At 41.2% G+C, this 144,179-nt stretch overlaps 8 protein-coding genes across 16 annotated transcripts in view; 3 read left to right on the forward strand and 5 right to left on the reverse strand.

Annotated features, from left to right (window-relative positions):
* Positions 1 to 1,571, reverse strand: part of b4galnt1a (beta-1,4-N-acetyl-galactosaminyl transferase 1a) — a 19,032-nt gene extending 17,461 nt beyond the window's left edge. For both annotated transcript variants that reach the window (XM_028584133.1, XM_028584132.1), the window contains exons 1-3: positions 1,434 to 1,571; positions 582 to 793; positions 305 to 487 (exon numbers count right to left, since the gene is read on the reverse strand). In XM_028584133.1, the coding sequence (XP_028439934.1) occupies positions 305 to 487; positions 582 to 793 (395 nt within the window). In that variant the 5' untranslated portion in view covers positions 1,434 to 1,571. The remainder of the gene's footprint in view (positions 1 to 304; positions 488 to 581; positions 794 to 1,433) is intronic.
* Positions 1,572 to 2,417: 846 nt separating this feature from the next.
* On the forward strand, positions 2,418 to 15,677 carry c1galt1la (core 1 synthase, glycoprotein-N-acetylgalactosamine 3-beta-galactosyltransferase 1, like a). 2 transcript variants are annotated; one of them, XM_028583590.1, is made up of 4 exons: positions 2,418 to 2,653; positions 4,627 to 4,881; positions 10,806 to 11,470; positions 14,950 to 15,677. In XM_028583590.1, exons 2-4 carry the CDS (start codon positions 4,638 to 4,640, stop codon positions 15,298 to 15,300), a joined length of 1,260 nt encoding a protein of 419 aa, XP_028439391.1. In that variant the 5' UTR covers positions 2,418 to 2,653; positions 4,627 to 4,637; the 3' UTR covers positions 15,301 to 15,677. The 2 variants fall into 2 exon arrangements, with proteins under 2 accessions (XP_028439391.1, XP_028439393.1); XM_028583592.1 differs by lacking the exons at positions 2,418 to 2,653; positions 4,627 to 4,881 and adding an exon at positions 5,685 to 5,716.
* Positions 15,678 to 16,301: 624 nt separating this feature from the next.
* tac3a (tachykinin precursor 3a) lies at positions 16,302 to 18,269 on the reverse strand. Of its 2 annotated transcripts, none has more exons than XM_028583987.1 (7): positions 18,175 to 18,269; positions 17,684 to 17,799; positions 17,499 to 17,595; positions 17,239 to 17,268; positions 17,086 to 17,139; positions 16,887 to 16,953; positions 16,302 to 16,559 (listed from the first exon to the last, which is right to left on the reverse strand). In XM_028583987.1, exons 2-7 carry the CDS (start codon positions 17,783 to 17,785, stop codon positions 16,541 to 16,543), a joined length of 369 nt encoding a protein of 122 aa, XP_028439788.1. In that variant the 5' UTR covers positions 17,786 to 17,799; positions 18,175 to 18,269; the 3' UTR covers positions 16,302 to 16,540. The 2 variants fall into 2 exon arrangements, with proteins under 2 accessions (XP_028439788.1, XP_028439787.1); XM_028583986.1 differs by having other exon boundaries at positions 17,499 to 17,598.
* A 21,440-nt stretch (positions 18,270 to 39,709) lies between these two features.
* On the reverse strand, positions 39,710 to 102,474 carry znf385a (zinc finger protein 385A). Of its 3 annotated transcripts, XM_028583573.1 has the most exons (9): positions 102,458 to 102,474; positions 102,220 to 102,351; positions 66,789 to 66,940; positions 60,834 to 60,944; positions 55,742 to 55,916; positions 48,883 to 49,275; positions 43,386 to 43,570; positions 42,604 to 42,696; positions 39,710 to 42,248 (listed from the first exon to the last, which is right to left on the reverse strand). In XM_028583573.1, the coding sequence occupies exons 2-9, from the start codon at positions 102,230 to 102,232 to the stop codon at positions 42,000 to 42,002; spliced, it is 1,371 nt and encodes a 456-aa protein (XP_028439374.1). In that variant the 5' UTR covers positions 102,233 to 102,351; positions 102,458 to 102,474; the 3' UTR covers positions 39,710 to 41,999. The 3 variants fall into 3 exon arrangements, with proteins under 3 accessions (XP_028439374.1, XP_028439375.1, XP_028439376.1); XM_028583574.1 differs by lacking the exons at positions 102,220 to 102,351; positions 102,458 to 102,474 and adding an exon at positions 94,736 to 94,849; XM_028583575.1 differs by lacking the exons at positions 66,789 to 66,940; positions 102,220 to 102,351; positions 102,458 to 102,474 and adding an exon at positions 63,501 to 63,950.
* Positions 102,475 to 103,949: 1,475 nt separating this feature from the next.
* On the forward strand, positions 103,950 to 107,024 carry birc5b (baculoviral IAP repeat containing 5b). The gene is made up of 4 exons (XM_028583576.1): positions 103,950 to 104,178; positions 105,332 to 105,441; positions 106,571 to 106,688; positions 106,802 to 107,024. The coding sequence occupies exons 1-4, from the start codon at positions 104,053 to 104,055 to the stop codon at positions 106,889 to 106,891; spliced, it is 444 nt and encodes a 147-aa protein (XP_028439377.1). The 5' UTR covers positions 103,950 to 104,052; the 3' UTR covers positions 106,892 to 107,024.
* A 6,899-nt stretch (positions 107,025 to 113,923) lies between these two features.
* neurod4 (neuronal differentiation 4) lies at positions 113,924 to 116,052 on the reverse strand. The gene is made up of 2 exons (XM_028582594.1): positions 115,882 to 116,052; positions 113,924 to 115,000 (listed from the first exon to the last, which is right to left on the reverse strand). The coding sequence occupies exon 2, from the start codon at positions 114,992 to 114,994 to the stop codon at positions 113,924 to 113,926; it is 1,071 nt and encodes a 356-aa protein (XP_028438395.1). The 5' UTR covers positions 114,995 to 115,000; positions 115,882 to 116,052.
* Positions 116,053 to 124,569: 8,517 nt separating this feature from the next.
* On the forward strand, positions 124,570 to 132,939 carry zgc:153867 (myosin light polypeptide 6). 4 transcript variants are annotated; one of them, XM_028582073.1, is made up of 7 exons: positions 126,712 to 126,809; positions 127,252 to 127,279; positions 130,081 to 130,224; positions 130,364 to 130,537; positions 130,898 to 130,975; positions 131,316 to 131,363; positions 132,365 to 132,939. In XM_028582073.1, the coding sequence occupies exons 1-6, from the start codon at positions 126,807 to 126,809 to the stop codon at positions 131,342 to 131,344; spliced, it is 456 nt and encodes a 151-aa protein (XP_028437874.1). In that variant the 5' UTR covers positions 126,712 to 126,806; the 3' UTR covers positions 131,345 to 131,363; positions 132,365 to 132,939. The 4 variants fall into 4 exon arrangements, with proteins under 4 accessions (XP_028437872.1, XP_028437874.1, XP_028437875.1 ...); XM_028582074.1 differs by having other exon boundaries at positions 131,316 to 131,350; XM_028582071.1 differs by lacking the exons at positions 126,712 to 126,809; positions 131,316 to 131,363 and adding an exon at positions 124,570 to 124,746.
* A 4,537-nt stretch (positions 132,940 to 137,476) lies between these two features.
* The window catches only part of c1ql4a (complement component 1, q subcomponent-like 4), a 7,618-nt gene continuing 915 nt past the window's right edge, over positions 137,477 to 144,179 (reverse strand). The window contains exon 2 of the mRNA XM_028582069.1: positions 137,477 to 137,656. Coding sequence (XP_028437870.1) covers positions 137,477 to 137,656 — 180 coding nt within the window. The remainder of the gene's footprint in view (positions 137,657 to 144,179) is intronic.

Consider the following 144,179-nt stretch of genomic DNA (forward strand, 5'->3'; position numbering starts at 1 on the left):
GTGTGTATATACACACATATATATATATATATATATATATATATATATATATATATATATATACATACATACACATATATATATATACATACATACATATATACATATATATATATATATACATACACATATATATATATATATACATACACATATATATATATATATATATATATATATATATAGAGAGAGAGAGAGAGACACACACACACACACACACACACACATATATATATACTTCTGAGATATGAGTAGACAAGGGTGTGTTCACCGATAGTCATATGGGTCATCAGTTGAATTTTACCTCTTCTGAAAGTTGCTGTACTCCTCAGCTCTGTGACGCTTCAGGCCCTCGGGGTCAGGATGGGACTCTAAGAATGCAAGATCAATATTGTGGGCCCACACGCGTGGGAACAGCAGATTGGAGAATGGCAGTTGAAAGGCCCCTTCATCACCCAGACAAACACATGTATTTCGAGCCAAATGACTGTGTGAGAAAAATAAAATGGCACTGAGTCAGTTAATATGGAAACAAATAAAAATTCAAAACAGAATTTAAACTTGCGGACTGATTAACACACCATGCCACATCATCCTTTATATGGTAGGCAATGTCACGATTGCCACTGAAGGGGTCTCGAATTTTCCCTTCGATGAGTTCCTTTATTAGACCTTCCTGTCTTGGCCTTATGTCAACTCCTGAGCTGGTTCCAGGGCTCCAAGCATAAAACAGGCCCAGCAGTAGTCCACTGACCAAAATCAGTCCCACAAACTTCTTATAGTTGGCACGCATCTAGAATGAAGATTAAAAGGATGTCAAAATGGTATGCATGTACAGTAGAATAAGGAAAACAAAGGGGGGCAAGTGAAAGACAGAGGTCCTGTGTTTCACGTGGGAATAATTTACTTTGATTGGACTGTGGGAAATTTTGACATTAGCCTGGGTTTTTCAGTTCTTCAAAGCTGGCTTAAAATTTATCTGGAGATGTTGTCAAAGCAACAAGTCCTTAAAACTGCTGAGGCAACGAGGCTCGTTCCAAGTTAGCTAGATATTAGTTAGCTAATACAATATTAGACCTTAAACATCACTGAACTATAAAATTTGAAATTCTGACACTGGAATTTTAACTTAATCTTTTGACAACCGCAGAAATGTATACTTGGACAGGTGGCTTACAAAGTATTTTGGCAGATATTTCTTTCTGTTAACCACAACGCTTGGATTTTCACATTCAAATAGTGCCGCAGCAGGTCTTGGCAGTACAGATCTATGGTGGGGGATGGGAATGAAGTATAGGCACTGATAGAGCATAATAAAAAAAGCGAATTAACCAGCCTATTTCAACGCGATATGGAAAACAGTCCCAACATGTATTTTCATAGTAGCCAGTAGACAAAAACACAGAAAGAAGAGAGGTGGACATATTTCTTACTGTTGTTGTTTCTGTGGGATAAATTATTCCTGCGCCTTCAAATCAAATTTGAGAAACTGACGTATGCCAGCTGTGCTCATGCAGGTTCCGGGTTCTGCGTCTGGCGAGCTGCGGCGGGCGGCGGCTCGCTCGGAGCCACTCCCCTGCTTCTCATTGTCACTCTGGGCCAACCAAGTGATTTTCATTGGCAGCATGACACAACAGACTCAACTGTCAAACTACCACGCATTATTTTGTGCTATCACAACTAGTTTGAATGTCAAGAGCCATATGCAACTCAAAGTGATGTGGATTGTGAAACCTCCAATGCAGATAGGCCTACACTTAGGATGCACTTTTTTTAATGAAGAGTAGCTGTTTTAATCTACGTTTAGCCTATATAATAGTTCAATGTTTATCTTTTCCTATGTTTGTTCACCTTTATTGTTTTATCTCAAGTCTATTTCTATCTGCCTGTAAATTGTTCTTGGATCTGTGCTTTGTAGTAAGTTAAAACCTTTAACCTTTGAGTTAAATCCCTTGTGTGTGTAGGCTACACCTTGAGTGCATACTTGGCTGATTGATGCTTTGTGTTTGCTTAGTGCCATACAGCAGCTCAGACAGAGCAGATGCTTCAAATTAAGTCTGCAGTGTATGATTGCCTTACGCCTCCTGATGTGCATGCATGTAAAGTCTATATAACTGTAGGAGTGAGTGTGGATGTGTAAGTGTATAGGTTGCATTCATTTGGTAGGCTTTGTTAGGGTGAACCATATACATAAAACTAGGGTGACACCTAGTGGACAAGATTAACAAATCAACAGTTTTATTACTATTATAAATAAAGTTGTTTCGCTCTGTATCTCAGCATCTTAAATATATATATACAACAATAATAGATAGGCTACATGTAGTAAAAATCAGTTAATTGCCATTAATGCATTTCTGGACTTGAAATGCGGCTTCCTCAACACGTCACCGGCAGCCAGCCAATGAGAGGCTGTATTTTCAGAAGAATGTAAAACTGCGCAGTGGCTTTCCTCTCTAATCATCTCATTTGGCGATGCAAAACAGGGACGACTTGAATCAAAAACAATACATCAGATGAATGTGACCAGCATGCGACTATATGACTGACAGGTGTATCAGGCTGGTGCCTTTTTTTCAGAAACAGGAAATATTTCGCTGCTTTAGGGGTTGCAAGCAGATCGTGCCCACAATTCGCTGATGTCCCAGCAAAGGTAAATAACACACACACATAGGTGTAGATCTTAGACATAAGTGTGCTTACTGGAAATATACACACAGCTGCTGTATAATGATGACAACATTTCAGCAGATTTATAGTCAAACATCTGGATTCCACACGCCTCTAATTCGCTGTCGCAGCAGTCATGTGTTTTTGGTATATAAACCAGTGGCGTTTCTAGGACTTAAGAGGTTCAGGGCATAGCCCGGACCCATTAAATAAACTGAACAATGCACACAGAGCATATTACAAAGACGCCTTTTGGCTTGCCCAGTTTGTTGATAACCGTGTATGTTCCTTTCAGCAGCCCAGTTTGTGGATGTTAGTTAGATGGCACTTACAGTTGGCTTAGCTGGCCCGGCAACCCAAAGGCAAATGTTTTGTTTCCATTTGTGGGGACATTTTGAGCATTAAACACTTAATTTCCTGCATTCTGGTGAATTTGATGCACCTAATTCTACCTTTTCGGCTATGCTGGGAAACATAGGTGACAATTAAAAATATATAACTATAATTGTATATAATGCAGTAAGGCTCTTAGGCAATATGTATTGGTTTAACTATTTATTCTCCTGTAGAACAACTTTTCTCATTATCTCTGCTGACTGAGTCAGTACACATGTAGGCATAATGTACTCTTCCCTCCTCTTTTGCGTCTTTTGTTGGAGAAGTAACCTTCAAACAAAATGTAGCAATATTATTGCGCACCTATACTTAAACTAAAATTACATCTGGGGCTAAAGTCAAAACTTCCAGGGCTTCAGACCTGGTGAGGACAATGGTATTGTAATGTTTCAATTAGGGGGACTGAATCATCCCCTCTTTTATCTATCATCAGGATAATGAAAGGAAACATGATATGTGGAGACTAAAATTTTTGTCCAAAACAACTCTTCACATGCTAATCGTTAACATCTGTATCAGGTTTGGGGTCTTTAACCTCATCCGTGAGACAACAGATAACATGTGGCAGTGACACACTGACACTGTAGCTGCATTTCCTGACTCTTAAATTGCATTCCCGACTCCTCCACTTGCCTCTCTTACTAAAGGCCCTGACACACCAAGCCGACGGTAGGTAGTTCCTACCACCGAGGAAGCACTGAAGAGACCCAAGGATATCATGGGAGGGGAGAGAAAACGAGCAAATGTGTTTTAGAGGGCTGTCCTTTCCTCTGATGTGTCACATGAATTTGTCAGCTGTTTGGGGGAGTTTGCAACCCTTTCAGCTGCACGGCTTCCAAATAAGGGACATGGAATCTACCCTGTGTAAAGTCCATGTTCACAAAGGACTTTTCAAGTCCTCATGCCAAAATGACTACTGACACTTATATTATAGCTTATTTAAAATGTATCTACTTAAATCAGTCTGCCTTAAATATGATATTGTATGTTATAAGGGGGACAAATCACTGTGACAGCACCATTCTACTGGAGCCGGTTTCTGATTTACTGTAGGTTCTACATTCAAGTTAAAATAATTTAGATTGGAAACAAAAATGCTACATGTTCACAGTCAGTCAATACTTCAGTGTCTGTGTACAGACTCTAATAACTCTTAAGTGAGATGCTTTTCCAGCTTAGACAGACAGTTGTCTGTGGTTTTAGATTTCCCTGTCCAAATGTATTGTAATAACACACACCTTTTTAAAGTTTGTTTTAAGGCAACATCCCTGTGAATGTGGAGATTAGGCTCCAGGGGGCAATACTTAAAATGTGTTGTAGTCTGGGTCTGAAAAGTGCATCCAATATGATATAAAGCTATCAGAGTGTACTCAAACCACATCATATCTTTTTATTTTTAATGCACACATCACAAACCTGTCTTGCGTTGTAAATACCATTCAAGTGTATTGCCTTTTCTGACACAATGATTTGCAAAATAATATTGAAGTTACTTGAAGAGACACATGTCAGGTTTGTCAGTCCATCAAATCAATCCTGGTGTGTTGTGTTCCCATGTAGACATGCTGTAAATGGGACATTACGGTGCTGGGGACGGTCTCACCATGAAGGGCTCCAGCTCCAGATGGGCCTTCTCCCTGGGCTTCTTGGTGGGGGCCTGCAGCATCTACTTCTTCCTGCACCAGGTGTGGTTTGAGAGCAGCTACCCCGTGCTGTCAGAGGCTCAGGAAAGAGCCACAGCGGTGTCGGAGAGAACAATCAGCTGGAGGAAGGAGGGAGCTGCTCTCATCAACCTGCTCCATCCTCACCATGCAGGTGCTTTACCATAGGCGGTGCTAGGCTATTTTTAATATCATCTCAGCACCCCTGAAAAAATAAAGTCCTTATCATTGTGATTTTGTGAAATTGTTTATTGCTCAAACCTTATTACTATTGCAAACCTGATTTTAACAATGGAATAGCATAAATGACGACAGGCTCAGCTCAGTTGTAGCCTAAAGTCAACAGTCTATCTGCGATTCCCTGAATTAGTAGGCTATGCCTCTGATTGGTGGGCACCTCAGTCAACTGTTCAGTCTACGCAGATAACTTTGGGGAACCGTCGTCAGAGTATGGCTACCTTCAACCACTGAAAAGGTATGGCTAATGGAGTGAAAATTAAATCTAATCAAATAAACCAGTTGAAGTAGGCTAAAGGTGTAATATTTGTGGAACCAATCTGTGATTCCCTGATCACAATGATGGCAATTTAATAGCCTGCTGTAACAGCTTGAGCACTGCTAAAAATAGCCTAGCGCCGCCGCCTATGCTGCTGTTACCTCCCTACAGACACATTTCTTTTTTTAAGAAAACAGCCAGTTTCAGGTGAGAAAGTATAAGATAAGCCTTTAACATTATCCCACTGCACTGAACAGCAACCCCATATTCACATATGTTATAAATAGGTGAATTTATAACCTTTGGTAGCCTACATTATACATTCTCTATTGATTAGTTGATTACATTTGCCTTCTGGTTGACAGCACAAAGGAGTGAGGCGAATAGAGAGGGAGAAGGGCAGAGAGAGCAAGATGAACAAGGTGAGAGGAGGATGGAGAGAGAGAGCAGGATGGAGAGAGAGAGGACAAAGAGAGGGACCTGGAAGAACCAGGTGAGAAAGTGGACATATATTGTACGGGCAAAAACACTTAACTGTTTAACTCAATAATAAAATACTCCATTCACATTATATTTACATGCATTTCATGGAGGACTAGTTTTCTTCCCTCTTTAAGTTTTTTTTTTTTCTTGCCTATTGTACTATACAAGGAGAGCGAGAAGAACTTGAGAAGAACGAGCAGCATGAGAGCCAGCAAGCCGAAGTGTCAGTGTCTGCTGATATGTCTTTTGATTTAGGGGACAAGGACACTGGTCCTAAACAGATAAAGTACCCACAGGATCAGTTTGGCTTACAAATGAGAGCCTTTCTGGTTTAACTGGTTTAACTGTTTTTAAATGGCTGGAATACGCCTCTAGGAGGAATGCTGCATTCTGCTTTGCTTGTAGGGTGTTTGGCAAAAATTTAAAACCGGAAGTATTTGTGAGTGGTGGTGTAAAGAATTGGAGAAAGGCACTGGGCTTGTTTCAAAAGCATGAAACTGCACAATCGCACAAAGACAGTGTAGTTTGCTGGCAGAGCTATAAGGCCTGTCTGTCAAAGGGCAATGTTGTGGAGCAAATAGAGAATGCAAGTTCCTCTGACATAAGTGAACGAAGGGAGTACTTGAAACGTGTTGTGGCAGTGATCTGTATGCTGGGGAAACGGAGTGTCCCATTAAAAGGTCACAATGGCCCAATCCCAAAGTGAGCCCTGAGGACTAAGGACTAAAGACTCACAGACTTAATTGATCTAAGGTGCTAAGTGAGTGAGTGTGTGAGGCCACATGGGCTCAAATAGGTAAAATGGGATTGGGACAGCACTTCACACGAGATCACATGTTACCTTGGCGACGTTTAATAAAAAAGATGTTGCTGACACTTGTCGGTTTGGGAATTTTCATTTTAAGTTTGTTGCTTTCCACACGGCCAAGGCACAGGAGACGGCTGCGTGATTCCACATTATTTCAAGCTCTTGTTTTACAAGCTGGAAAACAGGTTGGTCTGTTCCGTGGCCGTGTGTCATGCTGTTGTTTACCTTTGTAATTTCCGGATTTCCATACGGTCTCCGCGGTAAACGTCACAGCGCTTTGAACTGTGGGTAATTCCCTTTGGTGAAGTCTGCATCGATGCAGACTCACGGAAAGGGCTCGGTAAGTGTGTACTCAAACCCTCACGCCCTTTGAAATTCGACATTGGGACAACCCTAAGCCCTTACGAATTTCGCGAGAACGCGCACCAAAGTCCGTGAGTCTGTGAGTCCGGACTTTGGGATTGGGCCAGAGAATTGCTTGAAAGCAACAACAAAGGCAATTTCTTGGAGTGCATGGCACTCCTGAAAGAGTTTGAACCTTTCTTGCCAACATATACCCCTCCAGCAAACAGCACCTACCTCTCATCTACAAGTCAGAATGAAATGATAGAGTGCTGCTCACTGGAGGTAACAGCAGCTATTGTAAGTGAGATGAGGGAGTCAAAGATGTATGCCATTATGGCTGATGAGGCCAGGGATGGAAAAACAACAGTTGGCACTCTGTGAGGTCTGTTTCAGAGGGTACTGTGAGGGAAAGATTCCTGGCCCTTACAGAGATGGTCAATTTTGATGCTGCATCAATAACTACTGCAATTGAGGGGCAGTTGGTAGCAAAAGGTGTTGAAGACTTGATATGTGTGGCACAGACCTACGTCGGGGCAGCTGTCATGAGTGGGGCAGTAGGGGGTGTGCAAGCCCATTTTCAAAAGAAGCACCCTGAAGCAATATATGTGCATTGCTATGCTCATGAGTTGAATCTGGTCTTATGTTACACATGCAAAGCGGTTTCTGAGGCCATGGCATACTGGAAAGTGTCTATTCTTTCTTTAGTGCTTCGCTTGTGAATCACCACAAGTTTTTAGATACTCAAAGAAAATTAGGATTGCAACTCTCTGAACTTGTCCAGTTGTCCAACACACATTGGGCATGCCAGTTTCGTTCAGTGAATGCCATACTGAACTACTTCCCTGCCATTGTTCAGTGTCTCTCTACCATCGAAACACCTATGTCTGTAGGATTGAAGGCAAAACTCTGCAAAATCTCCTCAGTGTTTGTTTTCCAAGATCTGCTGTCTGTAACAGCATGTTTACATAGGTACCTGCAGAAGGAAACCATTGATCTTGCCCAAGCAGTGACATATAAAAATGCAGTGACTGACTCCCTTAAGGAGAAGCGCAGTGATGGCACTGCTGCAGATCTTCACGCCAGAGTTATGGCCTTGTGTGAGACAAACCAGATAGCATTGTCATCTCCTGAGAAAGGAGTAAGACAAAGCGAATGGAGATTTTCTGATGTCAATGAAGAATTGCTGAATGGAATTCAGGCATGCAGCCTGACATTTGTCAGCACTGGCACTTCACTACCATATTGACCTTAAGTCAGAGGAAGTGATAGTTGCCAAAAACTATCTGAGGCGCAAGAGAGAAGCTTGTGTTGTTGAAGACGTGCTCAGTGTGCACATCTTTCTGGATGCTGATATGTTCACGTCACTTTGTAACATACGTTGTAATGCTCGCCTAGCTGCTAGTGTGGCACGCCCTCATACTCTGCTTCTGACTGTCCTTACCTAAGTACTGCACATTTGTGACTCCCAACAAAGATGGAATAGAAGTGAGATGTCTCACTCTGTAGCTAAAACAGAGAGCTCAACCTGAAAATGACCATGCACTTTAAGCCAGAAGGTTTTAGTAACATTGGATTTCAGAATGAATAGGTGCTGTATGTTTATTATACAACTGAATTTAGGTTGTATTCATTCATTATTCGTTTATTGCTTATTGTGATATTTGACTTCCATTGATATATACATATGATACATATTATTCATTGGCCTCTGATTTATTTCCTGTATTGCATAATTTTGTTTTGTGGCTCATCATTAAAGTTGGTCTGGATTTATTGATGTCTTACTTATCATATAATGTAGTTGTATTAGAGTAAATGCTTTTATTATCAGGCCCAGGCTCTTAAGAAAAAGAGATTTTCCCCATCTGGTTCAGAGGTGTTATTACATTAGATTATTCATTATTTAGCTGTATAACCATATCAGTTTCTATCAATGATGTAAATGAAAAAATTGAAAATTAACAGCAAAAAAAATATGATAAATATGTTAAGGCTTATTTTACCAGTTCAAGGTACTGTATGTGCTGCAATAATCATGCTTTGTAGTTGCCATCCTTTTTCACAGCAGATGCCTTGAAACTGTTGATAGTTTGTCATACTTGTATGTCTCAATCTGTCTATTTCTTTCCCCAAAACTCACCAGAAGTCATGATTTAAGGGTTTTAAAAAAATAAAAAAACAGACCCCTCCCTAGCTTAACTGCTATCAACTGCTCATTAGGGGCTGAGCACCCCCAAAGGTCAGATCCTAGAATTGGCCCTGTGCTTTACCCTCTTTTGCACTGGTCCTTTATACTACAGAAAAAATTATTTCATGTATGGGTTAAAAAAGAGTTTATTTAGTTTATATAATTTATATATATATATATATATATAGCCATTTCTAAGACAGATGTCTTAGAAATGGGTGTATAATATTTGGCATGGATGCTTTGATGGATTTGGAAGTAGTCTTGGTAACAGATGGATGAACACGGAGCCCAAAATAAAAAAAAAAACTGACTGATACTGTCCACCCTTACTCTTTAACTTAAGATTTAACTGTCTTAGATTACTTTCTTTGAGACATTTAGGGCCCTATTTTAACGATCTGAAACGCAAGTATGAAACACAAAACGCAAGTAGGCCTAGCTTTGTGGGCGGATCTCAGGCGCTGTTGCTATTATACCGCCGGGATAAATGAGTCTTGCGCCCAACGCAAATCTTAAATGGGTTGGTCTGAAGTAGCTAGGTGTGGTTTGTGCGTAACGTGAAAATCACCAATCAGAGCGTCATCTCACATTCCCTTTAAGAGCAGGTGCGCTTGTTCCATGGCGGATTGCTATTATGACGGCGGATTTGCCTGGTGCACGCCAGCGGGAGCTGTCCGAGATGCGGCAAAGTAATAAATGCCCATCTTGGCCGGGTGGCGATGTTGCTGCGGCCTCTCGGGCGCATCTCCTCAAGTCTGGAGAGGATTGCTACAGCCATGGAGCGTGGGCCTCCAAACGCACCACCTGCACCTGTTGTGCCCCTTCATCCTCCCCCGACACCATCTCCGTCCACCCGCACCAGATTCCGCCAGAGTGTCCAATCCCACCGTAGTTCAACATCACGTCTCCTTAATTCCTCTAATATTTCCTCATTTATGTCATAAACACATCCATGATTCATGGAAATGTTATGTAAAACACAACAAGCCACAAAGAATGCTGCGACTTTTTGAGGACTGTACTGTAAAGTGCCTCCTGATCTATCCAAACACCTGAAGTGCATTTTCAGTAATATTTCTCTTTGTAATTATGTATGGTTTGCAAAAATTTGAACTGCTGCGTCCGTTTAGATGAGAGAAGTGTATGCACGTTGTGCACACGCTACATTATGGCCAAGCATGCGCCCCTAAAATAGCATCTGAATAACACGCTACTGACTTTAGACTAGTGCCACTGACTTTAGACCAGGTTTTTCCTGGTCAGTGGCAGAATTGTTTTCTGAAGCTGCAAAATAGCACCAGGTAACGTTTGCGCTGGAACACGCCTCCTCTTTTCGCTGAACCACCCCCGGGAGCGCAAATGCATTCCCTAATTTACCGACGTGCGTCTGTGGAGGGAAAAGTCTGCTGTGCGTCGGATGCAAAATAGGAATGATACATGCGTCGCTGTACAAAGGCAATTGCGCTGAGTGCAAGATAGGGCCCTTAGACTTGTAGGAACTACTGGGTGAACTTTGTCCAAGGTTATCTTAGTTCTTACTCAAAGGTCGTTAATGTAAGAAAATGCATTGAAAGGAGAGTAAAAAAACACAGAAGGAATGTGGAGTAAACTGATTAGATATGGAGAAGTCATGCTCATGTGTGGAGTGCCAGGGTAGTGGGGCATTCCTGATATAACTACACATCCAATTGCTCCACTGCACACCAGTTAACATGTGTTGTGATATGTGTTGTATTGTTTGCCGTTTCCCTCTAGATGAAGACAGTCGGGTTGCAGATGTGTTGTACCAGAAGGTACGTGTTCTATGTTGGGTGATGACGGGGCCGTATAACCTGCAGAGTAGGGCCCGCCATGTCAGGGCCACCTGGAGTCGCCACTGCAATGTGGTGGTGTTCATGAGCTCTGAAGAGGACCTAGACTTCCCCACTGTGGGCCTGGGCACCAAGGAGGGCCGTGACCAGCTCTACTGGAAGACCATTCGAGCCTTCCATTACGTCTACGAGCACCATGCAAGTGAAGCCGATTGGTTCTTAAAAGCAGATGATGACACATATGTGGTGGTGGACAACCTGCGCTGGATTCTGTCCAACCACACCCCTGAAGAGCCCATCTACTTCGGCAAACGCTTCAAGCCTTACACCAAGCAAGGCTACATGAGCGGAGGGGCAGGCTATGTTCTAAGCAAAGAGGCCCTCAAGAGATTTGTGGAAGGTTTTCAGACCAAAGTTTGCTCACACACCACACCTGTAGAGGACTTGGCACTGGGGCAGTGTTTGGAGAAGATGGGCGTTCTGGCGGGGGACTCCAGAGATACTTTGCATCGTGAAACTTTCCACCCGTTTGTACCAGAGCACCATCTAACTGGCAAGTTCTCCAAGAGCTTCTGGTACTGGAGCTATTGCTACTACCCAATTGTTGAGGCAAGTCACCACTCATGTTTTATTTGTGTTATAGTGCTGTGAAATGGTACTATAGTATGAGTTGGTATAAGAAATACAAATCATACCTGTGCTTAAAATGCTTACGCATACCATATAACCCCAACATTCCCAATTTGATTCTAGTCAGTAATCTTTGCTGCATGTCATACCACCCTCTCTCACCATATTTCTTGTCTATATAGCTGTCCAAAAATGCCTAAAATGGCACCATTAAAGCACAATTTAGTTTACAGATAGCTCTGTGATAAGCGAGATATCCTGTGGAGTGAATCACTGTAAGCTTATTAGAAAGGGGCAAGTCAGGGTGCCTGGGTAGCTCACCTGGTAGAGTGTGCACCCATATACAGAGGCTCAGTCCTTGACACAGTGGCCGTAGATTCGATTCCGACCTGCGGCTCTTTGCTGCATGTCATTTCCATTATCTCTCCCCTTTCATGTCAATGCTGTCCTGTCAAAAATAAAGGCCTAAAATGCCAAACAAAGAATCTTTAAACAAAGAAAGAGAAAAAAAGAAAGGGGCAAGTTGGGTTAGAAAGACATGCTATTGAGGGGGTGTACCAATATCATTAGTGTACATCTGCACTTCAAGTGATATAATTCTTCTTTTATTTTGAAATGTAGAGTAGGGATTTTTTCTCTAACTGAAAGTGAGTAGTGTGCATATTACTGTTTATTTTCTTTTGATTAATTTAACAATATGTAGGTGTTGCTATAAATGACTCTTCAGAGAGATAATAACTAAATAAATAAATGTGATTATCTGGCACATTTGAATGCCGTACCTGACTCCTGCATAGAATGAGTGTTTTTTTATCAGATTGTACAAATGGAAATGTATGGTTTCATAACTGTCAGACAGTTAACGATAAGGCTGGTGATATTCTATATTCTTCTTATTGTGATCATTAACAAAAAGACCAAAACCAAGACTTGTTCCCACCAATAACAATTTGGTTGTAACTGAATCTTGATAGGTTATAGCTCTGTGCTAAAAAGAAAAATTCAAAAATTAGTTTACTTTATCTCGAGTCAAAGTTAGGCTACATATTGTACATGGTCATGCTTCTGCTATGTGTCATGACCTGGCTCAGGTGGTTATAACAAAGAGGGAGACAACACCATGTTGAATGTTTAGAGATGGACTCCAGCTCACCACGGCTCTATCAATGAGACTCGCGGACAAGAGGCGTTTAGTTCCCCGATTGTTTGTTTAAATAACTCAACACACATATCCATTAGAGTCTGTATCGGGCACTCACCTCAGCCTGACCGAACCCGGCCCGAGCCCGACAGGTATTAAGAAATTTGTGTCCGAGCCCGACACAGTTAAAATCTTTTTTTCCTCATACTAATGACACATGTAGGCTACTTTTGTTTGTGTGGAAAGCCCGCTTTTGTTAAAGGAACACGCCGACTTATTGGGAATTTAGCTTATTCACCATAACCCCCAGAGTAAGACAAGTCGATACATACCCTTCTCATCTCCGTGCGTGCTGTAACACTGTCTGACGCTTCCAGCATTAGCTTAGCCCAGCACAGATCCTGCAGGTAACTGGTTCCAACTAGCCTACTGCTCCAAATTGTGACAAAAGGGACAAAATAACTCCAACATGTTCCTATTTACATGTTGTGATTTGTAGAGTCACAGCGTGTACAAAAAACAACGTAACATGAGACACAGCCATCTTCTAACAGTAAACAAACTGGGAACTATATTCTCAGACAGGCTTGCTGCGAGCATATCACTCCACCCAAGTACTATATTCTTCCGCCTGAGAATATAGTTCCCGGTTTGTTTACTGTTAGAAGACGGCTGTGTCTCATGTTACGTTGTTTTTTGTACACGCTGTGACTCTATAAATCACAACATGTAAATAGGAACATATTGGCGTTATTTTGTCACTTATTCAGAGCACTAGGTTGCTGGAACCATTCACCTGCATGTTCTGTGCTGGCCTGATGCCGCTGGAGCCGTCAGACAGCATTACAGCACACACAGAGATGAGAAGGGTATGTATCGACTTGTGTAACTCTGGGGGTTACAGTGAATAGGCTAAATTCCCAATAAGTCGGCGTTCCTTTAAGCAACTGTAGGAAGGTTTTCGGAAATGTCAACAGATGAGTGCATCAGCGCACACGGGGCAACAAGCGCACGTTAATAAGCTTGCCTTATCGCGCTGATGTGACCGAGCCTGACCCGACCCAGACCATAATTTCTAAATATCTGTCCGAACCCGGCCCGGCCCGTCGGGTACCGTCGGGTACCGTCGGGTACCGTCGGGACCCGTCAGCCTCAGATTGGGTATCCATGCCTTAATATCCATTATAAGATTAACTGGAACCTGTGGTAAGAGATTGCGGGCGTACCAAGCTCGCTGACCGCGCTCCCAGTCACTCACCGGCCGGCCATTTAGCAGGAAGAGGGGAGGGAACTCAGACACACAGTGGGACAAAATTTGCAATTAGCCATCAATTTTCGTAAAACGGCCCATATTTGAGCTTTTACATGGTTGATTTCTCGCATAAAAAAGTTTCAGAAGTGAATTTTGTAATGGAATAGCAGAGATCTGCCTGACCCATATTCAGAAGACTACCTGATCTCAGGTCAGTTGTGTAGCCTATGTAAATGTTGGGGCGTGACCGTTCTCTTAATACACCCATGGGCGTGACAAAGGTACAGGTCCTGAGATGCTTACGTAAGCTTCTAGCTTTGTTGAGATTCGCCCGTTTTCAGCAGCAATTTCAAAAGGGGTGTCAATGGGATTTTGAGCTTCTATGTATGTCCTATTTACCCACCGAACTGTCGTTATTCAACTATGACAGGGTAAAATCGGTTTTGCATTCTATCACCCCTTTAAACAGATTGTAATGGAAAATGCAAAGCTCAATGGTGTTTTAAGCCCCCAATGTCACTGCAAACACATGAGAGGTGCTGCATGTCGGATTTTTATACAAGAATAGATAGATAGATAGAATTGTTAGTAGTTCACAAAATGGAGACCATATTTACTCATAATCCTGTTTGCATACAAAATGTTCGTACTTAAATACATCCCTGACATCACAAGTACTTTTTTTTCTATTTATTTATTAGATAAAGTTGTTGGAAGAAACTGAGTAGTTTACAGAATTTTCACAGAACGTTGTGTAATTAGTAGTCAATTTCTCTTTTGTGCTGAAAAGGGACGTCACAGTAAAATCTGTGAAATATGATTGCAGTTTGATGGATGATAGAGACTGACACTTTTTGACAATTGGTTTTGCTTGTTTATATGTCTCATAATTATAAATGCTGAAATGCCTCATGTACAGTATTTCAAGTGCGTTCTGTTATATGTATTATATATAATATATGTTTTTTAAATCTTTGTTCTAACTTTTGGTATCTTTACATGTATGTGTTTGTGCAACACTTTGTGCTGTTAACATGTATATTTGCGTGTGTTATTCTTCCCCAGGGTCCGCAGTGCTGCTCTGACCTGGCAGTATCTTTCCATTATGTAGAAGCAGAGCTGATGTACACACTGGAGTACTACACCTATCACCTGAGAGCGTACGGATACAGGCCACGCTACCGACCCTCCTTACGTCTGGGTCTGAGCCATGGCCCACTCTCACAGACAGCCGGGACTGCGGGACATAAAGGGGTTCAGGAGGTGACAGATGGAAGGAGTCACACAACGTCAGCCTTCCTTGCTAGTGTAAACCAAACTAAATCAGGGACAGAGCAAGAGAAAAGGAAGAAAGACAATCTAATCTCTCACGCCACTGAGAACAAGACTACAGTCGCTCAAGGCAGGCACCTCTGATTCCCTGCGCCGTATGTCAACTAATATTTTCTTCTGAGAGGTCTTCCTTGATCCGATCGCAGTATAATTCCAGCCAGTATGTCACTATAAACACCCACGGTGAGAGTGATTAAAATTTGAATGTGATTTTGTAGTGGCAGCTACGTATGGCTTGGCTATTTTTAACCAACATAAACCTTTGGTTTAATTACGTTCAACATGATCAGCATTTTAATTTATGTATTTATGACGCTACACAGTTACAGTTATGTGCTTGGGGTGATGCAGGAAGAGACACATAGAATATTATTTTGATGTATTTTACACCCTGATCTGAGCCAATAATACAGCAGTTGTGTGTGTGTGTGTGTGTGTGTGTGTGTGTGTGTGTGTGTGTGTGTGTGTGTGTGTGTGTGTGTGTGTGTGTGTGTGTGTGTGCGCGCGCTTGCGTGCGTGCGTGCGTGTGTGTGTGTGTGTGTGTATCTGATGTTCTGGCTTTACTTTTCTGAAGTTAAATTTAAATAATTTAAAATATGTTTTTTTTTTTTGGCTTTCAGAAACAACATGCAACATTTAAAATTACAAAAATAACATTACCTTAATGTGTGTTTGCATTTTTCTGTTTTGATTTCCTTTTGAACCCTTTTTGATAAGTTAGCAGACTACTAATCTACAGCCAGTGTTTCAGTAGGAAAAGCAACAACTGTGCTGTTAAAATTCTTTCTTTTTATCTATAAGTGATATAAGATGCTCTGAAAAGTGTGTACTTGAAACCGGCTGTACGTCTTTCTGAGAACACTGTAGCTTCTGATAAACAGTGGTATAAAAAAATCCAATAAATCCCTCTTGTCCAGTCATTTTATATAACCCAACAATAAACATTGCAGCAGGTGTGATTGAACATTACTTTCTACACTGGAGACAAGCTGGAAGAATCACTTAAGAAAAGCTGCAGGAAAATGCACTGACATTTTGAATTAATAAATGATGTATACAAAATAATTTTTATTTTGAGCTTTTGAAGAAAAAAGTATAACATGATAAAAGGAATAGAATGTATTGGCTGTTACTACTAATCATGTTTTGTCTTCAGATACAACAAATGCAATCTAAGTAGTTTATTGTCACTTTGATAAGCCAGCTGGCAGGTCTACAGTATGAATCACGCCATTTTGTTGTTTTCATCAGACAGTTAGTTAATTGGTTGTATTCTCTGTGATCTTCTTCATTGTTGCCAGATTAGAGAGTTGCTTAAGAATGTCTACAGCCCCTGAAGAAACCTGCAACAAAACACATATATAAGTATTATTCCTACCCTCATGCATTTAAAATGTGCAAAATAAATTATTTAATACACCACAAAAATAAGGTAAACTAGAGATTTACTTTTTAGACAAATGGAAAGCATACAGAGGAAATATATTAAAAAAAAGAAGTAATTTGAGTCAGCAGTGCTTTTGACTTTAAAGTTTGATCAGCATACATCTTCAAAACCTCTGTTCCATATTGTTTTATACTTTTATTAGCCAGGTTAAGTGTTAACTTTATTTTTCCAAGTGGAGATGTTTCATGTTCCATCTACGGAGAGAAAAAGAAGAGGCACTCACCTCAGCCTGCACTTGTTGAGAAAAATGCCTTTCCTCTCTGGATACTCTCTCCTCCAGGGACCATTATCTGTGAGGGCAGACATTACAATATAGTCCCATGTAGATATATTATCTGCATGATCTACACCAGAGAAAACCTTGAAACAAACGCCAACAGGGTTATTGCGGATATTTGACACTTGTGAAGTGCCACACTCACCAGGCTCTGAGTTTCTCCTTCCCATAAGACCAACAAAAATGTCATTCATTTCCCCTAAAAAAAGAAGAATGAGAATCATTCAATTTTGTGTTTCATGAAATAATTTAAAGAAAGAAAACATTTTATATTATTACTAACTCACAAAGGTCTTACTTTTTTGTGGTGCCTGTACAGCGTTGGCATCTGATAAAATAAAAGGAAATTTAAAAGGAAAAAAAAGTCTTTGTGAAATTAGAAGTGAGCATATGAGAAAATAAATTCCAGATCAAATGATCATACATAAATTACAAAATCTCAGAAAGGGACACCATTTACAACACATATTGCCATTTTTATGTCTTTTCACTTTATTATCATTAACAATAGTATTATTATTACTATAAACTTATGAATGTAATCAGTGGGAGACTCACCAGCATTTCTTCTCCCCATCAGACCCACAAAGCTGTCATAATCCAAATCGCTATACCTCTTCAGAATGTTCCGCTTGAGGTTGTCCAAGCCTGTGGTCTGCTGCAATTATGAGAAGCAAAAAGTTCAGTTTAACATTTTCTGTTTAAAATGGTCTGTAAATCAGCATACGCGACAGGAAACCTACATCTGAAGTTGATGTGCGCGATCCGGGCTCCTCGCATCTGGACTGGCTGTATTGAAGTTTCATGATAAGGAACAGAGTCACCATCAGCAAGCCTCTCCTCATTTTCTCAGCACCGCCTGTGCGAAAAGAATTACAGTTATCGTGTTGTTTCCTTATAGGCAAAACTATCGCTGAATATGAGGAACTATTTGTTGCGCATACCCCGCTGCGTAATTGGTGCGTAAAAGCGCGCGCTGTCAGATTTACAAAAATATAGTTCATGAAACGTTTTTTTTTTTTTTTTTTATGAATCTAAATAGTAAATGCGGTTTCTCTTGGATATGTCATCCAATACAGAAAAATAACCATGACGACAGTAATGTCACGCAGTCCCCTTTTGTTTCCTTCCCAAAAGTTCCACTTTTTCATGACAGAAAAAGGCATCTGTTGAAAATAGAATAAATATGTTAACATTTGACTTTAAACATTTGAAAGTAATCTTTTTTCTTTACCTGTTTTCTTTCGAGCAGATAGTTTGTTCAAAGTCAGTCAGCTGCGTGCGCACTGGTGCAGAGTAAAGTTGGAACAGATAGATCCTGCAGTGAGATCCGGTCAGGATAAATGAGACGTCCAAGCTTTGGGCTAATAAATAATAGCTGGGTACCTGCGTAACGCCAATCAGCAACTGGAGCGTAGGAGGAGTATTCTATTACGTTGTGCTGAAGGCTACGTAGAATACTCATTGATGGTCATGATGCTGTTGAGAGCTATTGCCTCCCCATCAAACACGCACGCACACATAACATGTAGGCAACGTCACAAGGACAACGATTTGTGAACTGAAGCCCATCCATGAACATACTGTGTAAGAAGAGAACAAATAAACATAACACAGTTTAATTGCAGCTGATCATATTGTTGGAGATAAAACTGAACTTGTATGTTTAAAGTGCAGCAGTCTCATTTATCCACCTCTTTGCCACCATCCTCAAATTCTCCTCTAGGAGCGAATGTGGACATCACTGTCAAGACACTAATCTTTTTAGGAAGTCATTATATAGACAGCAGCTGCCTCTGCATGTCACTAGAGAAGATGACGATATATGTGACTAGCTAGGCTACACAGCTGTGTGTTTGTAATTGACTGCCCAATACCTATTCATACAGAAAATGTGAAATGAAAACAAACATTTTTGTCCATCCATGTGGGTGGGTTTTGGTTAGTTAATAGAATGACTTGTTCATTTCACACAATACTATATGAATTTAAATACTACTTGAAATATATAGTTTAACAATGCTCAAGAGCACAACTTAATATGTGGTGTATTTTTAAACACTTCAATATGAGCTAAGAACACACATCAAGAAGCGAATATTATCAGTACAGACAGACAGGCTGAGTTGTCATAACTAAAATCCCACCGTGTTGATCTGGAAAGACACATCATCATCATGCCAGCATTGACACAAGTAACAGAGGGTCACTTAGAATTCTTTTCATGGCTGCTAAATTCTCTCTTAAACGGCTCTGACAGGTGGTGAGATGAAATGTCTGTCTTGTATAAGCACTGACTGTGTGACGTTTTTGTTTTTATACATTTACCTCCAAGCAGCACTGCATGATTTAGTTGCTCTGGCGTTGTAGACACTGTATCATTTCTTATAAAATAAACATAGGCTAGGAGAATAACATTTCATATTCATATAAATCCTGAAAAGATATTTATGTGTATCATGAAAAAGGTATTTTTATAATTAGCCGCTGAAAACAACTCCAATTTAATGCTCATTCCAAACCTATCATTTTTCTTGCAATTTGTGTTTGAACAAATTCAGAATGCAACGAAGCATGAATATTTCAGCAAAGCAAAGTTTGAGATCATAGCTGTAAAAGGTATCAATGGCTGTGGTCTCTGGAGACTGAGGGCTGATAGAAGAGGTTATGACAACAAAGCGTCAGGCAAGAATCTAAATAGTGCATTTTACAAAAGGTTAACACTGCTATGTTTTAGTTATGACTTCCCATTTCCATATTTGTCCTGTTCCTGTATTGTGGGGATTGCAGCAGCACAGGAGTTCGGGATGGGAGATCTAACAGAGGTGGGGAAGTCGTTAATTGCATTTTTCAATTATTGATGAGTGTTCTTTTATCCCCCTTGGTAATCAAAGCGACCCTGTTTTTGAGCCAGCAGAGAGCACAGGGAAAGAGTGCCAGGGGCTGTTTATCCACAACATGCCATGGCAGGGGAAGCTTCTTATCCAACTGAAAGGCAGATGGATATTGGGGCAGATGTGCTGCAGGGCTAGATGGATGTCCTGCAATATATCACAGGTAGCCACATGCCCTGCGCACTGCTGAACAATATGACATGCACCCTCTGCTGTATTGCATTTGGATGTCGTTTTTTACCAGCACACGTCACAAAGAAACCTCTCACTTAGTATGGGCTCCCCTCAGAGCTGCAGACAGCGGTGTAGGTGCTGACAGGTCAGCAGGAAGTTCACAGTTGGCTTATTACTCACAGCAGGTAGCCAATGGTAGCTATAGGTTAGCCAGTATAAGAGAAGACAAAAATAAAAAAGGCACAGCTCAGCCTCATGCTAACATCATTCAATATGCGTACGAAGGAGTGTGTCTCTACGCAGGCAGAATTTGTCTTGTGGTCTAATACTCAATCAGTGAGAATGTTATCTGTTTGAATGTCAGCATCATATAAAATTTCCTCTGGTCCCCTAGCTAACAGTTTCATTGTCATCATTTTGCCCAGTGATCTACTTTTCTGTACTTGTTTATTGAATTAACAGGCTGAATAGATTGAGATAACCTTGTCATGGTAGAACACATGAATAGACACATAGAGAGGGAAAATATTTTTAAATGATTCAGACTGAGACAGAATAATATATTTTCTGTTTGTGTGTGTGTGTGTGTGTGTGTCTTTGTGGACTCATCATGTTGTGTGTTTTGTTATCTCACATTATATAATCAATTCCAACATGGCTATAACTGTAGAAGGCCGCAAAAAAAATTGGCACTGCCGGATAGAAAACACAGTCTGGCAATTCAGTTGGTTTGAAGGTTTATGTAAGTGAAATGAAAGTAAATGAAAATACAGATTCAGATACAAATCCATTTTTGTGTGTAGTTGTGTGTCCAGTTGGAGGAGAGCAATACATAGAGCCAAGGATACAGTCACACTGTTATTCCTCTCCTGTCTAATGGAGCTGCTAATCATCCATTTGTGCAGGCTTTCATGGCCTGAGAGGGAGAAGATAAAGTAAGTTCGAACCTGAAGTTGAGAGGGGACAGTGACGTGACAGCCCTTATGTGGGAGAAATGTTATGAAAGAACAGACGGCCAGAGGGAGACAGAAAAGAAGAGTGTGCGAGAGTGAGAAGATAGAGTGAGATTGCAATGATGTGTGAGAAATAACAGGGTGCAGATTTAGCTATATTTGTCTACAGGCTGGGGTTTGGATGCACAGCTTGCAATCTCTGGCCAATAAGTCCAAAGGGGATTCTGCATGTGTAAACACAGTAACAGGAAAACAGTCACACACTCAGCGGCCATTCTTGCTCGCTCTTGCTTGTGGCGACATGAAGACTAAAATAAGCAGATCTAGACGATTCTAGGCCTCTCCACGGTAGATCATAAGATGCACCTGTCAATAATTGAGTTAATAGGGGAATTTAACTCAGAGTCCACTTTGTACTTCTCCTTGGGGCATGCAAAATGACTTTGATGGATGCAGTTTTTTTATTCCACCCGCTCCTCCCTGATCTCTGACTCGTAAGGTCTGAAATGTCACTTCCATCTAAATGTTAATTTGAAGACTGTTTCTTTAAGACATGCTTTGAAAGTCTATTTGTATTAGACCACATTGAGTATGTGAAACTGTGAGCTCTGGTGTTGCTAAACCAAAACAGATTTTTTTTTTTCCTTCAGTGATTTTCAAAGAGCTCCAGTGTTTTTCTGCTCCCTCCTTGTCAAAAGCTTTTTGTCCCCTTTAATCTTCTCTTGGGGACGATGGTTTGCACTGAGGCCTATGGGAGAAAATAAGACTGATGCTGTTTAGGCTTTTGAATCTCTGTTCCGTTCTGTCTTGTTACAGTATTGCCTATTTTCTACTAAACATGCAGTAAGAATACTTTAGAAAATACATTAGCATCCTGTTCATCACAAAGGCAATCAGAGTCATCATCTTTTTTTTTGCACTGTAGTTGATAAAAATGGATGCAATCAGATGCTGTTTTCAACCCTAGACATGTGTTTCTCTATCCTAAAGAAGTGCCATTGGAAGTTTGTTAAAGATTGTTTGTTTGTGGCTAAAGAATTTTGCTTTTTATTTTGACAATTTTTCTGCTGTGGCCATTTTGTGCTAAATTTATTTCCTCTGCCACTAATAGATTTGTTTTTTGCCTACAGTTTGAATATTGTATTTAACCCACTGTATTCCTGCAGAAACTTAATGAATATGTAATATTTGCAGCTATGTACATATTGTTTGATTGGGGACACAAATGAGTGAATAAAATGCAGATGCATTTTTAAAGTGGCAGTGGTGCCAAAGAGTCAAGCAGCATTCACTTTTATAACATCTGAATCCAGCACTAACAATAAATGCTTAATATTCAGTTCTCCCACTTACTTTGCATTTTCATAGCCAGCAAAACATTTTCAGTACAGACACAGAATCTTCAAACTGAAGCTCTTAGTCATCAAGCTCCCCTCACTGGTGACATTTGTTTATTGAATGTACCTCCTAAAGTGTATTTTCAACGGTGATGCTATTGCTTAGCTTGAAAGAAAAGTGAACCAATTACATAATCAGTTGAAAACAAGTCTTTGAGCTGAACCAAACCAAACAATTTCAAACAAAAGTGGATTGTAATTTCCACCTCTGTTTTGTTGATCTGTTTTGCAACAGCTGCAAACTTGTAACTTGACCATATGTGTGTTCACTGAGCTGTCTAACCAATCAGAAGCTTTGTTTTCACATTTGCGACGTTGCAGTAGAAATCACTGAAAATATGTGCTGCTTGAGAAGTCATAACTGTATTGAGAGCAGGAGACCAGGCTCTTATTAATTGATATTTTGTGTTGAGTCCATTAGAGGCGTCTGTTTTGTGGAGCTCTGGACGGATGATGGAGATGTAACATGGGGTTTATAGCTCATTACTGTGGTGTCAATGAGAGCCGGCAATATTGCAATTGAGCTTCCATCACACCTGGATATTGCACTGACTAGCTGTGCCTGGACCTGACCTCTCTCTGCTGCTTATAACATTCTGTCCAGCCCGCTCATAAAATTGTGTCAAGGGAAATTATGGAATCATGAAATCAAAGTGTGCTACATAGGGAGTAAGAAATTGGAAAACACGAAACACTTCACGGTCTTCACCGTCTAATTGAATTTGAGCATTTGATTTTAGGAATTTTGTGATTTGTCTCTTCCTGCTGTGTGTTTTTCTGTTTCTGCATGAGTGTGTATCCATGAGAGCATACTATCCTTTATAGATGCAGTAATGACAACATAAAAATTTAAAGAGAGAGCACAGACATACATAAACACACAAAGACCAAACCAACAAATTGCACATGATTAATTTAGCTATGATAGATACCCATGAGACAATGTGGAACATTTCCCATGACAGTGCTGAAAATACCATAGGCCACATTGATCTTAGCTCTTTTCAATTTTAATAGTGTCAGTCATTTCTGGAGGGGGCTGGATTAGTCCTTTTTTTATTTGCTTCTTATTTATTTTATCTTATTTGCTAATATGGTCAGTAAGTCACGATACATAATGACCTTTAAGGGGTCTTAGTGTATGATCCACCACTGGCTGATGCCCACTCTACGCTCATGATTGCCGTATTCCAAAACAGAATACATATTATAAATTGCCGCAATGATAAAAGTGGAGCAAAGGTGAGTCCTGCATAAAGGTAATTTCAAATACAATAAAATGACTGTTGGCATTTTTGTGCTCCACTTTATCTTTTTTCACAGGAGACCAAGTCAATAAAACACATTATTCATGGAGCGATCACCTAATTTACTGGTCACATTACCTTCAAGAAACAGCTGTTATTGCTTTCATGGTATGAGGGGTAAACTTTTGATAAACTCTGACACAATAAGACATATGTGTTTATTTTTTAGAGGTTGCTCCTGTGGTGTAAAATTGTGTTTTATATATTTAGGAAACATTGTTCCACCTCCATGTTGACTTAATCACTCAACTGTAATGGTTTCTTCTTGGTTTTGACTTGTGTTTGGCATAGCCATACTATGTCACTGTTGTTACCTACCGACAGATCCTTTTTGAAACACTGTTGTTTTATGCTTTGCAAACATCAAATTTCTTTATAGTTGTCAAATGCTGCTAACTATTATTCATATATGACCCATACTTTTAGAGGTGTTGGTGATTGTGATTAAGTTATTCAACAATCCTTTGTTATGAAGTGTTTACATTATTTAGTAATGACCCTGTATCTGTCATGGTGTACATGTGTATGTGTATATGTATAAGTGATGATATCCGGCCTGTGAATTCATATTCAAATGAACAGCAAAGAGATCACAGTTGTGTGTAAAATTTAGTATTTTACAGTAGGTTTGAAAGTGCTGCAGTTTTGTGTATGTTTTGTATATAATCGACCATTCACATGTGCTTGTCTGTGTAATTGTGCGTGCTCCCATTACAGCATGTTTTCACTTTTTTCTGTTCAGTGATTATGCTTTATATGAGGAGATCTTACTGTGTTGTCTTACATAGAACCTAAGACAGATAAAAGCCTCACCAACCCCACACCCCCAACACACACAGTCGCACATACGGATGACTGATGGCTCGGGGCTCTCCTCTGTAAATGACAAGTGCCATCCATAATAGGCAGGCAGGGGCTGGTAAAGTGATTATGTTCATAACACACTGTGTCTTGGTAAACACAACTGGCACCACGTCTGTCAGACATGAAGGCAAATTGCTCAGCCCATGTAAAATTATGGATTGTGTTTTAGGTCTAGCAGACGGTTGTCGTTGACATGACAGATGGATGGACTACCCCTTTATTCCACCTCACTTACTGTAGAAACTGTGAAAGTCTGAGCCAGAGGATGTCAGAGACGGCCAAGCATGATCAAACTGATGAGATACTAGGAGGAGGACTATTGTGAGCACAGGGAGCACATTATAAACTCATTATACATCACTATCTGATAATTACATGCATGATAATTCATTATAAATCTGGAATGACTCTATAATGAGATTCTTATCGGACAGTGCCATGTCCTGATTATACAGAATGTTGATTTGCTTATAATAATGCTGTATCTAGAAATACAGAGTCAAAGGCAACTGCACTCTCTTTTTAAAACTGATGAATCATTTTGGATGACTGGCAAAATATATATTTAACTTATTGCAGTAGGAAAATTGCAATTAATAACATATTAGCTACTCTTTTGCCTTTCTTGCTGTCACAGGTCAAAATGTCTGCTGTGAAAAAGATAATTTGTCTTTAACACTATAAACCTCTACACATCCATGGTACACCCACATGTGATTTCACAAAGTTTGCCTGTTTAGACCTCTTCTCCAGAATCTTTTACAATTTACAAGAAATTATGCAATATTTCAGCCAACTTTAGTAATTCACAGCCAATTCAATATCACAAGGAGAAAGGAAAATGTTTTTCCAGAGATTTTTGATTTTCCCTCAGCTGTCTTAAACCTGTATTCTTTTGTAATGACCAGCAGGGGGCCTGGTTGCGAAAGAAGTACAGAAGCTTAACAATGCCTATCTTTGGCACTGTGTACATTTAAATACCCGTGAACGTGTTTTTGTTGGGGTTGTTTGTTGGCTGTTCATTTTTTACATTTTGTTTTGAGCCTGTTTTTCGCCAAAATTAGCATCCCTATTAATATCCAACTTAAAATGAATTATGGATGCACCTTGCTAACCAAGCTACCTAGCTAGTGCTAGCATTAGCAGATAACTTAGCTCCATCCTCTTATCCTAAAATGGTCACTTCTGGCTCCAAAAAAATGTGACAATGGCCAAAATGCCAAACTTGAAGCTCCAAAACAGAATGTAACCAATGGGTGACATCACTGTGGCTACATCCACATACAGTCTATGATGCTGATATGCATACTGAGTTAGTATATGATGTGTAATAAGACACAACTATCAAGGCAGACATTTTGATCTAAGAGCACAAAAACAGGTGCAATTAATAATGTTAAATTCAGGGACTTGTTCACTCTAAAAACTCCTGGGTCCTTGGTTAAAAAGGGACCAACTAATTTCTGGGTTATTTCAACCCAGAAAATTGGGTTACTCTTTCTGACCCAACTTCTGGGTTAAATACTTGACCCAAATGTTGGGTTATAATAACCCAACATTGTAGCTAATATAACCCAACTTCTGGGTTAAATACCTTTTTAACCCAGGAGTTGGGTCACAAATAACCTAACTAACTCATCCAAAATGATACCAGAAGAAAAGGGATGACCCTGCCCAACAATTTATTGTACTGGTTTGCATTTGGCAAAGACATGCAGACAGACATTGGTTCTTTTTACAGTCATGAAATATGTGACTAAACCTCTGTATTCTCATCTGATGCATCCCACTCCTCTGTTATGGTGTGGTGGCCATTCCAGTAGATTTACTCACTAACGTTGTTGTGGAAACACAAGCATGGAAACTAAATGCACACTTCCTGCATCACTTCAAATACTAAGTTACTCATCTAGTGTTACGGTGGTTTATGGGATGAGTAGTTCCTTTGATCTGAAATGACGATATGTAAATACGTTGTATCAACAGTCCCGCCCCTCCTCTGAAAGAGAGGGCGTTCTTCTTCTATGGGGGTAGAGAGGGAAGGAGGTGTTTCTTCTTCCTCTTCTTCTGAATTTCTGGCAGACTAAGGGTTTAATATATGAACTTAGTTAATATATCCATGTTTAGAGGGTGTGTCACTTTATGTCTCCTACAAATACTGGTGATACTGTTTTATCATGTGTTTTCATCAAGTGTGATTGTTCATATTATAAACTATGTTGACATGATAATATAATAACTCCTCCAACAAAAAATACATTATAGAGAAAAAGAGCGAGAGAGAGAGAGAGAGAGAGAGCAACCCAGCAACCCAAAAAATCCAGGTATTGGGTCAAAATATTAGCCCTATAATCCAGAAAATGGTTACTCTCTGAAAAAATAACCCATAATTTTAACCCAACACAAATAACCCAGAAACTGGGCTGAAGAAATAACCCAGGAGTTTTTAGAGTGTTGTAGTGCATGGTGGTCTACTAGAATAAGTAATGGAATGTTCATCATAATGATAGCTCACTTCCATTAAGTGTAATTTTCCTTCCATGACAAGACAAAATTGCTGTGAAAAAGGTCTATTCCCAGCATAGCTCTGCCAACCTTCAGCCTGCGCAGAGGTCTAATCAGACAGAATAACTGAAAACACCTGTGTAAGTGTGTTAATTGAACAGAATGGAAAGGAGCTAAGTGGGAAATATATAATGACATTCACAAAGACACAGCTGTGATATCAAAAACGTGTCTGATACTAGTACAAAGGAAGTGACTTTGAGGAATATATATATATATCAACAAAATATAATTATTCTCCTCTCACATTTTGTTTCCTCTTGCATTTTTAGGCACTTCCTGTTTCCTTTTTGTCCTTGATCTCTTAAACATTTGTCCATGAAAGTCTGTATTTTGAGTCTTCATCAAGATTAAATTATTTACCTCAAGTATGATATTTAGTATGACATTTGATTACAACAGAGTGTGAAAGTGAAATATTACTTTGGACCTAAAGAGGGGAAGACTCAGGCATCAGAGGGAAGACAGATTATTAGTGAGTGGCTGTCACAACAGGACACTGTTGAATGACAACGTTGTTTCCTTCCGCCAATAACTCATCATCTAATTAAAGGTGGCACCCTATCTTTCACATTACATCTAGTGTCGGACTAGCAAGTCTCAGTAACACTCTTTACTGAAATGCTCCAGGGTTTACATTGCATGTATTGTGGATTTAAATAGAACATTCTTGGGAGAACATCTGTGACTCACTGTGCCTTTTGGGTAACCACATTAGCAAGGAGCTGTACAGTATGGACAGAATTCAATCAGCTGGGCAGGAGCTTGAATGCCAGAGGATTGGTGTTTGAAAGTGATACTTTGTTTTTTGTTAAATGTAGATAAGAATGAATTACACTAGCAATATTACAATATTATAACATTGTTGAACTACAAGAGGTAGTTTAATCTGTATATTCTGCATTCCAGTATAGCCCAGGGTATTTGTTTGCTTTATCTAATTACCTTCAGGTTACTGATTTTAGGTCTTCTGGAAAGCCTTTCTTACAGAACAGATTACATTTTAATATGTCACAGAAAGCACAAGTGCAAATAATAAATGTAATGATGTCTGAATTCCATTTAGCTGCCTCATCTGTCGAGGTTCTGGTATTGTGCATGCTGTCATAGCCTACTGGGACACTTGAATAGAACAGAAGCATTGTTAATGTTATTAATAACACCTGTGCAAGTCAAACTGTCTGCTGTTAAAATGTCATTGGCCCAACAAAGACTGTTTTATTCCCACACTGTAAAACCTGATGCAGGAATTTAGTGGAACTAACTAATCTTTTCTTAAACATTAACAAACATGATCAGCACATAGTTTTAGCAGACTTTCGAGCATGCACTATTTGATTGTTCTTTTTTTTGTAGTTCGACGAAAACACACACACACACACACACACACACACGACAATCTGCTGAGTGGCTTTAATGTAGAATTTCTAATACCTCTATCATGGCATCTTATTGTGTCAGATATCTGTAGGGTTAGGGTATTTTATGAGAACAAGATGAAAAGAAGAAAGAAAGAGCCCTCACACTGCTTAGTCTTCTATTTAGCACAACGTCAGTTTATTTCTCCATTTCTAGGCCTATGTCACAATTGCTGAAAGCAAAACCATAATGGCATGGACAGCATCTCTCTTCTTGAGAGCTCCATGCATTGAGATGTGGCAATAACACAGTGAGATGGTCAGACAGGGATCTTCAAATGAAATCTGAAGAGGTAGAGATACTTACCTGCACTTTTCTCTAAATGGAATTCTGCACCTGAGAGGACCGGAGAGGAGAAGACATGTGCTGTGAGCTCCTTTTCTATCTTCCCCACTGGCTCCTTCTCTCTTTACAGAGTTTTGATCACACATGTTGTGTGCAAAGGGAAACATGTGAGACTAATCTTTAATGTGAAGGCAAGAATCTCTTTTTCTGCTTGGTAAAATATGATAAGCTTTCTATAGTGTTGCTAACTGAATCTGGCCAAATTCATTTGGTAGCCACAAAGAAAAAAAAAATATATTTGATTAAACACGCAAATCTGACAAAAATGTTATGGTTGTTGCAAACACATTTCAAATCTAATTTGGATAGCACATTGTTTTCAGGATGGGATAAACTCAGAAAATATGAGATTTGAGACATTTATTCTCTTCGTGTTTACCACACATTCACATTGTTGACGTACTAATTGTTAAAGAATATTAAATATAAAACATCTGAATTTTAAGCCTTGAACAGAATTCCATTGTAGGTGTTTAACTAAAAAAAAAGAAAAGAAAAAAAAAGAGAGATTGACAATACAAAACCTTGTTTGCAAGAAGAATGAATCCTCTACAGGATAACAGCCTATAATCTGAATGCAGAAAATGACAGGAGGGTAAATGTTAAAATGGAAGGTGAGTTGTACTCTTCAAACTACATGCATTTAAATAGAAACTGTCGGAATCTCTCATGGAAATAGCGAGTCTTGGACCCAAATGCAGATAGAAGGAATTTATTAAAAAGGTAGGCAAAAACTTATTCGGAAAATTATCCACATGCAGAGGTGTCAAGTGACGAAGTACAAATACTTTGTTACCTTACTTAAGTATACATTTTGGGTATTTATACTTTACTGGAGTAATTATTTTACAGCAGACTTTTTACTTCTACTCCTTACATTTTCACGCAGTTATCTGTACTTTCTACTCCTTACATTTTAAAAATAGCCTTGTTACTCCTATTTCAGTTTGGCTTGTTTTCATTCCGGCTTGTCATCGTTAAAAAAATAAAAATAAAAAAACTATCCAGATAAATCACGCCATCCGGAGTGAATTTGATTGTGGTTGGATGAGAAGTATAAACATATACCATTCCGACACCCTATTGGTTTGTATGTGAGCCATCGCACCTGCACATAACCCAAATCACGTCACACTCCAGCAAGGAAATAGCAGACGTATGTAGCTTAGTACGAGGATGTCCATGGCAGAGACTCAAGAGAACTCGAGCGAAGCCCAGCCAACCCTTCTACATCCCTGGCCGTACCTGGAAGAATATTTGAAAATGGTCGGATGCAAAAACAACTCCTTTCAAATGCGCTGCAAGCTCTGCGCACCCAAGTACCACAAGCTAATTGTTTCCAAAAACTTGACGTCTAATATGAAAAAGCATATTGATATTATTTTTTTTCCCTTACATTACTTTTATACTTTAAGTAGTTTTGAAACCAGTACTTTTACACTTTTACATGAGTAAAAAGCTTGAGTTGATACTTCAACTTCTACAGAAGTATTTTTAAACCCTAGTATCTATACTTCTACCGGAGTAATGAATGTGAATTCTTTTGACACCTTTGTCCACATGGCAAGAAAACCAGGAAGCAAGACAACTCGAGCAAGACACGGAAGACAAGCCCCGATACGAATACGATACGGGAACATACAGAAAACCTGACAAACCACAATCCAAGACAGCACAAAACAGAACAATGAGCCAACAAAACACAGAGACTAAATACATAGGATAACAAGGTAAAACAAGGGACAGGTGACGCAAGGGATAGGAACAGGTGTAACACATCAAACAATCACACGCAAACAATCACAAAGGCAGGAAGTAAAACAAGACAATTTTTCATGGCCGCAAACTACATACTCAGCGCTGCTGCTCATCCCACAAATGCATATTCCTTACAAATGGGGCACCATTTGAAAAGGAACTAAACAGGCTTTCCAACGGTGTAAGATTTATTGCCAAAAAGCATTGTTACCACAGAGAAATAATTTACCAAACACAAATTTCCTTACTTTTTGTGCTAAGTTTACATTCATTTTTATGAGATAGCTTCTGTGTAAATGGATGCCACTTAGTACAAGTGTGTACACACCCTGTGCTGCATTTGAACAACAGAGTGAACAAGGTGAAGCATGTGATCACAATGCAAATTGGCAAAACCCACATGATGCAATATCAGATGCAGAGTAAAACAGAACAGAACAACATCTTCAGTGTTACATTTCAGTTTAATCCAGGCGTGTGCTTTCATGTGCCACCACAGACATTAGTAGGCAAGTTCAGGTGAAGCATTGTAGAGATAATTAGTCTAAGCCCCACAGACAGTCCAGGAGGAAAGAGAGAGGACACACAGCAAAGTAAACAACTCTATTATCTCATTTCCTTAGCTAGTCGCAACATTGTGTTGAGACCAACTGTAGCACTTGTTCTTTTCAGTTCTGCTTGTTGGATGTTATTAACAATGTTTGTGCAGCTACTTGGGGGGGTTACACCTGTATATGTTCTCCAAAATTACACAACAGTGTAAGATCATCATCTCAGAAGAAAAAGAGCTGCTTTTTATTAGCATCTCAGATATGACTTCCCTCACGACTTCATTCTGTCCAACTGAATCACGCCTGCTGCATTTAGTTTCATTCATGGTCTTTGGACTAATGGCAACATCATGCGACAGACATTTATCAATGCTCCCTTGAAAGAGTATAATATAAAATACAGGGATCCGTCTTATGACTAATATCTTGTCCTCTTCAGGGAAATTAAGTCAATCCATGCAATAACCCAACTCCCACTCAAGGGTCACACAAACTAGCCAAATACCCTCAGGATACAAGGGGACCATGTCATACAATATTCATTTAAGTGAATGATAGTAAACCTTGAGCCTATTATGCTCGTCATTAAGGGCTCTAAAGTGACTGTTGCCCAATATGTTGCTCTCACAAGGCATCTTAGAGAGCTGAGCTGGCTGTAGCTGGGTAGCTCACTTGTGTTGGCATGGCAGCAGCCCGAGACAAAAGCCACAATTGTGAGAGAAGGGTCTGTAGTCCTTCATGCCGGAGTAGGCGGTCAAGGCAAATCGCCCTTCTGCACTGTCGCAGCACATGCCATGGCTACAGTGAATCTAATTAACTGTTCTCAAGCAGTGAATGGAGACTCTTCAATAAAATGTGCAGAATGAAAATCTAAGCAGTGTGCTTAAAACAATTTTAGTCCTGGAGCGAGAAAATGAGAGATAACAGAAAAGTATTGGAATGTACTCTAAATTAGGACGTTTATTAAATAACTGTCAGATGTTAAGAATCCAAGCATATACATACAGTACAGCTAGTGTAAAACACTTAATTCACTTCAATACAGTAAGAATGTTAAAGATCTGTCACGTTACAATAAAAGCCCAACAGTGGCATTTGAAAACTTGCAACCATGATATTCATATGCAGAACAAATATGGACAAGTTCCTAACAGGCCATATCATCTGTGCTTGAATTGCAGGTGCATCAGTCAAAATGCTGCAACATAATTTATTACATAGGAAAAATGTGTATAAAACTATGATAGCACATACCAAACACAGACAAAATTCATCAACAAAGACGAAGAGCAATCGGATGTTATTAAAGGGGTGATAGAATGATTATATAGGGTATTTTACACTGTTCCTTAAGGTCTCCTAATAGGGTATCTAACATTGGTTGGGCTGAAAATTGCCCGAATGCTATTTTATTAGGCCCTTAACTACCCTGTGAATATGGCTCTATTTGGAACAAGAGCTTTTCTTCCAAATATGGTATGCTCATGAATATTCAGAATGAGCTACGCGCTGATTGGTTTGAGCAAACTACATAGAAACACATGGGAGACTCGACAGCAGGTCTCATATTTCAGACACTGCAAAGTTATACATTGTTTATCGGGCTATTTTGTTATTAAATTCACTTCTGAGACTTTTTTTAGCGAGAAATCAACTATATAGAGCTCAAATATGGGCTGTTTTACGAAAATTGATGGCCAATTGCAAATTTGGTAAGACTGTGTGTCGGAGTTCAGCGGCCGGTGCTGCCTGTGTTGCTGCCTCGCCGCCCGGCCTGCCTTCCGTCACAGACCCCGGCCTGCTATGAAGTACTTGGAGCTCCGTTACGGCAGCCCACAGCACTCCATACCCGCGCAAAGTCACTGTTTTTTTGCGCTAATGGACAACCAAACGCTGCTGCCCTGACAGAGCTCCAGGGCCTGCAACCTTATATACTGTCTATGCCTGCAACTCCCCTCTTCCTGCTAGCTAAATGGTACGTGTATGTGAGTGAGAGCGCAGTCAGTGAGCTTGTTACGCCAGCAATCTCTTACCACAGTTCCAGTTAATCTTTTAATGTGTGTAATTATAATGTGTTGAGTTAATAAAACAAACAATTGGGGAAATAAACGCCGCTTGTCTGCGAGTCCCATAGATAGAGCCTGCGGCTGGATGTAATTTGTAGATACAAATCACGGATAGTTAGCTTCATTTTCGGCGTAATTCGAGTATATTTACAGTTTGAGCTAGCTAGCTCTCATTGATAGAGCTACATCCAACCGCAAGCTCTATCAATGAGACTCGTTTATTTCATTTTATTGCATTTAGGGGTGTCGTCCAGGTCTAGACAATCTCCTGAACTACAAACTGAATGTCAGAATGGGAAAGAAAGGTGACCACCACAACCATGCCACATTGAGCGTGGCATGGTTGTTGGTGCCAGACGGGCTGGTCTGAGTATTTCACAATCTGCTCAGTTACTGGGATTTTCACGCACAACCATTTCTAGGGTTTACAAAGAATGGTCTGAAAAAGGAAAAACATCCAGTATGCTGCAGTCCTGGGGGGCAAAAATGCCTTGTTGATGCTAGAGGTCAGAGGAGAATGGGCCGACTGAGTCCAGCTGATAGAAGATCAACTTTGACTCAAATAACCACTCGTTACAACCGAGGTATGCAGCAAAGCATTTGTGAAGCCACAACACGCACAACCTTGAGGTGGATGGGCTACACCAGCAGAAAACCCCACCGGGTACCACTCATCTCCACTAAAAATAGGAAAATGAGGCTACAATTTGCACAAGCTCACCAAAATTGGACAGTTGAAGACTGTAAAAATGTTGTCTGGTCTGATGAGTCTCGATTTCTGTTGAGACATTCAGATGGTAGAGTCAGAATTTGGCGTAAACAGAATGAGAACATGGATCCGTCATGCCTTGTTACCACTGTGCAGGCTGGTGGTGGTGGTGTAATGGTTTGGGAAATGTTTTCTTGACACACTTTAGGCCCCTTAGTACCAATTGGGCATTGTTTAAATGCCACAGCCTACCTGAGCATTGTTTCTGACCATGTCCATCCTTTTATGACCACCATGTACCCATCCTCTGATGGCTACTTCCAGCAGGATAATGCACCATGTCACAAAGCTCGAATCATTTCAAATTGGTTTCTTGAACATTACAATGAGTTCACTGTACTAAAATGACCCCCACAGTCACCAGATCTCAACCCAATAGAACATCTTTGGGATGTGGTGGAACAGGAGATTCGTACCCTGGATGTGTATCCCCCAAATCTCCATCAACTGCAAGATTTTATCCTATCAATATGGGCCAACATTTCTAAAGAATGCTTCCAGCACCTTGTTGAATCAATGTCACGAAGAATTAAAGCAGTTCTGAAGGCGAAAGGGGGTCAAACACGGTCTTGGTAGGGTGTTCCTAATAATCCTTTAGGTGAGTGTTAGGTGAGTGTATATATATATATATATATATATATATATATATATATATATATATATATATATATATATATATATATATAATAAGTGTTTAAAGCTATAGTGGGTAGTTTCTGTCTCCACCATGAGGAATTCTAAGTAATGACAACAAAACTGTCGGTGCTTCCACGTGATACAAGCCTTCCGTGATCCGTTTTGACTAGTAGCCAAGGAGGACACGGAGGATTACAGAAACATAATGGACTCTTCAGAAGAGGTAATTATCTTCACTCGAGTTTCTGTGTGAAAGTCGCCGGAAGACACCAGTTTCTGAACACAGCCAAACTGAGAAATACAGAGAGTTTTGTGGAGCTGATAGTCTTAATTAGCTTTGTATTAGTCTATATCCTTCGCGTTCCACTTCCGGGATTGCTTCTGTGCTACAGGAAATTCCTCCGGGTGCATGTATATTCTGTTTCCTTCCGCTTTCTTTGTGTTGGAATTTTAAATTCGGTGGATTTATGAGGACTATTGTTGACTGCTCCTCAGATCTCTGCATGGTAAATTGAGACAGCTAGCTAGACTGTCCAATCTGAGTTTTCTCTTGCACGACTATTTTGCAGCAGCTCTGTGCGGAGTTTAGCACTGCCCCTGACGATTGTGATTGGTTTAAAGAAATGTCATAAAACCAGATCACGTTTTCCTCCCATCCCCAAATGCTATGTGGAGTAGCCTCTCTTTGGCAATGGCTTGAATGTAACGGTAGTTCATTAATATAAAAACGTTATGCACTAAAGCTTTAACTTAACATGCTTATTTTAGACAACATGACTCCAGAAATGACTACTAATTTAAACTTGAGTTGTCAACTGCATCAACTTACTTCTCTATGTTAATACAACCTGACCTGTTAAGTTTCACCTTGTGTAAATACTTCAATGTTTAAGGCAACGGGTTTCCAAGCAAATGTTTAGTAAAGTCAACTAAAACGGGATAACATACATACACGTAATTTTTTTGTCCATTTGTAGTGGACTAAATCTAGTCGTATCTTAGTCAAAGAAAACCATGAACATTTTAGTCTAGTTTTAGTCAAGACGATTGAGATGTTATTTTATGAATGGGTCTCCATTTTCTCTGTCTTTTGCATTTGCATGAGGACACACATGCACACAGGTGACACGATACATAGCCTAGTCCTACCAATGGTGTAACACTATTCCACTGATAAACAGGTGGTGGTAACACACAATGCACCAGCAAAGACATGGAAGAAGAAGACTGCTAGCTAATAAACATAGATGTAAACAATACTAGATTTAAAATACTTAAACATTTTTGCAAATGTTCCATGTTTTACATAACTTGTTAAAAAAAAAACTTCACAGAGCCCCTTTAGGTTAAATCAACAACTACTCAATCACAGTTATGCTTTACATTTTCTCAGCTTCACAAACTTGTGACAAGGAGGAAGTCCACGCAAAGGTTAGACTTAAAACAAGAATAATTTATTAAACTAAGGTTAGCACAAAACAAACAATGGAGTGGGTAGATCAGCAATGTCAGCAGGGATGTGTAGTTAATGTGCTATGGAGGTGTTAAAGGTCCAAACCAAAATACAATCATAGTTGCATACTTCAAATAATACAATCATGACATGGGTTGTTTCTATTTTTTTGCCATGTTACATGTGTATGGGGATAGGGACTGAATTCTATACCAACCATCATTGTGGTTAGCATTGTTTTCTTGATTATGAAAATAATTTTTTAAGACTTATCTTGTAAGTGTAACATGTAGCCTATTAACAAAGCTCATACAAGAAACGTTCAACGATCATGTACAAATGTTTGTTTAAGAAATAGTCTGAATACAATGCCATTCTCCCACTACATAAATAAAAATTTGGTTTAACAACATGGTTATATTCACAATTTTGCCAGCAACTATATGTACATAAAAGACTGGCCTTTGAATACTGTGCATATCTCAGCAGAGTTAAAATTTCTGAATTCCTGAGACTGCAGCACTTTAGATAATGACACACCATCTAAAGATCCATCTCTGAGCAGTGATGTTTGATTATTTTTTCTTTTCTTTAAGGTGCTGCAGAATCCTACGGGTCATTTAGTTTTATAATGTCTTCGACAAGCATGGCACTAAAGAAAGTATAAATAGCAACCATCTGCTCATGGCCTTTTCTCTGCCGTATGGCTATGAATTTTTCTTTTATTCATGCTCATAGAGCTCAAAGGGCAGCTCTGTATAATATACTGTATACACCCATTGGCCACTTTATGAGATACAGCAAACCTTGCAAGTACCGGGTTGGACCCCCTTTTGCCTTCTGAACTGCCTTAATTCTTTGTGGCATAGATTCAACAAGGTGCTGGAAATATTCCCAAGAGATTTTGATCCATATTGACGTGATAGCATCATGCAGTTGCTGCAGATTTGCTGGCTGCACAGTTAAGATCTGGTGATTGTGGAGGCGATTTGAGCCAACAGTGAACTCAGGCAGTATGGATCCATACTTTCATGTTGTTTATGTCAAATTCTGACCCTACCCTCTGATTGTTGCAGCAGAAATCAAGACTCATCAGACCAGGCAATGTTTTTCTAATCTTCCATTGTTTAATTTTGGAGAACCCGTGCCAATTGTAGCCTCAGTTTCCTGTTCTAGCTGACAGAAGAGGCACCTGCTGTGGTCTTCTGCTGCTGTAGCCCATCTGCTTCAAGGTTCGATGTGTTGTGCATTCAGAGATGCTCTTCTGCATACCTCGGTTGTAACAGGTGGTTATTTGAGTTACTGTTGCCTTTCTATCAGCTCAAACCAGTCTGGCCATTTTCGTCTGATCTCTGCCATCAACACGGCATTTTCGCCCAGGGAACTACCGCTCACTAGATATTTTCTCTTTTTTGGACCGTTCTCTGTGAACCCTACAGATGGTTGTGCGCAAAAATACCAGTAGATCAGCAGTTTCTGAAATACTCAAACCAGCCCGTCTAGCACCAACAACCATGCCACGTTAAACACTGTCTACAGTCCTAAATGCATTGAGTTGCTGGCATGTGATTGGCAGATTAAATGTTTGCATTAACATGCAGTTGAACAGGTGTAGTCTACCTAATAAAGTTGCCGGGGAATGTATATTCAGAGCAATAGGTTCTTATGCAAACTGTTCACATCAGTAGGCCTACTGAATGAACTTGAACAGTTTTCTCCATTGTTACATCCAAAGCAATGCAGAGTTACACAAGCTTCATGTGTGAATAATGCTTATACTTTACAGAATGAGCAGCAATTTTCAGCTATACTGCATTGTTTCAAGTGGACCTGCTTCCCAGTCATGACAATAGGACCATCTAGTGGCTGAGTTGTGTAATGTTACAAGATACAGAGAACTGCTGGCAAGCTGTCACTCTGTTTGGGAATGCTTGAAAAAAAATCCCAGGGGAACGAAATGAGGGCCATCTATGACGGGAAATCAGCAATGCTCTTCAGACAGTACAATGCTGCTCTTTATCAGACAGTACAATGCTGCACCAGTCAGCCACTGCTCCTGTTAGCTGTATCTGCTGCTCACAAAGGAAATTCGGCAACGTCTGGTTTCAGCTGAGTCTCTTTTAAAGTTACAGCATTTAGTTCATGTTTCTGCTGGACCCATTGCAAAAGCATGTTGCATGGTCATATGCTCAAATGGAACAAATGCTCAATTTTCAAGTGTTTTAAATTGTAGTAAAGATCTCAAAGTTTCCATAGATACCAAATACACCCAGTATAAACTTTATTAAGAACACATTAGGTAAAACTGTTCTGCCATGAAGTCCTCTTTTTAAGATGCCTATGTTTAGTGTTAAATAAAATATTGACTGTTCTGTGAATCCTCAAGTATGTACTTAAAATTTAAATTTAATTAAAATTTAAACTAAATGTCCCTTTTTTATTATCTTTTACATATTCCTGTTTTTGCTATTTGCTGATTCTTTTGTTTGCTGTTCATTTTACAGCATGGTTTTATCTTGCAGTATTTAAACTATTTTTATTTGGCCTATTTTTATTTTATTCCCTTGTTTCTTTACTTTATTGTAAAGCACTTTGAGCTACAGCCCCTGTATGAAAAGTGCTATATAAAAAGTTTAATATTATTATACTGTACGGTATATTTTTCAGTATTTCATTTCATGAGATATGACATTTGATAGAAGGTGTTGGACCACACAATGATTAATACATAAAAACTCTGTAGACATTTGTTTTCATTTAATGATTTATTGACATTTACTTTTTTTCCCCACCATGGTTTCTCTTGATACCATTAGTATTTACCATAAAGTTTCTTTTTCATTTAAATTACATATAATGTTTCACTCACATACACATTTATTGTTTAATTTTCTTATTGCAATAAACAAGAGTAGCCAGAATGAGTCAGGTATTGCTACAATTCGCCATACAAACTCTTTGTCCCCTCTGACAATGAAATTCAAAAATAACTTTATTGGCAAGACAAAATTACAAGATAGCCTCTCCAGCTCTCTCTCTCTCTCTCTCTCTCTCTCTCTCTCTGCTCTGGGAGAGGCTGAGGGCAGAATAAGGCTAAGGCTATTAACCTAAACACAGCTAACATGAAATACCTGCCCAGAAAATAGGAATCTAACATCTATTTCCCATATGTGTAATGAGGATGGATTAGTGGGAATTACCACAGTATGAACATATCTGTGGTGCTACTACTTGACTGACCTACCAGGGACAAGATTGCACTACTTTGATTTGGTTGAGTCATTGATCCAGAATCTAGAATGATGGAGGATGATTGATCAGTTTTTCCAAATCAAATAAGTGCAGGTTGTTGTCTCCATTATTGTGTTAGGCCACTTCAACTCCAGGTTGCCTCTGACTCTGATTGGTGGGAAGTGGGGAGAGAGCAGGCCCCGACACACACTAGAATACATATGTATACACACACACCAACAGGAAGGAGAGCACGGATCCTGGAATAGTATCTCACTCACAAAATGAACTCTGCAAAGAAGGTTTTGTTCAGCAACAAAAAAAAGAGCACAACGGTGGAAGCTGACACCAAGCCAGCTTCTTCTTTAAGTAATGGCATTGATAATGTTCCTCAAGATTTTTACTTTAATACATTTCTCACACACACGAAAAAACAAAAAACAATTCAACTCAGTAAGTCCAACAAAGAAATAAACCTGTTGAACAATTCTAGCTTTAATCCCTTGATACCAGGCATTGTACCCTGTTTCCCAAACAGAGATTACCATAGTAAAAAGGCCCTTTAATATGAAGGGTCGGTCCCTAAGCCCAGCTACACCTCTGGCTCTCTCTGTCCCTCTCTCAATCCCTTTGAAGGGTTTTACTCCTCATGAAAGAACAGAAAAGTCTGTCAGCTGGCGTGCTCCCAGTTTACACATGACTCCAGACAACATGTCACAATGATAACAAGTCACTCTGATAAAAATTGCTCATTGCATTGCAATATTCAGACAAAGGTAAGACATTAGAGCTCATTGCTTCTCAATGAAAGGGCACAGTGTACATCTCGTTCAGAAAAAGGTGATTAAGCTGTCGAGCAAGAAAGGTCTGCTTTGCTTAGCTTTTGTGGCTCCCCACTGAGTCAATAGGTCTGCTTGTACTGTATGTCAGTCTGTCTTAGTCAACCCTTATATAATCCACCATCTAACAATTCCACCCTTCTTCTTATCACTTCATGGATGCAGTTTTTAACATTGTCTACCTACAAAAATATTTTTATTGTGTTTCCTATTTCTATGTGTGATATAAATGTTAACCAACAGTCCAAACCAAACAAAACTAAGTGCTCACCAGTCTTTGGTGCGTTTCATGGCTTTCAGTTGTAAGACGGGAAGAATCGGTTGATGCCTTGAGCTGGTCGTCTTGTTCCTGCTTGGTTGTCACTCCAGCTCAAGATAATTTCTCTAAGAATGTATTTGGCTTTCATCTTCCTCTTTTTAATTTGTTCCCTTTGAACATTATGGTTTCCAGTGTCGATGTGCCCTCTGCTATAGACTCATATGAACCGTTGGAGATGGGGGAGGTGAGGAGGAGGATTGGGCAGCAATGGAAGAGTTCAACCCAAAAGCAGAAGCAGAAGCCTGACCCTGCAGGATCTTATTGTCAGGCTGCATGCAGAAACAACATAAATACATCAGTACACAGGGTCGCACCTAAGTCATACCTCCCCACCTACACAGTGAATCAGCCTGCGAATAAAGACCACGGCGATGTGAGGATGTTGACAGCTTTCTTTTTGATGGCTTAAGAAATCTCACCTCACAATACATATGAACTATGCTCTCTTCAGTATTGCTCAATACTGTAATTTAAAGAACAGATTATTGCCATCAAAAAAACAATCTAAGCTATAGATAGGGATCATGTATCAAATACAGCAGTACAGTATGTACCAATGTGTGACTTCTGCTGTTTCTCCCATCCTCGTTCCCCTTTAGTGAGGCCCTTCTTTGACTGATATAGACTTTGGCAGATGTGCCCTGTAGCAACTTTTTGTTGGTGCAGTCTATTTTAAAACACAGATTCGTTTTGGCCTGTGTGTGTGTCTGCATGCTGCCTGGGGTCAATCCGCTGACCTGTGCCAGCCCTCCTCTCACCTCAGAGTCTCAGGAAATGAAAGGGGAGTGCAATCCCCCACAGTTACTTCCCCACCACCACCACCACCACCATCAGACATGTTCAGATGGCTACGACCTCCCTGTCAACCTAAGTCATGTTGTATATAGCGAAGACCTATTGTCACAAACTGAAGAGTTGCTGGCCTTCAGCGCAGAAGGGGACGTGTACTGTACCATGGAGGCCGCCACAGCTACATGTGGCGCATACAGCAAAGACTGATTGAAGCAGCTACCCTACTGACATAACATTATTGTCTTGGTTTTTGAGGTGCATAGGATGAGTAGAACACGTTGAGCCGTGATGACAGGAGAAAACCAACCTGGCCCAGAATAATTATGTAACACTACATGTGGTTTAATCTTCCTAGTACAGTGTGCATGTGTTTCTTCTGTAGCTATCGAGGCGGCCATGGCAGGGCCACAGTGCAAGGGAGAGGGACCAGGGGAGGTGAGAGATGTACAAAGGGAGTTCAATGCATAATGAAAAGCTCTCCTCTGCTCAGTCCATCTGCAGATCATTCAGAAGTCTTTGAAATGGAGGGAGAGTTTTAGGTAAAGGGAAGAAAGACATATACTTTGACTCCTCTCCGCTGCTCCTTTCCCTTGCTTTTCTCTCAGTTCAATATTTAAATGGTTGGAATTTCCCCCCTATCAATTGCTGTTTGTTGATCATGTTTGTATCTTCACAGTGTGCTTTTGGAGTGGCTGTTCCTGACTGGCCAAAGTCAGAGGGTCATGTGTCAGTAAGGGGAGAAGAGGATTTGCCCGTGGGTGGTGCGGATAGGCCCGGGGGCGGGTCTCAGGATGGCGTGGCTAAGAGGCGGGCCTTGTAATAGGTGATGGTGCGGGTGGTGCCCAGGAGCTGCTGCACGGAGAGCCAGATGGTTTGAGGAAGCTGCAGCAGCCATTGCTGCAGCAACAGCCAAGGGGCTGGGCAAGAGCCCTGCACCCAAAGCTTTGGTGAGATCCTTGGAGAAGGTCAAAGAAGACTGCAAACAGAAGGAGGTGCACAGAGAGACACAAGACAAGAGAGAGAGGGATAAAATGATTAGTTCCAGAAGGTCAACACATGGAGGGGAAACATAAATAGACTTTCCGCTACAGACTCTTTTGATCTGTCATAATGCAGAGGTTTCAGTCCAATTGAGGTAATATTTTGAGGAAAAGGTCACAGCCAAAAACAGGCAGGCTTTTGTTGGGATCAAATAAACACGCTCTAACCACTCCAAGGCCTTGCAGACCTCATGTTCTCAATTATCACTGTCTATGTAACCTGTGGATTTCAGGTTTGCTGACTGTGTCACAGAAGAAGTTAGAATTCAACAGAGAAACTTGAAAGGTTACCGTCAGATCAGCTCCCCTGTGCTTCTTGTGTCGGCTGAGGAGGGGGTTAGGCTTGCCCGCCATGCCGTCCCGGTGCCTTCGACTTGATATATGCTGAAAAGGAAGGAACACAATAAGCCAAATTATTCTCACTTCCCCTAAGTGAAAATGATTACCATATTAACCCTTGTGTTGTCTTCCCGTCCACCATGAATGTGTTGTCCTTCTGGGTCAAATTTTTTCCAATGTTTTTGACACTTCACACACATGTTTTTGTCACTTTTCTCAAATTTTTTTTAAATTCATGGCCATTAAACCTAATTTAAATTAAATGAAACCTATTTTTTTTTAGTTAAAAAAGCAGAAATTATGCATTTTTTTGACTAATAGTCAAGATCAGAGGATGTTGAGTGAATAACCTATAAAATTGAATAAAACACCCACAATTCAATGAAAGTAATCATTAATTGTACCTGCGAAGATTGTTATATGGGTTCCATACAACATACATCATGCATCCATGTTATTTTTGGGCAATTTTATATAAAAAGGTTTAAACCATCAAAATGGACACAACATACTGAATATATATCTTAGACTCTGGAGACTCTGGACTGTTTTTGACCTGAGAATGTCTTCCATTATTAAATAATTATGGTAATTAGAAATGTTCTCAAAAAATGTTTGTTGCATGAAAAAGTAATCTTTAGACTTCCAAAAGAGCCAGTAATATTGTATGCAAAGTATTTTACAGATAACTATTAAATCCAATTGTTGGATGAAAAGGCATTTCTCCCTCCTACCTGTTTGAGTTGCAGTTCAGAGTTGACCCGCACATTGCAGATCTCACAGTGGAAGGTTCGTTCCTGAGTGTTGGGGTCCACCGGCCCCCCTCCCTGCTCTCCAATGGGCTTGGGGCCCAGGCGAGGATATGCCTTGATGGGGCCCAGCCCACTCCGTGCCTCTAAGATAGTTTTGTGTTTGGTACCTGCAGGCAGGCAGACACACACACACACAAGCAAAAACACAGGTCAGCAATGCCATTAACCAAGATGAAATTACATATTTAGAAGGTAATAGAATAGAATGAACTAATACAGTGCTGATGTGCATCACTATTAATAACATATGAGTCATGCCGCTTGACAGTGTTTCTCTTTAACTCAGAACAGTGAGTTGGAGAAACAGTGACAGTGACAAATATCAGGGTATGAAAGAAAAGAAAGAGAGAAGAGAGCATAAAGAAAGAAATTTACCACTGGCTTGATTCTCCAAATAATTGGCCACATACGCACAACATACAGAGCATGTCGCTGTATAAAGTTGTAGTGGTAAGTTGTTACCACTAGAGGGCTGCAGTCAGACAGCTGTGCAGCTGAATGATGAACTCAAAGCCCTCTCCAATGTGAATATTACAATAACTGGTTGATAATGTTTGATCAGTGGAGTGGGTGAGATACAATCATACAGTGTGCACTGTAGTAAATTATATTATGATTCAATGACAGCGCTGGACCACTGAACCCTCACTGTCAAGATCAGTCATTTTTACTGTAAATGTCTACATTTTGAAATTTAAGGCCGTGTTATTATGAGAAGCAGGTTTGTCTGGTCTTAGGATGGATTTGCAGTCAGACATTTGCTCCGCTGATCATGACATCCGCACTTTTTACTACTTCACTAAATATTCATATACTGTATGTGATGAAATTGCACTATTTTACTATTTTTCTTTCTGTCTTTTGTCATACTGGGTAAAAATCAAGATATCTATTCTATTATCGGATTCTGAATGAGGTTTATGCTGTATAACACATCATTCATACTGCTGAGCAATCAAAATAGGGGCCCTTGTTTCATTACAGATTGGTATGTTACACTACACACAAACCAATTACATAAAAAACACAACAGATGTGTTTCTTGGCAATACCAAGTAGTAAAAAGTTACATATGAACTCATGCCTCGTAATTGTCAGATTCCTCAGAGTCCACCCAACGCCCTGCTATTAATACAATCATGATTCCAGGCAGAATAAAAACATATTCTTACATATTCAGCAATTCAAAAATTATATTCTGTCAGATGTTGTCAATAAAAGATGTCCACCAGCTGAAAAAAGGAATTTACAAGAGATTCTAAACTGTGGGGATTCATATTTCATACCTTTACATGAAGTATTTCTATACGCAGTATTTTCTTAATTTGAACAAATCCCACTCCAGGGGGCTGAATTTGCAAAGCAGACGGCATACAGAAAGGTGCTCTTGCACATTATTTTCCCTTTCAAGTGGTTTGCAAAGCAGCACACCATAGAGTGTACCAGAATACTTTCTCATTAAATAATCACACATTTTGTTCTTGGCTGAAAACGTTTAGTCATGCCCCCCCATCGACCCCTTTGCCTCTCTGCTCACAAAGTAAAGCATCCCACTGTCTTTGGCTCTACCTTTGAGTCACTCAGTCTGAAATCCCTTTGAACAGAGTTAAGGTTACAGAAGAGAGAGAAATGGTCAGGGTAGGGTGGCTGGTGGGGAACATAGAGGCTGTGGGTTCCATTGGGGAGGAAAGGGCTGGAATGACGGATTTTGCTCGTGGCCAGAAAATGTGCTCTTGGGTTGTCTGTTTTTGCCTTTGTTCTATTTTGGTCTGACAATGGATGGCCCAGTGCTAAGGTTGACTCATAGTGTAAACCAACACACAAGCAGACAAATCACATTTGAAAACTAAGAAATAGGCAATGGGTTAACAGGAAACTGTTGAAATAACATTACATAAACATCATTATTTTTTTTTTACTGCTGTTCATTCCATGACACGCATGCTGCTCATGTGTCTGCAATGCATATGCTCTTATTTTTTTAACCTTGCTAACATGCACAGTTTCGATTTTGAGAATGAGTGAGGGTGATTGTTTCCAGATTGTTTCCCTCATAGAGTTTCAACTGTTTCAACTCTGTCATTCAGTGGTTGAACTTTGGAGCCAAGTAGCTGACAGCAGGCTGTGACTCAGGGGCATGTTTAGAAGCTGTAGTATGTGTAGTATCTCCTTTTATACTTACATTTGTATGTATGTCGTAAGCACGCTAGTAGGCATATGTAACACAAATGTATTGTTGTGTAGTTGTTAGACGGATAAACAATTAATCAGCGCCTGATAAAGCATAAATTCCAAAAGCCTTCCAGAGGTTAATCCAATCATAATGGTGGCCGTGATTGCACTTTTATTGATTACTGTAATACTGTATCCAACTGTAAGAGGTATTTGTTGGCTGCTTTAATGTCTGGCTGAGCTGGCTCGCCAAACATTACTCAAGGCAAATGGGATACAGTTACACTGATGTGGGGTCAGTCCCTCAATGTCTGTGTCTCTGTAGTATTTTCTTCTGTGTAGGAGAGTGTATAAATAATTAAGAGAGGAGGTCAGCAGATACAAACTGTCCTCACAGAGACAAATGGTCACAGGGAGAGCTAAGTCGGTAGGGCATAAAGGATTAAAGCAGACAGTGTGCACCTCAGGGGTATTTGGAGCCCTAAGAAAGTGTTGTCATGTGTGAAAGCTGTCTGGCAGAACGTTGAGGCTGGTATTGTGGTAAGCTCAGCCACATAACATATTTTTCTCTTATTCCCTCATGCAGTGGTTACCCGCCTCCTCTGCAACCTTTTCAAGTGGAAGGCTTCAGGCTATGGGGAGCCGTTTTTATGCTGCGTTCTGCAAATGATAAGACATCATGAATCTTTAAGTGGGGGAGAGTTTTTTTTTTTTTTTTTTTTTTTAATAATCATGTCTTGTATGTGTGAAGAAAGTGGAGTTTGTTAGCAGAGTGCTGCATGAGAGAGTGGGCACACACACACACACACAAACACCCACCCACACACGCACACACACACACACACACACACACACACACACACACACACACACACACACACACAATGCCTATATATATATATATATATATATATATATATATATATATATATATATATATATATATACAGTACAGGCCAAAAGTTTGGACACACCTTCTCATTCAATGTGTTTTCTTTATTTTCATGACTATTTACATTGTAGATTCTCACTGAAGGCATCAAAACTATGAATGAACACATATGGAGTTATGTACTTAACAAAAAACTGTGAAATAACTGAAAACATGTCTTATATTTTAGATTCCTCAAAGTAGCCACCCTTTGCTAGTTTGATAGCGCTGCAAACCCTTGGTGTTCTCTCAATGAGCTTCATGAAGTAGTCACCTGAAATGGTTTTCACTTCACAAGTGTGCCTTGTCAGGGTTAATTAGTGGAATTTATTTTATGGGGTTGGGACCATCAGTTGTGTTGTGCAGAAGTCAGGTTGATACACAGCCGACAGCCCTATTGGACAACTGTTAGAATTCATATTATGGCAAGAACCAATAAGCTAAGTAAAGAGAAACGAGTGGCCATCATTACTTTAACAAATGAAGATCAGTCAGTCCGGAAAATTGCGAAAACTTTGAATGTGTCCCCAAGTGCAGTCACAAAAACCATCAAGCGCTACAACGAAACTGGCTAACATGGGGACCGCCCCAGGAAAGGAAGACCAAGAGTCACCTCTGCTGCTGAGGATAAGTTCATCCGAGTCACCAGCCTCAGAAATCCCAAGTTAACAGCAGCTCAGATTAGAGACCAGATGAATGCCACACAGAGTTCTAGCAGCAGACACATCTCTAGAACAACTGTTAAGAGGAGACTGCGCGAATCAGGCCTTCGTGGTCAAATAGTTGCTAGGAAACCACTGCTAAGGAGAGGCAACAAGCAGAAGAGATTTGTTTGGGCCAAGAAACACAAGGAATGGACATTAGACCAGTGTAAATCTGTGCTTTGGTTTGATGAGTCTAAATTTGAGATCTTTGGTTCAAACCGCCGTGTCTTTATGCGATGCAGAAAAGGTGAACGGATGGATTCTACATGCCTGGTTCCCACCATGAAGCATGGAGGAGGAGGTGTGATGGTGTGGTAGTGCTTTGCTGGTGACACTGTTGGGGATTTATTCAAAATTGAAGGCATACTGAACCAGCATCGCTACCACAGCATCCTGCAGCGACATGCCATCCCATCCGGTTTACGTTTAGTTGGACCATCATGTATTTTTCAACAGGACAATGACCCCAAACACACCTCAAGGCTGTGTAAGGGCTATTTGACCAAGAAGGAGAGTGATGGAGTGTTGCGCCTGATGACCTGGCCTCCACAGTCACCGGACCTGAACCCAATCGAGATGGTTTGGGGTGAGCTAGACCGCAGAGTGAAGGCAAAAGGGCCAACAAATGCTAAGCATCTCTGGGAACTCCTTCAAGACTGTTGGAAAACCATTTCAGGTGACTACCTCTTGAAGCTCATCAAGAGAATGCCAAGAGTGTGCAAAGCAGTAATCAGAGCAAAGGGTGGCTACTTTGAAGAAACTAGAATATAAGACATGTTTTCAGTTATTTCACACTTTTTTGTTAAGTACATAATTTCACGTGTTCATTCATAGTTTTGATGCCTTCAGTGAGAATCTACAATGTAAATAGTCATGAAAATAAAGGAAACACATTGAATGAGAAGGTGTGTCCAAACTTTTGGCCTGTACTATATATATATATATATATATATATATATATATATATATATATATATATATATATATATATATATATATATATATATATATATATATATATATATAAAATGTTGACTTATAAATGTAATTTAACTGATCATTTAATAGGAAGTGTTATTATATAACTACAAATCTTCAGTTACAATATGTAATATTGTTGATGAAGAAAATATCTTATTTTCCAAAATGTGAATATGTCAAATTATTTTCAAAGCAGTAGTTGTGAATGTTGTTTTTCAATTAATTTTGTCTCTTAAACTGACCAGTTTTTGGTTTTCTCTGAGGCCACTAATGTCTTCTCATCATCTAGAAATGCATTACATTTACAGCCATTGCACATTATTTACACTTTTAGAGTATTTTTTAAATAGAATGTCATAATATTAAGAAGTTGCTACATGGGTCTTTCTTGGCAAAATTCCTCTGACACATGAGTGAGACATTTTGTTTCCAGCAGCAGCAACAACAACAACAACAACAACAGTGCGGTTTGAGTAAACAGAGAAGAATCCAACCACAGAAAGGTTCCATCTCCAGAAACTCATATTTCATCAACAGAATATCCAAGAACATCAAAGTTAATCCCACATGGTTTGCTTACCAGCGAATTTCAGAGTGTGCTGAAGCTGAGCAATATCAACGCAGAACCCACCTTTGTTGTGGGCCTCCAGCTGTGACAAGGAATTGACAGCCACCTTGCACAGTGAGCAGTATAGCAGCTTCTTGGCCTTGTCCTCCTCTGTCTCTGGATTGGCCGGGCTGGAGGCCGTGGTGCCAGCAGCTCCTGAAACCAGGGGTCCAGATCCGGGCTGCTCTGAGCTGGCGCTGCCAGTGCCGCAGCCTGGGGAGGATGAGGAAGGGGGGATCAGGGGAGGAGTGTGGGTGGGCAGAAGGGGGCACACCGAGGGGATGGGGGAGTCTATGGGTGGGGTAGGCGGGGTTGTAAGAGGGAGAAGGGGTCCCGGGCCCAGTAGCGGCCCTGGGGCCAGCAGCGGCCCCGGGACCAGCAGGGGACTGTTTAACTGTGACAGAGGCCGTGTTTCATCTGCAAAAACAAAAAGAGAAACAAACAAAGAAATAGAATAAATGCCATATGGAGAAAGATCACATCACTTTTTTGTGGTCCAAAAAGTACATAACTCAAACAATAAAGTGTTTTACTATTGACTTCATTGTCTTTAAACTCAGCAGTGAAGCAAAGTACCCCTGACATAAACTCTCTGCTATGTTAAACCACGTCGCTCACCACTCCCAGTCAAATGTGGACAGCACTGCCTGCTGCGTAGATCAGACAAACCAACATAAAGCGCTTGAAGACTGAAGACACTTGAAGTGCTTTTTATTTCCTATACTGTAGCCTATAGGCCATAATTGGTTAAAAATAGTTCCTTTTAATTTGAGTTACAAGAAAGTGAATCAGAGGAGGATTGTCCCATATAAAGCCAAGGGCATATGTTTTAAGGCTTATTGAAGTTTTCTTCTTCTTCCTTCTTCTTTTATCTTTCACTGATGTGGCCTCATCTTATTGAAATGTTTCTTGAAGGGAGAAATAGGAAACAGATACCACAGCCTGTGCATGCTTTGACTCACACCTGTTGTTTTTGGCTGGGTTTAAAGCAAAATTGCACTTGCTTTGTCACCAGGGCAAAGGAAATATTAAGTAAGCTCTCCTCTCACTCTGTGCTTACTTTCCTTCTGCTAGCTCTCTGTATCTTAATTTTTTATTGTTGCATATTTAAAATTGCATGACGGTAACTTTTTCTTTTTCCATCACAGAACATGTTTTATAAATACATTTCCATACACATGTTTCTGGTAAACCACTCCCATATGCAATGCCTTCAGTATTCACTAAGCAATGGGTGTTGGCTGAAAAAAGACCCTCTAAATTTGGGTGGGGTATTCAGAACTCTCCCCATCAGCAGGGACCAGCAGGCCCTCGTCCAAACTCCACAGGATGTAGCGCCGAGGGCATGCAATGGAAAAGCCCCACAAGATTATGGTATTAAAGGGATACCATGGAGTATTTCTGGGAAGAAAACAAATATTGACTTTAACAGCTCAATATCCTTTTAAGGATTACAACATGCTTTGTCATTTTGTCACATGGCAGAGTCCATAGGGGTCGTGATATATTTATGTTTTTGTTTCACCCTGTGAGTCTTATGTGACTACAGAATCATTTGTATAATGTATAGTTGCTGTGGCTACTCGATTGCATCATCTCTGATGAAGATGCCATTGTGAGTGCTTTCCATTCCACTGCTTTCCAAGATCAAAATTCCCTCTCTTTCCATATGGTAAGTTTCCAGCTGCAAGACTGCTGGCTGCACAAAGCATGGTCAAACAGATGTTATGATAAAAAGAAAAAAATTCTAACTCTGACTCTTTATGGCATTGAGAAGTCCATAAACCAGGTCTGGATCAAAGTACAGTGTGAGGTGTAGTGCTCTAATTGAGAGGTTTGTGATTCACAATATCCTTACTTTGCTACACCGCTGCCTGAGATGGTTAGGTTGATTGCAGTTTTGTACCTACAAATGCATGGCGGCAGAAAGATAGAGAAGCTAAAGTAGTTCTCTCTAGTATTGTTGTTGAATTTTGCCCACACACAGGCACGTACACACACACACAGTTTCATTACAATGTCGACAAACAAACCCCTAATCCACAGTGTCCAACATGTGATTTGAGTTAAAATCAAGTGGGAAGAATAGAGGTGGTTGGCCAAATAGTAATGAGAGATTTCATGATTGATGATGGCCTGGAGGTTTGCTTTACCAAATCATCACATCCAGTCACTGTTTAGCCTCATACCACAGTAAATGCCTCCTACACTCATCCCCCTTACAACAAATTCAGCTTGAGGCTAACCCCTCGGGGCCTCCATAACCACAGTTATTCACTGTCTGTCTCAGCAACCCAAAATTATGTATCTCACTGCGCAGACAAGTGTTTGTCTTTGTCATATTTACTGACTAAAATGAAAAGGATTTAGATTTGCTATTCTCTCACAGTAGCGAAGACAAATTGCTGTATTTTTCTTGCCCTGAGAATCCCACTGTCAGAGTTATTTGAATCTAGGGATATACTTTAATCTTAATTAAACATTGATAAGGGAGTTAACTGACCTTCTTCCCTGCAAGCTGGCCTCATAGCCAAACAGAAGAAGGCATTATTCACTGGGAAAGGTCAGCAGAGGGAGATAACTCAGTCCAGATGCTTTACACTATAGCCTGGTGTGTCTGCATTGCCTTAATCCACCTCAGGAAATTAAAGCTATGCATAGTATGCATTCCATGGGGAGAGTTTTTGTTGATAAAGCCGTGAGATTTAATACAGACTCATTAAGATTCAGACCAAAACCACTTCCGTTGTTTGCTGCAAGAGTCAAAGTTCATCCTTATTCCTTGAGTGTGACATTTTGTCTAGTCTGCGATAGCTTCTTGGAAATGTAAAACGTATCTGATTGTGGAATTAGTGTGGAAGGCAGTGTATTATGGAGTGCCTATGTAAGCAAATGAGAATGTAAGTGATCCCATAGGGTCAGGAACCAGACAACGAATACGCTTTTTTGTTCTTAAATAAAATGTAAAGCAGAACAACAGCGTTATTACCATAAACAATCCTAGGTGTAGGTGGAACATATTGCAGTGTTGGATATGCTTTGTTTATTTCAAATGTCGAATGAAAGTAGTGCAATTTAAACCAAGGTAAACAGATTACAGAGGGTTGCATTATTGTGAGTCTTAAGTATTGTGAGACTCTGTTCCAGCAAAAAAAAAACAGGAGGTTTAAGAGGACTGGTGTATTGACTGTGTGGGTATGATGCCCATTCTTAATGTTTAACGAGTTAAGAAACCCAATGCTTGCCCTACGAGAGCCGAGCCTCATTCATAATGCAGTTGGGTGCCTTTTTTCCTGTCTGGCCTGCAGCCTAACTCTGAGTCACACACACACACACACACACACACACACACACACACACACACACACACACACACACACACACACACACACACACACACACACACACACACACACACACACACACACACACACACACTCACATACATGCAATTATGTGTATTAGATACTTATGTTAATTACTTCAGGTTGATTTAGTCAAATATCTCACTTCAGATAACAAAATCCCCAGAAAACTTCAAGACTAACAACAAATATAGACAGAGCATGAAAAGCCTTTCAGGTCTTTGTAACTCAATACTATAGTCACCTCAAAGCCATGAAACCCTAGCCCTCACATGAAAGTCATCTGTTTAATTGACCTTGGGTGTGTGTGTGCCTGTGAGAGTTTTTGTGTGGACTTATAGAGAGCCATAATATCAGGGTGGATTTAACAGTGCCCTTCAATAGAGTGTGAGTGTCAGACAGCCGGGGAAGGAGGGAGGGAAGAGAAGAGTTTCTCTCCAAGTAGACAGCTGTCTCTCAATCACTCAGCCAAACCCTCACTTTACCAGGCCAAATCCTCCAAAGCCACTGGCCTCTTCTTCGCGGAGCATCTCTGTACGCAAACCTTTTGAGGTCTATAAAACTTGTGACCTGTTCTGAGAGCTGTAAGGTAAAAGCACTGCAATAACTGACCTTTCAACTGTTTTATCCTTGAGCAAGGGCTCAATGTGTCCTGATTATGGCCATCACTGCTGACTGCATTTGATATGTTAAGGAGAAGTGATGCAGTATAAAAGAGAAGGTCATCATACCAATACTAGACTGTACTTTGACTGTATCATATCTGAATGCCTCAGAAGACTGTCATATTGCGTAAAATCCCAGATCAACAAATGAATCATTCACAGGAAAAATCACTCAGTCAACAACAAATGCTGCTCTGTGTTGTAAGAGATTTGCACTGTGGGAAATCTCCTCGTCCTTCCATCTTTGTGCTTGCATGTGCCTGATCATGTTGTTTGTGTATGTGTGTGAATGCATTACAGCCTATGTGTGTTTGTCAGTTTCAGAGTATCTGCCCTAGAGTGACCCGTGTTAGTGTCCACAGAGCAAACCAGTGTCCGTCCTCCAGATGCTGCTTTCCCAGTTAAGGCCACGCACAGCTGTCTGAGATCTTTCCACCTACCATGAAGCAATGGGACAGGATCACACTGAGGACATGCATACTACACACACAGTCATTCAATCACAAACAAGCAAGCGTACAGGCCGACCAGGAAGAGACAGGGTTCCAGGGTCACGAGAAAGAGGCTTGGATGGAAAAAGGCATTCTTTCACATGTTGCTACTTTCACATCTCGGTCATGGCAGGCTTGTTTTGGCTCCTCATGCTTTTGGAGTTCGCCCCATGAAGTCTCACTAATGGCGACAGGCCTGGAGCTGATCTCATATCCCCCATGAGGAAAGGAGAGTGGAAAGGACTGGCCCTCTTACTACTCTGGGATCAGCTAGAAAAATTTGTTATTTTTATGCAGAGTCAAAGACAGTGAAATGCTAATGTCTTTGCTCTGGTATGTTGTTGCATTTTGGCCTTTATTGTACTTGTGTTTCATCTTCAGCTACAGAAACCTTTGTAAATGTCACCAAAACATGGCTGGTCTATTCAGCCTCATGTTTGATTCAAGGACAGTGGTGTTATGAAATCAGCCAAGTTTCTTTAAAGAAGGGGGTGTGGTTAGCTGACAAGGCACATGAGGAGGGTGTGGTGTTGTTGATCTGATTTAACCCAGCCATTACAGGTGTGTGGAAATGGATTGAGGAATTGATTCAGGAAGTAGAGGCGGAGAGGCGGAGAGCTTCAAGAGGACGCTACAGGCCACACACGCTGGAGACAAACATTTTGGAAGACAGATTCCTAGTGAGTTTGATTAAAGAGACGTTTTCTTGTTTCCCATAACATAACATTTTGTAAATACACCTTTTAAAACCTGAACTATAACATAGAGAGCGGGCTCGCCAACAAATGACACTGACCAGTAGCGGACGAGTAGCGGACGAGTAGCGGACGAGTAGCGGACGAGTAGTGGACGTAGTAGCGAATTACTCTTCATTAAAGTCAGATCATCGGCTGTCTCTGTCCTTTCAGATGCTGGCTTAGATTCTGGTCAAACTCTTTCACAATGGAGTCATCTTTATTTTATTTTCATATTTTGACTCTGTGGCAGATGATGTTTCATCTTCTCAATAACTCACTCAGGAGTGTGCAACATACACAAATATATGCACACCACAGTGGTGTTCTTTGAAAAGATGCCAAGAAACCACCATGTTTCTGCTCTCAGTGTAAATAAATAGACATCATTCCAGTTTAACAGAGCTGAGCTGAACAAAGCATTGATGCATATGTACACTCAAAACAACACTGTTGTTGTTGGACTGTTACAAGGAAATGTATGCATTCAAAATATTACTTCAGTGATATAAATAAAGTATCAGCACCAAAATATACTTGAAGTACCAGAAGTAAAAGTAATCATTACACAGAATGGCCCATTTCAGAAAACTGTATTATATTATTAGATCCTAATTATTGAGGCATTAATGTGTACATCACTTTAATTAGGCAACTGGTAAAGGTGAAGATAATTTCAATTCCTGTATATATTGCTAGGTATTATATAACATATATAATATATAATAATGTATTAGTTGATTTTTATTTTGTATTAATAATCTAAACCTGCAAATTAAATAACGCTGTCAAATAAATGTAGTGGGGTAAAAAGTGCAATATTTATCTCTGAGATGTAGTGGAGTAGAAGCATAAAATGGAAATACACAAGTAAAGTACAAGTATCTCAAAATTGTACGCAGTTCTTGAGTAAATGTACTCAGTTACTTTCCTCCACTGTTGAATATTATATATTTGGTTAAATGTGTGCTAGCATTTTAATTTGGGCTTTTTAATCTATTGGGAAATGGGGTCAGACTTCTGTTTTAAGAAGAATTTTTCTATAAACCTACTTTACTTCAGTCATCTGATCATCAGCTGTTTTCATTAAGCATTTTCCAGAACTTACTTATTGTAACTGCATTCAGACAGACTTGGACCCATTGCTTTGAAGTCATTTCTTAATGTAATTTGCTTCATCTATGTCACACTTTTAAAGTTACTTTCTCAGTATTCTGAATTCAAATTCACTATAACTATCACTGCGATCTCCAAATAAAGCAGATAATCAAACTGTCTAAGGTCAAATTCTAGTCTAAGGTCCTGGCACCTAACAGTTTTAGAAAGAAAGAATATGAGACACTACTGTCAAAGTGCATGTTCACAAGGTTTGTGTGACTGTGTTGTTGACCATAAGCTCTGCTGCAACCACATCAGACCACACAGAGAGCTGAGATGCTCACAAGAAAAACAAAACACTGCAAAGCCACTGTGATTAAATGCCTTTGTTATTCTTGCATATTTTCCATTTAATTTTCCAGCTGTATGATAAGCCCCTAAACATCCTGCATGGATTGAAATGATTATCTCAAAATTCGCACATGCACTTTCTCTGTTTCTAGTCCTGATAATATTTTCTGCTGTCTCACCCGCTTTGCTGGGCTCGCTGTCTGGGGCAGTGCCAGGGACTCCGGGCAGAGACGGGGAGGAGGTGGGGGGCACAGTATGATGCTTATCCCCCTCCTGAGGGCGACTCTTAGAGGTCTCGATGCCCTTGATTCTCCTGGCATGGCGGTTTCCTTTGTAATGGGCTTCTGCCTGGCTCTATAGGAGAACATGAAGCAACAAAAAAAATGTATGTTGTAAGTTTACACCATCAGGTGAATAAAACATTGCAGGTTGGATTAGACTCACTGTGACACCACACCATAGCACTGCACACACATGTCATTATGATCACATGTTATTTAATATACTCTGGGGACTGGAGCCACAGACAGCAGGCAGGTTATGGATTACAAGCTTGGGAACAAAAAGATGCATTGATGCAGTGATGGAGACATTCAAAACATAGACCTGCCCCCCTTGTTACTTAGTCATCTTATTGTCTTATAGGTTTTCAAATTAGCAATAGATTATCCTGCAGTACATTGAGTCTAACAAAACATCTGTTTCCGGATCATCCATTTGTCTACATTGGGCATAACTGCTCAGCTCAAAGTTTTGACATACATCCTCTACATACGTACAATACCAAGGGGAGTTGAACTCGGGGTCAGTGAGATGCCACACTATCTGCCTAGAGGGCTCATGAGTCCCGCTGTGACACTCCCCTTCCTTCTACAACACACGCACATTATCAGTGGGAGGCCAGCATACGTCATAAATTCTGTGATCGCCTTCAGCTGCTCACTGAACAGGGTCAGGCTCTTGTGAAATCTCAGACTTATACATACGTATATAGCTAGTACATGCCAGCTAAGACCCTGTCTGTAATATCTCATAGAAAGATAAAATGGGGATGCAGAGTGTGGAGGTTTTCAGGGACTGGAGATCATCCTGCATTCCAACAAAGGAAAAAAAAATGGCACAGAGATCTATTACAGAAGCTAGTGTGGCTAATCTCCTGATGAAAAGCTAGCTACTAGCTAATATGTTTGTTCAGAGAGTAAACAACAGAGGCGAGTCATTTGTCAGGAGACTACCGGGGGGGAGTCTGTCTCTAGTCTGTGTATGTTTGTGTGTCTGCACAGAGCTATGTGGGTCTGGGACAACAAGGCAGATGAGATGCAGGGTTATACTGAGCTGTCGCCAGCAGTCTAGCTTCACAGTATGGTAAGTTTGAAACACAAACACACACATATACACAGACACACAAACATAGGTGGGCAGGGGGTATTCATGTAACACTATTTGCCATCTGTTCACCCGTTCTTTATCTCCCCTCTATCATGGTTTAAGTGTCCCACAATTAAAAGCACAAAAGGCTCCTTACTGATAGAGACACATCAAATCAGTGTGGCACTTGAGTCAGATAGCTCCCTGCTGTCTCCACAAGTAGGTTGTCTGAGCAGATGTTATGTCATGTGCTATCGAGGGGCCAGTGATGAAGATGATTATTAAGTGGCTGAATTACAGTTTGTTGCCAGGGAGAGAGATGGTCTTAAACAGCGTCTGGCAGCTGCCATAGGTGCTGAAAGGCTTGGGACATCACACTGATCACAGGCTCAGGAGTGGGGATAGACTGGCAGGTGGCATGTTTGTAGGCCGCTTGTGTATGTTTGCTGTATGTGTGTGCCTGATGGCATCCATGATGTGTGCTGGCACAGGAAACCGAGGCAGTGGCTGGAGTGATTTAGAAGATCACATGTTTCTTGTAAATCATGATGACAAACTGGGCTCTAGATATAGCAGACCCTCTGTAACTATATTGTGTCAAAGGGGTCTTAAGAAGCTGCTTTAGCAAAGCCTGTAGATCAAGGTGGAGAGAGCTGTGAGTGCAAAGTGGGATCTGATCACAGATAATAGAAGGAATGAGAGGAGATAGAAGGATATAGGTGGTGCATGGCAGGCCGCCACAGAGCAGGCTCCCTTAACCTCTCTAACCAAGCCAAGAGGATCAATTGCCAAACAGCTGAGTATCAGTGTAAGGTCCTGGATGATGAGAAGGTAAAGATAGTCAAGGGAAGATGGAGGATATATGGATACAGAACTACAAGACATGATGTAAAGAGCTGGACTGAGAATGGGAATGATATAAAAGAGACAAGAGAGGAAAAACTTCACGACATCAGCCTGTGATTAATTATGCAGAGGGTTCAAACTGAGCAAGTGCTTTCCAGCATGACTATCATTCTGAAGGGAAAGCTGTGATGTTACAGTATGGCTACAGCTGCAGCTCCAGATGAGACATAGAGGAAAAGAGTTAGAGGAAAAAAAGAGAGGAAGATCAAAGTGAGAGAAAATAATATATAGACTGGGACAGTAAACAAGCAAAAAAACAGAGTGAGAGGGGTGGGGGAAAGTAGAGAGGAAGAGAATAAGGGATGTATATCAGCCTATAGTCTTGCTGCAGCAGTGACGCTGGTCAATGCAGCACGACAGAGCCTATGATGTCACTAATGCAGCACACCACCAAGGTTATTGTGCATAAACTACTATTTAACACCTCACACCATCACACGACCCAGGGACTGTGGGGCACAAACCCTTCCCCGATCCTTTCCTTATCCCATCTCCTTCCCCTCCAAGTCTCCTCTCTCCCACTTTCCCAAGATGCACTGGGGCTGTCAGAGCCAGACATTAATCCATGCCCTTGACGAATGCATCTTATAATAAGTAGTGGCAGGCAATTTTAGGCATTTCCACACTGTAAATAATGCAGTATGGGAGACGGAGACAGATAGAAAGGGGGGGGAGAGAGAGACAGGCAGAGAAAGAAAGAGGCACAGAGAGAAAGATCAAACCGGGATGCATGAATGATGGCAAAATGATGCGCGAAATAAGGGGAGCATGCGGCGCGAGCCTAACCTAAACAACCCAATCAACTCCCAGATGTCAGATAAAAACAGAGAAATGTCAACATCAAGGGCAAAATTATTCTTTTTCTATCAAGACAGAGCCCCGGACTGGAAAAATGAGGCAGGAAATGCGGCACAGGATTCTTCATAATGTTTCCCGCTGTATTTCTTCACCCATGACATACTTATCCTTACTTGACAGTATGCAAAAGAGAACAGCGTGGGTGGGGAGTCATTCTATGGGGATATAAAGGACAGTTTTTCTCCAGCCAAGTGCAGGACAGCACCAATTACACACAGCCTGCTGCAAGTTTGACATTGCTGATATACTGCAGTGTGTGCCTTTTTGCTTGTGTACACTGGAAGCAAAAGTGACAATGACAGCAGAGAGGTGGTGCAGTCCTGCATATCATAATCCTGGGATTTACATTTGTACATGTGTGTATTTTCTATGTCTTTTATCTGTCGGAAGCCAGAAGATAGACCAAGGCTGCAGTAGGAGTCACCAATTGTTACCTCTCACACATGTGTACAAATAAACATGACATGAGCTACAGTGGAGAGGCCAAATGCTCATGTAACCTAAATCTATGCTTTCACATTTATTCTTCTTTCTTTATTTTAGATCTTTATTTTAGAGATAGAAAATCATACCTGTATGCATCTTACAGTAACTGGTCTAAACTCTTTTATGGCATGCTCACCAGATATTTTGTATATTCTTTTGTAGCTTGTGACATTTATATTACTCTATATAGTTTATTGTTGTAACAATGTTTTTTTGCGGCCTCTCTTGAAATTAAGATGTACATCTTAAGAGATTTTTACCTGGTTAAAGAAATGGAAAATAAAATGTATTCATAGTATTAATGGTACTGTAAGGAGGAGGGGCAGACCTGGCCAGATATCACTCTCAGGTTCACGCCAAAAAATGGCAAATATCAGAAGTAATAGAATAAAAGGTAAAGTGCAGCCTACTGAAATACACAGTATTTATTACCCTACTTTGCACACTTTCCAGTCAGAATTGCTCAACATACAGTCTTGTTTTGGTTATAATTTTAGGCTGGATGTAATGGCAAAAATACAGAATGGACAAATTAGGTGCTTCTCTTGAAACCATAGTTTAACCATTTAGTTAAATATTTAAATTATTCAGATTCACTGTATATCTTACCTTTTATCCATCAGGACATGTCTCTACTAAAGAAGCCTCTATTTGACCGCTACCTGTGGGGCTCAAAGTATTTCATCATATAAACATCTTTGTCTAACTGTTTCCTGCGCCTATGAAGATATACAGCAGAGAACTCTGCAAAGAGTAGGCTCAAGATTACAGCCCTGCAGCTCCCTGACCACATGGAAACCATGATTGTAGACCTGAGGAGTATATATAGCACCGGTCCACTCCTTAATGTTGTGTATTATGGATGGATGTACGCCCTAGCCCTGAAGTCTGCACCACTGAATACAGAGCATCACAGCCAAATTATACTCTGCGCACATGACATTTGGCACTGATGTTGTCATGTGTCTGTCTGATTCGTCCACAGCAAGAAGAAAAGAATGAGAATGGGTTTGCATAACTAAAAATAAAACACTTCCATATGATTTTTGTTTTCTTTCATTTCTCATCAGTCATATATGCAAGTTGCCCATGGGTATAACGTGCCATTAAACTCCCATTATGAGTTTAGAAATAAACTACACCATATGGAGAAACAGATAAAACTGCTGTTAAAATTAATTGATAGAATTATACAAAAGCATGAAAAAAAAACAGTTCATTTTAAAGAGATTCGTACTTGATGGCGTACTTGTGTGAAATTAACTTCCCAAATGTTGAATATCTTAAATCAAGCTATGTTAACGTTGATGGGCAAGAGAAAATCTCCTTGAAAATGCAGGCAAAAATCCTAAATCTCCCTCTCGGCTTCTGCAGCAGCTCTCTCGGCTTTGTGCTGCAGTGATTATTGCTTCTACTAGCTCCACACCGTCTTGAAACAAATTAAATTCCAACGGGGTCAAAACTGCCAAAACACAGCCCAAACAAATGTACCACATCCACTGTGTCAATACACGTTCTTGGGGGAGCAAACAGGATAGAAAGCCCTCCAACACATTCCTAAAGAAAAAGTTTATGAGGTGAAAGGTATATGGGAATAAACAGCAAGATACAGCACATTTAATGCCACATGGTTTATTTTATGTTTTTTTTTACCTCTGAGTTGAAGCGGATCTGGCAGACGTTACAGGAGATGACTGGCCGCTTTGTCTTGATCAGTGGAACTCCAAAAGTGTGGTTGATCACGGCCTTCTGCACCGGATCCATCTGACAGAGAAAATGACAGAGAAAGAGAGGAATCTGTAAGCTAACATTCATACTCACTTACCACTTCTACAGTTCTGTGCTCTAGAAGTCAACAGCCTCGAGTGTTTACAGTGTTAGTCCAGTGTTTGCTGTATGTTTGTTTTTATGTTCAACAAACAGTGGTCAACAGTGTTGACGGTGTGTTGTTAGCTGAGACACCGGTTCCATCCTACCCAAGCTCAGGCTTCTGATCCTGACCAGGTTGTAGTTTCATGCTGTCCCTGTGTTAATTGTTTCAGCTGGGACGTCCATCATCTACATGGTGTTAAGCACCTCGTATAAATTTAACTTGCTCGCTTTAAGAGCTCTCCAACGTGACAGTGGCTAAGCCGCACACTTAAACTCTGCCCCAGACACACAAGGCCCTGCATGTACCCATTTAAAAGGGCTCCGTTCCAATTATTTGTCTATGTTTGAAGCTGCATTTATCTAGCGATCATTGTTAATTGACCTTAGCATTAGTGTGGAGTCAATGGCTGGTGTGGATTTCCACCACAGACAATTGTCTGGCACTATGTCTACAGCTAAAGCAGGCAAAATGTATAAGATGATGTGGCACTGTATGGGTAGGCAAAAGGAATGAAGAAAAACAAAAGTCCTGGCCTGAGGAGCAAAATGAATATGATGCTGTGTGTTTTGAATTCATAAGGCACTGAGGGAATGTTCCAGAGAGTACTCCAAGTCTGATGCAAGTCTGTTGGTTTGGAGAGCCCGACAGACGACAGACTAAATTCGGCTCATTCCTACGTTTAATTTGGCCAATCACCAAATTTCCCTTAAGGTATCTTGCACCCAGAGCCATGTAGTCTCATCTAAAACACAAATGGCTCAAGACTCTGGCCTGAGGAGTGACGGAGACACAAAGAGCGCTTAAAATGAGTATTCTTAGAACTCAAAAAACAATTACAGTTTCTGCACGGTGCATGTTACTCGGCAACTGCAAAGAAACAGGGTAAACAGAGAATGAAAGAAATGGGGAGGAGGCCCCGAGACATTTAGCTGGGTGACAGGACTGTACAAAAACACACCATCTGGAGGAGCTAATGATTGAGAGAGTGCGAGAGGACGACGGATTGGAACAGATAGAAAGAGAAAGGGAGGGAGAAATGGGAACGAGCCCAGAGAGAGAGAGAGAGAGGAGAGAGAGAGAGAGAGAGAGAGGCCCAGGCCGGACATTCTCACATCGCACATTCTTATCTCATTTGGCTCTCTTTCCATTCCACGTTCCATGACTCTCTCCATTTCTCTCCCCAGAAACAGCCTAACGTGTAGGCTGGACTGCTGCTATGAATTCAGATAAATAGAAGGAGATGGGCGGACATTAAGCAATGACATTGGTCGATGAACACTATCTGTGCAACTGCATGAATACCTCAGCAGTGACCATGCAATAGCCAGCTGAAGACAACAAAAAATCAACTCATATTTTTTATCAAATCTTTTAAACTCCTGCCTAATGTTACCCCAACTCCCATTCCAAACAAACATAACTGCATAGTTGTGTGTTAAATACTGTATGTGGGTTTTCGTGCTGTGACCCATCATCGAGTTTAACAAGAGCTGAACAGGTCTTGGTGGAGTAACTGTACATGAATCATGGGTTCTTCCCAGCCAGTCATACAGTACTCTGGGTGTGGGTCAGCTATGATCCATCCAGTCTATTCAGCTGTTAAAACACCACCCAGCTGCCAACAAGCCTTTTTGGACAGCAGCTTTTAGGGCCTCTTACCCAAATGTTCTCCAAAACATGTCCTCATGAAATAGAAGCAGAGCATTGTGATGCAACTGAAGAGGGATTTTCCAAAACTCGCTCAAGTTGAAAATCAGCAATTGTCTTTCAAATTGGCTGCATTTCCTGCATTATTAGTTCAAATCACTTTAATCTCTAAAATCTGATCAGCAAATAATAGATATTGTCATTTAGATTAATAGAAGTAGAATTAGTGAGTTTTGGAAACATGTCAGCTCGAGTATGTGGTGAGAGCTCTGGCAGATGTAAGTAAACCACACAGACTTCTGACATTAGCATCACTTAGTGGTCACATCAACAGCTCCACAGAGCCTTAAGACCCAAACACCCTAATGCCTTTTGTTAACACAGAGCTTCTTCTGTGGAGAAACAGCCCAAAGAGCAACCAAGCATCTCCCAGCGCTGCAGAGCGGTATGCACCTCACTGACATCTTTTTCTTTCACTTTAACCTATCTCCATTCTTTATTTTTCAGTCTTTCATTCTGTTTTTGTTTTCCGCTTTCTTCTTCTACTGTTGTGTGTTTGATCAGTTCTCTGCAACAAAAGCAACCAAAGAGGAATGCACTGTTCGGTTACTCTCATTGGGACCACTCTGGCAGTCACACTGAAGTCTGGACTGTGCCAGATAAAAACAGCCCTTTGAGGCTCTAAATTCTTCAGTACTTTTGTGTTGTGCCCAGATTAAGATACTGTTGGGTGAAAAACAAACAAACAAACAAACAAACAAACAAACAAACAAAAAAGCTCCAAGCATTTAGGTACTCACCTTCTTCTCCTCTGTGTCTGTAGAAGCTTGGAGCTGCATTGTTCCTCCTGTGTGTGTGCTGCTGGCTGAGGTGTGTGTTTGAGCCTCAGCATGTACAAGATTGAGATTGTGTGGTGCACCTTCTTGACTCATTCAGCCCCCTGGTCGGTTGTCAATGCTGAATACATAAGTCAATAAAAAAAAAAAAAAAGGACTTGTGCCGAGTGATGCATTGCCAGCTACGTTTTCTTTGTTTCCCCTCTTTGGGCGCACTCTCTGCTTCTCTTTGAAATGCTGCAAGAGGAGAGGTACTGTAAGTGTCTGCTGTAAGGATTTTCTCAAATCTCTGCCTTACTTTCTTTTGTTCCACTGACACATCACCTAACAAGTGCCTCTTCCTTTTGTTCAGCCTCCTTCTCCTCTCCTCTCAGCTGCTTTCTCTCTCTCTGCCTCACGCTTCCCTGTAGTGCATTTCCCTCAGTCTGCTTTCCAGTTTTCTCCTCCCTTCTCTCTCTCTCTCTCTCCCCCCCTTTTTCATGCATACTCGATCTGTCCAGATGCAGCCAGGATTGTGTGTCCCACTCTCCTCCTGCTCAACTCTGAGCTTTTGCCCGGCCCAGCAACCCCCAACCAAACCACATATAACACACACACACACACACACACACACACACACACACACACACACACAAAATACTCTTCTCTGGTTTCTTGCTACTTTGAAGACATATGTGATGTCTTGCAGCCAGACATCAGTGCATCTAATAAAGCCCCAAAACACATTCTAAATGATTACTATTCTGATTAGTGGATCAGAGGCAACAGGTGTGATGACATGTCAGTTAATTAATCTGGAAGATTAGTGCTGGAATAAGACTATGGAATAAGTTAAGAAGGATAGTGAGAAAAGAGATAAAAGGAGCATGGATAGCAGGTGAGATTCAACAAGTCTGTACACGGCTTTGCGTGATTGGACACCCTCATCGGAAATTCCTGACTTTGCAGCCTGAGCAAGCCCACATCAGGGCATGCATCTCGGCTCAAAGGTGTGTGAGCGTGCGTCTATATCAGGACCAGCTGCTACAGCTACAGATAAATAATTCAGCTCTGTCACTGTCTAAAGGCACATTGGGCGGGACAGGCAGGTAGAGGACAAACCACATTAGAGGACCATTAAAGCTGTATATGGCTGTAGGACAGGCCATCCGTCTGCTATGATGCTAATAACCCTAAATATGAGTCTCATTAAGACTGTACAAACTCAGGCTCAGCACAGATCACTTAATGAGAAAGAATGATAGAATAACTAGCTGCTAGCTTAGTGCAGGGGCTTTTCTTAATGTTGCTGCTGCTATAAGGCTGTGTCTTCATTGCAATAGTGTGCATATCACACAGTATATTTATCACACTGTGTTGGCGCAGACAGGCACCAGCAGGCATGGTACCTTTAATGTGAAATCATCCTAGTTTACATTCCATTTATATAGTTCTATGAAAGAGATGAGACTCGAGCAGAGTCATGCTCTGATTGTTTAAACATGATTTTGCCTAAAAGCCCAACAAGCCATACAATATTGTCAGTGATGTAAACAGAGCTGCAAACACTTTTACTCTAGGTCTTCCTGTAAACTAAATTAAGCATAAAACACGGCTGAGGGCCACGATTACCACGTAGGAAATCACCAAGGCAGAGCCCTCATTAGCAGAACACAAAGTTGTGTTTTTTATTTTTGCATGTTTACAGATCAAAGATGCATTCTGAAGCTGTACTATACTTAAAACAACTGAGACTGTGCACTTGTGTTTCAGGCATCACATGCTCTTCCCTAATACCTTTCAGTCAAATATCAACTGTACTATCAGTCAGTCATTTCTCCATTGTTTTTAATGCAATGTAGTAAAAGCATCAAAGTCCATGTGTAAGTGTCAATACGCAGTGGTGCTACAGTATAAGGTCAGACTGTCCTTCAAGGCTCTATGGCCCCATCTCCTGGCCACTTCGCTGTAAAACAGCACTTAGTGCTGGCTCGCAATCATCAGCAGCAGCAACAGCTATTAACATTCACAGCATCCCTGTGGACCTTCAGACGTAGTTAACGCTCTGAAAGGGAGGATGGGGAGCAGAGGGATGTTACAGAATGAGGCAGAGAAAGAGAGAGAGCTTCAGAGGGAGTCTTCCAGAGGCAGCATGAGATGGAATAAAGAGGAGCAAGCAAGAGTGATTTCAAGGCTGTGCCAGCAGACACAAGAGTGGAAACTGAGTGCCTGCGTAATTTCAGTATCTCTATTAATCCATGTCTGCTGGATGCACTGCAGTTTTAACATCAGTGGGAATGCTTCCACTTATGTCATTGCCTATGGAGGGCTATTAAAAGGACTGTATCGTTAAAATATGTTTAACAGTGTCTGGAGTCATGCTGTAACTATCCCTGTAGTATCATACGTGGTCAAAACATGTGCCAGATATCATACGTGGTCAAAGCATGTGCCATCTATTTCCAACTGGTGACATTGGATTGCTATGTCGCACCTTTGCAAACTGCAGTTAAATATACCATGCAGACACATGTGGAGAATAACTCTGTTGCAGACATGGTCCAAGAATAGCATTGCCCCACATACAGTACATACAAAGTTCACTGATTTTACATATTGCTGACAAAATGTGTGTTGACGTCTCCTAATGGAGTCTGGAGGAACAGGCGGCACGCTATGCTGAGTTGGTGAAATACAAAGTGTCTCTACGGTCTAATCTAAATGATAAGATGTTAGTCAGGACCTGGGGAAACAGGAAGATCCTTCTCCGTTCAAATAAATTCCACATCAAACAAACTTTGGTGTTTGAAGAACACAGCTATAAGGATGGCCTTATAACTGCTCTTTCATTCTGTGCTTTGGATTAAGGAATGGGATAGTGTTTACATGAAATAGTACATTCTTAGGAATACCCTGCCCCTTAGCCTTGTAGTGAGACCTGTCTAACATGCATTCTTGATGTGGATACAGCAGCACCTTGGCAATTTAAAGACAATTTAATGACAATTTAAAGACAATTTAAAGACAATTTAAAGCATATTGTGTGTGTGCAAAGCACATACATATGTGTTACACATGGGCAGTAATAACATATGGAGGTAAATACACAAACATTACCATGTCCTGCACGCCTACAGGTTTCCCAGATATCGTGGACAGACTGGTTCCTGTTGTGTGTTTTCCTTTTTGCAATGGTTGAGTTAAAAGACTGCAGTATGTGTGTGTTTGTTTGTGTTTGTTTGTTTGTGTCTGTGTGTCTGTGTCAACTCTCACCGTGTTGAAGTTGTGGAAGAGGTTCATGCTGTGCGGAGGAGGGGTGGTGTCCATGGGGAACTGCAGGAAGGGCTTCATGTCCAGGTGGGGCTGGATCATCGTGGGGGTCCGCAAGAACGTCGGCACCGCTGCCCCAGCCCGGTTTATGCCTCCTGCACACAGACAAAGACAGAGGTAGATAAACATGCATGGCATATTCTTACAACTCATTTGTGTAAAATAGAATTAAAACAGTTTCAATGTCTGTTTTGACAATTACTGTGGCAACAACTGTCTTTTTGGTAAAACACTTAAATAAAGTACAACATAGAAATAGAGAGCTGGAGAGAATTCAATGAATTGTGTAGCTTATTACAGATTGCATTATGTTGTTCCCTGAAATCTGCAACTGAATTCCAAAAGCACAATGAGCCATAATTGCATTGCAAAGCAATTTGTCTGAATACACAGCAAAACTATGTGGCACTCCAGTGGAACACATAATCTCTAAACTGAGAGAAAAAGCAGCATTTGGGCCATTAAGGACACTGGAATGATTGCTGTGGGCACACATCCTTGTTTTTCCTGAGAAGTTGGCAAGACTGAAGCGCCAAAGTGCTGCCGCATAGCTGTGCACAAATGCTGTGATACTGAGGGGTAGCTTGATGATAATGAGTTTCATCTCAGCGTGAGCTGCTTTATTGTCATCCTGACTCGTGCACTAGTTGAATCACTTTGTTGTGTCCAATTATGGAATGAACAAATCATGCACACTAATTCATCTGCTCACGTCTGACACATGCTCCCTGGCTTTGACTGTATCTAACATGCTTTTGAGCAGATTTCAGAAACAGCAAAACTTCAAAAACACAGTCACTGCAAGGGTATCCTCCACACACACACACACACACACACACACACACACACACACAGCACACCTGTGCCACTGTGTCACAATGTCAATGTTTAATTCTTCTATAAAAGCATGCAAGGTTGTCATAATGATACATGCTCCCTATTCTCGTCATTGCTCCCATCTGTCTTCTCTTCCTCTCCTTCTTATCCCCCCACTTCTCCTATTTAACCTCTGTCAAGGATGATAGTGATGAGGCCCACACAGCAAAACTCAGCCTCAGCAAGCTCTTAGATTAAGCTTCTTAATATCCGCAACTGGATTTCTGTGGCTTTCAAATTCCCCCAAGATTTAAAGCTTTGCTGCTCTCCTTTTTGGGATTGCTCTAAGCTACTCTCGCTCCCTTACTTGCTGTCCCTCGCTCTGCTGCTTTTCCGGCTGCAACTGGCTTCTACCTGCTTCCACGCTGTCACATGGTTATTTGTGCATTATTTGACACCTCTGCATTTTCATCAAGCTTTATGTCAACTGAATGTGATCAGAGAAAATAATATGGCTTCCGCATGAAGGAATATGGTGTTAGCAGATGCAGTCTCGAGAAAGTTTGGATTAGAGAGAGCGGGCAAGAAAGAGAGAGAGGGAGAGAGATTGACTTTGTCAGACTGAGTGAAAGTGCTGTCTCAGCTGAAGCCCAGCTGCCTTCTGCTGTGCATCTGTGGGCCTCGAGGAGGAGAGGACTGCATCATTACTTCTAGTTGGTCATGTAAGTCTCTTCCACTGAACAAACCACAAATGTACACATGTATGAATGCATAAACTGATGCTCACACACGCAACTATTATATACTACTACACCATGATAAACAAGTGCCAGTTGGTCTTCCAGCTGGTGGATTGTACTCCTCTCATCCATCGCGGCTGACTCAGCACTCTTAAACGCTTCACTCTCATAAATATAATGTGGTTTTGTGTGTTGTTCCCAATAGAAAGTCTCACTCACACTTTCTTTATAAATATGCAGAGTCACAAACTTCTCAGTCAGTCTTTTAAGCTGAGCTCCTCCTAGATGCTGTTTGTTGTGATGAGGGAGGATGGGAGATCCTATGGGTGCTCTCTCCTCCACCTCTTCCTCCATGACTGATGAAGGCAGCTCCTCCTCCAGGGCTGCACCACTAACAGCATGACTAATACACTGCCTCTTGACGGCTTTTATCATGACACTATACCGCATGTTGATACATGGCCTGAATTCGTGTCTGGGGCTCTTTGTGCAGGAATGTGTGTGTGTGTGTTTTGCTTGTAAGGAGTGACTCTGTTAGCTGAAGTTGCACAGTAGTAATGTTTGCAGCTCCCTAGTGAGTCTGTACTTGAACATGAAAACTGTTACTGGCAGTGGGTCAGCCAGCCTCTGGCAGGCAGACAAACAGAGAGATTAGCTGACCGGGGAGCAGAACATGTCTGTGCAGCAGCAGGAGAAGCTGAGGAAGTTATTGGAGCTGAGGACCAGAGAGAAGAGAGAGGAGCAGTCGTCCTTGGAGCAAAGACACAATCTGTCCCATCGGGGACACTGTGTGCATGTGTGTGTTTGTCAGTGTACATAAATCAGAGTGTGGCTGCTTTCTTCTCTCTTGTAATTACCCCATTAATTTAAATCTCTCTTTTGGGACCTTCCCACAGTGTAAATCAAACAAATCGCTGTATGGAGCCGGAGTGTGCCTGTGTGACCTGCGCAAGTTTTTGTGCATGTGTGTGTTTGTGTAGTGTGTGTGAATATGTGCATGTTTGTATGTGGTCCCACCAGACTCTACTCTCCACAGTGACAAAATCCAGAGCTAATAAAATTATAAGTTGTAAGTGTTTCTTTTCTGTTTGTTAAAAACTGTTTTGTAACAACAGAACAAGATAACCACATGACACAATAAAACCACAGCCAAAGTTTACACTGCATCGCTACCATGCACAGCTGTATCAAATGTGAAGATTTCTCTCTTTTATATCTGTGTAAATTGAAAACCTTCAGTCAAAAAAAACAAGCAATTTAAAGACATAATCTTGACTACTGTAATAAATACTTGTATTTTCTGACTAACTAACTGACTAACAAATTACAAACAGACCCAGCAGCTGGATAACTTAGTGGGTAACACCATTGACTTTCACGAGGAGACCGGGGTTCAAATTCCGACCGGGGGCGTTGTTAGGGCGTGGCAAGGGCGGAATTTGAATCCCGCTCAAGGCGATGCTAACAGTAGGACCCTTGAAGGGCAATTCAAATCCCGGCAGGGGAGTGTTCTTTACTCTCTTCTCACTACTCTGTGCGAATGTCTGTGTGAGACAGAGTGAGAAACCAGGCCAGACTGGAGGAGCTGAGAGCACTCAGACAGCAATTGGGATTTTGTTGTCAGGAATCCTACCAGGCTCGCAGGGGCAGAACTCCTAAAAGGCCTGCAGGGTAACGCCAGAGGGCTTGGTGTTGCAGCCAGTGGCTTATTTAAAGTGTGCGTAAGCTTTTACGAATCTGATTACCATTCTGAGTTTTGGAACTTTTTGGTTTGAATTTAATTTTGATTTAGGTTTAGATTATGGTTCCATTTAGGGTTTTGGTTAGGTGTAATGGTCGGTGTTGAGGGCAAGGGAATGCATGTTACAGCAATAAGGGTCTTAGTATAGTGTGTGTGTGTGTGTGTGTGTGTGTGTGTGTGTGTGTGTGTGTGTGTGTGTGTGTGTGTGTGTGTGTGTGTGTGTGTGTGTGTGTGTGTGTAAGCACCTACACTTTTACAAAATATTCAAAAGCCCATGCTGGTTCATATGGTGTTAATGTATTTATAATTATTATATTTGGTTATGTGGTTTTTGTTCATTTTCTCTATAAAAAGGAAATAAAGAGAGAATACAAAAGAGAAATATACATACATACACACAAATCAATGCTCCGCAATCCTCTTTCTTCCTGTGGTACATTTTAATTCCCTAACTTCCCTAATGAGTGGAGGAAAATAACACACAGATGGAGGATCATAGCATTTTCATATGGTTACTGCCTTTGTTGTGTGTTTCCTGTGCCTGTGTTTCCCACCTCATGCAACACTTATGATTTGATGCAGTATAATTATGATAGTGAAAACAAAAGCTGGGGAGCTATTTCAAACTAAGAGACATAATCAGTCAATCAAAATCAATCAATCAAAGCAAAACATGTTATGTTTAAAAGAGTTCCTCCGCATGATGATTTTCACATGAAAAGCGATATATTTTATATATTATAAAATGTAATTTCATCAATACAATGTAATGTTTTATATGCTTATGCAGGATTGTATTAACTCCAGTTAGTGTCTAAACTGAAGCTGGAAACATATGAAAAACACCATTGTGTGTTTTCCTTGTCTATGATTCAAGACAAAAAGCAGTTTCTAGAATCTAGGCTAAGAGAATCTTTTCATGTCTTGAGATTATCTAACAGGCTGTGTAGGTTGTGCCACACTGTGTTCAGTCTTCTTTCCCATGGGCATTGGGTGCATTCAGGAAAGAACAATGGGAGCAGGGTAGTTGGCACCGGGCATGCTGGACAAGCACAGATGTGCCAGGGTTGTTGGCAGCAGAGACAGGGAGAAAGATGTGATAACAGTCAGGCTGCCAACTTGCCTTTCTGCCGGGCCGTGAAGCGGGCACCTGTCCTCCACATGGCCCAAAGGTGAGGGTGACATCAGCATTAGGCTACATAGTCAGTTTCGAGTTAATGCTGCTGATATGTTTGATGTAGACAGAAACACTGATAAGATTCAATACATTTGATAATACAGGACATAATATAAACATAATGAAATGACAACTAAGAAATATTTTTTGGCATCTCAAAGTTTTGTGCCAGGCAGCAGCTTTATTGATTATCTGTGCAACGTTCATAATTTCTTTTATCGACCTAGTGTTTGGGGCACATTGAGATTTCAGACTAACTGCTGGCTCTAAATCCTGAGAAAACCTGCCCTCCGCTTATGTATACATTATTAAGAGAACTCTGAGTCAGTGAGATGATTTAAAGAGACCGGGTGCTGCACTGAGAGCTTCCTCAACATATCCCCCAACATAGTCTCCCTCATCAAACCTCCTTTCTCTCGCTCGCTCTCTCTCTGTCTCCCATGTACAAACAACAGAGTACATCAGACCAAATCTGACAGTTCAGAGGATGGTGGCTGTCTGCACATTGACTAACTAATTGAAGAGATCCAAACAGGGGTTGCCAGACTATTTCATAGTCACTGAGGAGGAGACTTCTCGTGACCTTAATAAATGGCTTATTATTATTACAATGTTTATGGTCAGGTGTAGCTGTCTGATCTGTCTGTTATGTCCCTGCTGGTCTGCTGTTTCATATTGGTTGTAGTGTGTTACGAATGGCTGGCCATCTGTCCATCTGTCTCTATTTCTCTTACCGTCTCTCTCTCTCATCTCTCACTCTCATTCGCGCCTTGCCTCCCTCATCATCAGCTCGGTGTGTATTCCGGCCTGAAAACAGCTGTGCCCAGGCATACAGGAATAGCCAATTCATTTCAGCAGTGGAGGCAGCATGCAAGCACAGGGTATGAGAAGGAGACAAAGAATGACCATTTGGCCCTGTACATTCAGTACTCCCTTTCAGTCTCGGGCCCAGCAGGACTGTGTGCCTCCTATTTACCTGACCACAAGCGCAATCAACAGGATTAGAGGCCTGGCCAAAAGCCTTGCACAAATGCACAAAGAAAAAAGCACACACACTTGTGTTGGCAGAAAACACACACACACACACACACACACACACACACACACACACACACGCACGCACATAGTGTTCCAAAATACTTCATTCACCCTTTCTAACACACACTTTCACCTCAATGCACACACTTTCACACATATAGAGGATTATCCAGCCAGGCACATGAAAGGCAACATTCCTCTGACTCTATACCTGTGCCCATCATTAAGCAGCTGAACATTTTAAGTTTGCCTCCACATATCAACGTATACATATTCACATTCATTTAAAACAACCTGATTCCTCATCTGTCACCTCAAGATCTGCAGCACAGAGTGCTATGCAGGTCATTAGCACTGAGTGTTTGTCTGGAGGCTGTATCCTGAGCTGCTTACCTTCCTGGATGCTCCCTTCTCAGACAGCTGTGGCAGCAGCAGCCTTCCAGCAGATAGCTGCCTCAGCCTCTGATCGGAATGGATTATGAACTCACAGCCTATGACTCACACATAGTGATGCACTTCATCAGAGAAAACACTGAGTGCTACAAGGCTCACATAGTGAAGCTTTCCACCTTCATGCCAACCAAGCATGCAACACAAAAAAACCTGAGCAGGTATGACTTTAAGTGCCCACAAGAGTGTGCTGCTGAGCCCCTCTGTAAACTTCAAAGCAGCCACTTCCAAGTTCTTATTTTAGAGCCTGAAAATTATTATGAAATTTAAAAACCGCATGTTCCTATCAAACTTTATCGTCAACATCTTTTCTAATCATGGTATGCTAATTCCCAGCTTCCTATGAAGGTTACTATAATACTTGCACACAATGTAGGTGGATGCAGATAAAGATCTGTTTGATTTGCTGCCTGGAACTGCTGGTGTTACGCTACGCTCCAATGAGAGGATTATGCATGGGGAAGCTAGGAAAGCTGAAACTTGTTTCCTTGCCTCAAATGCCATTTGGCTTCTCTGTTTGCATTCATGTGGCAAATGAGGTATGTGTGTGTGTGTGGTGTGTGTGTGTGTGTGTGTGTGTGTGTGTGTGTGTGTGTGTGTGTGTGTGTGTGTGTGTGTGTGTGTGCGTGCATGCGTGTGTAAATGTCTGTATGATGCAGCGGATGCTCAACACTTCAGCACAGTGCTGAGTATTAGTCAGAACATGTCTCATTCTTAATCTAATCCAAATATACGCACTGCAGTGAGAGTTATGAACACATACACACACAATGAACACACACACACACACACACACATTCATGAAACTGCAAATAACCCTATACTGTATAGTACAGTACAGTGCCAGTAGTGAAATATAATGCATTTAAATGGCTGTTAAATGAATTCTGTCTTTGTTTATGATGTTTTTTGTGAGCATCAGTGTAGCCAACTGCACAGGCAACATGTTTGTGTCTGTGTACATATTTCTGCATCAGTGGGGGGGGGTGTTAAACTTCCTTAATTGTAGGTCTTACATTTTACTCAACCTACCAAATTGGAGAACAGCATTTTACTAACTCATTGTACTTTAAGCAATACAGCAGAGTGTGTGGTATTACAGTATGATCTGTGGCTGGGATGTTAAAGCAGCAACAACCAAAAGGTTGAACAAAGTTAGAACAGCTTTCAATGAGTGATCAAAGCCTCCAAAATATAAAGTCTCACACACATAGCATCCTTCTACAACACACATCAGAAACTCAATTTGTTACCCTTTGCAATCTGATCAGAGAGCTTTTTAGACGGGTCCATTTCAAGAGCAGCTTCTCAAAAATGATCACATATAATGAAAAACACCAGACACGCACCAGCTCTCTACAAAAACTACACATTCATATACACGCTACACACAAATAAGGTAAACCTTCAGTCTCTCCCAAAGGGAAGTATTGTGCATAATTACAGAGTGGAAGGGGTGGTAATGACACCCTAGTGAGATAATATGACAGTGGTAGGCCCAAAAAGGCCCCACCATAAGATCCTACCTTGATCTCTCCTAAGTAGCTGAATTAAGGGTGGGAGGATTTAATTGCCAGTCTGTCTCTTTGGTAGACACAGAGGAGCTGACTGGGGATTCCAAAAGGAACGGAGAGAAGAAAGATGGGAGCTAAGGGAGGAGGCATGATGCAAAAATAATGGGATGGAATGAGGGTCAAGACAGCCTGCCTCTGATACCTACCTTGCCTTTCAACCGTCAACTCCACAAGTGTCCAGAATACATACCAGAACCAATGCACATGTTTGAGCCACAGAAGCAGACGCACACACCTTTAATCCTCCAGATAAACCTCCTGCTGGCTCCTTGTCCGGCAGCAACTGAACTTTTGGAGGCTGTTGGCTTTTGTTACTTGTGGTGTAAAGCTGCTTACACACCAACCAGACGGCCAACCGTTGACAGAAAAGCCAGTCGAAAAGATCAGTCTCCACGTGTTGGTGCAAAAAGTGCCACAGAACACCCCAAAGAGACAAGATGTAATACACCTCCATAACAGCAGGCGGCGCTAATCTGTATTGTTGCCCAAAAAATGAAAACCGGCAGCTGATTGGACGAACGCGTCACATGGGTTTGTTTTCTCTGGAAATTCAAAGCCAGACTGTCATGGCGGCCGTTCAGAATACGATCTCATATTGTACTAAAATAGTTCACTGAAACATGTTTCTGAAAACATTTTAAGCAAGAAATAGGCCATGCAGTTGCTGAATCTGTCTTCATTTCAGCTCAACAAAGGTCAGTTTAAAAGATTTTCGTCAGATTTTGAGAGACTCTAGTCACCTCATTCCGCTCGCCATTTCCGGGTGAGTCCCGAATGCCCTGCCGCCAACAGTACATGTCAGGTCGGCCAAAATGAACGCCGACAGCCCCCCAGACTGACAACGGCACGGGACACACCGAACAGACTTGAGTCACTGACCTCGCCAGACTGTCCAACGGCCGATAATCTCCTTGGTGTGTCAGCACCTTTAGGGATTGTATGCTGGTACAACACACAAGTAAATAGACGTGCACATGGGTCTAGTGGGCTGATCTCTCTTGAGTAGGTTGTGATTTTCCTGATTCATACTGTAGATAAATGTTGGAGCGCTGCGATCAGATTTGCAAAGAGAAATGCTTTGACTAACTATTTTTCCTTTCTTTTTTACACTGGCTCTGTATTATCTATCCATCCAAGGACAGTAAAGGTGGGCTGGTAAAATGATACTGTACTATTTCTTCCCACATGACTGATATCCTGTTTGACTCTGGTTCCACCTTAAATCAATGGCAGCTCTGATAATGATGGTACTTAAGGAGAGTAGCCGTATGTTGGGCTTCTTGTTACAACTTGCACCAACCTATTCAGGACAGGATTAATAGACTTAATGAAAATATGTCTGAATGCCTGACCTCAGTCCTATTACATTCCAATGTGATATTTATCTCTAAAGCAGATAAATGAAACCATACCATGTAATTAAGTTCAACTATAGTGCAGGCACAAAATGATTTTGCAATGCAAAGCTCAGCTAGCATGCAGCCTGTGTGTGTGTGTGTGTGTGTGTGTGTGTGTGTGTGTGTGTGTGTGTGTGTGGTGAAGGAGAGAGTTGCTGTGCTTTTTTGAGGTCAGTAATGACAGACAAATAGCTGTCAGGGCTAATGGGAGGGGACAGCCAGGGATGTTGGGAACACAGAGAGAACATCGCAGCACAGCTCAACACAGTCCGACTGTGGAGACAAGGCACACAGTGCTGCAGTGTTCACACAGAGAGGGTCACAGTGAGAGCACAAAACAAACACACAAATATGCACAAACACACACCCCTTTATGATTACCTGTGTTAGGGCACAGGCTTACATTAATTCCCTAACTTCAACACTTGGTTACAGGGCTAACTCTTAACTCTTCTACTTAATTCTAATGTAAACCTGGACCTTTAAAGGCATACTTCGCTCAAAATCTATGACGTTCTTACAAATACTCACTGTCTGTTGGCTTGAAAGGTATCTCTAGTGTTCATATTTTTTTGCAGACTGCAGCTGTAGGTTGCCGGAAAGTGGATTTTGCTGTGGTGCTGAGTGGTATGAGAAGATTGTTTGGACATTTGATCATGTTTGCTGTTAGAATACATAGTAGCTGCTGTGCGTTTAAGCTGACAATACAAGGTGCCATCCTCAGCAGAGGAGTAAGTGACAGGTGTAAAGTATTTGATACGCAAAATATTTTCAGTCAAGTATTCCCTTAAGTCTCTAGACTAGCATATTTCCACATGTATGGCAACCCAGGGAGCACTGATGTAAAGGAAAAAACAAAAAAAGACTGTATACTACAGTTACACAAGTCTCATTGTACTTGGGTATAAAGACAATAACTATCATTCTGATTATGTGGGAGAATTATGTTACATGTAGATGTGTTTACCGTAACTCAATTATGTAAAGCCCAGCAACTGGTTTAATTAACATCACCTTAATAGGGAATAAAATGAATGACTCATCCAACAGCTACTGTAAAAAGAGAAAATGCTTCACCTTCATCTCCACTGTCCTCTTTTAAATTCCCTGATGTCTGCTCTCTTTCTTTCTCAGGTTTCTATCTTTTTATGTATTTTCCTTTTGTAATGAATGCTCCTCCCTTGGCTGAGGGCCAGTCAGGTGTGTAAGATGATCACACAGTTGTCCAGTGGAGATGTGTCTGAATGTCTCTCTGGCTACAGGCGATGTCTGAGCCAGTGATGGATGGATTGTTGGAATGAGGAGTAACCAAAGCATTGCTTTGTTGTGTCTGTTGTAAGACAGTGATCCACTGCAGCAGAGGGAGATTAGACTTATTACAGTGGTAGAAAGAGGAGGGATAATGCTGTCTGAATATGGGTGCACTGCAACAAGGAACACAGAGAGTGAGAGATGGAGGGGGAAAAAACAGAAAAAAGGGAGATAGGGAAAGATAGAGGACAAAGTGACATTCTTCACCTTTCTGCCTCTCTCCAGCCTGTTTAAATCCGCTCCTACTTGTTCCCTGCCACCCAGCCCCCACCCAAACCCACATTTCTCTCCCATCTCCCCCCCTTCTTCCCTTGTTCGAGGTGTTGGTCACACACCCAGGTGGAACAATAGCCAGCAACTTTATTCCCATGCACCTCCCGGAAAGCTGTGCCCTCAGGTATGGAATTCTATCACTCAGCCACAAACAGGCGGATCAACCCAAATACACTTTGGGGGATGGTAACAAAGGCACCAGATTCTCTCTGAGATTAGACCCCTGTGCTTGAAGGGAAGACAAAAGGAGGAGGCACGATGGGTTGGTGAGGGGGATGTGGGGGATTTAAAAAAATATGTACTGTACCTGTGCTCTTTGAAGACCAGCAACCATAATGTTCCCCTGTGCAGTGTTTGTCCATTTCACTGACTTCCATTCCCCACGGAGGGTAGAGGGCAATATGCTATCAGCCTAATAGAGTGGGGGAGGAGACCTTATGTGGTTGACGGCCACTGCTTTCATTTCAGCCCTGCAGTAGTATACTGTCTATGAATATGGAGTAGCCCAACAAACGAGCATGTCCTCTAACACGGTGCTCTCTGTTCATCCCTGAGCAATCCAACCACTGCCCAATCTCTTTAAGTGCTGGGGGGGGCTCTTCTGTAATGTCACTTGTCATTGGTGTGACCACAAATGACACTTTTGTTTAACTCAGCATCCATCACTTCCCACTGCAAAGAATTGCTGGCAGCTGGGGAGGTGTGCACACTAAGAGAATCAGGGCATGCCACAGAGAATTTCTAAAGGTTAAAACAACTTCTGAAATTTAAAACGCCAGGGTTGAAATTGTGAGCCAACATATTGTAATTGAGACTGTGTAAGTGAAACACACACAAAGTTCCCCCCATTGATGCTAATTCCCCTGGCATAGCTCATAAAGTGAAAGACAGAAACCTAATTGAACCAGGACCTGAGCTCATTTGTGAAAGTAGAGAACAGTGGTTTCCCTCTGTGTCATACATTGAAGCTAAGAGCAAGCTTTATGCTTTTTCATACCTCCTCCTATACCTTCAAGTTCAGCTGCGGTGTATTCAGCATATTTTTCCATGATAGCAGGTGATGCATTATTCAGTGAGCTCTGGTTGATCTTGGCTGTAATAAATCCGTGGTCTGTAGACACGTGGACATAAAGCCGCCCACACTTACACATACAAACTTGCATTGTCCAGTGTTGATGCATGATGAATAAAAAGGAAGTGAGCATCTATGAATCACACCCCGTGGAGAGATTTTAAACAGAGCATACCATGGATGAAAGGAGCGCCGGGCTTTTGAATAGTAATGAGAGTAATGAGGATATCAGACGAACGTGGTGCAATATGCTTGTTAAATTTGACAGCTGAATCAGAGGTTCACCCTTGTGAAGCAAAACAAACTGATGTGAGCCTTTCCTCATCTCACGTTAATATTGAAGGACCTTACTGTAGGCATGGTCATAGAAGTGTCACACTCATAACATAACCTAAAGCAAGGGTTGCAGGGACACCTGGCGATGGACAACACTGGTCCACAGCTGGAGGGTCATAGGATCACACAGCCCAAAAGAGAATTAAAGGGCAACTCCACAGAATTCTTGCATCAAAATGAGTTAACTGGTCACACAAACTACTCAGCCTGTGAATATAATGTATTATGTGGCTCTTGAGGGAGTCTGAGAACTAATTAAGGATTTGGAGACATTACTGAATCATGGAGTTTGAGATACGTTGTTGTATACCAGGCCACGAGGGTCTAATGTAAGGGTAACCAATACTGAAAAAGAAATGTCCAGATATCTCTACTTACGGTGGACAACCAGGGCTAGTGCGCTACAACTGCCCAAAACAGTTTCATGAGAAACATGCTGCAAATACAGAAACAATGTAAAGTATCAAACATACAACCCCCAAAAACACATGCAACAGTAAAAAAAAAAAAAACACAAGCGTGCAAGTTTCTCTCTTCTTAACTTCAGCAGTGTCTCTCCTGCTTCCTGCAGAAGCATTAATTGGAGGTTGACTTATTAGGTCATATACATGAGCGTAATGCTCTATACCAGGGGTCTTCAACATTTTTTAAGCCAAGGACCCCTTAACTGAGAGAGAGATGGAGCAGGGACTTATAAAATGAAGTTGGATATTAAACTGGGCCTACAATAAAGTGTAGGGCGGCCTAAAGCCTTTATACATACCTTTTTAGTGCATAGAATACTAAGCTATCAAAATAATAATTGTTGGCATGATTTTAATTCTCAACATAAATGTGGCACAGTGAATCCTTTGGGATTAACTGTGGACGGCTACCTTATAGTGACAACGTTACCTATAGGCAAGTAAGCCCATCATCAGTGGGGATTTATATTTGCTAATAATATGTTGGATTCATGTAAAGACTTTTTAATTTTTTGAAAAAACAAAACAAAAACTAACAATAATTTGGAGGCCCCCCTGCAGTGACTCTGAAGACCCCCTAGGGGTCCGGGACCCCCTGTTGAAGATCTCTGCTTTATACTGTAGTCGATCTATGTTTTGCAGTGATGTCTTTGCTGCTCCTGCATATAATATACAACCATAATATATTGTTGACCTCATATCACCCTATAAGTGTCAATGAATGCCTATAACAGATTTATGTACCAATTAAACAAAACATAATGTGTTAATTAGTGAGGTTTAGCGATGCTGGTAGGATTTTGACATCGATGGACAGAGCCGGGCTAGCTGTTTCCCCTGTTTATAGTCTTTACAGCTGTTGGCTGTAGCTTTATATTACTGTATTACAGACTCATCAAACTTCTCATCTAACTCTCTGCTGGAAAGCAAATGAATGTATTTTCCAAAATTTCAAACTATTTTTTTTAACCTTGAGCAACAGGCTATCGCTCAGTTCTGAGCCCTCTGATTAGGAGTTTACAGACACACAGTAAATACAGTATTTAAGTGTCTCAGTGGTTGAACAAATAACAGTTCCTGCTAGTAGGCCTAAATCCTAATATTCGTATGCAGGAGTGCATCAGGGTTTTGATGTTATGTAAGACCTGGAGATGGCCTTGTGCTCTAATTGGTGAACTGAAAGACTACAAATTAGCTATGTAGAGTGTGTGTATGTGTGTGTGTGTGTGTGTGTGTGTGTGTGTGTGTGTGTGTGTGTGTGTGTGTGTGTGTGTGTGTGTGTGTGTGTGTGTGTGTGTATGTGTGTATGTGTAAGAAAGATTGAGAAAGGTGGGTAGGACAGAGTGCTGATTTGATTCAGGGAGTGCACCGTCACACACCATCTTCCTCCTCCTCCTCCTCCTCCTCCTCCTCCTCCTCCTCCTCCTTCTCATCCTGGTCACTACCATCCGCTTGGCGTGTGTGAATAATGGAGGGATAAGGGAGTATGGGTAGAAAATAGGAACAACGGAACAGGAGTGTTTTCAGGGAGAGCAGAGAGTAAGAGCAAGGAAGAGTTCAACACCCCCGCGAAGGTGCTGCTTGTCTTTGCAGCCTGGGCCTCATTGTTATTATGATTTATTTTTTAATGAGCAGTGCTGCCCTCCCCTCTGCCATACAAAGGCCTGATTGAATCTGGCATTCCATTAGCATGTTAAAGAGGCCCAGCTTCATCTGTGAGCTGCTGACTGACAGTGGATATCATCTCTGTAATTGCTCAGTATACTGGAGCCAGAGCCAGCCAGAGAGAGAGAGAGAGAGAGAGACACGGCAAGACTGTAGAAGAAGGCAGTTGAAGAAAGAGAGGGAGGAGGGATTAGGATTTAAAAAGGGGGGGGGTGCAGGAATCGAGCTAAATCTCTGTGTATCTCAATTTGGTACGGTTGGGACCCCATGCAGAGAGCTGGGAATAGTCTGTTTGAAAAAAGAAATTTTAAAGCCACACTCACAGCTCATGACACTCATCAAAGCAGAAACAGTGGCGGTATTTTGTAATAGAAACCCTGCATGTACGCAAGCTGTTATACAAGCAACTTATGTCACACAGATTTTTATGTTTATTAGTATTTCAACCTATAAGCACAGCATGAGATCATGTTGTATACACTGCTGTACTGTAAGGACAGGACACTGTACCTGGCCCCTTTATGTGACAGTGTGCGTTAGCTTCCAGCTCTGCAGCACATCTCACCCCACGTCCTCTGCTCCCTCCCCACCTCTGTATACAGAATGTTTTTGCCTTTTCTTTCTCCCGCTCTGTTTTCGTACTCCCTCAATTCTCTTCAAGTCTTTAACATCAACTTCCTCATCCCCTGCATCCCTGAGTGTCTCCCCTCCACCTCCTCCTCTCCCTCCGTTGCCCTTGCTCTTCTATTCCTCTTTTCCCTTTCTCTCTCCCTCTTCCTCTCCTTCTTTGTGGCTCTCTCTCTCTCTCTCTCTTTCTCTCCCTCTCTCTCTCTGCAGTAAATGGTAATTGAACAAAAAGTGTGGTGGAGGAGAGCAGCAGATAAGATGGTTATCCTAACTCCACATGCCATGCATCCAAAATTAGCCCCCCCCTGCATCCCTCTTCCTCTCCTCCTCACTCTGTTCTCCTCTGCTCTGCTGTGACAGTGTGACATGCATGCACTCCCACAGCATCGTAAGCCTTGTGTTCTAATATTGGAGGACAGCCCAATGGTACCATGATGTGGGTGTGTGTGTGTGTGTGTGTGTGTGTGTGTGTGTGTGTGTGTGTGTGTGTGTGTGTGTGTGTGTGTGTGTGTGTGTGTGTGTGTGTGTGTGAAACCGGGGCGTGCAGCACCATAGAAGTACTTACATCCCAAATCTGCAACATTGTTTCAACATTGTTTCACAACAAGTTCATGTAAGGTGCTGCCTTACATGAACAACAAGGAAACAAGGATGCACATAGCACATTATGTCACAAAATCTGTTTCAAATAGACAGGATAGATTTAGTAATGACATAATTAATGTGCTATGTTAATGCTTTCAGGTCTTACTGTCACACAAAGCGGCTTAATCTATCAACCACAGGCTGCTATCAGAGCTTTATTTTAATCAGAATGTGGTTTATGTAAACAAAAACAGCTTATGTATCCTAACCATCGCCATTTGCAGATATTTTCTGCTATAATTCAGATTATTTTTTTTGCCAAGTTCTGTTATATGAGTATGTTACTGTAAATCATGCAATTTGGGGTTCTCTGACACACACACACAGCTCTGACAGACTAAAAAGGAAAATTGTTTTTCTCCCTTGGAGAGTGTCAAAATACCAACGGACATGCCTCATAAAAGCAAATATAGATTTAGTTTAATTTAGTTTCAAGATGTGCAGAGGCCTACTGCTTCACATGTAGTAAACCTAGGAAACCTTACAGTACTGAAAATGAAAAATGAAAAAAGGATTAACATCAAAAGAAAAGTAGTCAAAGCAAGGAGAAAAGGCATGTTGAATGCCAATAGACTGTCCAGAATAACAAACATGGCCTATAAAAAGAGCAGAAACAACACACAAATTGTGTCTGATCCTGTTCATCCCATTTTTAAAGAATTCCAAAAATTGCCCTCTGGAAGCTGCTGCAGCAACCAAGAATATTTATAAAAGGTCTTTCATACCAAATGCAATAATTTTTCTAAATTCGTAAACACTATTCACACTGTAACCATGTCTGTTATTGTTGTCTGTATTGTGCATGTTGTGCTATTTATTGTATGTATTGCGATTTTAAACACCCAACGGCAAATTTCCATATTTGTCAGGACCACAATGAAAATAGATTTTTAGTTTTTGTGAGGTTCTAAGTTTTTTGTGAATATGTGGGGCCCCACTTATGTATAAGTCAGGATAAGCCCACCTCACCATCATACAACTCTCCTTTTTCTTTTTCTAACATTCATATGCAATCATTGTGACCATCATCTGTTAGCGCAATACAAAAAAAAAAAAAATGTAAAAGTGCTAACTAAAGGGGTCTTGACATGGAGCCAAAAGAGTACAACACCTGAACACTGTGTCCCCGGCGCACGATCAAACACACATTCATGCACACATGTGCACACAACATAGTCCTCTTCTCTACCCCGCAGGCACCCCCTCCTCCACTAACACACCATGAAATCTCTAACACTCACAACACATTTACATGACATTAACGCTGAAGCGCTATAAAAATTGGTGCCTGAATAGCAACTGCAGAGATGCATTGTTTGTGTGTGTGTGTGTGTGTGTGTGTGTGTGTGTGTGTGTGTGTGTGTGTGTGTGTGTGTGTGTGTGTGTGTGTGTGTAATAGCAAAGCACAACAAGAGTTTCAGCATCCATTTATATTGTGCTGATTGCCAAAAACATAATTTTACCAATGGCCTGTAAAATGGAGAATAGTGTGTGTGTGTGTGTGTGTGTGTGTGTGTGTGTGTGTGTGTGTGTGTGTGTGTGTGTGTGTGTGTGTGTGTGTGAGATGAATGAATTCTAGTATTTGCGTAGTTGAGTCCCCTCGTCTGATTGTAGTGATCTCCTGTGGTCTCCCGTGTGTTGCTCTGGGATTAGCATTGTAATCATGAAGCATGTTGACACACACTGTTAGTCACATTGATGTGTTTGTTTGAGTGGTGTAGCTACATTACACACCGACTGACTGCATCAACCACTTGCTACTAATCTGAGACTTAATGGCTTTCCTCAACGATGTTGTTCCCATGCACAATGTTTTATTCAAATGCATGCTGGGTCCCTTTGTGGAGTGTTGAGATCTATCACTGTTACTTTCTCTTACACAAACACTCTGTCCAAATCAATGTACCCGCGCCTGAAGAGGTAGTTTATCAACACCAATTATTCTCCAAGTAATACCCTCTCTTGCCTGTCTCGGACCAAGCAAGTGGGTCAGAATTTCAAATTCAATGAATATTGATGCAGGCCAATGATGACATACGTACATGTGCGTGTGTGCGTGCGTGCGTGTGTGAATGCGTGTGTGTGTTGTGCCAAAAAGGATCAGCTGGTAGACTGTTTGTATCTGCAATAACACAATGAGGAACAGAAAACAAGCAGAATCTTTATTTCTATTTCACTCCCCATTTTCTGGCCAGTTGCTACGATTTTGAAAATGTGTACAGTGCTTGAATGTCATGCGCATAAATCAAAGGCTGCAAGTGTAGTTCTTGGAGGGATTCTAGATTTTACCACATATGTATTATTATGTATTATGTGGCATTAAAGTTAAAAGATTTGCTCATGCCTTGGATAAGATATATATATGCTTTACTCTTGATGTTCTTATTCCAGGTATGCGTAGCCAAATAACCAAAGGCACCGTGGCAGCAACTCTAAGCAATGATGTAGTAGGTGTCTGCAGTTTGCATCTTTGTACACGTCAATGTGGATGTGTACAGGCCATTGACACTGTGGTGGAAAGCCATGGTGATGCGCTAGCTGCTGCTCCACTGCTGCTAAAAGGACAGACAGATGTGACGCTACAGTGACGACAACAACAAACCATTTTGTAGCCTTTCCTGTTTCTGCCCTGCATGCTGCACACGTCCCAAGCCCACCCCCTTTACTCTCATCTCTCTCCTTCTCCCTCCATTCTGCTATCAGTCTCAGACTGCGGCAGCGCAAGGCAGTGAGACGGAAAATACAGTGATTGTTTCTGCCGAAAATAGAAGGGCTCGTCGAAAGGGAGACGCTAAAAGATAGGAGGAGAAAGAGAGAGGGAATCAAAGTATGAAGGAGAGAATGGAGGAAAGGTGGAGAGAGCGACAGAGCATTAAAACAGACCATTTCTAAGGTCACTGTGTGGCTTTACAGGCTCAGGGGAGACTTGTACAGAGTAACAGCTCCACTGAGAACTCCGGATTTTGTGTACATTTGTGAGTGAGTGGGTAAGAGAAAGAAAAGGAGGGGAATAGAAAAGGAGAGAGGGAGAGAGAGTGAGAGCTGGGCTGTACCATAAAGAGTCTCACCTTGTTCTGCACCATGCACACACAGCACCCCAGCTGTCTTCCAGCTTCGCTCTCTTTCTCCATCAGGGCCGGTGGGGACATGCATCATTCATGAGCAGGGACTTATTTGGCTGCGTCATCTCCTCACATAACTGTCAATAACTTTTTTTGGCACTGGCTTCACCTTTACTGAGGCAGCAGGGTGCCCAGAAAGCACAGCAAATGTTTAATGATAAACAGCTTCTTCTTCTTTTTCTCCCAAGACACAGAGCAAACACTGACACTGCTTTGTGGTTAGTGACGCATTTCTATCCAACAGGACTATAGCTCAAGATTGAGCTATACGCTGTTAGAAGTTGTTGCACTAACAAAATGATTGATATAGAAAACTTTTCAATGTATTAAACAGTAAACTCTATGCTTGTATATTTAAAAACTGAATCCCTTATAGTTTAGTGGCATGAAACGGATGCAGAAGGGCTTTTTGTAATTAAAACACAGCCCTTTAACATGTAGAGAGTGTAATATGAAAGGGTAATTATCTGAGAACTTCCATGTCCTGCCCCCAGCACTCTTTTTGCCCAGCCTGTCCTCATCCCTGAGTGCCTGTGTCGCAGCCTGCTGTGAGGCTGCCTGCTGTGAAGGTCACCCTCCCTGCAGCTATGGATTACACAGGTGCGCACAGTCAGGCAGAATACGATATTGCCCTTTAGGGGAGGTCTGAGGCCCGGGCTGGCAGAGACGAGCCCTCTGGATCTTCTGGACCCCACCGGGACCAGCCAGTCTGATTATGTAGCTACCTCTAGTCAAGTGCTGAAAGGTTAGGGTAGAAAGGAGCACCGTTTCAAGAACATATGAAGATGTAAAGTCATTGGATTGAAGATGATGATTCTAATCTCTCTATATTATTTGTCTATTATCTGTCTATCATGGTGCAGGTGGGCTTGACTGCTGTGTACTGTATGCTCACCACCAAAGTGTGTGAAGAAAAAGAAGCCCTCAGGGATCAGAACAGCATTGATGGGCCAACAACAGCCTGAGATGAGTCACAACACTCTCAGCTGGCACAAGAGGGAATCTAATCCCGTAGTCTTCATCAGGTGATATCAAAGAGCCTTCAAAAGAGCATTCTTCCCTCTGTTTTCTAGCCTGAATTCAAAGGGACGGGATGACACCTATTTTCCTGCAAAATGGTGCAATAAGGGTCAGTTTTCCTTTGAGTGGACAGTAGCCATTTGACAACGGCTCTCTCTGGAGTCATGCCACTGTTTAGAGGTCAGAAGAGACAAAACAATATAGGCGCGCACATACACACAGACACACTTGGCAGATCCTGTTGTCCTTTGCTGGCTGGGCTCTCTGTGCTGTGACCTTAATTTGTTCTGCCTTGAGTATGAGTGCCCGCCAGGCAGCTTAAGGGAACAAACTGACAGGATGTGTGAGCATTATGTACATGTGGGTTTGAGCATATGTGGGAGAAAGACAAAGATAGAAAAAGGAGGCAAAAGACTGAGACAAAGAAAAAGTGTACGTATAGGTGTGATTCTCAGGTGAGCATGCGGCTATGTTTAACAGGTTTAAGCAGAGGAGACGTAAGGGGAGAAGCAGAGGCTGAAAGCACTGAACGACAGGGCCACCAATAAAAGCAAAAGAACACAAGCTGTCTCCCTGTCGGCTAATCCTCTAATGAAGATTTGTGGCAGTGGCTGGCTGGTGATTATTGGCCCAGCACAGAGACACAAAAATCTTCAGTGCTTCTGTAAATACAATCTCTCACATTTACGCAAGCCACCACGGGTACAAATGAGAAAATTTAGAATGGAGGCAGAAACACTGCTGTTCCAATGTATATGGGCTGGCTACTGCTGTGCTCCAGACACAGTGTCATACCCCTGATGCCGCTTTAATAATCCCATTATAAACCCAAACATTAACCAACATTATTCAGATGTGAAGAATGCAGTGTGAAGTCGCTTATGTTTATGCTGTTATCTTGTCTCATCGGGCCAACTGCCCCGGTCTCGACAAATTTTTATGGAAAATGCTTGTTTCCATTCTTCCTCTTTGCCTCCTATTTGTTACATTTCATCAGTGCTCTTTTGAACCACATTGCCAGCCACTGTCTGAGTTTCAGTGTTAGTTGAGAGCTGTACAGAAGCAGGAGTTCATCCATCCGTGTATCAGACTGCTACTGCAATAGGAGACACTGACAGTGGGGGATTGAAAATTCAGTCAAGGCTACAATCTTGGATCTTTATACAACACAAGCACAAAAACCGCTCCGCTAAATGTACATAAGAACTGACCTTGAAGGAAACCAAGAGCCTAAAATACGTGTGCCAAACACAAGCAATAAGATACAAACAAACATAGTAACATACTGTAAATGGATAAACTCAGATACCACATTACCCCTGTGTCCCTTACATCCTTCTAATCCACATCTCTGGCACCTCACCCTCCTGATCCTCCCTTTCTCCTCCCCCCGCTTCCCCCAGGCAGGTGCAGGGAGCTGTGGTGCAGGTCCTGGCAGAGCCCCTTATCCTCTCTCTCTCTCTCTCTCTCTCTCTCTCTCTCTCCGAGGGGTAGGGCCGCTTGTACAGGGCAGAACTTGTGCAGAGACAGGTGTGCATACCAGACGCCTGCAATAAACCCTGCGCCACATAGATCCCATAACTACCTGCTAGTGAGGCTTCCCCGACTCTCACCCAACGTTGAAATGAAGCTTTTCCAAAGAACCCTTCTGCTAGCTGTATAGCTACAGTAGCTGTCAATGGGCAATACGACACAGAGAGCAGGTCTGTGCCAAAACTACAGCCACATTTTATCACAAAGCGTTTCTGCATCCCATCAGCCACTATACACACCATTAAAACATAATGGAACAGATTTACTCTGCAGGGGAAGGCGTTAGGAGTGGAGATTTAGGCTATTTTGAGCTGTTCATGTAACATTAAGGATTAGAAGCTAGCTCAAGACTTCTTTGAAGCAAAAGCAAGTACTATTCATTCAGTCTGTACGACTGGCTAACCTGTGGTTGTAAGGTGAGAGCTTGTTTGGATGGATAGAGTCACAGAGTGAGGAGATGTTCTTGTGGCAATGACTAAAATTCACGCAGGGCTGTAGGGCAACATTCCCAACAGTGTGTTAGATATACTGCTCACATTTCCCCTTTGTATGAGTCAGAGGATACAGAGAGACTACAGCTCAATGAATTGATGTTGGAAGGAAGCATGTATTCCTCCCCGTAGGCCAGCTAACCAAAGGATCGTCACCCCCACTCCATACCCAGTCTCTCATCTTGCTTTTAGCTCATTTCCTCTCTGCCTTTATCCCTTCAATGCACCCTTAAGTCTCTCTCCTCCTACACTGCTTACTCAATCCTGCTCTACCATTCTTTGGTTGCTTCATCAACTTCTTCCTCCTTCTCCTCCTTCTCCTGCTCCTCCTCCTCCTCCTCCTCCACCCCCTCCCCTTTAGCTTCCTCCTCTCTAGCCATGCCCCTATGAATTGACCTTGCTGGATCTCAAGGAGAATTGATTTCTCTTTTGGTCTTTGTTTGAAACTCTATCTCAACAGCACTCAGAGGAATTCCTTCTTCCTTCCAGAGCTGCATGGAGTTAATTCTCTTTCACTTTCACTTTTCACTCAATTTTAATCTGCCTGCCTCTCTCTCTCTCTCTCTCTCTCTCTCTTCCCCCTCATCTTCTACCCCTCTTCTCTTCTAAGCACATAGAGCAGGCATGATTAATGCAACATCTATCGACGCCAAACGTTAGCTTTGCACAACCTTTTTATGCTATGTCGCCGTTTAAGAAATTGTTATTCATACAATGTTGTAACTGAATTGTCACATTAGTTATTCAATAAAACATTTGATAAGCGAGAAAGAAAAAAACACAAGGGCTGAATTTGACATTGACTGAAAATGCACTTCTCACATTTTTATAAATCTGATATACTGTATAGCATTGTATAGCATTCTGCTATTTCAAGCCCTGCAGCAGCAGATTGTTGCGTTTAATAAAAGAAATATAAAATGCAATTAACATTTTTACAATGTACCATTAAAATGAAAGTAGTCATGCATGGGTGCTTTGAAGCTGATATGTTTTTTCATATCTCTACAGTGCACCTGCACTTGTACATGTGCAAACCTGATTATGTCTGTATACATTGTTGGCTCTGGTCTATATTTGAGTCTGTATTTGAGTAATATTTTAGTACCAATGCTTGTATAAAATGCAAGAGTATAAAATCAGCCTTTTGACACAGTTATGTCACTGCACTAGTGTCTAACTCTCTAAAATGCCTTTCTGTTATAGTGAGATGAAGAAAAAGATGTTTTTGCACACGTAAGTACAATGCAAGCATTTAGTAATAAAGCCAGACTTATCCTTAGACTTTCATCAGGGCAAATGTTTGACACAAGGTAATCCAACACCTGTGGCAAAACGGTGCACATGGGAAATATAGTTTAATTTATTTGTAGTTCACAAGATGTAAATGCATATAAAGTCCTAAAGAACAATGTCACAATACATGAACATTAACAAACAAAAGGCAATTGACAATCACGATGTCAATAAAATACATTAGAATTGAAATGTAAGGAAAGTAGATGACAATAAATATATTTATGATAAAGGCAACAGTTCCTCTTTGAAAACACTAGAGAGCTGTAGCGTAAAGAATCATCTGTGCCTCTTTCCACATTGTGATCAGAGTGACTGTTGAAGCATACAGAACATTTTCCAGGCTTCAACTCCCAGGTGTCTTGTAGCCCCAGGATTCCCAGTAAGTAGTGAGCGGGCTGCCTTGGTGAATGCACTAATGTGACACCATAATCACGCACAGGTGCATTTTTTGTGCTTCACAGAGCAACAGCAGCAGGCTGCTTGTGGTGGCAGGTGCCAGCACTGGTGTGTGTTGCGTAAACTGTACATTTTATTTGAGTGTGTGCTAGTACGGCATCATGTTTACATTCCGTGTGTGTTTTGAGTGAGAAAAGACCTCATCACTCTAATTCACAAAATGAAACCATGCGCGCTTTTGCTCCGTTCTGGCCTTTACTTTTAGTAAATGGTTTCTGACAGAGGGCACTGCAGTGAGGCCAATGAAGCAGTGGGAGTCAGAGCAGAACAGACACCTCCACCTCCCTCTGCTCTGCAGTGTTACACACACTGATGGGTCTCATACACACACACACACACACACACACACACACACACACACACACACACACACACACACACACACACACACACACACACACAGATGCACTCCCAGACACAATGGGTTGCCTTCCCACCAGTCCAATAACAGGCCTATTCATTAAAGTCTCTTACAGACGGTATTGACAACCTGCTGACACACAGCCACTCCAGCATAAACAAATGGAGCAATAGAGCAGGGAAAAGGAGGGAGGGCAAGAAGGGAAGAGACCTGTTATAGTGGCTTTTTGACTGAGAAGTCCTCTCCACAAACCAGGAGTGACCAAAACTTAGAGAAAGAAGAGGGAAGAGAGAGTGCTGCCACTTCCACCCACCCACATACATAGACCCACATCATCTCCCACAGACAGACAGACAGACAGACAGACAGACACACACACACACACACACACACACACACACACACACACACACACACACACACACACACACACACACACACACACACACACACACACACACACACACACACACACACAGCACAGTCTACCTTCTGATGAGTGTCACATTAATCTTGCATCCTAGGTCACTCCTGAGATATGTGGCCTATTCTAATTACTAAGTTGGGAATATGTTTTCCTCAATGAGTGCCGTGCCACATAGAGGAGCTATTGAAAAGTGAACTGGTTCAAGTGCAGTGAACTATGTCATCGCACAGCACTATGTCACAGCCATCTCACCACTTGCCAGAAGAAAAATATTTCCACTGAATGGAAAGGGGATATTCTGCAAAACAACATAGTGAAATTTGAAGCCAGTGGGCCCCGTTGCTAGACAAAAATATAAAGGTTGCACTTAAGTTTGAACTTAAATAAGATTGATTTAGCAAGATTTAGTATTCACAGGTTATGAAAGTTTATATATCAGTGTTTCCAAAACATTAAGATATAGCCATGCAAAAAAGCCATGCATAGTTTGTTGAGCATGTTTCACTGCAGAATTCTTAAGTTTCCACTGCACAAAAGCGTTCCAGTTATATCTTGGATTTGCAAAAAAGCCTAATGGAACAAACTGTGCCATGCATACCAAATATCTGGCTCATTAAGGAGTATAATTACTGTGTCACTTTGACATAAACAAAGAGAACAGAGCAGTCATGGAGAAAATGGGGGGAAAACTGCTGATGTGCTCAAAGACGCATTCTCCGGTGTCTCTTTGAGCTGACCTGTGGAACCAGGTGAGTGTGTGCAGGCTGTTAGAGGAAGGGGGGTGGAGAGCTCGGTGAATGGAATGAGCAATAGCTATGCAGACAGGTCAACACAGAGACAGATTTTATGAAGACAGATGAGGCCGGAGTGGGCACACAAACACATAGACAAAGAGACAGATAGACTGCATGGCCCTGAGCTCATGGGGTCAGCTCTGACTCAAACAGACAAGACAGATGAGACAAAAAACAACATCCAAACATGAAATGATCATGACTGAGACTCCCCCTTAAAACTTTGAGATGAGACTAACTAAGTGGAATGTCCCAGGAATGCTTGTCAGGCCGTCATCATGCAGCATTTTAGGTGCCAGTGAGAGGATGTGATAAACATTTCTTATATAAAGGAGGATTCCATACTAGGAGCTCCCTCCAGGCATCAGCAAGCTGAAAGCATAGCAGGATTTTTTAAGGACTAAACATGGCGGCTGTTCACAATGACACCACAGTCAATCGAGAGGCTCAACGGGAGCCTGGTGATCATGTTCTCTATTAGTTTGCCATTGTTCTCCCGCTGCTTGGCTTTGTTCTCTGCCCAGATAATACACACAGGTTTTAATACACAAACACACAGTATCAGTAGCCAGCAGCCCCATACTGTATACCCCTAACTTGGTGCAGAGCCCATGTCAGGCAAGCAGCTAAGCTGGCTGCCCATGGCTTTGTTTAGAGCTCACTGTACGGCACAATCACACATCTATTGCCATTATCAGCATCAGGACTGTCATCGCTATCACAGCAGCCAAAGACCTCTGCCAGGGGCCTGGTTTGCCTACGAAGCTAGTTATCATGGACTTGTGAACACAACGTCAAGGACAGAGCTGCACTGGGAAACGTTGTTTGCTCAAGGTCATAGAAAACAAAAGCTAGGAATAGACGAATAGCCAAACAGACACAGCTGCTAATGTGGTGATAGGGTTTACACAGGCGTACTCACACCGTACACATACTGCATTTCATTATCACTTTGTTTTTAGTTATATAAATATATTGCCATTTTTCAGAGATATGTTATCACAAATGTGCAGATTTATATCAGCGAGCTGAATCCGGAAATTTGCTGATTAGGGGTCCACATCAGCCAGCATCAAAATTGTAAAGGTCATTACAATGACATTACCCTTTTCAGAGGAGGAAAGCCAGAAATGTCAAATCGCTCAGCAGCCACATCATCACGCAAATGGAGCAGAATGTTAGGCACTGGAAAATCTCAATGTTCAAATAAAAATAATGGAAGATGCCTATAAGTGACAACTTAATGAGGAGAAGTCTAGGTCAGCTTTTTTGGCAGGTGTGAAGGGGGAAGTTTTTATGAACCATTACATGTGGTGAAAAAGACACACATATTCAGTATATCCGAGCTATAGTACATTATCACTGTTTAAACGCCATTCAGCCTGCTGTAAAAAATCAGCCGTACCTAGAAAGAGCTTATACTGACAGCATTCAGTGTTCCTGCAAAGGCAGAATTAATGGACTGCATAACAGAAGTCACATTCCATGTTTTATTACTCTCACCAATGTAATGCTAAACAGTTAAAATAGACACACTGTAATAACTACCCTCAGCTTAAACTATTGCTTTTATAAGCAAATCTACCTACAGTTTGTTATCATGAGACAGCTGTAGTTGAGGGCACGTCATGGCCAAATATCATTTACAGTAGCTGCTACCATCTGCACCCTGATCAAGACAGTGCTTGTCTAATTGCTAGATGAGGCTCAAGTCAGGTAACGTTTCCTTTTTGACCAGCAGCAGAAACTGGAAATGTAGCCAAAACAGACCATGACCATGTAAAACAAACAAAAGAAAAATTTGAGAGTCGTTCTGAGACATTTACTTTACTTACTCGCTTGGAGCCTTTAGCTCACCGGAATACCCTTAACGTGCACACTTCAAACTTGCACACCTCAGTCTACATGACTCCCTATAATCATTAGAGATGTCTCTTTGAAAAACATGCCTGCCGGGAGAGCAGAGGAGCAGAGCTGCTCCTGAATCAGCCCAGGCATGCGTTAAAACAAAGTGGCCTCTCCGGCAGAGAATGTAGCAACACACACACATCAGACACACACACACACACACACACACACACACACACACACACACACACACACACACACACACACACACACACACACACACACACACACACACACACACACACTTAAAACAAATGCACACAAAACAGCCTCACACAGTCTCACAGACACACAAATTAGAAGACTCTAGAACACTTTCACAAGCTGAAAGGCACTGCATTGCTTATTAAACACGCACATACACGTTCTGCCTATCCTAACCACACAGCAGCAAACCCAGGATCGGTCATACCGCTGGACTTACAGTGGCAAGCTCCCATCCTCTGTATGAATACAAGCTGACTATGTAGGGCACAGAGACCACACAGAATCCCCTCTCTCAGACATGGCCAGAATGAGACCAGAATACTAAAGAAGAAAGTGCAGGCTGACTCAGAACAGAACAACCCTGTATAATACAGTAACTAAAAGCTATACTGTGCTGCAAACTGAGGGCTGAATCTTTTGTGGTTTTATTTTTTTTTTTAAATGCCATTTGTGTGATGACCTGTCTGCTCATCATTGGTTAGCAAGGTTATAAGGAAAGGTTAGGTAGAAATTGTAATAAATGCCCCATAAAATATATACTTAATGAATTATGTTGTATAAATTAGCATTTCATCACTTATCAGTAGATATGATAGCATCTTTGTCACTTCACCTTTTCTGGCAGGACATGAGAATGGTGGAGTCTGGTCACATGACCAAACAGTCCATAATGATACAGTCCAGCTCCAAACACTTTGACCTTCCCTGTCATCACTCACACCTGCCATATTAATGGCACACTGTTATCGTAATTACAAGCAGTAAACATGATTTAAAGGTTCATCCCAGAGCTCAGTACTGACAGACACAGTCTGTGTGGAATGGAAACCAAGCAGAGCACACTATTAATAAAGAGCTGGTGGTGGCCACGTTTAAGTAGGGATTAGTGATCTAACAACATGACTAACCTCTCCAAAATCCCATACGCCAAAAAGCGACAACTCACCCAAAATCATGATGTGCGTTGCCTTTGGTGTCCCTGGGTTTACAAGTGCTCCCTCACTGCCCCTGTCTCGCCTGCTTTCGCCAAGGGACAATGGCTCCAAAATCTCTTTTTCAGAGCTCCTCTCCACTCTCCAGAAAGAAGCAACTCAGAGAGGCAGCGCTAGATGTGAGTAGAGACTGCTGCTGCTGCACATGCCTTCCCTTGCGCCTGCCCTCTCCAGGTGAAAAGCTGAGTGTGTGTACATGAGAGAGAAAGAGAGAGAGAGAGAGAGTGTGTGTGTGTGTGTGTGTGTGTGTGTGTGTGTGTGGGTGTGAGAGTGTGTGTGTGTGTGTGTGTGTGTGTGTGTGTGTGTGTGTGTGGAGGAGGAGGTCCAGCGTTTCTGCAGTTGTGGCTCAGGTGAGCCTGAGGACAGTATGGAGGGGGTTAGTAGCAGATGAGAGAGAAAGAGAGAGAGAGAAAAAGAGAGAGAGAGAGAAAGAGAGAAGAGGGGAGTCAGAGAGAGGAGGGGGAGCCTAAAGTGTGACAGCCAATCACAGGGGGAGGCTACAGAGCCAAGATCTTCTTCTCCACAACAGTCAGGAGGAATTGCAGTGGTCTCCAACTAACAGCTGACAAGCATTTTCTTCTTTACTGTTTCATTTCACAGGGAGCTTCAGAAGGGAAGGTCTTCAATACACTGTAAAGTCGGTGCCTGCTTTGGTCTGTCTCAGTAAAACACACACTCCCTTTCCCACTCTGGCTTTCTCTCCCTGTCTCTGCATCTTGTTTTTAGGGTTGGGTATAACCTAAAGGCACCTTACAAGCCTCTGCTCTGATTGGTGGCAGCCTCGACCAATGGAAACAGCAGCAGACACTTGTCATCATGCAGAGTGAAAGTCAGGAAGAAGAGAGCTTGACAGAAAATGCTGTCTCCGTCAACCACTGTTTCTCCAATTTTTTACCCTTACTCTTGTCACCCATCTCCCCCTTACGGAGAGCTCGACTGTCAAATCTGTTTATTGTGTGTGTTGTTTAACCCCTGCCCCCCTCTCTCAGCACTTTGACTCCATGTGTATAAGGACTTGTTAATGGATTAACCTTTTATCTGTGTGGCTCTGTCCTTTTTCCTTTTTCTCCCTCCATCTCTCATTAACCTGCCCAGGCAAGGTTACGCATTTTATCAACCACTGTGTTTTCGTCAAAGGGATGGAATTTAGACTGGGATCGGAGTGGGAGGGCTGGCAAGCAAAAAGGAGAGATGAAATAGAAAGCGACAGAGCGGAGGAAGCAGAAGAAGGAGGGGCAGAGATTAAACTAAATACAAACTGACAGAGGGATGAAGAGACATGGAGTGACAAGAAGAGACGACCGGGATGATGGAATAGACAGAGTCAGACACAGGAGAAGGGCTGCAGAGAATTAAACTGTGGACCAAAGCAATGCAGCCACTAATTGAAGAGGAGCTTCACAGCCAGCTCCTTATGGTCCACTTCCTCCACACCAAGAAACCACTCAAACAATGCCTGCTGTTATGTCCAAGCCCGACTCTCTCTCTCTTCAGTTTCCCTTGTGAAGAGGCAAGATAGCCAAAGAGGGATTTTTGAGAATCACACAGCCACAATGTTACTGAGAAGCTCAGTGCTTAAGAGAAGGCTTAACAAAGCTGTCAAAAAATTAATCCCTTTGGGCGGGCATGCTTGCAAACACACAGATATAAACACGTGAGCCTGGGGCGACAGAAATGCTGCCTGATGTTCATATGGCTTCCTCTTGTCCTGCTCTGTCCTCTTTTTCTTCTCTATCTCTAACCCCCACCCCCCACCCCCACCCCCCTTTCTTACGCTCTCAGGCTGAGGCTGTGAGTCACAGGGTGTTGGAGTGAATACTAAGGAGGCTGGTTGACACCTCCAGTACCCCTCTGCACAGCAGCACACATTTTAGTCACTGTATGTAAACCTTGGTAGACTTAAGGGTCAAAAACACACAAATCCTTACAGAATGTAAATTTGGATACATTTCACTGACTAAAAGCTGTTGCTGTTATGGAACATATGGTGGCTCTTAACAAAGGTGCACAAAAATTCTACCACTTTGACAACCGCCACCAAGATCTAACACCTGCAGCAGTATTAACAATAAGCAGTAATACACAGAGAATAATGAACTCACAGATGTGGAACAAACATTATCAAGTGGAAAAGGACAAAAACACAGATTACAAAAGGAATTTCAGCCTGTGGCTCCTTAGATCAAACACATAAACACACATAGTCTGCAGGAAATGGACTGAGCTCTGCGAATATTACTTTTTGAAAATGGGACTCTAGCAGCTAGAACAATAGTTATCATCAATACAGCTATGCGTGCAATTCCTTCCATGAGCATTTGTGTATGTGTGTGTGTGTGTGTGTGTGTGTGTGTGTGTGTGTGTGTGTGTGTGTGTGTGTGTGTGTGTGTGTGTGTCAGCAAAAGAGCTAAGATAGGGTTTCCTCATTAGTTGTGTTGGTATCAATAATTCAGAGCCAGTCCTTGTTGGCGTTCAATGGGCCGAGTACTAATGTGCTGTCGGGCCAACGGGGGCCCAGGGCCCAGCGCCACTTTAATGGATGTCATGATGAGAGGGTGAAATCGGAGCATGGAGATCCTGTATCATCCATAGGTAAGAAGAGGGAGGGAGGACAGGGCAGAGGAGAGAAGTGAGAAGACATTGGTGGGTCAATGGCCACTGGGGAGAGGACAGATGGCATTATTGGACAGGTACATGAGCACAGGGCTGATGGAGAGACACAGGAAGAGTAGGATGGAAAGAAAGGAGGATACTGGATTAGGGCCTTCCGTTTGCCATTGGCTACAGATCAATCATTCTGGAGATGATTTGCTGACCTCTATCACCTTTGGATGGGCAGGCATCATGGGACACATGTTAAGTAGCCACTAGCAGTATATCTTAAATGAATAATGAACTAATATTATTTCATTTGCAACCCACTCGACATGCTTGAGGTACTTCACTCACAAATGCCTCTTCAAAAGTAAGGGGAGAAATAGAGTATATGGTAACGCTTTATTTTACAGATCTGTAATTTCCAAATCATTTATGAGGAAAACTATGTAAACTATGTAATTTGGTAATTACAGGGAAAATAGGATTTTCCTTTAAGGAACTGTCCCCTTCAAACCCTTGATTTATTATCATTATATATTCATATATGTTGAACTGTATGATTTATTAAAACAAATTTTCCATTTTTGCATGTTCAGCTGACCTGCTGTGCTCTGTAGGGGTGTTGAAATTTAACATTGCATTGATGCATCGTGATGCAGACCTAGATGATTCTGCATCCATGCAGCGACAGACCATAATCGATTATTGCCTAATGATGTTACTTGTTGATTTTCAGGTCACTGTTTTTTTGTTTTTTTGCCATTTGTCTGTTGTCTGCTGCGTTCAGACACCGCTACATTCAGGAAGTGTCTTTTTCATGAGCAGATACAATAAAAACGGGAGTTCATATATATCGGACTGCTTGGATTTGTTGATGAAAACCATGTGTAGCAATACATAATAATATTAATGAGGTGACGCATCATGATATTGAATTGATTCAAATGACAGGATAATCGTAATCGAATTGAATCGTGACACCCCTAGTGCTCTGACCAAAAAATGATGTTGGTTACATCAGCAGTTAATTGGAAGTGTAGCAATTGAGAACTATTTATTTTTTCCATATAAAGAACAAACTGACATAATTATTTTCAGGAAACTTTTTAGGAAATTATTATGATGTCATTCAGACAGTAAAAAGTGCTTTATGTATATTATGTTTTGTGTTAGGAGTCCTTTTTTTCAGTCATGTCAAATAGGTCCAGTGTGTGTGTGTTGTGTGCATATCTGCATGATGATAAATATATGGTGGCCCTGAGGTGAAAAACACAACAGCACTGGACAATCAATATCAAACTACAAAGGACTGACAATTCAACCAGGATCATTTTGACTGAAGGCGAGTTCCCAAAACATTTTCCCACAAACGCACACACACACACACACACACACACACACACACACACACACACACACACACACACACACATGCTCATGGTGAAGCCAACAGAGAGAGGAATCAATATTCTGGACACCAGTGCTGCTGCTGTGCCTGGATGGTGATTAGTAGTTAACCTATGCTGCCCTCTACTGGTGTAAGCCTGTCAACACAGGATTGACCCTGGGAATCTGTCTAAATATACCAGCTTTAATGACCCTGGTACTAGACAGCAGCCTAGAAAACGATCCCTAAACTGTAAACTGATAGGCTAATATATTCCCAGAGTCATGTCAACATAGACAGGGTTAAATAAGGGACCCAAACAGACATAAGGCACAGCTGGTATAGTATTGATGGCCTGTCACACTGAATCAGAATAACCTTACTCATGCAGTAAACTATCTGTACAACAGACTTGACAAAGCTGCTGAGGCCAGTACTGTCCTCACTGGAACTTTTTTTATGGGAAGAATGGTGAATGCTGAGTGCAGCAGGTCAAATGTGAAATGAACGACTGCTCAGGATAAAGGACTAATAAGGACTCAGTCTGCTGATGAGCAGCAACAGCCTGTGAGAGATTTATCACACCTGAGGGAGAGAGACATCAAACTTCTCCATTCATATAAAGCTATGATCAGTCTTCCTCATTCTTTCCTGCAGAGGAAAAGCACAGTAAATCTACACTTACTAAAAATCTGCCAGACAGACAGACTGTAACTCACTTCCTCACAACCCCTCAAATGCATTGTCAAACTGCAACTTCTGTTGATCATAAATTCTAGTCATATTTCATGAGCCCCGGTCCACAGGCATTATGAGACTTTCCAGAAACATTAGTTCAGCCTTTTTTCTTCTTCTAGGGTTTGCTTGCATGGTGTCATGAAAAGGATTTCTGTTGATACAGAGTCCGCACCTAGGTCATAAATCATGCTTTGGGTGTCTCCTGGCACTGTGGTGGTGAATTTAGAGGCTGGCCATGAAAGTCAAAGGGGAGGGGCCGAGGCAAGCACCAGGCATCAACATACTTGCACTTCCAGTCCTAATGTGACAAAGCATTTACTAAAGCTACCAGACAATAAATCACAGCTTGTTAGACTATGAAATCTTAGGTAGCTTTAAGATGCATGTCAGGGCACACATCTAAGGGCTTTATTAAAGCTGCGGGAGGCAGAATTTAAAAATCCCGCCAGACTATGAAGTAGAGTGAGACCTCTTCTAGAAGCTCGCCCTCTCCCCTCTCTGTCTAGCCTCTCCAATCATACAAGCATGGGCATGCAGCGGCTTCACACAGTAATATTTAGACGGCATGCCGTCATAAAGCAGCAATACTTGTGAATTACTGTCCTGTTTTCTTTGTAAAGCACTTTGAGATGATATACTGTGATGCAAGGCTCCAGTTAGCTACATAAACATGAACTTGAATTAGTCGCAGACGTAAGCTAGGGTTAGCAAAAGGCCAAACTTCTGACTCGTCTACCGCGTTTATGTTTCCTGTCACACTGCGTGTCTTTGTTGGGATGGCAGCAGTAGGCGGTGCCGCAGCTTTGACCTCTGGTCCTCGTTGCAGGCTTATGCTGCCATCCGGACGAGGAGACGTCGGAGGCTGTGTGAGAGGTAATGTGAACATGACAAACAAGCAGGTGTTCATGGTAGGCAAAAGGTTATCCACAGCAGAACTTTGCAAGGTTAACCAAAACAACGCTTTCACCGAAGGGACGTTCACACGCTTCTACATTTGCACAACCGCCAGTCTCTTTCTCTGAAATGACCTGTGATTGGCCATAGTCTCCTGTGATGGCTAGATTAACTAAAGCCTGAAAACAAAGCCAAGGAGGAGATGTAGAAGTCTAATTTTCTTTCAGACCACTGGAATTACAATATGCTGAAAGGGTATTATGAATTTATTGCCCATTGACGACAAAAATAAATTACCTACTGCAACTTTAAGAGCATGCATAGCGCATAACAAGCCAGCTCAGTGTAAACGAAAGGACCTCTGCATTCCCCTTGAAGTGGCCTGAGCCTGCAAGTCTGACAGTTGAGCATATCAGTTTGCAACCGTGAGGGATAATCATTTCACTAAATTTAGAGTATTGATCAGGTGTGGACATGTGCAGGAAATGTGGCAGCTGTACGGTATGTTTCTTGTGCATTAATTGTTTCCCCAGGAAAGATTTTAATAAATCAAGATACACATTTTTATTGTTACAAATGAAGTGGGATTTGTGTTGCATAATAAACTAATGGAATTCATGCATAAAAAAATAAATGTCCCCATATTTACTGGGGAACATATATACTGCTCGTTATACTGTAAATACATCTCGTCATGTAAATTGTTTTCCTAATTTATGTTATGTTCATCTCACCTTATTTAAGTGCTATCGGATACTAATTGTTTCAATTCTTTTACAGTACGCAATGATTAAATGATTGAGGATCAAAAGAATATTTATCTATTTTCACAATCAATTCCTCGTTTAAGATCATTTTTGAAATTTTTTGAGGTTTTCAGGCTCTCCTGGTCTGACATTATAGTACATATATTTGGGTTTTCAAATGTCGGTTGGCCAAAAGAAGACATTCCAAGACGTCACCTTGTGCTCTAGGATATTGTGATCACCATTTTTCATTGCTTTCTGACATTTTGTAAGCCAATTCTTTTCGTGATTAATCGATTAATCACAAAAAGAATTGATAATAAAAAGAATCGTTAGTTGCAGCCCTACATTTATGCTTACATTTACGCTCTAGCAACATGCTTTTTGAAAAGAAAATGGCATATAAATAAAGCTTCACAGAGAGAAAAGGAAATAGAGAGACTGTTTGAGGTTTTTAAGGGTTCATGGATGTGTGAACACAGGTGTGTGTGCCTGTCCTGTGAATCCACGCTTGCCTACAGAGATGGAGAATGTTGATGTTGACTGTCACACTCTCACATGTCCCTGACAGTTTTACACCAGCACCAAAGACAGGACATCTTTCTTTCCAACCACAGTCATATCACACATTTGCGCCATAACTTCTTGCAGTTCATAATGGTTGAAACTTCACTATAATTTCTGTTGTGCTGCTCCTTCTTGATTAAATAATTTAGGCTGATACATTCCTCGTCTTAATTACACAATGCTGTGTGTATTTTAGAAGACAGTGATTTGCAGTGTGCAGTGTTCAGTCTGGGTCTGAGGGCAGCAGAAGACAGGTGGAGCTGTCAGGACAGTTGTCAGCTCCACGGGGACTCAGTATAAAGATTCGTCCAATAATTAATTTAAAGAAATGCAAATATTTGTGCTTCATCAAAGCATATTTATACCACCAGAAACACACACGACAAGGAATACTATCCCACTACTTGGGAGCAAAAAAGAATATGTATTTCTTGCTCCTGATAGAGACAGTATAGCATCATTTTAACTAGAAGCAGACAGATAGAGTAGCAGTAAATGGTAATCTTACCTGTGCTCCACATTGCACCTCTAGTCCTCCTGCTGCTCTTGCTGAGTGAGTTCAATCTCCAACCTTTGACAGGCACACTGAGAAACAACAATTTCCTCTGGGAAGTCCTTCCCAGCACGAAACTAGTCAGGGCTATTCAGGTAGAAGAAAGATGACAGGAAAGATCCTTAACTGATCTCATTAATTCGAAAAGATTCCAAAAGCTGCGTATGCAAACAACATAGCCTTATGCCCATACCAGAAGGTCCGGTGGAAATAGAGACCACAAACACATTGCCTCTATTACCTACCCTCCACCACTCTACATCCTATCTCCTCCCTCCCTCTCTCTCTCACTCTCAGCCCTGTGTGAAAACTTTAACAGATGAGGGCAGTTGTATCAGGAGAAAGAGAGAGCAGACATTGAAGGCAGTAGCAGGAAGGCTATGAGGGGAGGAAGAATCAAATGTCAATGAAGGCATGAGGACTAAAAGTGAGACACAGAAATGCCAACCTATGAAAATATGATTTGTGGTACAACACAAAGTTCTCTAACAGTGAACACTGTTTCAAAACTGTCTCTCATAAAGGACCACCCACTAGAAGAGGGAGAGTAACAAAGACAAATGTAAAGCCTCTGTAAATAACCTCAGCCTTTATTGCTGAAGCTCTCATCTACACAAACATTTCACTGGTGCAACTAGACGACCACTTTTAGCACAAAACTTGGGAATGAAGGAGGGCAAACTGATAAACCTTACACCTATCTGGTGCAGCAATGTTGAGAGAAACAGCGAAAAAAATTTAACATACGGAAATATGCTGAGTGAGAACAGTAACACACACATGTGTAAATTCAGAGCTAGATGTTATTCTGCACTGTCTGCAGTAAGCAGCCACCCACCATACAGGCTACTTGAAGCTAACATGACATCAAATGTACTGTCCAATTCACTCCAGGCCTACTGCTTAATAAGCCCTTACACTGCAGCCCCTCAGAGGGCTGCCGATTATTAGAGGCACACTGCGTCTCAGCGCTACGCCAGGCACTCTGCTGGAAGATAAGGTTAGAAGGGGAAAAGGACAGCAGTTTACAGTTGTAAGCACATTTCAGCACCCAAGGCCCTGAGGGGTAGTGTTACAGGGACACACTGCGCACCAGGACTGTTCCTGTCTTTCACAGTCATAAACAGGCAAGTAAAGTTTACACCACAAACTATTAAATTGGACAGATCACTTCCTGACTATTGTGTCTATGTTTACTTTCACATTACTTAAAATGATCAGCTGACAACTATAATTCAAGCCTGAAAAGAATAAGAATACCTTCAACACAGATTTAAGTTTAAGATTTAAGTCTCTTTTGGATAGTTCATTGCATAACAAGACAGGAGTAGAGAAATAATAAAGTAATCACTACAGCAAACAACGTCTTTGCATTTCTATCAATTGCCAACAGGGGGAGTTAAATTCCTCCAACACACAAACAGCTAATCCCTCAGGCTGATTTATAGTCGTCTCAGATGTGGAATATACCAAACAGAACAGACACATTTGACATGTGAAGTAATGAAATGAGACCAAAAGAACATAAAAAAAAATAAACTGTTTAATAGTAGAAATATGACTGGACTCGGAGCTCGGCGCTGCTTTACTTGCTGCTTGTACCTGTGCCTGATATGACCTCTTGTAGATGAAGTCTGGCTGGTGACCTTACGTAGCCATCAGAACCCCGCCCACCTTGAACCTGCGCAGAGTTTAATCAGTCTAACTGAAAACACCTGTGGAAGCACATGTTCACATCGACAACCACACCGTGTATAAAATTAAGTTAAGCCTGTTTTTGCTTAAGATATGGTCAGCATGGATGTATTGACAACCAGGTTTTACTCATATGACAAAATGTACAGTCATGATTTACGCGAACAAAGCTTTTCAGACTGGCCATTTAGAGAGGAATGTAACTGCACACCTGAAAAGGTAAGAAGGCCGCTGTGTCTTGAAGCTTATAGAAGAGTTGTTGGATTATAAAAATGCCTTCAGAAATATTTAATACAAATATTATTATTATTATTATTAATGAGTTTTATTTTTTTTATTTTATTTTTTTAGTGCACTGGCACAATCGAGTTAATCAAGAGGGGAATTTGTCTGCAATGAAAGCAATGGGTGGAAGATCTTTCACTCGAGTTAAAGCAATACCACAGTGCAAAAATACTTATAAGTAAAAGTAGCCTACTGTATTCAAAATCTTACTTAAGTAAAAGTATTGGCATCAAAATATGTACCAAATGCACTCCATTATCCTACATGTCTGCAGAGGGTCTTTAATCCATAATAAAAAAATAATTTGTTAGTTGATATATTAATCTAATTCTGCGATGTAATTAAAGCTGGGGTTGAGTAAAAGCACAATGTTATCTTACAAAAAGTAGTGGAGTAAAAGTATAAAGTAGCAAAAAAATGGAAATAGTACAAGGACATAAAAATTGTACTAAGTTGCAGTGCTTGAGTAAATGGTTTTTAGTTATATTCCGCTACTTGAAACCGACCGAGCCAGCAGGAGGTCAGACTGGGTTAATTTGTGATGTTTTCTCTTAAGTTTATGCAGAATGTGTCAGACAGCTCTTGAGCTCTAAGAAAACCCCCAATTTATATTAACCTACAAAGTACATGACTATGGCTGATGGATATATTCCAACCTTGTTTATACTCCAAAGTTACGCAATAGTATAGCCTAGGCTACTACAGTTGGTTATTCGAGGCTGTGGCAATGATGTACAGCTAAGCAGGTGTCAGATTTAGTTTCATTGCATCAGGTGTCCAGTGCACAGCCCCTTCCCTTTGCCCACCCTAGTCTTGTCATGATGGATGGGCTGCTGACACCTCACTTGATGAGCAACACTCTATACCATTTTTTAACAAGCTCTTAACTCTTAACCCATCCTCCGCTGGTTTCATTCTCACTGACCCTAATCTACCTGCAGCTATTTTTTTTTTTTTTTTTTTTTTTTTTGGGTGTTCATGTATTTGTCATTAAGCTAATCCGCTCATGAAATTCCTTAATTTAGTGCTTGGATTTTATTTTACAGTATGCTACTGACATCTATTGCTGATTTGTTTGTCTTTGCAGATGGCCACGGCTGGGTTTGTCCACTGCCCCAGTGAGAATGAGCCTGATGTTGCTAGCTGTTTCTTCTGTCTGATTGAGCTTGAGGGCTGGGAGCCAGATGATGATCCCTGGTAAATAAAGCATGTCAACTTCCTCAGGCCCTTACCTTTTTACTAACCTACCTTTTAAAGGAACACGCCGACTTATTGGGACTTTAGCTTATTCACCGTAACCCCCAGAGTTTGACAAGCCGATGCATACCCTTCTCATCTCCGTGCGTGTTGTAACTCTGTCTGACGCTCCCACCGCTAGTTAAGCCTAGCACAGATCCTGGAGGTAACCGGTTCCAACTAGCCTACTGCTCGAATAAGTGACAAAACAACGCCAACATTTTCCTATTTGTTGTGAGTTGTATAGTCAGAGGGTGTACAAATAACAAGGTCACTATGCTTTTCCTATCTAGAAATTGTTGACTCATGCTCCAACTCTGAGCAAACTCCAGGCGAATGCTCTGCTCCTCACCACAGGGCTTCAGGTGCTGCGAGCAAATCACTCCGCCAAAGTAGCAGAAGTAGCAGTGCTTCGCCTTTCTGAGAATATAGTTTCCAGTTTGTATACGGTTAGACGGCTGTGACTCATGATCTTACTGTGACTATACAAATCACAACATGTAAATAGGAACATGTTGCCATTGTTTTGTCACTTATTCGGAGCAGTAGGCTAGTTGGAGTACCTCCAGGATCTGTGCTAGGCTTAGCTAGCGCTGGGAGCATCAGCGTTACAACACGCACGGAGATGAGAAGGGTATGTATTGACTTGTCTAACTCTGGGGGTTACTGTGAATAAGCTAAAGTCCCAATAAGTTGGGGTGTTTTTTTTTAAAATGTAAACTTGAAGAATAGTATGCCAGCAGTATTAGGTGGTGCAGTATTGCTTCACATCTGAGATTATTTTTGTTCTTTATCACTGTTGCCTATAGCATTACAAGACTAATTTTAATATTGAGTACATTACTACAGATACTGAAAACGGAAAGATGGCCACATAAAGTTGATTACTATTATTAAAGGGGAAAAAAAAAAACTACCTGGATGCAAATTGTGTAGCCGTTTCTCTCGAGCAGTATAATGCCAAATTTAGAATTTTTTTATTTAATTTTGTTTATGATTTGAGCTAGTTATTTCCACTTTTACATTCCTCTTTGTGTGCCACATTCTTGTGCCTTCAAATAATTTCTTCCTTAACATTTTCTCTGCCCAGGTCTGAACATGTAAAACGCTCTCCTAACTGTGGATTCTTAAACATGCAGAAAGACTTCACCGAGCTGACTGTGGCTGAATTCTGTCATAAGGAAAGGGAGAGGCTAAAGGTCTTCATTGTAAGTGTCTAAAATATCTGTGTAGATTGTATGCAATGATGTGAAGTTTTGCTCAAATACTTATGCAGTGGTTGTTCCATGTTCTGCTCTTATTTTATTGTTTTTATCCCCAGAAAAAGGTTTGTCATAAGAAGATGGCATGTTTGCGGGATCTCATAGATCATTCACTTGACAGCCTTAAAGCTCAGTCTCTATATGTTTGAAATCAAGCTTACTGTCTATATATTGTGATTCTATTGCCACACTAATATAAAGTGTAGCATGAGCCTATACTCTTGATTCAGTAGTTTTGATGCAATGGCGGTTTAATATATCAATAAAGTTGTGAATATTACACTTTGTTTGTAGTATTGTCTTTAACCACAAGGTGGAGCTTTTGCACTTGAGCTTTAGGTTTCCCATGTCAGACACTTTCTGGAGTTTCCAAACTCACTCAAAACCTTCACAAAGGCAATTTGAAATGAAAGCACACACTGAGCAGGATTACAATGTGGGCTATATTCCCTCTTTTCAAGCAAAATTTACCATTTTCCTGAACGTGCCACCATTTCTACCACCCCTTTTCAAACCTTGACCCTGGACAGATGGCCTGAAGCCCCTCCCTTTCAATACCAACTGTTGCCCCACTAACATCTGTTACATATAGGGGGACAGTGTGCACTGAGCGCACTCACCAGAACACTTGCCTTAGCCTGTGAGCAGTGCTGAGATTTAGGAAACTCTTAAGACTGTTGATGCGGACAATGGAAATTGTGGAAAAGGTGCTCGTACAATAATTACTACAAGAAAGCTCTGTTACACGGTTACTTATTTAGCATTTCAAGAACAAAGGACACTAATCTTTGCCAAAATTGGTGTCTGATGTCTTGTGTAGCAGAAAGAGGATGTTGGGCTCAGTTTGTGTGAGTCTCTCCCTCTGTCTGATGGGAGGTTTGGGTGGATGGAGTGCAGGATTAAAAGATGCTATCCATTCTCCAACCTTTCACTGTTCTGGATTAATGTCTAATGTAACACTCTGGCCACTGAGCCTAGATCAGCTGCTTAATTCTCCTTTTATCTGCTCGCTGCAGAGCAAATTTGAAGAGACAAAGTAAAATACCCATAGGTGATGTAACCTTTCTAATGAAACTGGTATGCTTCAGTTTTTTAGGCTGTTTTATGCTCTTAAATTGATGCTGTGGCGAGAGATTCCCTCAGTCATTCATTGTTTTGCTGTCCTAGCCAAAAGTATCTAAAATGAATATTTTAAATGCATGTAGCCGTCCTGTAGTAGAGGAACGTCCACTAAATGTACCAGGTACAAATTCCAAACAGTTATGTTGGTTTTGACATTTAGTTAAATAAGTTACACAGGGTTACACGTGGCTCAGTAGTTGGCACTTCTGCCTCACAGGAAGAAGGTTCGGGGTTCGAATCCATGTCCCTCTGGGCCTTTCTCTGTGGAGTTTGCATGTTCTCCCCATGTTTGTGTGGGTTTGCTCCGGTTTCTTCCCACCATAAAGACATGCATACTAGGACTACAGTTGAGCCGTACATTAGCCGACTGGCTAACACTGGCGCATTTACAGAAATGTTGATAAATGTCCTAATCAAATAAACTTGAATTTGCATAAGTACGCAGACTATACAGAGTTTGTTTACAGTAATTGCTAATGTAACTCTAATCTAATCAAGGTTTATATCCACATCCCATGTCAATCCACTTATTTGTGTGTGCTCCAGAAAATGAACAAAGAGAATGGCGTGGTGTCACTTCTATCCCTGAGCAGAACAGATGTGATGGACAGGCTTATCTGTGGGAATGGTGCGAAACTGTTGATTTGATTGGATCATAACTGAGGTGGGAGCTTAGTTTTATAGCAGTTAAGTATAAACCCATGAAATGTATTTAGAATTAGTCATTATGTTAATAGGAAACTGCATTTCACTACTGCACATGGATTTGGTTGTCTTCTGATCTAAATAACCTACTGTGACAAAGGGCGCACCAGTAGCCTCCAGTGCAGTTTTCTAATTAATGAGTTTCTGCTAAACAAACTAAACAGTGAGTGTAGCAGATGGACAAACGGGCAGATGTTACCAACAGAGTTTACAACCTGAGCTTTCCATCAGGCCCCATCTGTTGCTTCTGCGACTGGTACCTCCTTCTACCCTCCTCCAATGCTTCTGCTCATCAGCATCTATCACCAAACCCTCTCCCCTGATGCTCCATATACACTGCACAGCCCTGAATGAATGACATCAGCATTTGCCCTCTCGCCTGACCTGGTTTAACCCTTAATTAACAGCACTTACAGGAATGGCTAATCACATCAGAGTAAGAATTTCTAAATTATTTTTTTTTGTTTTGCTGGCTTGTTCCACTCTGAAAAGTACTGAGAATACACAAATCAGGATAACTGATTATAAAGGCTGACATGTTTACAGGCCAAATGATAGAAGTCTAAACTGCACAGTGATCCTGAATCAAAGCCATGTGAATGTGTCTAGATCATGCTGAATTTACTGACATTACCAGAGCTAAAGGGACTCTCAAAGTTGGACTGTTCCTTGCATTATAATTAGGAATCCCCTTTTCAGTTTCTCCTCTCCCTCCTCCACCTCTGTTCTCCCACGTCTATGGCAGTAGGGCATGCTGGCTGCTTGCTCTTGCAGACACCATGGCCCTCCTACCTTGGCTGTGTTTTGTGCCTTGTTCGAAAAGGACCTCCATCTGTCCCTACACTCAGCCCATTGTGGTGTCCCAAAGCCCAGCAACTTCCACAATGCAGGGGGCGTGCAGGAGAGGTGGGGAGGGGGGTTACAGGGTAAACACGACAGCATCCAGATCCCATTAGAAGCTCTTTAACTCCTACACCCTAATACTCTCAGAACTCTGGGAGGAGAAGGACCACCCTTTATTCTCATGCACAATGTCACCTTTACACCCACTCCCATAGGTAATGAGTCCACGAGCTGCCTTCTTTCCTCCCCTCCATGTACATCTCCTTTTTTCTTTTTCTCTTGCGTCAGTATAATAAGCTGTCACATTACATCATTGTGTTAAGCATCCTTTATCTGACCATAATAACATAATTATTTGATGTTTATAACTTCCCCTAATTTTTTTACGGGGGTAACAGCGGTGTTTTTATTTAAAGACCTGTTGATTTAGAGAACCGTCATTGGATATTAAGTTGGAATTAATTCTATTCCTGTCTCACTGGAGTTCAGTTTAGTGTAACGTGGTCCTGTAATAGATGGAACCAAGTTCAGAATACCTTTATTAAAGTTTTTATTAATTTCTATTTAATTGCTTCCACCATGGTGACCGTGACCAACCCAATCGCTACATCTTATTACGCCAGACTTGCCATGTTTCATTGTTTTCTTCTGTCTTTTCCCACATCTTTCTCCATCCATCTCCTGAGTCTTTCTTCTACCAGCTGCTCCTCTAAGTCTAGGGCGTCTCTGTTTTGGGGTGCTCCACCTCTCAACCTGGGCACTCGTATCCCTATGCTCCCAGCAGAGGCGTGTGTGTGTGTGTGTGTGTGTGTGTGTGTGTGTGTGTGTGTGTGTGTGTGTGTGTGTGTGTGTGTGTGTGTGTGTGTGTGTGTGTGTGTGTGTGTGTGTGTGTGTGTGTGTGTGTGTGTGTGTGTGTGTGTGTGTGTGTGTGTGTGTGTGTGTGTGTGTGTGTGTGTGTGTGTGTGTGTTCATGTTCATGTGCACTGTGGCCCAAGAGGAGGGGGGATCACTGTGTCCGCCCCAGCTTAAAGGCAGAGGAATTACCGGCACACAGACACTGATTAAAGCCTTCCAGCCTCCTATGGCCCCATTAATACAATCTTAATCACAATGCTTTATCCCTCCTATCTAGCTCCTATGGATCAGGACCTTTTCATTTTGGTGGGAGGCACTCTTGTTTGGCCAGTGGATTAAGTGTGCTGCACACAGAAACAAAAATATAAGCACGAGACGGAACACGACCAAGCTTCAATCTGCACTACAAAAATGTAACTCTGATTTAGTTTTTTTTCTTTTTTGTCAGTGATGCCAACCTCCTGCCAAAATGAATTAACGTCATCATTTTATGTTGCCATTAGGGTTCATGTTGTTGGCATTGTCTGTATAATGTATATAAAGATAAAAAAAAACTACAAAAGTTTAGGACTTGAGATTGAGTGCTGCACCATTAATTTTCTGTGGGCAGATATCTGACATAACCTCACTCTCCCAAGGGATTGAACCACAGGTCGCTCTATCCTGCCTGCCGTCTTGGCCAAGATGGCATGACAGAGCATGTGTTCCCTTCCCATTAAAAGGCCCTCATGTCCTTATCATAGATGAGAGCCACTTGGTATACATAATCTGTGTTTGAGGCCTGTACTGAAAGTCAGGATTTTTGTGTTGCACTTTTTCAAGTCTTTTACCAAATACATTCCTTTTTATCATTTTAACATGATACATGTTCTTCTTTGAACAGATGAAGTACACGTTTATTACAAATTATTAACCCTAAACTTTTTTATTTATTTTATTCTTATAAAATGCATATATTTCTGTCTTCCTAAATTCTTCCATGTCAAACACTCTCTCCACCACCATGCCCCAATCTCCAGAGACTGTCCTGCGTCTCTGTTTTGTAATCTTGTATCCAGAGTTAATTTACGTGGATTATTTCTAAATCCACCCACTCATGTATTTGGACTCAGGAGGATAATCCAAGCGCTGCCCCCCACCGTTTTTGCCGTAGCAAAACAGCAAAGGCACAAAGAGGGTGTACGCCAGCTAACTCTGCCAGTACTTTCTCACAGGCCAAGTGTCTGCCTGTGTGTAAAGCTATGTGTCATATACCAAGGCTGACACACAGGAGCAGAGAGGACAAACTTGTGAATAGGGGGCAAGGACCTTGGTCACCTCTTCTGCCCTTTTCTTCTCTTTCCTCTTCTCCTTTTTTTCCTTCAACACACAAATTCCCATTTCTCTCCCTCTCTCATGCTCTCACTCTCTTCTCTCTCTCTCTCCCCCCCAAATTGGCCCAGCTGTCCATCAGCCCCCCCGCAGTTCCCCCAGCTGTCTGCCCGCCCCAAACGAGAAGCCCCACAACAATACAGGTCACAGGTCAAGAGAAAGAACAGGCTGCGTTCACAATGGACCAGTGGCGCCCAGTAAAACAATCGTTCCCTTTTTCTCTTCCAGCCTTTCTCCACTGTTGCCACGACTGGAAAAGACAACCCTTTGGAGAGGTAGCTGAAGAGGGGGCGAAAGTGGTCTTGGCAAACAGCCTCTGAGGCACCTTCCCCTTCTGACAATTGCTTGAAGAACCACAATAATAGACACACTCGAACACACCTCTTGCTCTCCCCTCTTCATCTCACACTCTGCCACCCCGTTCTTTGTTTTTTTTTTCAAGTGCAATCATTAAAGTCAAAACTGGCTTTTGTCGTTAGTTGAGTAATATAAATGTGCTGTGCACCTTGCCAGTTTGAGCTGATCTGGAAATCTGCATCAGAATACTCCAACTTAAAGTTTTATATGTACTATTGGTTAAGGTTGCATTATTTTCTAAATATTGAAAGAAAAAGTCTGACTTTTAGATTTATAACATCCGTATTCATATGCTGTGTCTCTGAACAGAAATCTGGTGCTTTTCTGTCTGAGTTAATGTGGATGAATTCTTTGAAAATAAGCTCTTGCCCTACAGTGTTTGGCATGAGCTAGATGGGAAAATGGGACATGTGGGAGAGAGAACCAACGAAAAGCCTCTGACACATTCACCTGTTCCCCAGAGCTGTTTTCCCATGGCCCACAAAAGCCTCCCGCCTGACCTGATAGAAACCCCATAGCAAGCCACATGACACACACACACACACACACACACACACACACACACACACACACACACACACACACACACACACACACACACACACACACACACACACACACACACACACACACACACACACACACACACACATGCATACATCCTGTAACATGATCTCTATTGCCACAAAAATGTCCTTTATTATAGCACCTTTGTCTTTATTTTTTATATAAGTTTGTCCATGTTTGTTATTGGAAAATGAAACTCAGCCACTTAAAATTTGAATGATGATTGATGTTTCGTGTAAATACACCTGAAACTGATCGTGTGCAAAGGGAACTTTCCAAAAGGTATGAGCTGGCATTAATGATTACAATAATTTGAAAAAAAAAATTGAACGTATTTACTTAATTTGGAGTTTGTTGTGAGATTACAGAAAATAATCAAAATTACTCTTCTGACTTGTGGTGCCTTAAGTAGGGTTTGGGGACTGGCAAGTATTTCACAGTGCAATGGTAAAATGCATTAAGAATTATATTATGATGGAAGCCTCACTACATTATAAATAATCAACTGGTATCCACTTGAAATGATGTATTGGAGCTGCATATAGGTACCCTCAGCTTTATTGGGAGGGATTGTATGAACTTTCTGTTGAATTAATATTCAACTACAGGATGATGGCATAACGGAAGAAAACACATGGCAAATATTGTTACTATGGAAATAGCATATAATATAAGAATATTTATTCAATTAAGTGCGAAACAGCAAAATATTTACAACAGTACAGTATAACAAATTGTGACACCAAATAAACTAATACCTGAAAGACTTCAAATAAATAAATTAAATACAGTACAGTTGCTAGTGACTGACAACAAAACCAAGAAGACAGTGAAACAAAAATTGTGCTGAGAAAAAAATAAAAAGATAAGACGTTTAAAAATAAATATTAAATACAGATATAAATAAATGTATTGCTTTTTCTTATGGCCAGGGAGACATTGGCTTTAGGCCTCAGTGCACAATTTAGGTTAAGACTGGATGACTTTTTGTTCTATTTCTTTTCATATGCTAAAAAAGTTATGTTCTTGTCCACCTTTGTAATGCTTTAGTGTGAATATCTGATTTGGTGAAATCTTTAGTCACTCCGTAACAACTGAAATAACAAGAATCCAAATTACATAATTATAACAAAAAATAATAAATAAAATATTAAAAGGTTATGGGTGCGTGTTTGTATCAGGTAGATTGAGTTGAGATTGTGAGTCTCTCTCTGCATTCAGTGCTCTCCCAGAGTACAAGACAACATAATGCAGACAATGTATCTATACAGTCGGTACCACAGCCATCATTTTTACAGCAGTTCATTCAAGAGCAGTGCTTCTGGCCTGGCCAGCAGTCAATCACTGGTCCTCTCAACTGTTCATGGGCACATGCTGCTCATCTGAGAGGCGAGCAGGTGAGAGGGAGTGAAGGAGTCAAAGGCCACATCCAGAGGCAGCTCATAGCGTGAAGCTTGAAAAAGTGGGTGGCCCTGAGGGCCCCCTGGTAGGCCGCCAGTCGTGGGAGTGGGGTAATGGTGAGACGAAAGGTAGTGGGCATGGTGGCCAGGGTGGGGTGTATAGCTCTCTGTCTCACGGGGAGAGGGCTCCTGCTTCAGGGCATAGCTGCCACTGATGCTCAGGGGGGGAGTGAGGGGCCCTTCGTATGGGGGGGTGCCGCTGCTGCACTCGTTAGGGGAGGGGTTGTCATATACAGGCCCCTTGAATCCCTTCATATGGAGGAGGTGGGAAGCCTCCAGGGAGCCATAGGGGGGGCTGGGAAGGCCTGGAGATGGATAGCTGAGTGGATGGCCAGCCTGACCCCCCACACCACCCACCCTCGGGCCTCCACACTTGTCGTCCGGCTTGTTGAGCATTATTGGACTGGGTCCCAGCTGCAAGCAGCCGGCCACAAGGTTACTGGTGGGCTGAGACAGACCTTTACACATCATCTCCACAAAGCCATGGCTCTCAGGGGACTGGCCACTCTCAAGCGACTCCGACAGAGCCCAGATGTAGTTGCGTGCCAGCCGTAGAGTTTCAATCTTTGACAGCTTCTGTGTCTTGGAGTAGCAGGGCATCACTCTGCGCAGACTTTCCAGGGCATCGTTAAGCCCGTGCATACGTGAACGTTCTCTGGCGTTGGCTTTGACTCGCCGGGCACGAAACCTCTCCTGTCTTGCTTTGGTCATCTTCTTCTTCTTAGGGCCTCTTCTTTTGGGAGACTGTTCTCCATTTGGTCCCATCTCCCCATCATTATCGTCATCATCCTCCTCCTCTTCTTCCTCCATATCCTCACTGCCCAGTTCTGTGCAAGAGTGGATTCGGCTGCCTACTGTCAGGCCATGGCTTTCCTCTCCATCCTGAGAGCTGCCGTCCTCCTCCTCTAGCCAGCCAAGGGAGCTCACCAGCTCACTCACATCCCCGCTCTTTCCAAATGGTTTGGTCATCATTTTGATCTGAGGAAACAGCACAAAAATCAGTTACCCAACTGATGCATTCTTAAGTGTTAATCTGTAAATGTATGATGCTTCTCCCTAAAATGTATATGTAATTATACAATTTTGTATTGATTGATTATGGACAGGAACAGGTAGCCTGGCAACTCCTGACCCTTGAAATACAGAATGAGTTCTCTCATTTCAGCACTGCAGTGTGGACAGCTCACTCCTCTAACTCAAGAGCTGCTGGCTCTAACAATACCAAAGAAGAAGAAGAAACCCTGCGATTATTTAAAATGCATTATAGTGTGGTATTTTGATATTAAGGAATAGATGGCTGTTTTTAGAATGAATGGTCCCCTGCTGTTATGCTGTTGCTATACAGAGACGCTGTCAATCTAGGACACGATGGGATTTACTCAGCATATAAAGCTCAAAGATTAAATAGGCAACATACAACTCCGCACACATGGGGACAAGCCGCCCACATCTCTACATTTTAGACATCTTGCAAAATAAAGCCCTGACGCTATAAGGAATTAATGCAATAGATTAAAAGTGACCTCGGACAGAGAATTTGCTATTGTTTTAATAGAAAAAAACTGTCCTAGTTAGTTATTGTGCACTAGTGCGTAAAAGTGGGATACATTACTGTAATTTATGAATTTAGAACTTGACACGCAGTTGTCTGGACTATATGCTACTGAACATAATTAGGCCTACATGAACACTGCAACACATATTTTAGCTGATTGAAATCACAATACATTTTGTAAATTCCTTTAGTGGATCTTTTGCCCCCTGGAAGCAACAGAAATGCATGTGCTGAATTTAGTAGCCCAAATTTGTTTCCCAAATAAGCTTTTTTCTTTTTACTGGACTGATAATTGTAAACTCACCTGTTTGGATTTACTGTTCGCTCTTCGTAAAATAACAGAAAGATCAGGTAAATAATAATAATTTTAAAAAAAAACTGCAACTGAGTGATTTTTATTCCAGAGTAGCTGCGTTTCTCTCTTCGCGCATCCGCCAGTGTCCCAAACTCTTCTGCTTCTTCAGATAACCATGAGTACGCGTGGAACTTTCATCTCTAAATGGCAAGACTGGGCTGATTTCTTTGCCTTTAGCCGGGTAAGCCCCTCCCTCAGGCGCCCCACCCACCTTCAATTTATCCAAACTCGCGTGGCGGGCTCGTGGCCAGAAGTTCCACCCAGTAAATGAATGAGTGAGGGCCAGACAGAGAGAGAGAGAGAGAGAGAGAGAGAGAGAGAGAGAGAGAGAGAGAGAGCCCGAGTGTTTGGGACAGTCCAGAAAATGCGCACACATTAGAAAAAAAACTTTGATAATAATATGGCCATCATAAATGATGTTGGGAACACAGTAGCCTATCTGATGGTATATTGGAGGTTACAGTACAGATGCATATATCTATACACATCCATGGGACTTGGGCAGTTTTTCATCATTGTTTTCCCCGCACCACAAACGCCAACTTGCTTAATAATCTGCCAAAATATTTAGCTCAGACACCTGCATATTCTTCACCATCGTTCTGACATCTCCTCCCCCTACAGTATTTTCCTCTTCTTTACAATTTTGTAACAATATATTGTGTAACCTGGTTAGGAATTGTAGTTGTGTCATTGCACAAGTTTGTTATCTAACAGCAGAAATAATGGCCAGTGGGATATTTCTGTCCTTCCATTACGTGTCATTTTTTCGTAAACCCATCATCATCTTTTTTTGTTTTTAACTCGTAATCTGAGGGGTCACAGATTTCGGTGTAGGCTAACGCCTGTTCCAATCGGGATCGGCCAGATCCGGCAGAAATGAAGTCCTGCATAGTGATATGTTCCTCATAAAAGCCAGATTATACATCTCTACACTTGGAAATGTGGGACTCGCCAAAAAAAAAAATTCCTTGCGTTAACCATCCTAATCGATTGTTGATCTCTTCATTAGTCGGTTGGATTAGGAATGTTCCACTTAATTAAACACAGTGTAGGCCTGGTCTTCGCCGAGTAAAGAGACGCTCCTCCATGTGTGCGTATTTAAGTGATGTTGACAGCTAAGTGTGCAGGGAGCAGGTGTGTGCGTTGTTCACCCAGTGATTCAATTGTTTTCTTCCATTTTTAGCGTCATATTCTGCCCCCAAGGGCTATCCGATTATTGAATCGATTGGTGCAATGATGAACAGACAGGTACTTTGTGGTAGGCTTATCACCTGACCCAGGCAGGGGGGATTGTAAACGTAGAACAAGAAGCTACTATTAATAATAGATACATTGTCAAGACAGAATTCATTTTGAGTTTGTAGTTTGTTTATTCAGTATGCCTATTTGTTGTTGTTTTTAAAATTAAACACATTGACAATTAATAGACTTTTTTTTATGACTTTTATATTTGACTTTTCAACGCAATCTGTTCAGGCCTTCAGACGACTACAAGGCCTTTATTGTTTATACGCTAATCGTACCTCAATATTGAGCATTTCCCCCAGTTTTAACTACAAATACCACGTCATAATAAATGCCCGCGTGTCCTCGTGCGTGGCGAGCCGCAGCGCAGTGGGGGTCTTTTGTCATCACTGGCCATTGACAGCCGGGGTCTCGCGAGCCGCACGTGCCCCCGCATTGATCCCATTGTGCGCGCGAATGCGCACAGCTGTGCGACTGTCAGACTGAGAGAAACTGAACTTTGCCAACTGCACTGAGGGTTCTCCGTGTTTCTGAGTGTGCGATGCATTCTAAGAAATAAAATATGCTCACATGGATAATCTGCAACATCGCGTTAAAACAGGCACTTATCCAACGATTTATTGAACAGACCCTAACAGATGGCTGGATATAGGAAGCGTTGGGGGTGGGGGCATCTGTTGCTTGGATGCTCACGCGTCACCGCTTGCCCAAGATGATGTCTCGTGCTGAAACAGCATTTATCCACCTCGCTAACGGCCCTAATCCTGGTCAGTGCACTGGCCATACAGGCATATGGACAGAGATAGAGAAGAGGTGTGTGTGTGTGTGTGTGTGTGTGTGTGTGTGTGTGTGTGTGTGTGTGTGTGTGTGTGTGTGTGTGTGTGTGTGTGTGTGTATGTGTGTGTATGTGTGTGCGCGCGTGCGCGTTGCCCCATGCGATGTGTACAGCAACAACTCTAGACTAATGTGATGTGCTTAAAGGTCCCCAGGTACATGCACCCTACCCCCCACATGCACTACCCTCTGTCCCAGGAGTGTGAGCATTTCCTACACCACACCTGCAGCCTGCATGGGGAATTGGAGCCTCGCAGCCTCCCACAATCCCCATCAGTTTCCCAAATGACTGACTGACTAACGGAGAGGGAATTTAAGCAGTAACATAGATAGCCAGCCTTCTGGAAGAGGTCACGGTGGACACATCTGATCTCAACCAACTTTTGATGAGTTTGCATAATTTTGACCTGGGTACTCCAAATATGTGTCTATCAAATTTACTTTTTAACAAAGTTATGCATTCATCACTGTCTAACATGCTCCTGAGATATAAAGAAAAAGATTCACAAGTACACTTTGCGGATTCCTTGAGTTTTTGTGACTAAGACATTGTTAGATGCATGTTCAATTTAGGCAAGTTCAAAATAAGTTTTTGTTTAAAGATCTGACCCAAAAAGTGCCATTCTTACATTAGCTATTTAAGTTCTGTTGTTGATATTAATGGCGGTAACCCCTGTCCTTACAAAAAACACTGCCACAAGTGAGTTGTCTCTCGCTCTGGTCCCCTGGGACTCAGAGTGGAATGGGAGGGATTTGTGTGCTGTGCTGACAGATGGGTCCTTGTTCCTGTCTTTTTCTTCATCTCTATCTCCCTCTCCCTTCTTTCGCTAAAACACAGACACACTCACACACACCAAGACTGCACGAATACAATAGGAATTAAAACTCTACACACATGCTCCCTGGTCCGCTTCTGAAAGCTGAGCCCCTTATAGTGATCATAAAAGATGGAGGGAGAACGTGGATTTGCAAGAGGGGTCGGCTTGGAAAGGGGTGGGTGTGATGTGGCACAGGATGGTAAGACTAGAGAGATGAAATTGTATTGTTGTCAAACCCATATTAAAAGTTTGGTTGGGTTAACCATTTGTTTGTATACATTACATACATTTTAAGTTTTATCGTATGCACTTTGGAGAATAGTTTCTTGAGCAAGTTTATGTGAATATGCACGTGTGTGTGTGTGTGTGTGTGTGTGTGTGTGTGTGTGTGTGTGTTTTAAGAAGTCCCAGGGCTCAGTTGCCTCCATTTACTGCTCACTGAGGCCGATTATGGTTACATAGCAGACTTTCCTGAGGGAGAGACTGGCAGGCCTACTGACTCTGCTGCACGCATGGGAACGTCAGTGGGCTAACATACACACATTTGTGAATCATGGACTTTTAACCTCAGTTAAATATCTTGATGATTCTTACACCAATAACCATTACTTTTTCATTGTAAAACATTATTTAAAAGAGGATATTTTAGATAACTCTGAATGTTGAATAATTTAAAAGTTGAACCTCAAGCCAAACATTTTACTTTTATCATACTGTACATTACAGCATAAATTAAAACAATTTTGCCACCTGCAGCCAGCGTACATTATTTCATAGACTAAAAATTGTGTGTGAATTGATGCCCCCCAGAGAAGTAGACAATTATCTTTATCTCCTTGGTGTAGGAATATAATTCAATGTTTTGACTTCAAACTTTATGGCAAATGTCTTGCCATATCCATAAAACTAAGATGTCAACAACTTTAGAGTCTTCTGGTTTACAAAGTGAGTTTTGATAAGATCTAGCAGCATCTCATCCAGGCAATATGAGCAGATTGTGTGCAGCTTATTCCTCTTCCTTTGGGCTAATGGATTTGGAAAACATTCCAATCGGGCAGAAATGTAGCTACAGAATGGGAATCAGGCCTGAGGGCAATTCTCACTAAGTGGGGAGAGAGCCATTAAACAAAGGTGCCTGTGGTTTCATATTCAGGATACTTTACAACCTTCGTCCCCGGACATCAACAGTGTTTTTGGGTGTGCTGTTAGAGGGGGCAGAGGAGGGGGAGGAGGATCCATCTGCCATGCTGCCGGTCCTCAGGGAGACGGGCATATCCCAGGGGTGTTTTGGAGAGAGAGGGGCTGAAAGGATTACACCCAACCACTAATCAACAACGGTAATCTGTGGGCCCCTGTGCAAAATCTCCTCAGATCCAAACAACAATTTGGGACAGAAGAAAAAATATCAGTTTACGGGGACATCTAACTGATGTTGAATAACCTGACAAATCCAAGGACAAATCCAGGTGATTTTTAATTGGGAGAATCAACTGTGAAGGTGTGATTGGCAGAGAGCCATGGTGTCTTTGTGATCAGGTGCAAGTGTCCCACAAGTGGCCTAGACTGATTCCCAGTGTGACTATTATGCAAATACAGCAACTAGACAAGCCTGCAACATAAATTAGTCTAACGGATAAAAGCACTTTTCTAATCACATCAGATTGCAAAAGGTTTTTCTTGCGTTTCAAAACCCAAATAACAAAATATTGCTTAACAATATAATAAAACAAATATGTATTTCAGATAAGCTGTTTTCATTATTTTCTTTTAATTTCTTTTTTTTCTGTAGGCAGGATTAAGAAATTGCCTTAATTTGTGTGTAGTCTTGAAGATAAACTTTCAACAGCTGATTTCATGCTGACACAAGGTGAGCCCTGCAGAGCAGTTTTCCCCCAGCCCTCGAAAGACTTTGTCACAGCAGGAACCAACACAAGGTGTAGCTGCTGAGCTGTTGTCCTGGCAGGTTTCTCCAATGGGTAAAAAAATAACAGGGAATCAAGTTGCCACTAGTTTCATGGTCCACTTTCAGTATGGTTTTAATGTCTGGGGTCTGGAGTGGTGGGTTTAAAGCGCCACAGGACTATAGAAGATGCTGCCTAATGATGGTGCCAGTCCTCCAGGGCATAGGGAACTGGAGCATCCTGGCCTGCACCTCCTCTGCCTCCTGCAGTATGCCCATTGGCTAGGCAGCCTCTAAGCTCCCTATCCCCACAGCCTCATTGTTTAGTGGGCCCAGCACTGTCAATATTAAGCCTGGCTAATGTGATCTAGAGGCAGCTGGAGCAGCCCCGATTATTACCATGACACAGCCGACTGAGGGGTGTAATATCATTAAAAATAAATCAGGTGGTTTGGAGATTTGCTGTAGCAGGAGGGACTTTGAATGGCATTAGGTGGGAGAACTGCCATAATTTCATTAGTCAGTTGGGGCACCTCAGAGGATCTGTTGAAACATTTCTTTTAAGTTAGAGTAATTGAATTTGCTTTCACAACACTACACACAAATTGAAAGAAAGGGAATACGATGAAGGTATTCTTTCCAATGAAGTGTCTAATAATGATTGAAAAATGATTTCAGACATGTAAAGAATTATGCAGACACCTTAGTATAATAATATAGAATTATATTTCATATAGCTAATTATGGCATATATTGTAGGTAATCTATTTGAAAGCAGACATATATGATATTCCTGTTATTATTAGCCTTTTGTGGTGGATTACTGCTGCAAATGATGAGGAAAACGTGAGGCACTGCTAATCTTCTTAAACTGCTTGCCACTGAGCTGTCTGCTCGGCAGACTCATCAGCAATCAGCTGACAAGTGAATAGGCTGCAGGCTGATAGAATCTATTAACATTTTTAAAAAGCTATTCTATATTGTACATTTTATTTTATTTCTTTTTTATGTTGATAATGGGCTTAGTAGGTATAACTTTGTTGGGGGGTCTTTTTCACTCATTTTGCATGTTCGATCCGCTTAAAGCGCCAGTTCTGCCGTTGGTCTCGCAGCAAGGGTCTTATGTCGCTATTGTTTTGACGCTCAAGCCACATAAACGGTAATTTCAAGGCCCATTGAGCGCGCGATGGATTGCCCAAAATCCACTGAAGAGTGGATAGCATTGATTATTGGAAGAGCGGGGTAGAGTGACGCCAGAAGTTGTAAATCTGTTTTCCGAGTGACGTTAAATGCAATAATTTAACATCGAAATAGTAGCCTATGTCACAGCCATAGATAGATAATTTTACTTAGGCCTATGTAAAATTATGAGCATCAAAATATAGCCTACTTAAAGTAGCCTACCAAACGCAAAAGTAGGCTACTCATTGTGCAAAATAATATAAATATATAAATAATGTTTAGCCTATTATATGATGGTATTACAATCAATACATCATAATGTATTTTTAAAATTTATATTTTGTATTATTATCTGAATCTGCAAAGTAACTATAAAGCTGTCAGACAAATATAAAGGAGTAAAAAGTAAAATATCCTCAAAATAATAACATTAAAATTGTAATTAAGAACAGTACTTGAGTAAATGTACTTTTACTTTTACTTACTGTACTATTACTTTCTACCACTGGATTGAGAGACAGACAGACAGAAGATCATGCATAATCATCGTTTTTGTTGTTGTTGTTGTTATTAATAGCATTAACAATGGCCTATACTGTTCTCTTTGAGTAACAGGGTCTCTGTGTTATAAAAGCATGCGTGAGGTAGACCTGCGACTCAATTACTGAAAAGAGATATTTTTATTGAGAAGTGGCATCTTGTGTTCCTGTTGTATAATAGTGACATCTAGTGGCACTATTTTGAACTACTGTCTCCCTTTGGTTGTGTCAGGCCAATGTGTACAGGTGGTGGAAGAAATATTCAGATCCTTTACTTAAATAAAAGTAGCAATACCACATGTAAAAATACTCCATTACAAGTAAATGTCCTGCACTCAAAACCCTTACTTAAGTAAATGTATGTAAGTATTATCAGCTACATTTACTTAAAATATCAAAAGTAAAATGACTCATTCTGCAGTGAAATGTTTAAGGTTGTGCTCATTTTAACTAGGATACTTTATAAACTGTTGGGTGGTTTAATCTACAACGATGCATCATATTCTGTAAGATCATCATATGTTTAGCGTCGCGGTCCTGTGAAAACAATGTGTCTCTAAAAAGTCAACTTTTCATGAGCTCAGAAAAACAGCCCTGTTGTCAGCTTTGTGACGATACATTTTCCAGCTGATCCAAGAGGTTTTTTTTAAGTGTTTCTTTAGCTTAAGAAGTAGGTGGAGCTTTTTTACTGTTGGCCTTAATAATAATGGGTCATACTTTATAAAATGAGCATATTTTTTGTATTTTAAATCTTAATCTGCTGAGTAAATATACAAAATAACTATAGCTACTGATAAATAAATGGTGGAGTAAAAAGTATAATTTACCTCTGAAATGTAGTGAAGTAGACATATAACAGCATAAAAGCTCCATCAAAATGGGTTAATACTTGCTTGTGATTACATTAAAATTGTGTATCTAAACCACAAAACGAATATATCTGTATATTTGATTCTGTCATAAACATAAAGCCCATAACACATTTGGGGCCTCTGTGGCTCAGGTGGTAGAGCAGTTGCCACCAATCAGAAGGTCAGAGGTTCAATCCCTGGTCAAAGTGTCCTTGGGCAAGACATTGAAGACCAAATTACTCCCTATGCTGTTCCATCAGTGTGTGAATATAAATACAGTCCATTTACTTGTTTAAATATTTATAAAAGAAGAAAACCAAATAAAATAAAGCAAACTATATTCTTTGTATTTCCTCAGAAACTTCAAATTGTTTACTTGCATTTTAATCCATTCGCATATGTTACTACAGGCCAAAAGGCAACCTTAGCTTATTTTTGTCAAAACTAACAATGGTAATCAATGTTATTTGGCAAAATATCACAAGAATATACTGCACACAATATCCATGTGTGGACATTTAATATGACAGGCCACTTGTAGTTCTTTGTGCACTGTTCTTGCAATATATTCTGTATGAATCCTTGCCATTCAATCTACAACCTTCACAGAGCAAACCATATGCTGGAGTCTAAATTTGGCTCTAGTCTGAACTGTTTCAAACCTAATGTCCTCTTTTTCTGAGCATGTAGCATCAGTGTCAACACGTCTGCAGGAAACAGGAGGAAGAGAGTATCTGTGGAGAATAAACAAAGAGAACATGTATTTATTACAACCTATTATTACCACATGCTGGGTTTGTAATGGGACACAGAATATATGACACTCCTTATAGCATTTCTACACATGAGTCTGAAGTCAGTTAGGCTAAAATCAGTGTATTGAGCTTGACATAGAAACCCTTCACATTGCTGCTTCACTCCCACACACACATTTCTGACCCAAATAAAAGCATACAGCTCAGCCTGCTTCTTTCTATATCTATCCCCCTCTTGATTCTACACTTGAGCTTTTGTGTCTACTCCTACGCTTTGCTTCACAAATTCACTCACATGCTATTCCATATGTCCACCTCTGCCTCATCCACCTGCCAGTCCCTGAGCATCATCAGCATCAAGCATCATCAGCATCATCAACCTGCTTTTATCCTCCCCTCCCCTCCACAGGATACACACAACTGACACACTTTACTTCATAGCTTGAAATCTCCTCTCAGCAGCCATAGCGGCAGCTGGTACAGAGACCTGACACTGTACAGGACGTTAGAATGGCTCCTAAGAGAGAACCCTCCATTAAGAAGTCTCCTTCACCAGTGAACCAACCCAGACTGGGTCCTCCTTACCCCTGCCTCGCTGCGGCACCTGCAGCTCCAAAACCGGTTCCAGAGCAGAAACCTAGGATGCTGCGTCTTTCGGATTCACCATTTGACCCCAGTACTTTGGAGGTGAGTGGAGTAACTACAGTATGCTTTTTATCACAAAGCTAATGTGGGTAATTCATGAATTAGGATTATATTTTGAAATGTCATGTCCTATTAATCTCAGCCAAGATAGTGAATCTCAGATAGAGATACTAATAGTAATTATTTTGTAAATTAAAAAAAAAAACATGACATGCTGATTATTTGCAAAGTAGCTTTCTATGATTTTGACCTTAATAAGATGTCTGCATCCATCTGAAATGAGACTGAATCTAAGTGAAGCAAAGAAATGGGACACTGAAAGTAATGAGTCAGTGACCTCCTTAGGGAGAAAAAGGCAAGGTTTCCTGCCACAGTATGTGCTATTTATTTCATCAGGAAGGTGATTCCAACAAATGAGTGTAAGAAGCAAAATAACCTAAATAAATACCTAATTCAAAACTAAAAGTGAGGAAAATTTTCTTTTTCACCAGATTAATAATTTAGAGAGTTTTACTTGACCCATTTTCAAAGCTAAAAAAATGGCTGCAAAGAGAACAGGACACCCCCCCCATACTTCTATCCTGTGACTAAAAGCTTGTGAGTTAAGTCACAAATAGAACCTGACCAACCTGAGGCACACATGTTTTATTGACATACTACATATATAGTACAAGTGTTGGCTGCTTATGTTAAACAATTTACAAAATGTAAGGCAATATTGCGCAAAGAGAATGAGGTTGTCAGTTAATACATTTAATTCTCTGTAAATATGGAAATATAATCAATAATAAAAACATGTTAACATTACATAAGTCCAAACCATTACAGTGTTCTGGTCAAAGGCAGTCATAGGTCAGTCAGACAAAACATGTGTTGAAGAAACTCAAACTATACTGATGCCCACATTAGACTTTGTAGTAATGTGCTTTAGCTTTGCTGCCATCCTCATGTGCTTTAAGTGTTACACTGTGTTTCTGTTACTGCATGATTTTATGGAGTGAGACTGACCCATTTAGCTTGTAAAGGATACGTGGGCCATGTTAAGACACCCGCTTTTTCTCACTGTGGGACCATAGACATGACAGGAGGCTAGAGCTCCTGCTGGGCAAAGACAGTGCTTTATCCAGGCTGTTGAGAGATGTGGCATCAGTCCATGATCACACAGGCCTAAAGTAATCCAACATTCCTGAACAGCCAGACACACTTATCCTTAATGCAAAACCTAGCAAAGTCACTCACTGCAATCATGCATTCATTTCCCCAAGTGGGGTCAAAATCATCAAAGTCAAACACACACTATAAAGGGACAAATACCATCAACTCTCTGAATACTTCGAGAGTTTAAGGGTAGGCTGCTCAATGTAATTTATATTAAAGGTCCCCTCCAAACATTTTTTAAGACATAAAATACTGTCCTTGGAATAATGATTTGTGTCTATGTTTTTTCAATAAAAAAACGTGCAACTCCCTAGAAGCTCTTAACTCAGAAACCTAAATATGCATTATTGTAATTTATAAAATGTAACTACTTGAAACAAGATGTCTCCTACTTCAGTGGGTCCATTCTGAATGTGCATTGGAGGCTTCAAATGTCCCATGCACACTAGTTGTGATGTCACAAAATCCTGCTTATAGGTATATGCCTTAGACTTAGATTTAAGGTGAGCACAAGAAGCAAAGAAAGACACATTTTTGAGTGAAGAGGGACTTAAGTATTTACATACCTTAATTATTATGTAAATCAATTTGTGGCATTTGGGACTTCTTACCTTTGGTCTGTTATGGATCAGTATACACTCTTAAATTCAGCTTTTAACCCTAAAGTTACTTATGCATGATGTATGCCTATCTGCCACCTCAATCATAAAGTGAGTAGTTCAAGGAGTTTATAATTCATTTAGGCTACTGTACATCACAAAACATACACAGATCTCTATTCCTATATATGGAGTGTTCTCACTCATGCAAGCACGTCGTACGTGCTGTACGTCATGACGCACTGCTGCTAGGGTTTTCTTCTCGCTACCCTGCCTTTCTCTGAGAGCAGTTACACATTCTTTGGTTTGCCGACACCTCGGACACACCTCAGCCGACACACAGCCATGGTGGGTTTTTTAGTTCCACACGACTTGACTAGCATTACCATCTTTCTTGTGTAATTAGCTTCTTGTTTCAATAAAATGGTTACGGTTTGCAAAGATGTTAAGTTGAGTTTGTATCATTGATGGTTTGTATGCCTGAATTGGCTCGCGGGTTGCTAGCGGAAGTGCAACTTTTCAGAAGCTAATATTAGCTTGCACGGTAACGTAGATAAAGTTAACAATCATATAAATAACGTTAGCTAATGATTAATGTCACCAAAGTATCCGTGTGTATATTAGCCATCGCTAAATGTGCTATTATTAAGGAATACCCTGTTTGAGTAAATCTAACTATGTATGTATCTAAATACGTTCAAAGCCTTTGAAGTTTACCCAAGCTAGCTTTGCACCACGGAGCAAAAGGAACCCTTTTCATGTAACGTTAGCCTAATTTCTCTTTGAACAGTCTGACTTCTCGGAAGATCAAATCCTTGGTAAGTTTTGATTTTGTTTTGTGATATTTTCCAGATCTCGCTTGTTTTGCATGCTTTCATTCTTGCTTTCAGATGACACTTTGCCCTGTATCTCCACTGTCACCCTGCTCTATGCCCGCCTGTCATGGTAATCGTGGTTTTATGCTAGGTTTTCCTTCTTTATTTCCGTACTGTTTCATCACTTTCCACTTGCAACTGCTTGTCCTTTCCAGATTGAATTTAACCTGGATCAGATTCATGGTAAGTCGGTGAAAGGGGGACCGCCTTAGCACAAAACAGATGGCTATCTCGGGAGTGTTTAGGGTGTGAGCTGCATGTTGGTTTTGGGTCAACCAAATCTGTTTTTAAATGTGAACGAGAGTCGCTTTGCACTGTTTGGTACGTCAAAATCACATTATAATACTTACCAGCTTTGACCGTGTGTTGCAGTGTTTTTGTATGTGGTCAATCATGCATTAGCAGTAACGTTACTTTTCAAGTCAAACGTAGCCAACGCTCATATCTGTTCTCATTAGTCTTGTTCTGTTAGGCTGTAGTCATTCCTGGTTGTGTCAGTTTGCCATAAACTTTGCCTGTTATCTTCCAAGCGGCTCATCTCCTAGAGCGTGCCCTTTTTTGGTGCTGGATACATTGGTGTATGTTTTTTGTCCTAGGGCTGGTTTGTTTAAAAGTTAGTTGACATAATAGGCTATAGCTACTTTCACTCTCCTCCTACTTTCCTCTACTCCTCTTAATACCAAATATGGTGTTGGGAACAGCACTCCCACACCAGAAGGGAAGAGACACATTCCTCAGAACAGGAAGAACTCCACAACAGTGCCTGAGCTTTTTGGGAAATAGCTTGTCCCATAACATTAGGTCCAAACTGCCGCCCAGATATTGTGTAATCTGACTCCCTGATCCCATCTTTTTGTTTGATTGTTGATTCTAACAAGAATCTTTGATGTTAGATCAAAGCTACATTAATCAACCACGTGATCAATGACATGATTGAGTTATTGCTGAATGGTGATTAAGCCTAGGTAATTCCACCCAACAAAAACCCTCAATACTACAATTTAAATGCTTCAGAAGGCTTAGGTATCTCACAGCCTACGTTACTCAACAGCACTTCAAAATATCAATGGCAAAGTGGAGTTGGCAAACAGTAGGGGTGTCAGGTAAGGTTTTTAAAGTTTTGGAAAGAAAATGTTCCAGGCCACCTGCAAGACCTTTCTACCTGATAGACCGTTGCTGAATCTGGTAATATTAATAACTAAAACAGTGTAAGCTACTGACACATTAATCTTTTAATGGTTACCATAAATGAGACACTGGACACTGGAACGACATTAACCTTAACTGAAACAGATACTTTCTATAACTTTCACATTGTTTAATCAAATTTTAGTTTTGTTTTATATTTTTGCAGGTGATTGACTGAATGTCCTAAATTATGCACATTTTGTGGTATTTCTTGGTTTAAAGCCTCACAACAATTAACATAACTAAAACAATTAGTTGATTCATTCATTATTTTGTGTTTATAAAATGAAATTGACAATCATTTTTGTTTACAGCTTTTCACATACGATTTACCTGCTTTTCTACATTTTATATAAATATATTTTGCTGTTTTGACCATTGGTCACACAAACAAGCATTACGATCTAAGGCAATTCTAAAAATACTTTGGTCATGAGCTTACACCACTTATTGTAATCTAAGAATTTAAAATACAAGTTTGAAGCTTGATGTTCTATAGGAAATGTGTTCAGACCTAGATGTACCGTATTTAGCTGAATTGACGAAGTTAGAGAGGTGTTTGCAATGTCGACAAGCAGAGTACGGAGAGAAAGCCGTTTTTCAGTGCTTGTGTCACACTCTACAATGGAAATGGTGATGACATAGTAATTCATAAATAAATTATTAAATAAATGAATAAATCAGATTTGTTGAATGTTTGAACAAAGCTTGTCCACAGAACATAAGTTGGAGATTGCCCATAGAGTAGTACAAGAGGTGTATCCTGGATAGAACATTTAGTTATCTTGCCTACAATGGCAGGGTTTCCCGCAGAAAATGTGTTAGTTAAACCTACATTGTGTAATTTTAATATTTTTTTTTTTTTGAGATAGAACAATGAAATGTTAACCGATCATTAACCATTGACCGACAAGCAGGAAACGGAGTCTCAGTTCACCTGTCCGGGAGGCTCTGACACATTTTCCGCACTCCGTGTCCGCAGACAGCTGTAGGCTTGTACCAGTTAATGTTCTGTGCGTTGTCGGACACATGCAGCCACTTTCCTGAAACCGCTTGCAAGACTGACAAGTCCACAGCAGCCCGTGGCGTTTTTGTCCGAGCCTGTCTGCACCGCCTCCACCTGCTGGTTGTCAACTGTGTGGTTTGGAATTAAAGAGAGAACAGGACAGAGTAACACAGTGGATATCGCTCATATACATTTATTTAGTATTTTTTTTGACGACGTAGTTAAGGCGGCATGCGTGTGTTGCTTAGGCGGCTGCCTTAACTGCAGAGTGCTGCGGGAACCCTGAGTGGTATATGAAATGTGCAGGTTCGTCAGTGTGGTGCTGTGTGCCCTGCCTGCTCACTTTAAATTTAGGCCTACCAGCTGAAAACCAGATCATGTCATCGTCTGTTCTTTCTCTTGTCTGCTTGTTCTCATTTTTATTTTTTAATCTATTTTCAATTCACATTCTATCTCCATATCATTCCTCCATTAATGTGTGATTATCTCTTTATTTCTACAATAATTTGTATCCCTACCCTAATTCATCATGTGTCTGTGTATCTGGCAGAGTTTAAGGAGGCGTTCCTGCTGTTCGACAGGACAGGAGATGGCAAGATCAGCTTCAGCCAGTGTGGGGATGTCATGCGGGCCCTGGGACAGAACCCTGTCAATGCGGAGGTGCTCAAGGTCCTGGGCAACCCAAAGGCTGAGGGTGAGAGCGGGGGGGTGGAATAAACTTACTGGGAGTTATACTTCTTTAGTGTACATACATTATTGGAGACTAATTAACGGTTGTGTGTTGCAGCTGGAGGCTCAAAGACTTGGCTTATTTATTCTGTTTCTTTTTGCAGAGATGAACAGCAAGATGCTAGACTTTGAGCAGTTCCTGCCCATGTTCCAGGCCATCGCTAAGAATAAAGATCAGGGCTCCATGGAGGATTTTGTGGAGGGACTGCGTGTCTTTGACAAGGAGGGCAACGGCACAGTAATGGGAGCAGAGCTTCGTCATGTCCTCACCACGTTAGGCAAGTTGCATTTTTAACTCTCATGACTAGTTAGCTGGATGGGAAGACTTGTTTTGAGTTGATTTCCTTATACACACTATTTACATTTTTTCACTTGCCCGAAAATACTGTAATCCCCACAATGCATAGTGTTGGCGCAAAATGAAGTGACTAAGACTGAACTTTGAATTAAATTATTTGCATGTTATTAATTGGGTGTGCAAGTGTATTTTAAGGGTTAGTAATATTATCATTGTTTTTTCTTACCCTTTTTATTTCCTGTATTGTTCATTTGTGAAATCCCTTGTTATCACATTTTAAAAAAACATTGTAATGTCACTCATGTAATATGAATGAATGAATGTTTTGTTTCTTTATCAGGTGAGAAAATGACAGAGGAGGAAGTTGAGACGCTCTTGGCAGGACATGAAGACGCAAATGGCTGCATCAATTATGAAGGTGAGAGGAAAAGAAATGAACAAGATGGTATAAGTAGGCTGATGTGTGTGACAAAGCTGTTGCCAGAAACCTGCAAACCATTCACTGAAACCTCAAACCCAGTCTCGGCAACGTGATAATGACGTGTGCTTTGTTGACAATGTAGTTTTTTTTTTTTTTCTTTCCTCCAGTAAATCCTAGTTATTGGAAGGTTTATTAACTACTAAACTATCACTACAGTAATGCCATGTTACTGTTCACTGTCTTTATGTGTCTTTACACTTGTGTTTAATTAACCGCTGAAAGAGGCCCTTTACAAATGTCAGCTGCTGATAGTGTGTTAACTGTTCTTCCTCCACAGCATTTGTCCGCCACATCATGTCAGGCTGAGGGCCGGTACAGGCATTTGGTATACCATGAGATGCACCGCCAGGCTTTCCTGCACTTTAGTTGTTAAATAATCCACTCCCATTAGGTTATCCTAACACTAATCAGCTGTAGTTATGCTCCTTTTATGTGCAGGAACATATAACCGGAATGATGTGCTGTTGCAAAGTAGATTTGACCCGTAGGCTCCTGTGGGGAAGCCTGGTGGTCCCTCTCATTTTAGTTGTGAGGCTTTAAGCCATGTGTATCCTCCTGCTTCTCTCTCTCTCTCTCTCTCTCTCTCTCTCTCTCCCCCCCCACCCTTCTGCAGCCCTCTGTCTTTGCCCCTGGCTGCAGCATGCCCCTCTGCATGTGTCTAGGACTCTCCTTAGTTTATAAGAGGATATGGTGGACACACACAGAAGTGACTGGTCTCATTCAGGGAAAGCCTGGTGGCCACTGTTGAGTTATTTGAGCTGATGGGTGTGGAGGTCACAAGGCAGCTCTTCTAATCTCGTTTGCATGTCATTGGTGCTATTAAAATAGGCTTTTACCTCGGTTCGTGATCAAAGTGCTGCTCTTTTTACAGACTGATAAAATGGACAGTTCATTACATTGTAGGCATTTTCCTTTTTTATAATCGAATATAGCCACCAGCTTTGGGAGAGTGGACCAGTCCCTTTTTCTACTAACCAGAGAATTGCAATGAGTTGCTCCTGTGCTAATTGTTTTGTCCTCTGTACTGATGGAAGCTAAATTTGTAGCTGGCCGCGCTCTGACTGGACTTTAGGTCCCTTGATCTTCTCCCCTTTTCTCTGCTTCTCAACTAGAGGAAAGCATACAGCGAGGATGGCTTTTCTAACCAGCTCTTCTTGGATCATAGACATGGCCAAATGCTATGGCTAAATAGGAGATAGAGATGATTACCTCACCTCTTTCTCTCCGTACCCTCTTCAATCCTTCTTTCCTCTCCTCTTGGAGTGGGTCTCTGCCAAGATTTAGACCCTGAGTCTCACATTTGTCTTTCTCTGCTCTGTTTTACAGAACTGGTCAGGATGGTCATGAACGGGTGAAGACAAAGAGCATCCAACTTTTTTTACCTTGTCACATGTACCCTCTTTTTGCAGTTAGCTTCTTCAGCCCCACCCAACCTTTTTCCATGGATTAGTTTTCCACATTTAATTTAAGAAGTGCCTTTTACATTCCCTAATAAATACCACAAATAGCCCTGGCTATTGTTGCCAGGTCTATTAACATATGTGACCAACTTGTATACATTCAGAAGTCTTACTGCTTGCATTGTTTGCAATAACATTCCTGGTGCAGCACTTAAGATGACATCAATTGATAATGATATACTGTAAATATTCATACTAGTGTTTCAATGTTAGATCAGACATTAATATATATATATACAGTATACATAATTGTCAGCAACCTACTGTATCATTGGCTAAGACTTGCTTTGGCTAAGGAACATGCTCTTGCAGTAAACCGGTATATTCAAAGCCATACTATAATGAGGTAGAAAAGAAACATTTCAAATGGGTTTCCATGTTTTTAATTCACCCCAATTTTGTTGCTGCATTTAAATAAATGTTTTTTTTCCTGAAAACTCATCTTGGCTGTTTTTATTGGATTTGTTCAATTCCATAGAACAATGTGCAAGATTAGTTACTGCCTTGTGTTATTAGGTTTTGCGCAATGTATTGTTTTCCCATTGACACAAGAGGGCAGTGTTGCTGCTGTCATCTGCTTTGTTAAAAGCTTTTTTATATATTTTTTTTATATATATATATATATATATATATATATATATATACACACACACACACTAGTTGTCGCCTTGACTACGTCAGTTCATTGGAACGAATGCAACAAAGCCGCCATCTTGGAACAGGGGAGTCACTCTTTAATGCATCAGCGTCAATGTAGGTAAAGGGCTAACGGAAATAAAATCACCATAAATCGTCATAAATGCGATTTTCTAGTTTTTTTGATTCGTTCCAAAGGTCAGACATGTATTTATGATCGAGTCCAGAGAAAAATTAAGCTTTTGATATTAATATAACTAATTTGTACTACTTTGTTCAAAATGTATCTAATGCCTAGTGCCTGTAAGCCTAGGTTTATAGTCTCATTCTTCCACTTGATACTGCTTCCACTTAAGTAAACTAAAAGATGAACTATCGACTACAAAACAAAGAAACTAATGTGTTAATACAAAGAATATTTATTATGATCGGTTCACATATCTGAGTCCAAACGGAAACTTCACCCTTCTGAACTAAGAGTTTCTGCTTCAAAGTGAAGTTTAAACAGTCTGAAATGTCCTGAAAAGATCCTGCAGCCGCAGACGGTCTCTGTTGCCCCGCTGTAGCTTCTCTCCGTCCGCCTGCCACCGGTATATCGACATACAGGTCGTCCTGGACTACGTGTAAGATCTTCCCGGACTATGTGTAAGATCCTCCCGATCACCACTCTGTCTTTGGCTGGTCCGATTTGGATCAGCGGGTACCGGCGCAGCAGCGAGGCGAAGCCGTGTTTTTGCCCGGGGGAAGAGACGCTGCGGCCGGCCACGGAGCTCTCCGCCTCCCGCTGCCGCCGGAGCTCAGATTGCTGGTCGAAGGCGGCATATATATCATAAAACACATTGTCACCTGTTAAATGTTATCCATTGCTGTTTGTTCTTTTCATTTCCTCTATCGAACATCATTAAGCAGTACAAAAGTCCGGCATCTTTAGCGTTGATCTGAATGCGGGAAAATTTCGGACCCCTGTTCCAAGATGGCGGCGGTTTTGACGTATGTTTAGAACCTCAAGGCGACATCTAGTGTATATATATCTATGATATTCAATAAGAGGCATATTATGATCGGAGTGTAAGCTTTGGTGCTCAATTCAATCTAAACCTTTATTGGCTACATGAGACACTTAAGGGGTTCTGCTATTGGTTGCAATTGTTTTGGGACAAACGCAAACTCAAATTTCAGTCGAAAAATAGATCATTGTATATATTTGTGGCCTTGCTGCAAATTTTCAGAGGAATGATTTGGTGACAAAGGATCAGGATATGAGCAGTAGAAGGCTGTTTAGTGGCTTCCTGACCTTTTCTTCACAAGCAGCTACAACTATTTCCCCTCATTAGGCACCACAGCTATTGGAGTGTGCAGCTTATGTGTGTGGGGTAAGGTTCAGGAGGGTGTCATAGTCCACTGCTGAATAGGTTGTCCACTAATTACTCGGGGTGTGTCTGTGTGTGTGTGTGTGTGGTCGATGGAAGTCAAGGCTATTGATTATTTTAATCCTCCTATTTGTGAGTCTGTGATCCTCGTGGCTCTGCATTCGACAGGGGAATCGCTAATGGGCCTCAGCGCAGCCTGTGTCAGACCTCTCCCCGTCCAATTAACTTTCAACTGGAATCTGCCAGGAGAGAAAGCCGGGGGCTGGGCCTAGGCATGGTGCGGCTACATCCCTCTTTTTCTGCCTCAGGAGCAACGGATTCACCAAATCCTTTAAGTCTAGAATGCCATCATCTCTTTTCTGTAATTAGACACTCCTTTTTGCCAGTAATATTAGAGGTATTCAAGATTCATTAACTTGAACATAGAGATGACATCCCTCTCTAGTTTAGGAACTGTTAAAAGTGGCAATATTGAAAATTATGATCACTTGAATAATAAACGGGTTACATTACCAAGCAACGACATACATGTAGTGTGGAATATTCATCAATTGACTAGTTTTATATCACACGTGTTGGGTATGATTGTTTTCGCACAATTAGGTATCATGTAAAATGAAACCTACAGTTCCCTCACATGCAGTGTTTATCAGTCCTCTCATGCCATGATTATCAAAGTACAGTTTATAGATCATTCATAAACCTAAATACAGTAAATGTACCAAAAGCTTTCCTTTAAACAAAGCTGTCTATTCAAGGTAATGGTGAGCTAATTAAATAGCAAAAACAGTCTTGTATTCTAATTACCTTTATTCTTACCTAGAATATTGGATAATAACGATTTTTGCCACATAGGCAAAAACAGAATAATAGGTTTGGTTTACAGTCAATTAAAGAAACTGAATCTAACTATTTTGGTTATTGATTAATCTTTTATCAAAATATTTAATTTTTGTGCAAAAATCCACAGATTCCAGCTTCTCAAATGTGAGCATTTACATAGTTGCTTTGTCTTATATGGTATTAAACTGAATGTCTTTGGATTTTGGGCTGTTGGTCAGACAAAACAAGACATTTGAAGATATCACCTTGCACTTGAAAATGTTACATGTTTTACATTTTATAGACCACACAATCAGTTGATAAATCAAAAGAACAATTGTTAAATTAATCAATAATGAAAACCGTCATTAATTGCAGTTTCTTGTTAGATCAGTCAAATTTAGGAAGTGATTAACTTGGGTATTTTATTTCCCATAGCACTGTAAATATACTGTATCTAATCAGAAATATAAATTTACTCAAAAAAGTGGCCGTGTGTGAAAGAGAGAGAGCACAGCATGATTTCTATAAAATCCCTTCAGGATTACCAATAAATTCAGAGAAATGTACCAATATTATTTAAGGAAGATTTCACAAATTCCCTGGTTGTATTGGTGAGCTCTCCAACAAATACTCTTGGTTTCAAAATTCTGATTAACAATGTTAAGCCTCATCAAACAATGAACCAATTTGGTATGTTTGTACAATTGATCACTATAATGCAAGATTTAAATTTTTTTTTTTTTTAAATCGGCTGGATTTTGTAGATCCTGGGTGTATTATGAGCAGAGCTCAATATAGCGATATTAATGTTTGTTTTTTAGACAGTGTCTTAAGACATATTGGAAATCCATGATTTAGCAGACACTGGCTGTGGTCAGCTTCGATCTCAGCTGTAAGTCTACGCAATTCTCCACAGTCAGTCCAAATAAAACTGAACAAGGGTCTGCGTCTGTTTATGACTGTTGAACATACATGCCTTTATTCTGATCTTTACCACGCCAAAACAAAATGCCAAAACACAGACAAGATAGGTATAGATATTTTAATAGCAATTGTCTATTCAGCCTATTCAACATACCAGACAGCCCATCCCAGGATTACTGTTTATACATATGATGATACTTTGACAAGGTCTCTCAAAAATAAAATACTAAGTAGGTATGGCAGTGTAATTACAGTAACGTGCCTGTAATGTATTGTACAACATTTAATGTAATTAAAACACTGCAGCTATTACTTTTCAGTGCCTCATTATATTACAGTATCTATAGATCCACTCATACATACTGACCCACCCACACACAGACACACAATATTGTCAATAATGCACTTGGCAATTAAAACTTCAACACACACATGTGCCATCCATGAAATGTGTTGTAGTATGTTTCGTGTCACCTGCGTCATAGTGGAAACAGGAAAGCAAGGTTATCTGTGTTTATTCAGATGGCCTTTTGATCAGTAAGGTCCCAATGCAGGGTGAATCACAACAGGGATTTATTTTCAACTGGTGTAATTCACTTTAGGGGGAATATTGATGATGAGTTGCAAAATATAGGCAGGCCATTTGATCAAAAGTCACTGGAATGGAGAGCAGAAATGTATTAGGTAAAGACTGGAATACAGTAGGTATGTCTTTGCCTCAGCTTAGTAATCTTGATTAATGGCACCCTCAACGCCATTATTGCATTAAAGTACAATTAGACTGATGGTATTTGTTATATTCAAGTTCTCACAATGTCAGTTAATATGAAACACATTAAAGTAGCCTATTTTAGAGCCACAACGTGCAATTGTTAAATGCACCTATACTGTAAATCTTCTGATATTTATATTTGCACAAAGGGCGCCAATAATTGCAGTTGCTCATGATGATTGGCTCAAAATCAGACGACTCCACTTAATTTCCCTTATATCGGATTTTCACTCGATCCACACTTCTGTAGTCTGTTGTAATCTCAGGATGTCTGCATGTGTGTGTGTGAGTGTGTGTGTGTGTGTGTGTGTGTGTGTGTGTGTGTGTGTGTGTATCATTGTGTATGTACATGCAGGCATTGTGCATGTGCATATCTGTGTATGTGCTATATGTCTATGTAAGTGTGAATATGTCTATGTGTGTGTCCTTTCTCCGTGAGTAAGGATTAGATTCAGTCTGGGTAGATGAGGAAGCCGGAGAAGGTGCTGTACTTGTTTGTGTTCCCTCCGTGGACCTTCCCTCCATCCAGCTGCACACACACCTCATCACCCACGTCCAAATGCAGGATCACACTGTTGGAGGCATAGTCGTAATTCTGATCAGCGTCCTGAGCGATGGCGCTGGCTCTTACCTGTCACCCACAGAGGATATACGCATTGACAATTAGAACATGGACGAAACTGAACAAACACTTGCAAATGTCACTTACTTAACAGCTCCAGCAACTCAGCAGCTCATTTAAACTGCCATATCTCATTCCTTTATCACCTTTTTTTTAGGGTGGGTGATGATCAATTATTAACAGCCTTTAAATGAGACACTCGTGAGTCTGACATCACCTCCGCATTCATGCTGGATAAACAGATGGATGGGCCTGTGACCTGTGACCCTAAAGGTGGACTGAAAACACAGCTACTCTGCCTGTTATTGATCAGCTGGAGCTGGGGCTCAGGGCAAAGGACCAAGGAAGAGATCTTTTTGGTATGTGGAGATAAGCGGACTCGCTGGGGACAACAGGTTGTCTTTGGTGAAATTAGCTCAGGCAAGAAACAGCATCACTATCCGTACCAGCTATTGACCTGTTGCTTATGATCCTGGGCCAGCTCAATGTGGATGATATTGAGTGGTTTGGCCGAAGTCAGACAGTTTCACATTTGCATGCTGTGTGTGAGTTTGGTCTTATTGACCCTGCAGCAGTAGATCTTAACTTGTTTGTTAACACATTTTATTAGGTTTACTCATTGTAGATATTTAAATACACATGTTTAGATTGAGTTACAGATGTAGCGGAACCAGTATTTGTCTTATTTATTATTGTGCTTTTAATCTTATAAGCAACATGCTAAGCATATATCACTACGTTATTTTTGAGGTGCAATGTTACATGTCAGGGTCTTATATATATATATATATATATATATATATATATATATATATATACACAGTATATAGATTCTCGAAGCCCTTCATGTATAGTATGAGGGAACAACATTTTTTATAGATAGATAGATAGATAGATAGATAGATAGATAGATAGATAGATAGATAATCATACACTAGGTTGCATTCCTAAAAACCTCCTAAGTAGGATGTATCAATAATTCTGGTGCAGCAGCTCCAATCATCAGACATATGTCAGCCATCAGTGGCCTTGTGTCTGGCTCAGTGTCCATCTACAGTGGGAGCACTCAATCTGTGTCAGGAGCCAGACAAGCCACGCACATCTCGATGACAGCCCCAGAATATGATCTGCAACTCAACTACCATCATGTCATTCCCGTCACTGGGGCATCTTTTCCCCCAACGAGCATGCATCAATTTGAAAACAGTCAATCACTAAGTAACAGAGGCTGAATTACTGTAACCAAAAAAAAACATGCTCTTTTCCCTGTGCTAACTATGCATTTTGCGCTCATCTGAGCCACAGTGTTCACCATCTATCAACACTGTAGTTCAATTTCCTGGACACTATCTGTAGGTTTCTTTAAATTAAATGCAGGTCATGGATGTTGCATCCAACATACAGCATGTTGGTGTCTGGTGGTTGAACATGTCCCTGTTCAGTCTTAACCAGATTGATTAAGGAAGCAGAGAAGTCAATCTCCTGAGGCATTACAGCTGTTACACTACTACAACAGTCTTTTTCACTCTCTGCAGAGCTATTCAGCTTTTCTCGTTTTACATGTAGGATAACTTTGCACACATTAGCCACAGTAGCCACATTATGTAGGAAAGGTTAAAAATATAGAGAGAGAAACATTGCCTCAGTGGGAAAAACAATGAGGAAGTAAAAATCAGATACAGTAACACCCGTTTCTCAATCTTTCTAGATAAGCTGTCTGGGATGTGGAGAAGTAAAAGACAACCACAAGCCTGTATGTTATTAAAATCATGTATATAATTCACTTATATACTGTAGTCTAAGGTATGGTAATGTAGGCTTAATATTGAGAAAAAACAGCATAGGAGAGATATGGCATGTATCACTGCATCCCTGTATCCAAAAAAATATATTTATGTGCGATTAAATTGCTGCATAAAATGAGTTTTGAAAACAGTGAAGTGAAATAAAGTTGATTGAAACTACAAAATCATTAAGTTCAGGGTGCCAGTGATAATGTGACTAAAAGCAACAAAATGGTTAGAAACAACAAATAAATCCGGTAACTGAATTATTTTATCCCTTTATGAAAATACGGTAATGTAATCTGACATCCTTTATATTTGTATATGTTTATGCCATTCTTGCTCCATCCATGTTCTTCAAAGGAAAATCCAAATTCATAAGAGAAAAAAATATGTTCTCTTACAGCAGGCAACATTGAGCATTTAGAAAAATCTAATTCATTTGTTATATAATCAGTGCCATACCTTTTTTTATAACTATTTTTTGTCACCCAGACTGCCCAATTAGTATAATTAAACACTGAACATAATCTACTCTTTCTTAGGCCCCCATAAGATCATCTCTCAAATATTGACACCAATCCCTTATCATCTATAAAGGTTATATTGTTGTTTTGCTTGACATGTAGTGACAGCCAATATCACATTTGCATCTTCGGCTGCAGCTGACAGCGGCACTGTTGTTGTGACATCCTATCGACGCAAGGCATATGTCATCCTGCTCATTATTTTGGCCAAACAGTATAACGAAGGGAGATGTAGGGAGATCTTTCCCCCCTCAGGCCTTCTCAGATTCTCATGACTTAATGCATGAAAGTGCGGTTGAATACTTTACAACAGAATAATATTAATCACTCAGTGTAGAGATAATTTTGCCAATATATGAATTGATGCTTCAGCTGATGTTCCTGTTTGCAAAGGTATAATGCAAGCCATCCATTAATGCCGATACCAGACAGAGAGGTATGAGGGAGCTGTGGCGGGATTAGGACAGGAAGCCGACAGAGGAGATGGATACGGCTGAAGGACACAGGCTGATCCGTGTGAACCAGGCAGCACACTGTGCTGATCCTGGAGCTGGAAGGGTTGTGAGCAGTGAGGCAAGGGCCCCCAGGGTTTGCCCGTGGCGGACTCTGTCTCCGCCTAGCCCTTTCATTATAGGGCCTCCAGTAAACATGCCTGGGAACAGAGGGGCCCACAGGCGTGGAGGAAGGAGGAAGGATCGGTGGTGACGGTGTGGGGAGCAGCTGCAGTGTCATTTACAAGTAGTGCTGCAGCGCTGAAGCCAGACAAGGATAGACAAAAAGAAGAAAGAGAGAGAAAAAAACAAGGGCCAGGGGGTTGAGGAAAGGAGAGGGAGGGGACCTGATCAAGCGAGGCTATTTTGTTAGACCGGTGAGATGTGGGGGTATATGAAGTCTTGTTTTTATCTGTGGGTCTGTGCTCCACTGGTAATAAAACTGACAGGATTCATTCACTGTGATATACTGACCTCTTAGAGCAGAGACAATAGAAAAGTAGCTGTTAAACTTACCTAAGGGACTCCACGGTTGGGGGTGGGTGGGGGGTTGTTGTGGAAATAGAATATTTATTAAATAGGTTTTCCCTCTCCTTTGGGAGCCTGGGGATTACATGGCGACAAGCAACAGCAGCATTGAACCGTGCCTTAGATTGCTATTACCTGCCATTCAGTATTACAGTCTGTGGTCTGCTGCACTATAATGGTCAAACCTGTGCACAGTATGAAAGGGATTTACTTATTTCAATTATGTGTTTCATCAGAGGCACATTTTGAGATTTTATTTAGATCTCTTTCGGACTGAATAGACATATGACTTGTCTTCATATACCTAATTCTGCTATGTATCTAACACTTTCTGTCCCCTCGCTCCGAGGCTAATTATATTTCACCTGTAGCATAGCTATGTCTCTGCACTGGGGAAGTTAATACAGGTACCGGTCATTACAGCAAGTGATGACATTTTAACACTACCGTGTGAAATTACTTGACCTTTAACTGAGCTATGAAAAGGGTCTATATGACAGGTGAAAAAACAAGGGAGAGATTAAACGGGAGCCACAGCAGTATCTATTTGTTGACATTGTATTAAGAATATTTAATATAGATATACAGTGGTGAACTATGGGAATATATATGAGTATAGGTGAACAGCTCGCATACTAGTTAATGAGGGGGAAGGGAGAAGGCCTTTACAGCATAAAGCATGCCAACATTAGCATAGACTGTCTAAATAACATTTGGTATCAAGCTGGAATATTAAGTATCAGACAACTCATGTATCCTTGACAGTGATTTAGAAATAGAGTGATTAAGCACATTTATAATAGCAATGGCAAAAGTGCATTCATAACTATTTATTTTGAGCAAGGCTAAATCAATGTTCAATCATTAAGTATCATTAAGGATATTATATGGATACATCATCTTCCCAAACTGCATTATCAAATTTGGCAATGTGTGGCTTCTGGTTCCTTTAATTGGGCGAATGTGGTTGAGCAAACAATCCATATCATACGTTGGAGTTGTAGTCAATTACCGTTGCATTACAAACATGGAAGCAACTGAAGTGTGACCCCCATCAGTCACAAATCCCCTGGCCATGAAACCATGTCATGCTGCAATGATTTGTGAAAGTTAGATTGAGGTGTGAGCGAGTAGGCTTTACAGAGTGGGGATTTAGTGAATGTAATAGGTATCGGATCTATAGGAATCATGAAAGCCCCTGCCACACAGTCAGCACACCTTTCTTAGACCACACTCATGTAACACGACACAAGTCCAGCAGCCAATGCAGTGTGCCTATCTCATTAGCAAAGATTCAGGAGTCATCAACAGTTCCCAGAGGAAATCTATTGGTATCTAGAATTAATTAATTGACTCCCTATCTGCAATTGGTGCATAAACACAGTTTGTAAACCATTTTTCTCTCTTTCTCTGGCCGACCTTGATCACTTGTCATGTCGAGACGTGTAGAGTGGGTGTCCATTGGTCATCGTGCCTGATCTCATCCTGGCCTTCACCACCCACTCATCAGGGAGGCTCCCTGATGCCTCGTCTACCAGCCCACCGTCTCCACACCTCTATTAAGTCATCTATCTTCTTCTGCTCCACCCCTGATCTTCCCATCAACTCACTTGTCTTGTTTTGCTTCCCCTTTCACGTCTCAAAATGGACGTCTCGGCATGTCATTTCGAGTCTCTTGTGTTTCATTCATTCTTGCTGAATCTGTCCGAGTCGTGAATCTGTTGGACTGGCTGCCTAACAAACTCAAAGTTACAAATGACCTTATCTGTCTGTTAAGGTGTAAAACTTACAACACAAGTGGGAAAGGAAGGTAGCAAATTTGTGGCTTCGGCAATCCTTCTTTTTGGGGGGGTGGGAGGGGGGGGTATTAAAACAAACCCAGTGGGCAGATAAAATATCCAATAAAGCCTCAGCACCTACGGCGATGGTAAAACAGGCCGTTTGATTCAACAGTCAGGTATGCAACCTGTCAGACATTGTGCCTATTTAGTAAACCCGAGGCACTGACTGACAGGCAGAGTATACTTTTGCCTAAGGGCTTCAAAAACTCATGATCCAGGCATTCTGCAGCACTTCATATACACTCCACTTCCATCTACCAGCTGCTCTGTTATCCTTGTTAGGTGAGTGCTCTATTTAACAGAACTGTTTAAGGAGGCCACTTGACAGGTGTCAGATGGACCTGGGTAAGGTTAAATGATTGAATTGAGTGAAAAGATAATTGATGGAGAATCAATGTTCGAGAGAGGATCGGAGAGGAAAATATAGAAGGTGTTCAGGGGATCTAATCTAAGATGTATAAATTATTTAGCAGGCTTAGATGACTTGAATGACAATATAGGACATAGGCGGCCTTAAACACATATTCACTTTTGTGGCAAATACACAATCTAACAATAATTAACAAGGAATGAGTTTAAACATTTAGTTTTACATCTCAACAAATCAACAAATCTCTATCATAGTCCAAATGAACTATAAATCAACCTTATGTACAACTGTGGATTTAAACCACACAGTATGTATAAGCCTACATTGCCTGTGTGTACTTGTTTAAACAGTCATTGGTGCACTACATGTCCAGAGTGTGAGGTCTGAGCAGTGAGTATTTACATTTCAAGTCCTTGATGAATGAATGAATGTAAAAAGCAACTTGAAGAATGTTTCCTGAATTTAGAGTCCTCTGATGAAATCCCAGTGATTTATTCCCACCTCTCCTCTCCTCTTCCCCCCATCAGCCCCTCTGTCTTGAATTAGTGTCTGGGGAATGAGGGAGGGGATGAGTGGACTGTCAATTTTACATTCATTATTTATTTAGCTGAAGTGTAAACTGACTGGTCCACGTACTGACAGGCATTTCTCCTGTGCTCTTTTGCACTTCTGTTTAGGAGATAATCAAGCTCTGTGTATGATACTTACTAATTAGACTGTTCCTTTTGGCGGCAGCTGCATTCTGCCACTTGTCATTTAGCCACAGTACATGTGAGAATGCAAATATCCGTAACTGTGAATTCAGACTGTATAGCATGAATTCCCCTTAATGAGGAGAACATTTGCTATTTCATTCTTTGGCTGTCATGTTGCCACCTGATAAGTGGAATGTGCTCTGAATCTGAAGAGCTCAATATTACTGAGGTGAATACAAGTCAATGGTAACACAGGATGGTCAACAGTGAAAAAAGAAATCAGTTGGTCGTGTGTG

Source organism: Perca flavescens, chromosome 7, assembly GCF_004354835.1.
Source record: "Perca flavescens isolate YP-PL-M2 chromosome 7, PFLA_1.0, whole genome shotgun sequence".
In the NCBI taxonomy this organism is placed as follows: Eukaryota; Metazoa; Chordata; class Actinopteri; order Perciformes; family Percidae; genus Perca; species Perca flavescens.

Bases quoted from the DNA above. Each gene is read 5' to 3' on its own strand.
- znf385a (XM_028583573.1), bottom strand. The intron at 42,697-43,385 runs GTAGGAGGGAGA...CTTCCTTTTCAG, and splicing joins CTGAACTGCAACTCAAACAG to CATATATCAAGTCGAAGGCA. The intron at 42,249-42,603 runs GTAACCTTTCAA...TTCTGTTTGCAG, and splicing joins ACAGGGGAGCTGATCTGACG to TCTTCTTTGACCTTCTCCAA.
- c1galt1la (XM_028583590.1), top strand. From the start codon at position 4,638: ATGGGACATTACGGTGCTGGGGACGGTCTCACCATGAAGGGCTCCAGC. The intron at 4,882-10,805 runs GTGCTTTACCAT...GTTTCCCTCTAG, and splicing joins GCTCCATCCTCACCATGCAG to ATGAAGACAGTCGGGTTGCA. The intron at 11,471-14,949 runs GCAAGTCACCAC...ATTCTTCCCCAG, and splicing joins GCTACTACCCAATTGTTGAG to GGTCCGCAGTGCTGCTCTGA.
- neurod4 (XM_028582594.1), bottom strand. From the start codon at position 114,994: ATGATGACCAAACCATTTGGAAAGAGCGGGGATGTGAGTGAGCTGGTG.
- birc5b (XM_028583576.1), top strand. From the start codon at position 104,053: ATGGTCAGCATGGATGTATTGACAACCAGGTTTTACTCATATGACAAA. The intron at 104,179-105,331 runs GTAAGAAGGCCG...TTGTCTTTGCAG, and splicing joins GTAACTGCACACCTGAAAAG to ATGGCCACGGCTGGGTTTGT. The intron at 105,442-106,570 runs GTAAATAAAGCA...TTCTCTGCCCAG, and splicing joins GAGCCAGATGATGATCCCTG to GTCTGAACATGTAAAACGCT.
- zgc:153867 (XM_028582071.1), top strand. From the start codon at position 124,570: ATGGCTCCTAAGAGAGAACCCTCCATTAAGAAGTCTCCTTCACCAGTG. The intron at 124,747-127,251 runs GTGAGTGGAGTA...CTCTTTGAACAG, and splicing joins TTGACCCCAGTACTTTGGAG to TCTGACTTCTCGGAAGATCA. The intron at 127,280-130,080 runs GTAAGTTTTGAT...TGTATCTGGCAG, and splicing joins CTCGGAAGATCAAATCCTTG to AGTTTAAGGAGGCGTTCCTG.
- tac3a (XM_028583986.1), bottom strand. From the start codon at position 17,785: ATGAGGAGAGGCTTGCTGATGGTGACTCTGTTCCTTATCATGAAACTT. The intron at 17,599-17,683 runs GTAGGTTTCCTG...TCATAATTGCAG, and splicing joins CGCGCACATCAACTTCAGAT to CAGACCACAGGCTTGGACAA. The intron at 17,140-17,238 runs GTAAGACCTTTG...TTCTTTTTTTAG, and splicing joins TGTACAGGCACCACAAAAAA to GGGAAATGAATGACATTTTT.